Source organism: Phascolarctos cinereus, unplaced genomic scaffold (genome assembly GCF_003287225.1).
Source record: "Phascolarctos cinereus isolate Bilbo 61053 unplaced genomic scaffold, phaCin_HiC Scaffold_4;HRSCAF=312, whole genome shotgun sequence".
NCBI classification, from domain to species: Eukaryota; Metazoa; Chordata; class Mammalia; order Diprotodontia; family Phascolarctidae; genus Phascolarctos; species Phascolarctos cinereus.
In genome coordinates this window covers 697,070,238-697,193,108 of record NW_027555847.1, presented here as the reverse complement: position 1 = coordinate 697,193,108, position 122,871 = coordinate 697,070,238, and the positions used below count along the sequence as shown (strand labels likewise).

The 122,871-nt window shown below is 44.3% G+C and overlaps 1 protein-coding gene across 1 annotated transcript; it reads left to right on the top strand.

Annotated features, from left to right (window-relative positions):
- The first annotated feature begins 44,266 nt into the window (after positions 1 to 44,266).
- MLXIP (MLX interacting protein) lies at positions 44,267 to 114,635 on the top strand. Its single transcript, XM_020970145.2, has 17 exons — positions 44,267 to 44,813; positions 84,117 to 84,223; positions 84,727 to 84,812; positions 85,276 to 85,365; positions 85,940 to 85,981; positions 86,875 to 87,046; positions 87,954 to 88,043; positions 88,718 to 88,809; positions 89,558 to 90,188; positions 90,526 to 90,632; positions 90,902 to 91,085; positions 103,370 to 103,494; positions 104,583 to 104,684; positions 104,797 to 104,924; positions 105,057 to 105,180; positions 108,283 to 108,412; positions 108,588 to 114,635. Exons 1-17 carry the CDS (start codon positions 44,332 to 44,334, stop codon positions 108,716 to 108,718), a joined length of 2,823 nt encoding a protein of 940 aa, XP_020825804.1. The 5' UTR covers positions 44,267 to 44,331; the 3' UTR covers positions 108,719 to 114,635.
- The last annotated feature ends 8,236 nt before the right edge of the window (positions 114,636 to 122,871 follow it).

Sequence of the window (122,871 nt, the reverse complement as noted above, 5' to 3'; positions counted from 1 at the left end):
AGTATCTAGTATCTAGGGAAGGCAGCTAGCTAGGTGTCGCCATAGTGGATAGAGCTCCAGGCCTGGAGTCAGGAAGACTCATCTTTCTGAGTTCAAATCTGGCCTCAAATATTTACTGGCTGTGTGACCCTGAGCAAGTCACATAATCCTGTGTGCCTCAGTTTCCTCATCTGGAAAATGAGCTGGAGAAGGAAATGGCAAACCACTCTAAGTCATCTTTGCCAAGAAAGCCCCGAATGGGGTCACAAAATGTTGCATGTGACTTGAACAACTGCAGGCCGTATGGGATGTTAAGGGGTATAAGACACGGCCTTCATCCTTAAGGGGCTTCATTCTTTCTGGCCACAGCACCGCAAAAGCCTGTGTCACAAGCGTCAAGAGTCAGGGACCAGTCCCTGAGGCCCCTTGATGGTGCGCCATCTGATTGTGGTCGGCCCGGGGCTTCAGGGACAACGACAAAAACCTTCCCAGTTCCCTATTAACTACAGAACTGTGTGTCCTCACAAGAATGGGTAGTACAGGTCCAGTAGAGTCTGCTTACCATGGGAGCTTTGGTGCAAGACAGTGTGAGAGGAGCTTCCACCTTCCAAATTGTCTCTAGCCTCCATTACAGCAGCTTTCTCGTTCTGGCATATCTCGGTATCCCACCTCACCTTTCTGCTCCCTCTGTGCCTCAGTTTCCTTATCTGTAAAATGAGTGGTTTGCCATTTCCTTCCCTAGCTCATTTTACAGATGAGGAAACTGAGGCCAACAGGGTGAAGTGATTTGCCCAAGGTCACACAGCTATTTGCTGAAGCCAGATTTGAACTCAGGAAGGTGAATCTTCCTGACTCCAGGCTCTATCCACTGTGCCACCTAGCTGCCCACCCCCATTTACTTACCAAACAAAAATATGGAAGTTTTTATGTGACATTCAAGGCCCTCCCCAACCTGGTGCCTATCTATCTTTCTCAGAGAGTCTTATCTCATATTAAGATACTTTAGGAACTGTAGGCTCCAGCCAAACTGGATTGCTGCCTCTACCCCTAATCCTCTGGGGCTTTGTTTATACTATCAGTCATTCAACAAGGATATACTATAGTGACAGGGTGCTGGGAATATGAAGGAAAAAAAAGTTACATTCCCTGCCCTCAGGGAACTTACATTCTATCAGGGGAGCCAGCACATACATATGCAGGATGTTCCAAATGTCTTAGTGATATTTTAACAGACTAAAGCTTAAAACCACGCTAAGACCTTTGGAACACCCTGTATAAGTATATATAAAAATAGATTCAGGCTCTTGGGGCTAGGGAAATAGGGGGAGGGCATTAGTAATCAGGAAAGGCCTTGAGTAGAAGGTAATGATTGAGCTTCCAAGGAAACCAGGGATCCTAAGGGGGAAAAAATGAATGTCTGAAATGCCTTCTCTTGCCCTCTTCACCTGTTGAATTCTTCATTGCTGTTATTCAGAATGTCCAACCCTTCATGGCCCCATTAGGGACTTTTATGGCAAAGATGCTGGAGTCATTTACCATTTCCTTCTCCAACTCATTTTACAGATAAGGAAACTGAGGCAAATAGGGTTAAGTGACTTGCCCTGGGTCACACAGCTGAGTGTCTGAGGCTGGATTTGAACTCATGAAGATTGATCTTCCTAATTCCAAGCCCAGTGCTCTATCCACTGCGCCATCCATCCTTTAAAGATCTATTCCAATGCCACCAAGCCTTACTGGATCAGTAATAGCTGTCCTGCTCCAACCTCTCAAAGCAGTTAGGCAGTCTGTTAATAAACACCTATTATGCTAAGTGCTGGGGATAAAAAGAAAGGCAGAAACTACAGTCCCTGCCCTCAAGGAGCTCACAGTCTAGAGAAGAAAAGGGGCAAAGAAAAACGACGTAGACAAGATATGGTACAAGGTAAGTTAAAGATGATAGTGTTATAAATTGGAGATAAATTGGAAATAATCAATGTTATAAATAGGAGATAATCAGTAGGAAGAAAGCACTAACCTTTGTTCTGCCCCCTCGCAAAAGCAGTTAGCGACCTTCCCTTCCTGTGTTTTTGTCTTCTCCTCTACTAGACTGTGAGCCTGGTGAGGGTAGGAGTTGTGGCTTTTCTAAATTTTGTTATCTCCCCCAGCACCTGGCACACCGCCCCATACACAGCAGGCATTTAATAAAGAGTTGAGTTCAAATATGGCGAGGATTCCTGCACGAGATTTGGTACAAGGAGAGTGACTCGAAGGCATTTGATGAATAAGTAGTAAGCAGAGACTCAGCCACACATTCCAGTTGCTTCCTGGAGCTTATCTCCCCTGAAATAGAAGTCATTCCTTTTGATCATGTCTTTCAACAGCCCATTAACTGTGGAAAACTCTCAACACTGTGGATCCTAACATCCGGACATCAGGAGCTCATCAGTCCAGGCTTTGCAGCAGCCGAGATTTTCACTCGAACTCCATGGCTGTCAGTCAGCATTTACTGACCACTCAGCACAGGCCCCTGGAATTGCACGTCAGGCAACATGCATTTATGGTTCATGTCTGTCCTTCGTTCTTGAAGAGGACCATGGCATCAGGAAGGCGATGCCATGGCCTGCAAGTGAATTGTATATAAGTGAGAGAGGGCCGTGCACTTATTAAGCACTTACCGTATGCTTGGCACTGTGTTCGGGTCTGAGAATACAAAGAAAGGCAAAAACACTGTTCCTGCCCTTAAGGGGTTCACAGTCTACTAGGAGAGAAAAGACACACAGAGGAGATGGAAGGAAATCTCACCAGAGAAGTACTGGAACCTGAAGGGAAAGGCCTCCTGAAAGTAAGTTTGAAGCTGAGTTCTGAAAGAAGGCAGGAAAATCAAGAGGTAGAGGTGAAGGGCAGGGCATCCCAGGCAATGCAAAGGTGCAGGGACGTAGGATGGAATGTTGTATGTAAGGAATAGCAGTCAACCAGGGTAGCAGGAGTGGAGTGTGCAGAGGGGAGTAAGGGGTCTGACAACTGGGAAGGAAGTCGAAACAGGATTTTCCATTTGGTCCTGGAGGTGATAGGGAACCACCAGAGTTTATTGAGTGGTCACTCTATAGTTCTGAAGGATCACTTTGGCAACTGAGTAGAGAGACTTGAAATAGAGGGAAAAACCTAGACTACTGTGACTTTTAGTTCAAGTGAGAGGGGATGAAGGCTTCCACCCCAGGGGTGAGTGATGAGAAGGAGACATACAGCATCCCAAAAATCTTAGTTCAGTTTAACATTAAGGCGTTTGGGACGCTGACTATGACAGATTTGGCCATTTGGATTGGATACGAAGGATGAGAGGTTGAGGACTTGAGGATGATGCCAAGGTTTCAAGGCTAGGTGAGTGGGAGGATGGTGGTCCCCTCGGCAGTAATAGAGAGGTTCGGAAGAAAGATGATGGCAAATCTGTTTCAGACGTGTTGAGTAGGAGATGACTGTGGGCCTTCCAGTGTCCAAAAGGTGGTGATGTGGGATTGGTGCTCAGGAAAGAGACTGGGGCTCAATGTACAGGTAAGGGAATTAATTATCTACCTGGAGATGATAAATGAACCCCTAGGCATGGGTGAGATCACCAAGTGAGAGAGTATGGAGTGAAAAGGGAAGGGTCCCCAAGAGAGGCCCTTCAGGCACCCACAAGGTTAATGGGCATGACACAGATGAGGATCCAGAAAAAGTCGATAAATGTCTCTGAATTCTGGGCCATTCTCTCAAATTCTAGCCGCAGAGAAGGTGCCAATCTGCATGGGTAAGGGGAGTTTCCTCACTCAGGGTTTCTCTGTACCAATGAAATCACAAGTCCAGGCTCTTCCCATAAACACTAATCAGGAGTAGGGCACCACAGGGCAAAGAAGCATTTCTGACAAAGTGATCTGGGAAAATCTGAGGACAGAGAGGATACTTTGGTGAGGGTTGGAGGGCTGGAGAGAGAGAGAGATCAAAGAAGGCTGCATGGAAGAAGTGGCATGATGATTTGAGCCTTGAAGGAAAATAAGGATTCTAGGAGGGGATGGAGGAGGGAGGGCATTCCAGGCATGGCGGCGTAGGCGTAGGCATTGAGGCATAGCAAATTCAGGGGACAGCTTAATACAATTTGGCTAGAACATGGAGTATGTGTTAAGAGGGTTAGTATGCTGAAGGGTCTTATATGCCAGGCTAAGGAGTTTGCATTTTACCCCTGAAGTAATAGAAAATCATGAAATCATAGATTTAGAGATGGAAAGGAACTTAGAAGACGCCAAGTGCAATATTCCCATTTTACAGAGGAGGAAACTGGGGTCCAGAGAGGTGAAGGATTTGGCCAGCATCACCAATCTAATAAAGATTTGGCAGATTCCAAGTCCGGTAATACATCCAATATCCTTGGGAGCCCCTGAAGGCTTCTGCTGCTAGGCAAATGGGATGTCATTGGGAAACATTGCATCTGGGCTGGACCTAGGAAATAGGAGACTGATGAAGATCCCACTCAAGGTCAGTTAGCATGGAGCACTGGGTCTGGAGTCAAGAAGAACTGAGTCCCAAACCGGTCTCAGACACTAGCTGTGTGACCCTGGACAAGTCACGTAACCTCTGTCTGCCTCAGTTTCCTCAAGTATAAAATGGGGATAATAATAGCACCTACCTCTCAGGATTGTGAGATGATGCTTGTAAAATGCTTCACACACTACCTAGCACATAGTAGGTATTTAATAAAAGAGTTGTTTCCTACCTTCCCAAAGAGTGTCTGTGAAATAAGTGCTGTTTGGGGCAGCTGGTGGTGCAGTGGATAGAGCACCAGCCCTAGAGTCAGGAGGACCCGAGTTCAAATCTGGCCTGAGACCAAACACTTGACACTTACTAGCTGTGTGGCCCTGGGCAAGTCACTTAACCCCAATTGCCTAAAAAAAAACAAAACAAAAAAACCAAATGCTGTTCCCCCTTTAAGTCCTAAGCCAAAAAGGATAGGAACATTGTTCTAGAATACCCTAGACCCCCTCTGTATATACCTTGTATGTACCACCTTATTTGATAGGCTATTTCCCCCATTAGACCATGAATTCCTAGAATGTCAGCTATAAAGAATCAGACACAGGGCAGGCCTACCAGTCAGACTTTATTACTGGAGATCAGATAAAGGAAGAGAAAAATCAGAAGGTGAACACCCAGATCACACCCTTGAACACTAGGCCTTACTAACCAGCAAAACAAAAGTAGGACTCAAAGGCCCACAGTTTCTCTTGACCTCTGGCTTTTTTTTTAAACACTCCCTGTATACCCCACCCATGGGGCAGCTAGGTGGCTCAGTGGATGCTTCCTGGAGTCATGAAGATTTGAGTGTAAATCCAGCTTCAAACATTTACTAGCTATGTGACCCTGGGCAAGTCACATTAACTCTGTTTGCCTCAGTTTCCTCATCTGTAAAACAAAAATGGCAAACCACCCCAATATGCCTGCCAAGAAAACCCCAAATGGGGTCACGAGGAGTCGGACGCAACCGAAAAATGACTGTACAACGGAGGTGGTAGGCTTGAAGACTTCCCTTAGATGGCCATTCCTATTTGTTGTAGAAGGGATTTCTCTTTAGGCTCGACTAGATGCCCATTTTAGTGCAGTGGGAAGAATGCTGAATTTGGAAACAGAGGAAGCAAAAAAGAGAGGAAGGAAACATGCATATATTAAGCACCGCCTATATACCAGGTGCCATGATAAATACTTTACAAATAGGATCTCATTTGATCCATAACAACCCTGGGAGGTAGGTGTTACTATTATCAACATTTTACAGTTGAGGAAAGCAAGGTAGTCAGGGGCTAAGTGACTTGCCATTAAGTGTCTGAGGATGGATTTGAACCCAGCTCTTCTGTTTCCAGGCCTGGTGCTCTATCCACTGAGTCACCTAGCTGCTTCCCAAAGGCCCTGGGTTTGAGGCCTGCTTACCTCCTACATGGTGCTGGGCAAGTTCCTTCATTTCTCTGGGCCTCAATTTTCCCCTGTGAAATGAGGGGTTAGAAGAGATGACCTTCAATGTTCTTTCTAGCTCTAAATTCTAAATTCACGATGCCGTGTCTCCTGGTCCCCTTTGGATGCAGCAACAGCCCAAGTCTCCAGTATATTCCAGTACACGGGGCCTCTGGAGGCACTCGAGTTCCAGGCTTGGCTTCTGCTCTCATTACGGGCTCACATCCCTGAGCACTAGGCTAGAAGGAGGTGTCTTGGCAGTCAGGCTCCGGGCGCCTTTACCTGGGCTTCCCTCATCCACCAGGCTGGCTGTCCGCAGGTCTGGCTCCAGGCCTAAGAAAGCAGTTCTTCTGCAGTCACTGAGCCTGGGGAATTAGTTCACCTGTCACTTTAACTTGGGTGGGTCCAGATTTTAACAGCCTTCTCTTTTGATTCTTCCCCAAAACATACCTCAGGCCTTTATGGTGAGGCCCGGCTTTTGCCAAACATTGTCTTAAATTGAACCTGTTCATCCCCACCCATAGCAAGGAAAGGGAACTCCCTGGGGTTGTAAAAACTGCTCAGGCTTGGTGTCTTCACCTAGCGTTCTTTGAGGACACAGCCTGCTTCATTTCTGGCTTTGCACGATGCCTGGTGTGAACTAGGCACTTAATAAATCTGTGACCAACGTCAGAGCAGGCAATGAATGCTTGTCTGACACCCACCTTTGCTGGTGAGACAGGCAGGTTAGAATAGTGGCCTTAGAGTCAGGAAGACTTGGGTTCAAATCCTGCCTCAGTCACTAGCTGCGTGACTGTGGCCAAGTTACTTAATTTCTATGGGCCTCAGTTTCCTCTTCTATAAAAATTAGGAAAATAATAGTTACTATTTCACAGAGCGGTTTCAAAGATCAAATGAGATAATATAGATAAACTACATTGCAAACTTTAATACCATATAAATGGAGGCTATGTTTATCATCATTAAAACATATAATATATGTGCATGTGTATACATGTGTATACACATGTCTGCATGTTGTTCAGTGATTCAGTTGTGTCCAACTCTTCTTGACCCCGTGGACCATACTGGTTTTTATCATTATTATTATTATTACAATAATATTACACATTTATATAAATGATATATCTATATCTTCCTTGAGGAATAATTTCATATATAATAAATAATTGATTATAATAATATTATTATTATTATGGAGTTTTCTTGGCAAAGATACTGGAGTGGTTTGCCATTTCCTTTTCCAGTGGATTAAGGCAAAATAGAGGTTAAGTGACTGATCAGGGTCATACCACTAGTCACTGAATCAACCTTAGGTCTCACTTTCCTCATCTGCAAAATCTAGATGCCTTCTGAGTCTCTTTCAGAGCTAAGGTCCTTCGAGCCTTATTGAGTCATGGGGTCTTTCTAGGCCTCAGTCTCTTCATCTATAACATGAAGGGATTGGATTAGGCAGCCTCCAAGTTTCCTACTAGCTCCAGAGCTACGAACATAGGCCAGGTGCCCAAATGGTGATTCCAGGGGTGAAAAATGGAGGTGACTTCTGACCCAGAATCCTCTGAGGAACTCCTTATACAGCCAGGCTGACTGAGGCAAAACAGTGTTATTTCCTTTCTTCTAAGACTGGGAGAAGAAAGGAACAACAGTTCTTATCTGCCAACATCTTCTAGAAGAGCTGGTTCCTTTGAATTTAGCCATGAACACAGCTGCCGCTGTTAGGACGACAGATGTGTGGTCCTTTATCTAAATGGCCCAGTCTACCTGAAGCTTTATGACTATGTCCTTTTAATCAGGCTTTCTAGCAATAAGTGTTTACTAAATCATGCTGCACATTTCTTTGTGAATCACTGGAGAGGAGGAGAAGAGATTCATAATGGAAAATGAGACACAAGCTATCCCTTAGCTATACACTTGGGAGTTTTCTGGGAATAAGATGGCAGGCAGGTTCAAAGATACATGCCAAAGGCAGAATGTGTTTATGAAATATTACATGAGAGCCGTTGGCCAGCCGGTCAAAGAATTTGAATGGTTCTCAGAAGAATTGGCGACTATAGATAGGCACAAGAAAACATGCTCCAAAGCCCCCAAATGAAACCAACTCTGAGATGTCCCTTCACACCAGGGAAATTAACAGAGATGACAGTAAACGGAAATAGTCGATGTAGAATTGTTTTTAAGTCAGTGTGAGGTTCTGTTTCTTTTTCTTGGGATCTGAACTGGACTGAGCAGGAATCCAGGAAGCAAATGGGGAGAGGGAAGACTTTCCAGAGATGGACAATAGTGCATTTGTCTCTCCCTTCTTTAAAAAATTATTGCCCTTGCATGTATAACCTATATCAAACTGCTTGCCTTCTCAGTGAGGGGAATGGGGCGGGAGGGAAGGAAAGAATTTGGAATTCAAAATTTAAAAACAAATGTTGAAAATTGTTTTTACATGTAATTGGGGAAAATAAAATGCTAAATAAATTTTCAAATGAAAATAAATTATCTATCACTGTTGAATTTATTGAATTGTCACTATTGACAAACATTTTACATTCCTAATTCAATTTGCAACTGTAACTTCTTCAAAGTTGTAGCAAGGGCAGCTAGGTGGCGCAGTGGATAGAGCACTGGCCCTGAAGTCAGGAGGACCTGAGTTCAAATCAGCCTCAGACCAAACACTTGACACTTCCTAGCTGTGTGACCATGGGCAAGTCACTTAGCCCCAATTGCCTAAAAACAAACAAATAAGAAAAAAAACCTAAAAACAAAAGAAAAAAGAAAAAAAAGAAATTTGAACTTTGATGGCTAAAAATTATATGCCTTTTGGGGCAGCTAGGTGGTGCAGTGGGTAGAACACTGGGCCCTGACGTCAGGAGTACCTGAGTTCAAATCCCGCCTTAGATCAAACACTTGACACTAGCTGCATGACCCTGAACTGCCTAAAAAAACAAAACAAAAACAAAAAAACAGAACAAAGTTGTAGCAAACATGGAGAGAAGAGGGGAAGAAATAAGGGTTTAAGGTCTAAGAAGACAATGACATTACCCATTCTTCACCTTTTTACTTTGACTCAAACTGTCTTATTAGTTAAACAAAGATGTCCAATTACCTCAAAATATAAGCACACAAGAACATTAGTTATCCATTAGATAAAAGCCAGTTGCCTCATTGTGACCTTTGCAGTCACCAGTGATGACCCTTTGGCAGCAGAAAATGCTTGAAGTTTTAGCATCTCAGATCATTACTGTCTAGTCCTCTTACTTCAGCCTTCCACCAGAGACTTCCTTTCCTAGCCATCGTTTACAAGAAGGCCAGATAGACTGAACCCATTCTAACATCCTTTGCATCTTAAGTACAGGACCTTAAAATGGAAACGTCTTGGATCTTGATAGAGGCATTACAATATAGACACTAGAAGAAATCCTTGGCTGAAATCCTCAATTGATGAAATTCAATTCACTCTATGTATTTATGGTTACTTGTCTTAACGGCATTATATGCAAACCAGTTTTGAATGACCATAAGAATTTCCGGATCCCTAATTATTTCAGCATGCTTTTATTTTTAAAACAGGTCACAACATTAAACTCAATTCCATTCTGCTATTGTACGAGTTACAAATGTTTGCTTAGCAGCTGTGTGGAAATGTTTAGTAACATATTTGAAAAATGAATAAAAATCTATATAAAGCAAATATTCAAATAGTTTCCATAGGAACATATCTCTTAGTATGACCCCCATCTTCTTATTCTTAAAACATCTTTCAAAACTAGTGGGGGCAGGGAGGCGGCACAATGGATAGAGTGAGGCATTGGGAGTTAGGAAGACCTGAGTTCAAATCCAGCCTCAGACACTTACTAGCTGTGTGACCCAGGCAAGTTACTTCACCCTGTTTCCCTCAGTTTTCTCATCTGTAAAATGAGCTGGAGAAGGAAATGGCAAACCACTCCAGCATCTCTGCTAAAAAGACCCCAAATAGGGTCAGGAAGAGTCAGACACACCTGAACAGCAACGAAAACTCTAGCAGGAATTTGGAACTATGCCCAAAGGGCTATAAAACTGTGTGTACCCCTTGATCCAGCAATACCACTGCTAGGGCTATATCCCAAAGAGATCATAAAAAAAGAGAAAAGGACCCACATGTACAAAAATATTTATAGCAGCTCTTTCTGTGATGGCAAAGAATTAGAAATTAAGGGGATGCCCATCTATCAGGGAATGGCTGAACAAATTGTTGTATATGAATGTAATGGAATGCTTTTTTGGGGGGGACCCAGTTCTGTTTATTTAATGAATGGATTGCACACTGAGCACCTAGTATGTGCAGCGATCACATCAGGAGGGGAAGTCAAAGGATGGTTGACCATCCATTGTGAGCCCTTGGGGGAGCTCCCAAGCTAGCTGGGGAAAGACAGGGGGCACCTTTAATAACTACAATAAAAGAGAATGGGATAAAGATTGCAGGAAGGGCCCAGACATGAGGCTGTGGATCTAATTTACTCCTTCCTGGGGAGTGGGGTAATTGGAGAACTTCCTAGGCATGGACCTTGCAGAATGGATAGGATTTCAGCATGGAAGGGACAATAAGTATTCCAGGTGTGGAGAATAGGTTTCCCTACTCAAACTAAGACTTTTTTTTTTAACCCCTCCTTTTCTTCCAGCTTCCCCTGGGAACCCTCTGGTCCCTCTCTCAGCCTGGGGAGCATAAGGTTTACTCCAAATTCCCTGGTTCTTTCAGGGTTAACCCTCCAAACAGCCTACGTCCTTCCCAGGGTGAGCCGAAAGGGAAGAAGTCTCCTGACACTGAGCAGGGTAGCCTTCAGCCTTGTCCTTTAGTGGTGTTCAATTGTCTGCAAGTTAAAACCAAAAAGAAACTTTTTTCCCCTCTGATGAGGGAAAGGGGAGAAAAGGTGAGATGGAGACTGAAGGCTATGCAGAGTGGTCACCCCACCTTCACCTACACGCTCTGTTCTCTGGCCTTCTTCTGCCAGTGTTGGACGTGACCTTGCAAGAAGAGTGACAGACTATGGTGCTATAAGAAATGATGAGGAGGCAGATTTCAGAAAAACCTGGAAAGGCTTACATGAACCAGTGCAAAGTGAAGTGAGCAGAACCAGGAGAACATTGTAGACAGTAACAGTAACATCGTACAACAATCACCTCTGATAGACTTAGCTCTTCTCAGCAATACAGTGAGCTATGACAATTCCAAAAGATTCATGATGCAAAATGAGATAATGAATTCCCACATCCAGAGAGAGAATTATGGAGTCTGAATGCAGATCAAGGCATACTATTTTCACTTTGTTTTTTGTTTTTTTCTTTCTTGTGGTTTTTACCTTTTGTTCTGATGCTTCTTTCACAACATGACTAATGTGGAAATAGGTTTAACATGACTGTCCATGTACAGCCTATATCAGATTGCATGCCATCTTGGGGAGGGAGGAGGGGAGGGAGAAAAAATTGGAACTCAAAATCTTACAAAAATGAATGCTGAAAACTATCTTTACATATAATTGGAAAAAATCAAATACCATTAAATGCAAAAACAAAAACAAAAAATCTCTAGCAGGAATTAAGTTAATGGTCCCCAAAATGTTCTAATTCTAGCTAGACTTGCAATGAATGGCTATAAACAGTACGTATATGTTAACACCAGCTGAAGTACCAGCTGTTGAATGACCCGCCATTCTACTTTCCTGAACATGACATATTTGTATCCATGTTGCTTAGTATGTGTCTGGCATACAGTAAGTGATCAATACATGGAATGATGTCCTTCTGAGGAAGGAATTAGACATGTGTGTGTGTATATCTATATCTCTATACATGTAAATGTTTTTCTACTTACCATTTTAAAAATTAAAAGCAGTAGTAAATTTTGAAAAAGCAAGAAGATCAGATAATTATATATGCCAAATGTAAATTATCTTAATGGGACATGCAGGCTTTAAGCATGTTCTAATGATAAGTTCTAAAAATAGGTGCAGGATTTTATGTATACAATTGTGTTGTTTCCCCTTTGCATAAACCAGGCATTCTCTGGGGGTTTTTTAATACTTGATTTGAGGAGTTTTCAAGAGTTCTGCCTTCTGTGATGCTTTGGAATGTCTGGTTTTTGACTTATTAGTTGCTATTTGAATTTCTTAAATATTTTTGTTGAGTTGTTTCAGCTGTGTCCAACTCTCCATGACCCCATTTGGGGTTTTCTTGGCAAAGATACTAGAGTGGTTTCCCGTTTCCTTCCCCGTTTGGAGTTTTCTTGGCAAAGACACCAGAGTGGTTTGCCATTTCCTTCTCCAGCTCATTTTACAGATAAGGAAACTGAGGCACACATGGTTAAGTAACTTGCCTGGGTCACTCAGCTAGTAAGTGCCAGATTGGAACTCATGATGATGAGTCTTCCTGATTCCTAGCCAAGCTGCCCTTGTGAGGCATGAATCCAAAATAAAGAATGAAATAAATGAATGCCAATCTCAAAAGATTCAATGACAATGGAGTTGATGCCAATGTCGAAAGGCACCCTTAACCCTAGCTCACACATCTACTTTGGTAAATATTAAATCTTTAACCAGAAAGGCTCATTTTACAAGTAAGATCCTCATAAATTCTTCTTAAGATTCTTCCTTTGGCCTGTTTTTGGCATTGTCTATTTCAGGTACAGGGTTAGGTAATGATAGAAATAGCAAGGGTGTGTAAAAGCTTAAATTCTCTATAGTTTTGGGTGAATTGTGGATTCCTGATGCTTAAGCTGGTTATTGGAAAACTAAGTTTTAGGAGGGTGGACTACTGAGGTTTGTTTTTGTTTTTTTGTAAATAGTATTTTTTTCCCCAATTACATGTAAAGATAGTTTTCAACATTCATTTTTTATAAGATTTTTGACTTTCAAATTTTTCTCCCTCCCTCTTTCCCATTGCCCTTCCCCAAGACAGCAAACAATCTGATATAGGGTAGCCGTGCAATCATGTTAAACATATTTCCACATTAGTTATGCTGTGAAAGAAGAAACAGAACAAAAGGGAAAAACCATGAAAAAAATCCCAAAAAGTGAAAGTAGTCTGCTTCAATCTGCATTCAGACTCCATAGTTCTTTCTCTGGATGGAGATGGTATTCTCCATCGTAAGTCTTTTCAAATTTCCTTGGATCATTGTATTGCTGGGAAGAGCTAAGTCATTCAAAGTGATCATCACATAATGTTGCTGCTACTATGTACAATGTTCTCCTGGTTCTGCTCACTTCACTTTGTGTCGGTTCATATAAGACACTAGAGTGGTTTGCCATTTCCTTCTCCAGCTCATTTTACAGATGAGGAAACTGAGGCAAACAGAATGAAGTCACTTGCCCAGGGTCACACAGCTAGTAAGTGTCTGAAGTTGGATTTGAACTCACAAAGATGGGTTTTCCTGACTCCAGGCCCAGGGCTCTGTCCACACCTAGCTGTCCATTTGAAGCCCTGCCTTATAACAAAAAATAAAAGAGAGGGAAAAAAAACAGTTCCGCAAAAATCAACACATCTCAAAAATTTGACTGAGGGCCTGAGGGCCATGTCAACAGTTTGACATACTACGCACACCCTTCCTTCTGGCTCACTTCTTGGGCAGCTAGGTAGAGTATGGATACAGTGTTGGGAGACTCAAGTTCGAGTCCATCCTTGGACGCTTCCTAGCCACATAACCCCAGGCGGGTCACTCAACCTCTCCCATTCTCAGTGTCATCAGCTGTAAACTGGACATAGTAATGGCGCCAACCTCCCAGGATTGTTGTGAGGACCAAAGAAGATCACATGTAGAAAGTAAGTGCTTAATGAGGTAATCTTTGTAAAATGCAAACATAAATGCTACACTATTTTCTCTCTTTTTTTCTTGGTTCTTCTTTCTCATGCTTTTTTCCTTTGGTTTTAATTTGTCTTTACAACATGACTAATGTGGAAATATGTTTAATATCATTGCATGTGTATCGCCAATATCAGATTGTACACCGACTTGGGGAAGGGGGAGTGGGAGAGGGGGGAGAAAATTTAGAACTCAAAATCTTATAAAAGTGAATGTTGAGGGGCAGCTAGGTGGCACAGTGGAGAAAGTACTGGCCCTGGGCAGGAGGACCTGAGTTCAACTCTAGCCTCAGACACTTAACACTTGCTGTGTGACTCTGGACAAGTCAAAAACAAGAAACAAAAAAATAAAAAAAAAAGTGAATGTTGAAAACTAAAAACAAATAAATAAATTTTTAAAAACATTCTGCCTATTCCCCTCCCATTCCTTCCATTTTCTGAAGCTCTTTGAAGTCTAGCTGTCTCCTCAAGGCATTACAACCCTCATGGCAAAGAATTGGAAATTGAGAGGATGCCCATCAACTGGGGAATGGCTGAGCAAGTTGTAGTATATGAATGTAATGGAATACTACTGTGCTATAAGAAATGATGAGCAGGCAGACTTCCGAAAAACCTGGGAAGACTTGTGTGGACTGATGCTGAGTGAAGTGAGCAGAACCAGGAGGACTCTGTACACAAAAACAGCCACGTTGTGCGATGACTAATATTGATAAACTGAACCTTTCTCAGCATTACAAGGATCTAAGACATCTCCAGAGGCCTCGGGATGGAAAATGCTGTCCACATCCAAAGAAAGAACTATGGAAGTCGAATCGCTATCATTTATTTTTACCTTCTGTTGAGTTTTGTTTCATCTTTCTGATGGTTCCTCCTATTGGTTTTAATTTTTACTTACAACTTCACTAATGTGAAAATATGTTTAATAGGAATGTAAATGTATAGGCTATATCAGATCGTGCGCCGTCTTGGGGAGGGTGGCGGGGAGGAAGGGGGAGAAAAATTTTCAACTCAAAAGCATATGGAAGTGATTGTTGATAAATCAAAATAAATTAATAAAATTTTTTTAAAAAGAAAAAAAAAAGACATTACAACCCTCAGCACCCTCTCTCAGGCTGGCTTGCTCTTTTGTTCACACCTACTGGCACACACTCCCCAAAGGATCATCAGTCTCCTCCTTCCTCCCCCATTGCCCCTTTGAGATCTTCTGTCATCACCCTCATCACTCACTTCTCCAGGCCTTCCACCCTATGTAGGTCTCTCTTCCCGTCATCTATGAAACTTCCAGATCATTCTCCCTTTTCCTCAAGAAGCCAAGTACCTAGATCACAATTTTCTCCACCCTCATCTTTTCTTCCTATAACCACCCTGGCCTTTCAGGTCCTCAGCCTCCTCAGCTCCCATCCCCTCTGCCTCCAGGCTACCTGAACCACAGACAAGAGTGGTCACACCTTAGACCAGAGGGCCACAGCACTCCCAGGTGCTCCTGAGCCAGATTAAAATGCAATTGGGAAATATTTAACAAAGCACATAAAAATACAATAAAACACAGAGAATGTTAATATGTGGTTTTCTAAGTCAATATGCAGCCTAGAGGGGTCTTCATGTATGGTTTAGTGACCCTCATTTCTATTTGGATTTGACAGCATTGCCTTAAACAACATCCCTCCCTCCATCCTCATTTCCACAAGTGAATTCTGTCTCAGGTATCAGAATTCCTAGTGACAGCTCTTTTGATGGGGAGAAGAGGGCAGCAAGTTGAAAGTGTCCAGGAACACAGAGTATAGGGAGGAGATGATATAAGATAAGGCTGGAGAAATTGTGTGGTGGTGATTTGGGGGGGTGGTTGTCGAATGCTAAGATGAAGAGCTGGAACCCTACGGAGGGAGGCTTCTGAGCAGAGGAGGGACGTGATCAGATCATCACATAAGAAAGGTGATTCTGTGAACAACCTGGGCAGAGAGGAGGAAATGCACCTCATCCTTTAACAAGTAGACTCAGCAGAGCCAGGTGTCTAATAACCGAGGTGTCTAAGCGAGGCATTGAGATCCGCCTAGGGCCAAATAGCCAGTAGCTGCCGAAGGCAGGACAGTGCCCCATCCATTACACCATGTTTGGCCACAGAGGTTAGAAAACTTACCCAAGGTCGCTCCTCCCTCCCTTCTTTTTAGAGGTGGGGAACCCTGGGCTGGGAACATTGTATATTCTCCCAGACAAATCAATTGTTGATTAGTTTTACTGAGCTGGTTTTTTTTCCCTCTTTCTCTTTTTTATTCTGTGTCAGAAGGGATGGCTTTCTGGGGAGAGGTTTAGAGTAATATTTGGAAATTAAGATGATGTAAAAACCAAATAAATTAATAAAATATTTTCTAAAAGTAAAAAAGATTTTGATAGCCATACGAGAGAAGGTGGAATGACTTAGGGCTTGTTAGGACCCTAACTGGGCACCTAGGTGACACAGTAAAGTCCTCAGTTCATATATGGCTTCAGACACTTACTAGCCTTGTGACCCTGGGCAAGTTGCTTAAGCCTGTTGGTCTCAGTTTCCTCATCTGTAAAATGAGCTGGAGTAGGCAATGGCAAACCACTCCAGTATCTCTGACCAAAAAAACCCCAGATGGGGTCATGAAGAGCCAGACACAACTTAACAACAACAAAGGATTCTAATTGCAATAGGTTGGGCCAATGGTAATGAAGGCTTTTTCTAAGCCAGGGTTTTTAAATGTGGGGTCCATGAACTTGTTTTTTTTTTAAATTTATGTAATAAAACAAGCATTTCCATAACAGAGTATAATAAAAAAGATGATTGTAATGAAATTGCAAATCCATTATGTACAATTTGCTATTCCTTTTAAATATATAATAAAGTTATCATGTACATTTCTTTTTCTTTCCTTCCTTCCCTCTCCACCCCACGTAGAGATGGCTACTATTAGACACAAATACATATATACACACACACACGCGCGCACACACACACACACACACACACACACACACACAATCATTCTATGCACACTTTTATTTATCAGTCTTTCTCTAGATGCAGACAGCATCTTCCTTCATATGTCCTTTGTAGTTAATTTGGGTACTTGATTTTCTAAAAAATATTTGATAACAATATTTCAATATAACTGGGTTTCATTTGCAATCCTACGTATTTTATTGTTTGCATTTAAGAACTTACTCTAGGAAGGGGTCCATAGAATTTTGCCAGACTGACAAAGGAGTCCCTAATACAAAGATGCTTACAATCCCCTGTTCTAGGGTGATGGTCAGAGAGATCAGATCCCAGGTGCTTATCTGTAGCCATGCTTTCACATTTCCCCCTCTGCTACAGCTTTCCCTGACAGGCTCTGCCCTGCTTGCATTCCTTCTTGTGGTTTTGCTTCTCTTTCCTTCACCAGATGCTGTAAGGGTCTTGGTCCTCTGGAATTACCCTCCTCCAACCTCATCTTTCGTGTCCCTTCCCACTTTTCCCCAAGGCAGAGAAACCTAGAGCTGTCTGGGGAGTCTCCCCAGTGAGCAAGGCCAGGCTTCAGGACAGTTTTAATCGTTACACTGTGGCTGTTTCCACCTTCTCTCTCTCTAAGTGATACATAGACCCTAGAGCTGGAGATGTAAAACACCAGTGGAAAATGTCTTTATGCTGAATCTTGGCTTAGCCCGTTACTGGCTTTTTCCTGAGTATGTCATTTAATGTGTGTTTCCATTTCCTTCTCCGTAAAGCGCTTTAATAATGCTCGTCATCCCTGCTGTACAAGATGGGTTTTTTTAGGAAAGTGCTCTGTAAACATTAAGAATGATGCATCCTCATCTGATGAATGTATTGGGGCATAATTTTCCTTAAGCAGGAAGGGTAATTTGATTAATTTGTTCAATTGACCCCAACCTTAGAGTATTATTATCTGCTGTGATCAGTGAGGTAGAGTGAGAGGGGCACATAATTAGCCATTGGAAGAGGCCTCCTGTTAGAAGAGACTTCTGGTGAGGCTCTGGCTCAAGAGTCTCTGGGCGTCTGTTGCTGGAAAATAAGGGGTTGGATTTGATGGACTCAGGGGTCCCTTCCAGCTTCTGATCTATGATTCTCTTATCCTAGGACATGGGTTCAAGCTGTGTGACTTGACTTCTCAGGCCCCTCGTTTTCTTATCTATAAAATGGGAACAATAGTACCAACTCCAGGGGTTGGTGTGAGACAGTGGAGATCAAGAGCTTTGCAGATTTTTGAAGACTATAAAAGTGTTAGTTGCTCTGCTTGGCCCCAGAGAAGTAGGAGCTATGAAGAACAGTTTCAGAGAGGCACATTTCAACTTCACGTGAGGAGAAAACGTTCTGACAATCCAAGCAGTCCAAGATATGGAGTGGGTTGTTTCAAAAGGTAATGAGTTCCCCATCCCGTCATCTTCCAGCCGAGGCTGAATGACCACACATTGGGGATGTTGTAGGAGGGATTCTGGTCCAGGTACAAGTTGGATCAGACGGGCTCTGTATATTCCTTCTAACTCTGTATTTTGTTGCGGCCCCAGCTCTCCTATTTATTATCTTTGGGGCAAGGGGGAAACAAACATCATTCCGTTGCACCACATCTCCTGCCTTCTAGGGGAAGAGGACAAGCACCATTCCATTACGTTTCCTTCCTGGTCTCTTGCCTTAGGGGGAAGGGAAATAATCGTTTCTTCATCTCTCCCATCTTGTCCCTTTACCTGAGCTGCCTCAGCCCTGAGAGGGCTCTACACTGAGGCCAGTCACCTAAGGACGCTGATAACATGCCTCAACTCATTTCTCAATGATTAACAAACTCCCACTGGTCATATCCTCCCCATCCCAGCGATCCTGAACCCTGAGCTGTCATTATACAAACCAGTTCTCCCTTCCACTCTGCCCAGTCTCTGATTCTGGCTCCCCTCAACCCAGCCCCTTTGATGTCCCACCCTAAAGCTACCTACCCCTTTCACTGTACTCTCTGGAATGCCTGCTCCATAGACATCAAACTTGGTTTTCACCTTAAAACTTTTCCTGTCCCACTCCTTACGCCTTCTGGCTCTCACAGAGACCTGGGTCCCTTCTGTCAACACAGTCTTCCTGGCCTCCCTCTCCAACGCTGGTTACACTTACTCATCCCCCCAGTCAAGATGGCGGGGTTGCTCCCTATTTCCATGTGGGAGGAAAATAGGAACCATAGTTATTTTTGCTACATTTTGATGAACTAATCACTCAATCACTAGGTGACCTAACATTAGAAAGTCCCCAACTGGTATTGAAGGAGAAACAAAATATAATAAACTAGACAGGGACATAGTAAAGTAGATGGTCTCAGTCATCGATATAACTACTGACTGTCTTTGAATAAGAGACCTTGAAGTTTTGTCTAAAAGGACTTCTTTCCGGGGCAGCTAGGCGGCACAGTGGATAGAGCACCGGCTCTGAAGTCAGGAGGACCTGAGTTCAAATCCAGCCTCAGACCAAACACTTGACACTTACTAGCTGTGTGACCCTGGGCAAGGCACTTAACCCCAATTGCCTAAAAAAAAAAAGTTAAAAAAAATAAAAGGATTTCTTTCACAATTGTAAAAGTCCTTGGTCACTTCCCCTTGACTCTAGCCCTTGAATAGGAAATGTTTTCTTAGAATAAATCTTGCCAGCTGCATTCCAAATACTTCCTTTTTCTCCCTTGGCCAATCCTCCTCTTTCTCTACTCCTTTCTCTCCTGTGAGATGCTTTACTTATCTATCCTAAGTTGCCACAAAATTCTGCTAATTGTCTGTGTATTCCAAGTAGGCCAGAAAAGTTATAAAAACCAAATCTGTACCCTAGGAAACTGAATGTACTATCCAGTCAGAGGAGTCTTCTTTATAATGTTAATATCTTTGCTTTCCATTTGGCCTCCTATCTTTGACTTACAGTCATCAGACCCTCAATGATGGGTATACCTCTCCCAAGACATCCCACTCCTCTCAGTCAAGTGAATTCCTCCACAGCCACTTCCAGGTTCTCCCTCTATCACCATCACTCAGTAACTTCTCCTCCTATGAGGTTCACTCAATTCATATTCATCACCCAATCAAAATTCTCATAGCTATTGTCTACCAACTTTCGGGAAACTGATCCTCAGGTTTTGCTTATTCAACCCTAGCGTCTCTGCTGACCTCCATTCCTGCATCTTCAAATGCCTTTTAGACATCTGAAACTGGTTATCCCATAGACATCTGAAACTCAATATGCCCCCAAAACCCTTTTCCCCAAAACCCTCTCTTCTTCCTAACTTCCAGTTTCTGTTGAAGGTACCACCATCCTCCCAGTTTACTGGGGTCACAATGTGGGTGTCACCCGCAGCTCCTCACTCTTCCTCACCTTCTATGTACAGTCTTTTCGCCAAGGCCCGTCAATTTCACCCCCATAATACCTTTCCAATCTGTCCTCTTTTCTCCTCTCACATGGCCACCAATCAGTGTAAGCCCTCATTACCTTACCCTTGGATTACTGCTGACGGGTCTGCCTGCCTCAAGCCTCTCCCCACTGTGGTCCATCCTCTGCTCAGCTGTTAAAGTGATCTTCCTAAAATGAAAATCAGACGATATCACCCTGTCCCACCACTCAATAAACTCCAGTGTCTCCCTATTACCTCTAAGATCAAATATAAAATCCCCTGTTTGGCATTCAAAGCCTTTCTTAACCTGCTCCACCACTTTCCAGTTTTCCTATACCTTGTACTCCTCCCTAATATCGACCTCCTTACATAAGACACTCCATCTCTGACTCTGGACATTTTCACCGCCGCCTCTCGTGCCCAAAATGCTGTCTTTCTTCATCTGTGCCTCCTTCAAGTCCCAGCTAAAATCCTACCTTGTGTAGGAAGCCTCTCCTGATCCCCCTTAATTCTCATTAGTTAATTCTGAATTATCCTGTCTATAGCTCATTTGTACATAGTGATTTTCGTATTGTCTCCCCCATTAGACTGTGAGCTGAGACTGTCTTTTGCCTTGCTTTGTATCTGTAGTCAGGAGAACAAACTTCAGATCTGAAATAGTTATAGAAAAAAATTTGTTAGGTCTTTTGGGAGGGAGAGAGCTGGAGAGAAGGTGTGGCGCCTTCTGGGAGTTTTTGTGAGGTTACAGTATACCCAGTTCAGATAAAGGCATAAAGACATTTACCTACTGGCCTTATGGTGGGTAGTCTCCAAGAGAAGGGCAGTTGGAGATGCATAGCACCAGGTAAGGCGATCTAACTTGGGGTACCCAAAACACAAGCTTCGAGTGGACCGAAACAAACCCTGAACGGACCCCCAACAAGCATCTGGTGGGAGTCTTAGTATTCTTTATAACCACTGGACTTCCCTGATGATCTCTGAGGTCAACCTGACCTCCACAATAAACTTTGGGGTTAGACAATTTTCTAGGCACATAAAGCTAGGTTCAACAATATTAACAAATGAAGTTTTCCCAACAATGGAATAAAATATTTCCCTATATATACCCAGAGCTCAGCACAGTGCCAGCCATACAGTAGGTGCTTAATAAATTCTTATAGATTGACTATTAACTAGCCATGGGACCTTAGACAATTTACTTAACATGCCAGTCAAGTAGGACAACTTTCTGTCTCCTAGGAACTCACTCATATGGCTTGAACTTGAGGCCCTTTACTATCCTGGCTGTATTTTTCCAGATTATCAGTGTTTTCTAGATTATTAGTCACTCCTAAAACATGGCACCCAGAACCAAACCTAATATTCCAGGTATCGTCTAACCAGGGCAGAACCATGGGACTCTCACCTCTTTATTCCTTATGCCCCTCTTAATACAACCCAAAATCACATTAATTCTTTTTGAAGCCAAAACACGCTATTTGTTCATATCGTACTTGTGGTCCATTAAAATCCTCAGATCCTTTTCAGACAAATTGCTGTCTAATCACACCTCTCCCCTTTTGTACTTCTGAAGTCTCTTGACTCCCAGATCTGTCTTCTTTCCCATATGCCACATAATGGCTTAGCTCTTGAACCCTCTGGGCTTCATAGAAGCTGAGAGGTCATAACTTATTGGCCAAGAATGAAAGGTTGCCTGCTTGCCCAACCTGTGACTTTATTCCTGAAGTCAGCTGGCTCTGCTCAGACAAAATATCAGCCTACACCTTTAACATAGCCAGTCTTCTATGAACCAAATATTTATCAAGCGTCTATTATGTTAGAAAGACCTGAGTTCAGATCTTGACTTAAGACAGTTACTATTTGTGTGACACTGGGCAAGTCATTTAACCTTTGTGTACCTCATTTTCCTCCTCTGTAAAACAGGGATAATAGTAGTACTTATCTCATAGGGTTGTTATGGAGATCAAATGAGAAAATGTCTATAAAACATTTGACAAACTCTACATAAATGCTATTATTATTATTATGACTCACAGATTCTAAGGGAACCTTATCCCAACTCTTACTAACTCTAACAAGTTGGGTTCCCAGAACAACAATGGTTATGTATCTCCTTGGTGTTCTAGGGTTAGCCCTGAGAGATAGAAAATACCTTTCTGAGACTAAAGCTCATGAGCCCCCATCAGTGTTCTTCCAACCATGGCTATTATCAATTAGTCAGCTAGACTTAACTAGCTTTTGGAAACGGAAATTTTCTAAGGCTAAGAACAGTTGGTACAAAGCATTCCCCCCAAGGTCTGTAACACACTGTCCCACAAGTACACATAAATCCAAGGGAAAGTAGGCTCAAGCTTTGCGATCACATGTTGCAAAGGGGTAACTCAAAGCTCTTAGAAATCCTTTTTATGGAATCCTTAAGATGGCCCTCTTAGGTACACTGTGGCTTTTCTGCCAGGCTCATAGCAGAGCCTTAAATCAGACATCGTCATGGAAACTGCTAGAATGGAGATAGGAGGATGAGGAAGTCCTATGAACTTCAGAAGTCACAAAGCTCTCCTTGTGAGGGGGGCAGAAGGGGATGGAACTGGACTGAGGCCTGAGGCTTTGCTCCTGCCCTCTGATCCTAGGCCCCCAAAGAGGTTCCTTTTCAGAGGTTTGGCTAGAATACCCTGCTCTCCACTGTCAAGCATCCTAAACCTCTCTTGTTCTGAACTAGCTCCCTTGTTTTATACAGCACTCCCTTCCATAGTGTCACCAAGGTTTCTCAACCCATCCATATACTCTCTCTATTCAATTCCAGTGACTTACACTCCCTTCTTCTCCCCAGACTTAGTCTAAAGCCTGTGATTGATTGAATATGATAAGATCTCACCTTGTCAAAGTATCAGCAGGGCATAACATCACTTACTAGGGGGGGATCCTTGCGTCATGTACTTCCTCAGCCCCCACTACTACATTACTTTTACGTGCCTGGCACCATGTCAGACCCTGGGCATGCAAAAATAAAAAAACAAGCAATGACAGAGCTCACATTTACATAATTCTGTAAGGTATGCAAAGTGCTTTTACATCCAGGATATCATTTGGTCCTCTCTGCAAAACTGTTAAGTAGGTGCTATTATTATCACCATTTTACAGAGGAGGAAACTGAGGCTCAGAGAAGTTGGGACTTGCCTATGGTTGCCCAGATGGTAAGAAGGTATTGAGTTCTCTCGAATTAGGGCTCTGAGAACCTAGGTTCTCAGATTAGGGTACCAATTGGCTGTGTCCCTGCATACCAGCTTTCCTGCTGTCCTGTGGCTACCTTGGAGTACCTCCAGGGTACTAGAAGACCCTGTCTCCAGGCATTCGGGAGAAATAATAGGAACAGCTAGCATTCACATAGCACTTTAAGGTTTCCAAAGCCCAGACCAGGAAATAAAGGCCTAGAAAAGTCAAGAGACTTGCCCAGGGTCACACTAAGTAGGGCAGCATTTGAATTCAGGTCTTCCTGCCACCATGTCTAATAGTCTAGCCACTGCACCATCTCGCGGTCATAGTAACGATTGCAATTTATTTTATTTGGAAAGGCTCTGTGAGTGATCTCCTTAACCGTGGGTAAGTGCCAATAATAATACAGCTGTGCAAATGATTTGTCAATTTTAGTCTTAGAGTTGCCTGGTGGCATTGAGATCACGTGCTGCTGCATAGGGGTAACTCCCAGCTCTTGGAAGTCCTTTAGCTGAAGTCCCAGGATGTTCCCTCAGGTACAATTTGGTGTTTCTGTTGGGCTCTTGTAGAGCCTTGAATGGGTATCCAGTCTGCCCTTGGCTCCTTACACAGATGTTGTCATGGAAACTGCTAGGATGGAGACAGGAGAATGGGATGAATTTCAGCCAAGGTCACACAGGCAGGACATGCCAGAGGCAGGACCCCGGGCACTCTCCCCACTCTGTCACCTTGAGCATTTAGTGACATCTGTACAGCCCTTGAAAGTGGACAAAGCTAGGCTAGTACTCTCAAATGAGACGATATTTGTAAAGGCTGAACAGAGTGCCTAACACGTAGTAGGGACTTAATAATATATACTTATTCTCTCCCCTTCCTCCTCCAGTTGAGCTTCCCCAAAACCCCACGAAATAGGCACTACAGGTGTTATTCTCATTGCAGTTTTACAAATAAGGGTCATATTAACCTCAAAGGAGTTGTGACTTGCCCAAGGTCACACGAATCCAGGTCTTCCAGATGTTCTCTGGCACTCTATCCCCTGTGTCACGGAGCCTTTCAAAGAACAGTTACTTGGGAGTCAGGAGACTGACTGGTTCTGGTCTTGACTCTGCTACTCACTCACTCACTACATGACCTTGGATAAGTCCCTTCTCTCTGATCCTTACCTTCCCTATCTATGAAATAAATGGGCAGGTTGGATCAGATGGTCTGTAAGGGCTCTTCTAGCTCTGACTTGCTATGTAACTATGGGGAGGCAGTATCTCTTATTTGTAAAATGGGTAGAACAATGGTCCTTTAGTTTTGAAGTCCCAGGCAGCTGCTGCACAACCTCCTGAGTCAGGTCACATCTCTGTAGGTTTTAAGATTAGTATCTGTAAAACAAAGGGCGTGGCTCCAGAGCTGGCCACTGATCTCTCCTGGGTGGCTTTGAATCTATTTCTTTTCCTCTCTGGGCCTTCCTAGAAACAACCCGAGACTTGATTCCTGGATAAATCCCATCCAGATGAACAAGTGAAAACCAGTATCTGACCCAGAGACTGAACAACCGTTTTCCTTTACAACTGAGGCATTCCAGACCAGGCATTTCATCTGAGCCTCTGGGGAAAAAGTTGGAGCTTTCACTGGCCCCATATTACTGCTGGTACAACTGAGGCACAGAGACGGATCCTGATTTGAGCCAGTTCTTACAAGGAACTGGTGGAAGAGCTGAGACTAATGCCCAACTCTCCTGACTCGGGCAGCCTCCTGTCTGGGATGGGGATTATTAGATCAGAGAGTTAGGATTAGAAAGGATTTTAACCTTAATCCCTTAAACTCTTTACCTTTTACCTCTTGCTCTGAGTATTATTCTCTCTCTCTCTCTCTCTCTCTCTCTCTCTCTCTCTCTCTCTCTCTCTCTCTCTCTCTCTCCTCTCTCTCACATGTTCTCTCTCTCTTCCTCTTCCTCTCTCTCTCTCTTCCTCTCCTCTTTTCCTCACTCTCTGTCCCTATCTCTATCTCTCTCCCTATCTCTCTCTCTTCTTCCTTCCCCTCTCCCTCTCTCCCTCCATCTACCCAAGCAGCCTCTGTTATCTTTCCCTCCTACTGACCTCTCCCATTCAACAGTAAAAGAAAAAAGAAACCTTAGTCCAGCAAAACAAATTCCCACACTGACCACATCCAAAATTGTATGCCTCCTTCTGCACTGAAGTCCATCACCTCTCTGGCAAGAGATGGGGGCCATGTTTCATCTTTACTTCTTTGGACTCATGGTTTACTATTGTATCAGAGTGGTAAAGTCTTTCAAAGTTTTGCTTTCTTTCTTACAATGCTGTTGTCATTATTTACATTATTTTCCTACTTCTGCTCATTTCACTTGGAATCAACGCACAGAGGTGTTCCCACTTTTCTATAACACCCTGCAGTTCATCGTCTCTTATGGCAAAATAACATTCCATTCTATTCATATACCACAATTTGTTCAGCCATTCCCCAATAGGTAGGTACCTCCTTAGTTTATAGCTTGGGGCTATGAAAAGAGCTGCTTTCAATATTTTTGTACCTTTTCCTCGTTTGTTGATTTCTTTGGGGCACAGACCTCCTAGCAGTATAGCCAGGTCAAAGGGCAAGCACAGTTGGGCACTATATTATAATCAACAGTACTTTTGTGTTTGGAAAGAGGATGTCAACTGATTGATTGTCTACATGTAGACAGGCAGATAAAGCATTTATTAAGCACTCACTTGGGCTGGAATCCAGTATTAACAAGCAAGACAGGCTCTACCCTCAAGGAACTGACATTCTAGTTAGGAAAGGAGAATCATTCTGCCTGCTATGGGCTCTGTGCAAAGAAATGGTAATATAAAAAAGAAAGAAAGGAAGAAAGAAAGAAAGAAAGAAAGAAAGAAAGAAAGAAAGAAAGAAAGAAAGAAAGAAAGAAAGAAAGAAAGAAAGAAAGAAAGAAAGGAAGGGAGAGAGAGAGAGAGAGAGGGAGGGAGGGAGGGAGGGAGGGAGAGAGAGAGAGAGAGAGAGAGAGAGAAAGAAAGGAAGGGAGGAGAGAGAGAGAGAGAGAGAGAGAGAGAGAGGGAGAGAGAGAAAGGGAGGGAGGGAGAGAGAAAGAAAGAAAGAAAGAAAGAAAGAAAGAAAGAAAGAATAAAGGAAGGAAGGAAGGAAGGGAAAGAAAAAGACAGTCTCTGCTCTCAAGGAGTTTACAATCTAATGAGGGAAGTCAACACAGAAAAAACAAGCTGACTCAGGGTTTGAGGCGTAAAGGCAGTGAAGCCAGTGAGAGCAGTCTCAAAGCATTGCAGCCACATGAGAGATGAGGAGAAGTCTGAGCTGAGCTGAGCTCTTTCCTTAAATGGAGGTTTAGGAGTTCTTGGCCCTGATCTCCAATCCGAGAGGCAGAGGGGGGTGGCGAGGTACAGGCTCTGCATTGTCATTTTCAAAGCCAGAAGGACACAAGACATACATCTAAGCTTTGTTTTTAGCAATTTTTTTAAATTTTCCTGGAGTCCTACTCTGAGGTAGGGGCATAATAAACCAGTGAGAATAGCAAAAGCCTGATCCCCTCTTTTTGGAGTGAGGCCACTTACTTCCCAGAATGAATCTGGGTTCTGTGGGAGCCCTGAGCCAGAGTGCCTCGTGGGAAGCCACCCCCACCCCACTGCCGGGGTTCAGGGGATATGTCTTTATATCCCCAGTGTATAGCACAATCCCTGGCATAAAGCAGGCGACACTTAAATGCTTATTGAATCACCTTTGAAGCCTCTCTCAAATATGCCCCTTTCTCTCCTCTGACACTCCCCCCACCTGGTGCAGACCCCCATCCCTCACAACTGGACTATCACAATGGCTGGGTGTGCCTGCCTCAGGTCTCTCCCTACTCTAGTCCCCTACTCAATAAATTGCAGTGGCTCCCTATTGCCTCCAGGATCTAACACAAAATGCTCTGTTCGGCCTTCAAAGCCCTTCCTAACCTGCAACCTTCTGCCTTTCCAGTTTTCTCACACCTCAGCCCCCCACATGTACTTTTGATTCAGTGACACTGGCCATGTGGCTGTTCCACGAACAGGACCCTCCATCTCTGGCCTCCAGGAATTGTCTCTGGGTGTCTCCCATACGTGGAACGCTCTTCCTCTGCTCCGATTGCTGACCTTCCCCGGCTTCCTTTAAGTCCCCCCCTCCAGGAAGCCTTCCTAGACCCTCTTAACTCCAGTGCCTTCCCTCTGTTAATTCCTTCCTACTTGTCCTGGAGAAAGCTCACTTTGCATACATTTGTTTGCACATTGTCTCTTTCATTAAAATGGAAGCTCCTTGAAGGCAGGGGCTGTTTTCTGTCTCTTTTTGTATCCCCAGAATTTAGTACATTGCCTGGCACATAGTAGGCACTTTGTAAACGTTTATTGAATTGCGTTGAATGAATTAGATGGAACTGAGTGATCTGCCCTGTGGAGAGAGTGCCAGGTCTGGAGTTCGATGAGCAGAGTTCAAATGTGGCCTCAGGCACTTACTAGCTGTATGACCCTGGACAAGTCACTTAATCCTGTGTGCCTTAATTTCCTCATCTGTAAAATGACCCAGAGAAGGAAATAGCAAACCACTCCAATGTCTTTGCCAAGAAAACCCCCAAAAATGGGGTCAGGAAGAGTCAAACATGACTGAAAAATGATTCAATCACAACAAATATCCAAACCCCACGCTAAGCCTCTCCCTTCATCTACTTGCAATGATGTTAGTCAAACATTGCCTCGTTGAGTCCTTTCAGTCCTGTCTGACGCAAGCCCATTTGGGGTTTTCTTGGCAAAGATGTTAGAGTGGTTTGCCATGTCCTTCTCCAGCTCATTTGACAGATGAGGAAACTGAGGCAAACAGGGTAAAATGGCTTGCCCAGGGTCACACAGCTATTAAGTGTCTGAGGCCAGATTTGAACTCAGGTGCTCCTGAGCTTCAGGGCCAGCACCTTATTCACTATACCACCTAGCTGCCTCTGTGTGTTGCCTTAGCCAGAAATGAAACCTAAAGAAATGGTAGACCTGGGTTCAAATCCCACCTTTGACCTTCACTGCCTACATGACCTTTGGAAAGTCACTTCACCAGCAGGCGTGTTTCTTCATCTGTAAAATGGGGGGGGGGTTGAACTAAACTGTCCTCAGAAGTCCTTTCCAGCTCAAGCCCTGTGAGCCTAGGACGAGTGGACCTCTCTTCTGGCCCAGGAGCTATGATCCTATGAGTTTATGAATAGAGATCCTGTTTGGGTTCCCAGTCTAGGAAATAACAATGAGGCCCTGGGAGAAAGGCCACGTGCCTGAAGACTGGCCAGAGTAATCGGGGCCTTAATATTTTTCGGACAACTTCCCCAAGGTGGCAGCAGCTCTTTAATGTCACTGGGCTTGTTTATTTGTGAAGGGACGGTGCCAGACCGCTTGCACTGCAGAGAAGATTTTGAACAGACCCGGGCTTTCAGGAGAAAACGTGTTGGGTGAGAAGGCCCTAACTATAGAACTGCCTGTCTTTGGTGTTACTTTTATTAGGGTAGCCAGTGACTCAGTTATGGGCACACTGAGATGTCTTTGGTGGAGGGACAAAGTAGGGTTTAGAGTTCTGTTTGTCTGCCTCTGCTGGGTTCAGTGCAGGCCCTTGTCCTCACTCTCAGGCCCCCAGGGCCCTAGCGATCCCTAGAGCAGTAAAGGGGGGCACAAATGGATAGGATGTTTGTCTCACTAAATGTGAAAGACAATTTCCAGGGGTTCTTTCTTCCCTGAGGCTGGCCCCAGGAACCACAGCCCAGGTGAGCCTTCCCTAGCCATGCTATTTTCCCTAGACACAGAAATTTTTTTTTGGAGGCAATCAGGGTTAAGTGACTTGCCCAGGGTCACACAGCTAGTATCTGAGGCCAGATTTGAACTTAGATCCTCCTCAGTCCAGGGCCAGTGCACCACCTAGCCACCGCTAGATATAGAAATCACTAGCTTTGCCTCCAAAGATTGCCTTCTCTCACCCCCTACCCTAGCCCTAGACACAGGGGTGTATCAAGGAACCCACACACCCAGGCACCCTCAGGGGTGCTAGGTATAGGCTCAGGCTGCCGTGATAGCTTTTCTTTCTCTTAATTCTTTTTTTTTTCTTTTGCTTTTTGGTGAGACAATTGGAGTTAAGCGTCTTGCCCAGGGTCACACAGCTAGTAAATGTCAAGTGTCTGAGGCCAGATTTGAATTCAGGTCCTCCTGACTCCAAGGCCAGAACTCTATCCCCTGTGCCACCTAGCTACCCCCTCATGATAGCTTTTCCCAGGGAGTTTGCACTATTGTTTGGCATAAGTCAGAAAAATTTTGGATAAACTAAAACTCAAGACTTTGGCTACCTTGGAAGCTATACTAGATGGAAGGTTGGAAGGGGTCAAACCCACAGAGACCTACTCCCTCCTTTTACAGATAAGGAACCTGGGAGATGTCATCACTTGCTCTAGACTACACATGGAAAGGAAGGGGAAAGAAACAAGCATTTATATAGCACCTACTATGTGTCAGGTACTGTGCTATGTGCTTTTTACAAATATCTCATTTTATCTTTACAGCAACCCTTTGAGGTAGGTGCTATTATAACCCCCATTTTACAGGTGAGAAAACCAAGGCAAGCAATCAATAAATATTTATTAAGCACCTACTATGTGCCATACAGTATGCTAAGCATTGGAGATTTAAAAAAGAGACAAAAAACAGCCCCTGCCTTCAAGGAGCTTCCATTTTAATGAAAGAGACAATGTGCAAACAAATATATGCAAAGTGAGCTTTCTCCAGGATAAGTAGGAAATAATTAACAGAGGGAAGGCACTGGAATTAGGAGGGGCTGGGGAAGGCTTCCTGGAGGAGGGGGGATTTTAGTTGGGACTTACAGGAAGCCAGGGAGGTCAGTGGGTCCCTTGGTTGGCCGTTGTCCTTCGTTCTCAAAGAGGACCAAAATGACCTCACTGGGCTAGAGTCAAATTTCGGTGTGTCCAACCATGGCTGATCAGACCCATATGAGTTCGGAATGTTCTGCCACAGGTCGGGCATAGATAGTCCACGTGAACATGTGGGATGGATTCTCTAAATGTGCACGTCTCGCGTTTCTTTTGACAGCAGAGTGGGGAGAGCCTTCCAGACATGGGGGACAGGCAGAGAAAATGCTGGGAGCCAAAAGATGGAGTGTCTCTTTTTTCTGGGAATGGCCAGGACCTAAGAGTGTGTACTGTGGAGTAAGGTAGAAGAAGACTGGAAAGGCTGCAGAGGGCTGGGTTATGAAGTGCTTTGAAGGCCAAACAGACCATTTTGTAGCTGATCCTGGAGGAGATGGGGAGTGCTGGAGTTTACTGAGGAGTGGGGGAATGACCTGCATGTTAGGAAAAAGCCACTTGGGTGGCTAAATGGAAGACCTGAGTTCAAATGTGGCCTCAGAAACTTACTTAGCTGTGTGACCCTGGACAAGTCACTTAACCTCTGTTTGCTTCAGTTTCCTCATCTGTAAATGAGCTGGAGAAGGAAATGGCAAACCACTCCAGTGTCCTTGCCAAGAAAGCCCTAAATGTGGTCACAAAGAGTCCAGCATGACTGAAAAATGACTGAACAACAACAAAATTTGTGAGGGCCTTAGGATCAGTTCACAAAGCATCTGACAGGCGGCCACTTTCACAACTTGGCTCCAAACTACCTTTTCCAGCTTGTTATACATCATTTCCTTTTGTGACCTCTATAGTCCGGGGTCTCCTTCACACACTGTGTTCCATGTCCCATCTCTGGGTCTTTACACAGGCCTGAAATGCACTACCTCCTCATTTTTACCTTCTTGGAACCCCCAGTTTCCCAGATTTTTTTTTAACATATGTCTTTTTTTAAAATTTTACACACAGACACACACACACACACATATATAAAATGTTCCTTAACACTCAGCTCAGGCACCACCTCTTACATGAAGCCTTCCTTGATTCTTTCTGCCTAACATCTTCTAGTGCCTCCTTCTAACCCAAAGTTACACTGTCTATTTTTTTAAAAATTTACTTGTCTATTTACATATTATTTCCTCTAGCAGCTAGTAGACAAGCAAATAAAAAGATATAGTCACAAAAGGAAATATGGATGGGGATTGCTTCAGGTTTGTCTTTGTCTGCACAGAGCCTATCAGGAAATACAGATTCAGCATCACAGATCAAAAGTTGGAAAGGACTTTTTTGGCCATCAAACCCTACCCCTTCATTTTAACAGATGAAGAAACAGAGGTCCAAAGAATCAATGACTTGCCCAGGGTCACGCTGCAGGGAAGCGTCTGGGTCAGGAGTTAAACTCAGGTCTTCCTCATTTCAAGTCCACTGTTTTATGCACTACAACATCCTGGTATTGATTGATCGGCTGACTCACTGAAAGATACCAAAGATGTAGGGGGGGGGGAAGCCAACTCAGAACTTGTTATTTTTTTTTCAAAGGGCTAACAGCAAAACGTCAACAACCACTTACCCCTGGATATTGACTTTCCTTCTATATAAATTTTTTATGAGAATCATTTCCACATGTACTGAGGATGTCCTCAGCGAAGGTCTAGCTGGGGAATGGGCAGAGACTTTTGAAAGCAATATTCCGTAATAGGCCACATCTTTACCATCACAGCGTTGATGGAAAGATGTAGAGAATATAGCATCCCACTGAGCAGATTGTTTGCTAATGATTTTTTTAAAAACCACTTAATTTGGAAGCACAAACCTCTGCCCTAAATGCTTTCTTCCAACCAGGCATCTTAACATACAAATTATTCATGAGTCCTTTCAAGCTATAACAACAGAGAAAGCCTTTTTGGAAGCCCCTCTGCCCATAAATAACAGGGGAGAGCCATAAAACAGACCGACATGTTTATTATCTTTCTATACTACCTTTCTCTGGCCCCACCATTCATTCTCTCTCTGTCCTGTCTGGAACCTTGGGGTTATCTTTGACTCTACCCTCTCCCTCAACTTTCCTTTCTGGTCAATTACTAAATAAATCAATTCCATCTGTGCAGTATCTCACATCTGTCCCATCCTTTCATTTACTCAGATTTGTGACCTTGGAGCCATCCTTAACTCTTTCACATCCTCCATGACTAGGTAGTTGACGTGTTTTGTTGTTCTAAGCCCGGGGAGTGCTGGAGCCAGATTAAACTGGTTCTTTAGAGCTGGTTGTTAAATTCTCAGTGCGACCATTTACACCTCAGATATCAGGCCTTGCTTTATTATTTTGCTGATTGTCTATACCTGACAAAGTGATGGGGAATGTAAACTATTTGAAGAAATAGGCCAAGAAGGAATCTTACCAAATTTCTTTTATGATATAAATATGGTGCTGATACCTAAACCAGGGAGAATAAAAACAGAGAAAGCAAACTGTAGACCAATTTTCCTAATGAATATTGATGCAAAAATTTTAAATAAAATACTAGCTAGGAGATAATAGCATTATATCACAAATACATACACTATGACTGACCAGGTGGGATTCATACCAGGAATGCAGGGCTGGTTCAATACTAGGAAAACTATCAGCATAATTGACCATAGCAATAACAAAAACAACAAAATTCATATGATTATCTTAATAGATACAGAAGGGGCAGCTAGGTGGTGCAGTGGATAGAGCACCGGCCCTGGAGTCAGGAGTACCTGAGTTCAAATCCGGCCTCAGACATAACACTTACTAGCTATGTGACTCTGGGCAAATCACTTAACCCCAACTGCCTCACCAAAAAATAATAAATAAATAAAAATAAATTTAATAGATGCAGAAAAAGCTTTTTTTCTTTTAAATCAATTAATTTATTTTCACAAGAATGTATTATCTATCCTTACTGCCCCTCCCTCATTAAACAATTGAAATAAAATTAAATGCTCATAACAAATATTTTAGTCCTGCAAAACAAATTCCCACATTGATCATGCCCCAAAATGTATATGTCTCTCTTCAGTTTAAGTCTATCCGCTCTCTGCCAAGTGCTACGTTTCATCTTTAGCCTTCTTGATTCATGGTTTCTTTGCAATGATCAGAAATCTAAAGTCTCAGAAAAAGCTTTTGACAAAACACAACACCCATTCCTATTAAAAACACTAGAAAGCATGGGAATAAATGGAGCTTTTCTTAAAATGATAAGTAGTATCTATCTAAAACCAAGAACAAGAATTATCTATAATGGGGATAAATTAGAAACCTTCCCAATAAGATCAGGGGTAAAGCAAGGATGTCCATTATTACCACTATTGTTTTACTACTATACTAGAAACACTAGTTAGAGCAATGAGATAAGAAACAGAAAATGAAGTAAAAAGAATAGGCAATGAGGAAACAAAACTATCACTCTTTGCAGAAGATGTGATGATATATTTGGAAAACCCTAGAGAATCACCTAAAAAACTAGTTGAAACAATGAACAACTTCAGCAAATTTGCAGGACATGAAATAAACACACATAAATCATCAGCATTTCTGTATATTACCAATAAAGCCCAGCAGGAAGAGATAGAAGAGAAATTCCATTTAAAATAACTGCAAACACAATAAAATACTTGGGAATCTACCTACCAAGACACACACCAGAAACTATATGAAAAGAACCACAAAACACTTTTGGGTAGGCCAAGTCAAAATAATAAAAATGACAGTTCTAACTAATTTACTTATTCAGTACCACACCAATCAAACCATCAAAGAATAACTTTATAGATCTAGAAAAAAATAATAAACAGATTCAACTGGAAGAACAAAAAGTCATGAACATTAAGGGAATTGATGGGGGGGAAAATGTGAAGGAAGGCAGGCAGGCAGAACCAGATTTCAAACTATATTACAAAACAGTAATCATCAGAACAAGCTAGTACTGGCTAAGGAGTGGTAGACTAGTGGAGTAGATCACATACACAATACAACAGTAGTAAATGACTACAGTAATCTGGTGTTCAATAAACCCAAAGATCTAAGCTTTGGGGGCAAGAACTCATTATTTGACAAAAATTTCTGGGAAAACTGGAAAGCAATTTGGCAGAAATTAGGCATAGATCAACATTTCACACCATACACCAAGAAAAGGTCAAAATGGGTATGTGATTTAGACATAAAAGGTAACATCATAAGCAAATTAGGAGACCATGGAAATTTTTACCTGTCAGATTTACACATAAGGGAAGAGTTTATAACCAAACAAAAGATAGAGAGGATCATGGGAAGTATAATGGATAATTTTGACATTAAAAAGTTTTTGCACAAACAAAACCAATATAGCCAAAATTAAAACAAAAGAAGAAAACTGGGAAAGAATTTTTATAGGAAGTTTCTCTAATAAAGGTTTCATTTCTCAGATATATAGGCAAGTGAGTAAAATCTATAAAAATAAGAGCCATTTCCCAATTGAGAAATGTTCAAAGGATATGAACAGGAAGTTTTCAGAAGAAGAAATCAAAGTTATCTATAATTACATGAAAAAATGCTCCAATTCACTGCTGATTAGAGAAATGCAAATTAAAACAACTCTGAAGTATTACCTCACACTTCTCATATTGACTAACATAACAGAAAAGGAAAATGACAAATGTTGGAGGGGATGTGGAAAAGTAGGGATACTAATGCATTGTCAGTGGGGTGGTAAACTGGTCTAACTATTCCAGAAAACAATTTGGAACTATGCCCAAAGGGTATAAAACTGTATACACCCTTTGACCCAGCAATATCACTACTAGGTCTGTACCCCAAAGAGATCAAAGGAAAAGGAAAAGGACCCATATCTACAAATATTAATAGCAGCTCCTTTTGTGGTGGCAAAGAATTGGAAATTGAGGGAATGCCCGTCAATTGGGGAATGGCTGAACAAGTTGTGGTATATGATTGTAATGGAATACTATTGTGATATAAGAAATGCTGAGCAGGATGGTTTCAGAAAAATTTGGAAAGACTTAGATGAACTGATGCAAAATGAGCAGAACCAGGAGAACATTGTACACAGTAACAGTAATGTTTTACAATGACCAACTGTGAATGACTTAGCTATTCTCAGCAATACAAAGATCCAAGACAATCCTGAAGGACTTATGATAAAAAAAAAATGTTATCTACTTCTAGAGAAAGAACTGATGGAGTCTGAGCACAGACTGAAACATAATTTTTCTCACTTTATTTTTCTTGCTTTTTTTTGCAATGTGGTTAATATGGAAATGTTTTGCATGATTTCACAGGTATAATTGATATCACATTTCTTGTGTTCTCAGTGAATGAGGAAAAGATAGGAAAGAGGGAGAAAATTCAGAAGTCAAAATTTTAAAAAAAGACTTAAAAATAAAGAAATAATTTTTTTTTAAATAGCCACCCCCCCAAAAAAAAGACAGTGATGGGGAAATTTTTAATGATATAGATTAAACTTGAAAGTGTGCCATGGGTATATTTTTGTTTTTGTTCCCTAGGGAACTGGTGGTTAAACATTTACTAGCATATAGGCTGGTTCTGCCTTTACAACCTCTCTCCCACCTGTCCACTTGTCTCCACTCACCTGGATTCACTTCTCGTCACTTCTCACTTAGTAATAGACTCTTAACAAGTCTTTTTCCTTCTAGCCTCTCCCTTCCCCAAATCATTTTCCACATACCTCCCAAATTAACATTCTTAAACCACAGGATTTACACTGTTACTCTTTTGTTCAAAAATCTTCACTGACTCCCTATTGCCTCTAGGAGAAGGTACAAATTCTAATGGAGTTAAGTGGCCCGGCCGATATAGTGTTGGCCTCGGAATCAGGAAGACCTGAGTTCAAATCCAACTCCAGACACTTACTAGCTGTGTGACCCTTAATGGCTTTCTGCCTCAGTTTCCTCAACTGTAAAATAAGGATAATAATAGAACCTACCTCACAGGGTTGTGGTGAGGATTGAGTGAAATATCTATAAAACATTTAGCATAGTATCTAGGTACTTAATAAATGCTTCTTCCTTTCTTTCTTTCCTCCTCATGCCTGGTACTTCAAATCCATTACAGTCTAGCTCCAATCTACCTTTCCTGACTGCCTTCTCACATAAGCTACAACCATGCCATTCCATTGCCTAACTTTGCCTTTGCACAGGTTAGTTGCTGCCACTAAAGCGCCCCTACTCCTGGGCTCAATTGGAGTCCACTCACTAGAGCAATATGAAGGAGGACTATTTCAGTGAATTCTAGGAGTTTAAAAATGAAGAGACCTGATCAGTTTCTCTTACCTATCTCAATTACTCCATTTAGCCAATCAAAATCTTCTCTAATCAGTCAACCATCACTAAGCATTTATTAAGCTCCTACTATATGCCCAGCACTATGCTAAGCACTGGAAATACAAAAACATTTTAAAAATAGTCCCTGACCTGAAGTTTATAGTCTAAAGGGGGAGGCAATATATATGTATATGCACATATACAATATGCATATATTATATACATGCAATATATTTAATGTATATGTGTGTGCATATAGAATACATACATATATGTATATACACAAATAATAGATGCAGAATGAATATAGGGCAGTTTGGTGAGGGAAGGGAAGGAAAGAAGCCTCTATTAAGCATCAGGTACTCTGTGCCAGGCACTGTAATAAATTGCTTTACAAATATCTCATTTGATTCTCACTGTTCACTAGCAGCTAGGGGGATCAAGAAATATTTCATCTAAAAGGTGGTGTTTGAGCCTTGAGCCTGAAGGAAACAAGGGATTCTGGGAGTACAAAGGAATGGAGATAGGAAATGGGAGCATAACTTGGACACCACTTGGGGCCAATCTGTTGGAGAAGATGGGAGGGGATGAGAGCAAAGATCCATGTGGAGGGCACTATCCTTGGTGAGGAAAAGGTTTGACTTACATATCCAAATGAGATTTATTAAGGGATAGTCTGTATAGCCAATGACAGTCTTAAAAAGGATGGAGAGAGAAGGGGTGATCCAATTCTGTGCATTCAGTGGAGCCATATTGGAGGGACGCTCCCTTGATCTTCAAGAACTCCTGGCTGGTGATTGATAAGGAAGCTAGAAGTTAACTATTACCTTGGTTTCCCTATCTATGCTTGGATTGCTAAGCATTGTAATTGTAATTGGTCAATGGGGCAAAGCTGGGAGAAAGAGAAGGGAGTAGAGTCTGTCTCATTCCACCATGACTTTGGGTCTTTTCTATTCTAATAGAGATAGGAGTCTGCCATCCTTGGGCATGAGCTCCTAGGAACAGCAAACACTTTCATGGCTTCCTTAACTCTTAATCCTCCTGTGCAGTCAATGTCCAGCCTCCAAAGTAATCTATTAGTGCAGGGAACAGATTAATATTCACTCAAGGTCTTTCTCTCAGTGCTTCATGTGTTAGCCTGTCTTGCCTCTGAGGGATGGAGAGGCAGGTAATAGCCCAGGGTCCCATTCCTGGAATGTTCTCCCCTTTCAACCCAACCATTAGAATCCCTACTTCAACCTAAGCGCCACTTCCTAAACAAGACTATTTTTGATCACCCAGGCCCCCATGAAATTACATTTTATTCACATTTATGTTTGGTATTGTCACCAAGTGAATAGTTACTCAGTCAATAAGGATTTATTAAGCTCTTACTAAATGCCAGGCACAGTGTTAAGTACTAAGAATACAAAAAGAGGTAACAGACAGTCCCTGGTCCCAAGGACTCACATGTCTAATGGGGAAGACAACAATGTAAACAGCTTTGTAAAAACAAGCTATTTATAGGATAACTAGGAAGTAATCCACAGAGGGAAGGTACTAGAATTAAGAAGAAAAGACTTCCTGTAGAGGGGGGGATTTTAGCTGGGACTTGAAAGAAGCCAGAGACAGAGATAAGAAGGGAAGAACATTCCAGGAGTTAGTGAAAATGCCCAGAGATGGAATATCTTGTTCCCCTAAACGCAAGGCCAGTGTCGTTGGAACAAAGATTGGGGGTAGGGGTGGGAAAGTTTAAAGTAAGAAGACTGGAAAAGTGGAGGCACCTATTATAAACAATCTTCTCCAGTAGTTTAATTATAAAAGGCTAGAGAGATATGGGATGATAATTAGGATGTGAGGATCAAGAGAGAGTTTTTTTGAGGATAGGGGAGATGTGGACATGTTTATAGGCAATAGAGAAGCAGCTAGTAGAGACTGAAGATAAGCATGAGAGTAGGGATGGAGAAGACAGTCAGTTGGAGACCAGATGGAATGAGATTGTTTGTTTGTGTAGAGCGGTTTTGTTGAGGTTTAGAGGTACTAGGACCCCAAAATTAAAACACAGAGGTCCTGTCCGACAGAATTCGACTCAAGCCGTCTTTCAGCCAAAGACAAGGTTTATTAGAACATCCATCATATTGGGCAGACTCTTAAGGAGTCTGAATGTTAGTGAGCTATTGGCTAGATTTTAATAATCGAAGGACCTTAATGGAGACAAGATGGACTTTACATACAGAAAGACTGTGGGAGGGGTCTAGGAGTGGCCAAGTAGTTTAGAGTGACCGGAGGAGGGGTTTAAAGAAGATCTGAATGGGAATGGCCAGTAAGCTGGAATGAACACAACACCTGGGACCTGGACCACATGGCCAAGGGAGAATGGAGTTTAGCTAGGATTAAGGGTGGGAAATGGCCAGAGGCCATAGGGAGGTAAGACAATGGAGACTTAGGATAGGTTAAAGATAACAGAATTGGGCGATTGGGTGTAACCACAATGAAAGGCCAGTTGATAAGGCATCTCTTGGGAATATGAGATGAGAAGTGTTATAAATAAGACCTCTGACTCAGGTCCAAAGACTGGTGTCTCAAAGACTTTTTATTAAAGAGATTGAAGTGTGTCCTTTCTTGAGAGATTCTCCAGAGAAGGGGGCACACCTCCTTGGAAGGGGAAAAATGCTCCTGTGAAAGAAGCTAGAGCAAGCTTTATAGTTAGTAATTGCCTAACTCCTCCCTTCTGGATCAGGATTGCTCCTAATCCTTCTGGGTTACAATCTTCCTTACAGGCCCCACCCTTAACATACATTATGTGCCTAGAATTATGTTATCATTCCCCCCCCATGGAGAAGTTAGCCTGTCTGTGCTGATTTTGTATCTACTTATGTGGAAACTTAACTCTTTCATTTCTCACAAGGAGGAGAGTAGAAAAGTGAGTTCACAGCAAATAGCCTTATTTTTTTCAGCAAAATATGAGGGAAGGTTCTTAGCTAAGACAATGGGGGTAAGGGAGTCATGGGAGGTTTGAAGAAGGATGAAAAGATATGGAAGAGAATGGGATAGTGAGCTGATAAGGGAGATGGAGAAGGATTGCCTAGCAGTGGTGAGGACCAAGTTGAAGTGGTATAGCATATATTTATAGTGGACCCAGTCAGAATGGTTGCATGATTTTCTTCACCTTTGTTCAGCAGCATGCATGTAGTCTTGACTTCTGAAAAACGGTGGGAGTGACCCAAGGCTACAGCTGTTGGTGATATGCTAAAGGGGTGGGGGATTCAAGAGAGGAGGACAGGGTAGAGTTGAATTGGTTCAGCAAGGGGTGAAGGTAGGGAAAGCAGGATAATGTGGTTGTTGCAGGAGTGATAGTCTGGGAGAGGAGTGAGGGTTTAGGACTGCAGGTCACAGTGCAGACAAGAGCAGGGTTTGGTAGGGAAAGGCAGATGGAGAGGTGGGGAGCCAACAAAATGATCAGATAAGGGAATTTCAGAGTTCATGAACATGGAGGTGGTGCATTTGTTGGTGATAGCAAGATGAAGGGTATAATTATCTTTGTGTTTGGCTGAGGTGGATGGAGGAATAGTTTATGGGAAGTGTGTAGTTACTTAACCTTTTGTGCCTCAGTTTCCTCATATGTAAAAAAAAATTATCAACATTCTCCAAAGTCCTTTCCAGTTCTACATCTATTTTGATCTACATGCATGTTGCTTTTTTTTTTAAATCAGAATGTAAATTCTCTGAGGGTAGGGACAATTTAATTTTTGTCTTTGTATTCCCAGCCCTTAGCATACGGCTCTTCACATACTGGGTGCTTCATGAATGTTTGTTGAATGAATATTCCTACTGTCATCCCTCTATTCCAATCCCCTTATTACCACCTACCTGAACCATGGAAATAATTTCTTCACAGATCTTTCCACTTCCATCCTCTACTTCTGATGGGGTGCTTGGGTGCTTGTGTTTGGGTGCCTGTGCTTGTACTTGACCCCAATTTCTCCCAAGTCTCAGAAACACTGTCTCTGACAATCACTCCCCAGCCCAAGGCCACTGTGCTTAGCAATTACTCCTGTGTGGGCCCCTGCAAGACCCTTATCTCTCTTCCTGGTGCAGCTACACAAAGCTGGGTCAGAGAGTGCTGGGCTGCTCAGTTCCCAGCCCTCAGATCATTCTCTGGAAGCCTCCCAATTTCTTAGTAAGTTCCTGTCTTGTGAGAAAGCTTTCCCTTGTTGCAGAGCATTCTCTCATCAAGACAGAGAGAAAGGGGTGGGTGCCTTGCCTAGCCCAAGGAGTTTTGTCCTTGGCTGGCCCAAGGACTCTTCCTCCTGCCAGGCTCCTAAGATCCATGCCTCTGTCATCTCCCTCCCTGTATGGTATACTCCCTGTACTGTCCCATCTATAGCTCCCAAAGACACCTAGACCTTTGGATTACCTAACTGGTATCCCTGGCATTCCTTTCCCATGCCCTTTTCCATATAAACCCTAGCTCCATCATGTCTCTCGAAGGTACCTTAAGAATCCTTGCCCGCTGAAAAGTGTAACAATAAATCTTTGCCACCTTGACTTAAAGAATGCTTGAGTCTGTGAATTCATTCCAGATGACCCAGTCCTGTACTCTAGTCTTTGAGGGGTCTCAACCTATCAGACCGAAACACTTCCTCTACCAGTTTAGTAACACCCTGACCAAAAAAACCAAAAGTAGGTTAGTTTTCTCAACCAGGCACCCATTGGGCATGCCCATGTTTCCCAAGGGTAGATGCCCATTATGTACCCCAAAAGCTCATCAAATTGCTGGCAGACCTTATCAGCTTCATCAGGATACCCTCTTCCCTGATTAAACCCGATTCCCTTATATATACACATCATTTCCTTTGATCCTCAGAAGAATCTTGTGAGATAAGGCTACCATTTTTTATTATTTCCATTTTATAGGTGAAGACGCTGAGACTCACAGGGTTCAAATGCCTTGCCCAGGGTCGCCCAGCTACTACCAGTCTGAGTCTGAGTATTAAATTTCTCCAGATTTCAAGTTTACCCTTCCTTCCACTTCCCTGGGATCTTTCCCTAGGGCCTAGCATGGGGCTCTGTGGAAAGCAGAGGCTTACTAAATGTTTGTTGAAGGAATGAATAAAAGACTTCCCAGATTAACTAAGGCTCTTATACTCATGATCCCATTTGATCTTCGCAAATCTCCCTTGAGGTCTTCTGGGCAGGGATTAGGACGATTCTTTCACAGTGAAGAAACCCATGCATAGGAAGGACACACCTTGCCCAAGTCTTCTTTGTTGGGAAGTTCAGTGGGGCACCAGTTTTGAAGGCTGTATTTTGACAATTCATTTTGATCTTCCCTACAGGCTGACTTACAGTCATAGGTAATTTATCTACCCTTGCCCAAGAGAGGGGAGCTCCAGGCCAGAAGCCTGGAGAGCTACACTAATCACTGTAGTGTGTGGAAAACAGCAGAATACTTTGAGCCAACGTAGACCAGAGATCTGAGCACTAGCCTACATCTGCCACTGTGTGTGACTTTGGGCACACCACTCAACCTCTGGGTCTCATGTTTCTTCATCTGTAGGATGTATATTCCTAAAGAAGCGGGAACTACTTTATTCTTTTTTTATTTTTATTTTTAATTTTTTAAATTCTAGTACGTGGTAGGTAGGAGCTTAATAAAGTTTATGATCTCATGTCCTCTTCAATTCAAGCACCACGTTCCGCATAATGCCTTTCCCAGTCCCCCTAATCTTCCCAACTGCTTTGTATTTAACCACTTTGTATTTCTTTCAACAAGTAAATGGCCACAAGCACCTACCATGATGCCATAGCCAGGTGTTATGCTAAATGCTTTTTTATATTTGCTCTTATTTCTTCTATCCATCTCTCTCACCTGTCATCCACCTATCTTTCATCTATGTCTCCCTATTTGTATCACTTGCCATCTAGCTATAATCTACCTCTATTCTCTGGACCCTCAGTCTTCCTATATCTATCAATCTATCTAATTGGTGGGCCATCTGCAGGTGTCCTGATCTTGCCACTGGACTCAGATGGAGCCAGGGGAGAAAAAGAGGTTGGTGACTTTGCACCACTTAAATCCACCTCACTTGCAAGTCAAGGCAACATCTTTGTGACGTCAAGGTCCTCTTCAAGAAGGAAGGACAAACAATAATCCGTAAGTGGTCTAAGCTGCCCCACTGGGGACCTAACTGGCCAGTTCCCGTGGGGCAACCCAGTTCCTCCCCTCTCCTCTCCTTCCCCTGCTCTCCCTTAGTCCACACTGGGGTATCATGCCCTTGTGGGTGCTCTCCCCAGAGGAATGTAAATTTTGATGGCTGAAACCTAGATAACCTAGAAACCTAGAAAACCCAATTTACCTTGGGGTTTGTGTGCTAGATTTCGTTCTTAAAGACCAGACTTAAACCCAATTCACTCTGGCCCGCATTGATTGGCCAACAATAGGTCCCAGCCCAAGCCCCACTTAGTGGTCATTGTTTGGGCCAGGGTGACTCAGAGGTAATGTAAATAGTAATTGTTTCTGTTTTGCCAGAAACCCTGAGGGTCTTACTCTCCCTGATTGTTTGTTTTTAATAGATAAAAGGGGCCACTCCCAGGCTCACTTCTTAACCAGGCCTAATGACTGAATGGGCTTTGCCTCAGTCAAAGTGAGAACCTGGATAGACCTTAGCTCAAAAAGGCCAAGGTCTTCCACTTCATCTGGGGCCATCTCCAGTCCTTCAGATCTTATCTGGTCACTGGACCCATGTGCCTCCAGGGAAGAGGGTGAGGCTGGTGACTTTGCACCGCCCTGCCTCACTTAAATCCTATTCACTTTTAAGTCCCGGCATCACCTGACTCCTGGGCCTCTTAGACAAGGACAAACAATAACAATCTATCTACTTATGTATCCATCTTTCCCGGTGTCCTCATGTCTATTTCTCTCTACCTCCTGTTCTTCACCTACTTCCCCAACATCTAGGTTTTTATCTCTCTACCTCGGTATCCCCCCTCCGTTTGCACGTAACTTTCTAAGCAGGCATTGCTACATTTTTCAGACTCGTACCCCTGCGCCTAGCACAGGGAGGGGCACAGAGTAGGCGCCTAATAAGTACTCGCAGAACGATAGTACGGCGGTGGAGTGCGCTCTGGGACGTGTCACTTCCCCTCCGGGTGCCTTGCCTTCCTCCTCGGCAGAATGTCGGGGTGGAGCCGGACTGGCCATTTATTACATCCCTGGCACTTCAGACGTCTCGGGGCCTCCCTGGCCAGGAGTCTGGGGCAAGCAGAGCCTGGGTCCCCCACCTGGGCTGGACCCTGCACACAGTAGGTGCTTAAGAAGCGCTCGCATGGGACAGCCCGGCAGGGGCTCGCACGGCCGGAGTCCCCGCGGCGCAGAAGTTGCTTTGGGGCGGGGAGGAGGCGTTGGAGGGGCGGGGACGTCTCGTTTGCCCAGCGAGGGAAGGAGGCCCAGGAGAAGGGGAGGGAAGGAGGTGGGGGGCGGGGCGCCCGAATGTTGTGTTGGTTTAAAAAAAAAAGAAAACAAAATTTTTGTCCTCCGTGGCTCTGGGTAAACCGCACACCCGCGGCGCAGGCCTTGCGCCTTTAAGAGCCCGGCCCGGGCCGCTGATTGGCCGCGCCGCGCCGTGACGTAGGAAGGAGGCAGGCCTTGGTCCGGGCGCTCTGCTCCCCCGCCTCAGGCTCCTCCGGGGAGCGAGCGGGAGGCGGCGGCGGCGGCAGCGGCGGCGACGGTTCGAACCCGGCCCGGCCCCGGCCCCGGCCCCACGCTCGGCCCCAGCCCCAGCCCCGGCCCCGGCCCCGGGGGATGCCCCCGGCAGGCGCGCCCTCATGGCCGCCGACGTCTTCATGTGCTCGCCCCGCCGGCCTGGCGGCGGGGCCCGCCCGGTGCTGCTCAAAGCGCCGGCTCCCGACGACGACGACGACGACTCGGACACGGACGAGCCCGCGGCCGCCGCCGCGGCCCCCGCGGGCTCCGGCTCCTCCGGCGGCCCGGTGCGGCCCCGGCCCGGCCCCGCCGCCGCCCCCGCCGCCGGCGGGCCGGACGAGGACGAGGACGACGAGGCGGAGGACGAGGAGGCGGCGGCCGAGGAGTCCGGGGGCCGGCGGCGGGGCCGTCAGCAGATCATCCACAGCGGCCACTTCATGGTGTCGTCCCCGCACCGCGAGCACCCGCCCAAGAAGGGCTACGACTTCGACACGGTCAACAAGCAGACGTGCCAGACGTACAGCTTCGGCAAGACCAGCTCGTGCCACCTGTCCATCGACGCGTCCCTCACCAAGCTCTTCGAGTGCATGACCCTGGCCTACAGGTGGGCGCCGTCCCCTCCCCCTCCCACCCCCCACCGGGGGCTCTGGGGCGTGACCCCTCCCTCCCACCGCCCCCAGTGCCCACGCCTCGGCCCCCTAGCCTGCCAGCCTCCTCACCTGCCCACCTACACGCGCACACAGACACACCCCTGCTGGTGGCCGGAGAGGACGGCCCACTCCCACAGCACCTACCCCACCCATGTTCTCTGCGGCAGAAGGGGGACGATGTCCATTCATCCACCCTCTCCTCCATTCTTCTCCTCCCCCATACACACACCAGGCCAGGTAGGGAGGACCTGTCTCCTATACACCAGTCTTCTCACCTGTCAATCCTGGGGATGACACCCTTCCTCAATACAGGGTGCTTTTCTCCCCGTCCTTCCAGCTGGTGATCCTCTCTCCTTGACATCCTTACCCTTTACAAAGCCGGGTGCACGTTTGGCCATCCCCCCCAAAAAAAGCATACGTCTCTCTGTAGTCCATTGCTGACCACCCTCTGCACACATGCAGAGGTACATTGGTCCTGGCCCATTCCCCCAAATTGGAGAACCCTAGAGATAAGGATGATCATTCTTTCCCCCTTGGAGACCTACGTGTGCCTCTCTCTCAGCTGGGGTAATAATAATAACTACTGTTTATGTAGCATTTTAAAGTTTATGGTTTCTGTGTATGATCTCATTTGATCTTACAATTGACCTATGAGGTAAGTGATATAATCCCCATTACAAATGAGGAAACTTGAGGCTCTGAGGTATTGGAATGGCTAGTAAAGGTGAGGCAGGATTTGAACTCAGGTCTTACAAGCTCCAACACTTGTATTTGCCGTGCCACCCGGCTGCCTTGGCACTTAGGTGATGACCCTCACCCAGGGAAGGAAAACAAGGTTTCCTCCTCCCATGGAAGTCAACCACAGGGGAGATTGCCGACTTGTTTCTCCCTTCCCCTAACCCCCCCTCATCTCCCTCTCCCATGGAGATGTACCTGCTTCATCCAGCTGCAGAAACTGGGAGGTGATTCCCTCAAACAGGATGTTCCTCCTGGCTTCTGTACATATACAGGGTGTCCACACCCTCCACTCTTTAGTGAACATTGTCTTCCCAACCGTTTGTTCACTCCTTCCTGCCTAAATACCTGTCCCCACCCCGTGAGAGACGTGGTGGTGGCCTCTGCCCACTCACTCATCTATCCATTCCTGTCTCCTTTGTGGAGACCTCTTTTTCTCTTCCAACCATCCCATACAGAGTTCTACTCCCCCTCCCATATGGAAGGTGGGCAGCAGGATGGGGACTTAATCTTCCTCACCTCCAGCTGGGAACCTGAGAGTGGACTCTTCCTGAACATACATTTAGGGAGCTCCTGTTCTTACCCACAGATCCACTGGAAATGCTCCTTTCTGTGGGGGGGGGGAGGAGATGAGACTGAAAGGATATATCCTCACAATAGGAAGTAAGGGATCTGGGCTACCCATTCTAATTGGAAACCCTTCTACCTGCCCCCAGCAAGGAAACCTGGGAAATAATACCCTTCACCCCCCACTAGAATTGCCTGTCTCTCCTCTCTATCCCTGGGAGTTCTCCCTTCTTTCTTGTGGAGCCAGGGAAACCAGGATTTACCTCCTTCCCGCCTTTGAGGGACCGGGGAGAGGGCCCTTCCACACCCAGTCCAGGAGTTCCCCTCAGGCCTCAGTCTAGCTGTGGAGATCTGGGAGACAAGGAGGAAGAAGACCTTGGCAGATATCGCCATACTCCTCCTCCCTCAGTCCACCCCAGGGAGCTGCCCCTTCAGTTCCCCATGGGCAATAGGAAGGTTCTCCCCTCCTCCCTCAAGGATCTCTGCAGCCCGGCTTCTATATCATGTGGCACCTTGCCAAGCTGACAAGCAGAAAAGGAGAACCAGGGAGTTGGAGAGCCAGAAAGAACTTGGACAGGTCTCCCTCCAGTCTCCCTGCTTAGGACACTAGAACTGAAAGAGACCTTTAAAGATAATTGGCTTCTAATCCTCGTGTCATAAAGGAGGAAGTTGAGCCTGCAGGAGGTTGTGACTTGCCCATGGCAGAATAAGTGGCAGAGAGCAAGGTTTCTTGACATGTTGGGGGGGGGGGTGTGAGGAAGGGGATTATCATTATCATGCATAAATTTTAGAGTTTGAATGGACCTTTTTTTTTGTGCTGGACCCCTTGGACGGTCTGGTGAAGTTAGGACGTCTTCTCATAATGTTTTTAAATGTATAAAATAAAATACAAGAAATTATAAAGGAAACAAATTATATTAAAAAAAGTCAAAATGTTTTCAAAATGAATTCATAGACCTTGCATTAAAGAACCCCTGATCTAATCCTTTGCCCTCAATTTTACATTGGAGTTGACTGCTTAAGTGTAATTCCTCTGGGTCTCAGTTTTTTCTGTTGTAAAATGAAGGGGTTAGATCAGGCTAATTAAATATTGGGTGTAGCGTGTAGGTGCTGGGAATACTAAGGCAAAAACCGACTACTCCCTGCCCTGAAGGACCTTACAATCTCAGCTGAGGGAATGTATAAGCACATAAAAGTAGATAGAAAGTATTTTGAGGAGTTGGGGGGAGTCTCAGAAAAGGCCTCTTACCTGAGCCTTGAAGGAAAGGAGACAGGGAGAGGGCAAAGTTAGAAGATGTACGTGCCAGGCCGTGGAGACAGGAGGCGGAATGTCATGTTTGAGGAGTGTGTACTGAGTCTGGGAAGACAGGCTGGGCCCCAGTGGGGAGGGCTTTAAGTGCCAACAGCAGGGGTTTGTATTTTCTAATCGATGCCACAGGGAGCCATTGGAGATTTCTTGAGGAGAGCAGTGACGTGGTCAGACCTGTCCTTTAGGAAGATGGCAGTTGAGCTGAAGATGGCAGTGATAACTTCACACTCCCTTAGCGCTCTGCTTACTGAGGGCTTTCCTTGCAGTACTCTTTGAGGTAGGTGGTATAGGTGTGATAGGTGAGCTCTGGGCCTGTAGTAAATGGCCTCAGAGGGCTGAAGTGGTTTTCCCATGGTCACACAGCTAGCTGACAACTCTCCAAGCCAGGCCTTTTGGCTACCAGTCCACTGCTCTTTGCCATTTACCTGTGTGCGGCCAGTAACTGGTGCTCCCTGGGCCTCCCCCAGATGAAGGTGTGGGACTAGATCGTCGTGCTGCCTCTGATCTCAGAAACCAAGCCTCCATCGTTTTTGTCCAGAGGAGCAAACTGAGGGGGAGGGAGGCTTGCTCAAGGGCACGTTGGCCTTCTTACTTGCCATGTCTAAGCCTTGGGTAAGTAGTGGCATGAGGACCAGACTCCAGCTCCTCAGATTCCTTGGCCATAGGCTGTTCCCCACTGGAATCTTGACTTCTGCTCCACTCACTTTGGAGACACCTCTTAGCCCAGCAGGTGGGTTAAATGTTTAAGGTTGGGAGGGAAAGAGATTGGGCTTCCAGGTTATCCCAGCTGGCAGGACCTGTGGGTGACTGATGGATGTAAAATTTACATTGTCAGTGTAGGTGGATGGTGATAGAACACCATCCTGACTTCTGGCAACCTGGGCTTTCCTACCCTCTGGCAACCCTTCTGTGCTTCAGAGAAGTCCTAGGATGTTGGAGCTGAAAGAGATCTTAAGGATCAGAGGATTATTTAGAGGTCATCCAGAGAAGGGAAGGAAGGCCTTTGTCCAAGGGGACATGTTAAGCTGCTGACAATTAGAGACTAGGGCTCAGGTCTCCTTACTTAGGGTCCAGTCTTCTGTTCCACTCCACTTCTGGCAGAGGGCTTACTGGTTTTAGACAAGAAGCCCCACCTCTTCCCTACGGCAGTTACTGGGAATCATAGATGTGCTTACAAGGAACTGTGGGTACATGCTTCATGCTAAGGCTGAGCTTTGTGTGTTGGGAGCCACCAGCTGTTGGAGGGGCAACCTGGCCCTTCTTGGAGCAGTGGGAATCTTCGAGCCTGGAGGGGTGTTCCACCAGCTTCTAAACACTGGAATGTGGAGCCCAGCAGAGCCCAGCACCTTCCTCTTACCTGATTTCAATGCCAGCAGAATCCCTGAGCCACCTGTCAAGACAGGTGCTGAGGCTGGGAAGGGATGGAAGAATTAAAGATCCTTTCCATTCCATCTGTGCATGCATTAAGGATTTGTGCCAACTAGCTTCTTCACTTTCTTCGGAAGATTTGCTGGTGCTTAGCCCTTCACGTTTGGGATTAAGATCACTGGTGAGCTGGGCTGGCAGGGGCTGTCTCAGAGCTGGGCTGCAAGCAGCATAAGAAAAAGCAGCTCAGTCACCTTGACTGGGAGCCTTTCTCCAGGAATAGTGTATGCTGTAAAGAAAAGAAGTTGGAACTTCTTTCTCCTCCTCCTTGGTAAGCTGAGTTGCTGTTTTCTAAACAGTTAGCTACAGGTTTAGCCTTAATATATTAGGTCAGACATAGTTAAAATAGTAGGCACTTGGCTGTGGTTGGCATTGTTCTTTCTTCTGGAAGAAATAATTAGGCTATATGTTCCTCTGAGTTCCTGTAACAACTCCATTTCCTTTAAAAAGAATTTCCTTGGTGACTTATTTGTCACATGTCTGCCCCTTAGCCCTGACTTCCATCTTCTGCGTCACAGTACAGGCAGTTCCTCCCCTGGTGCTGTGGGTTTTCTTATTTGCATCTGCACAGAACTGGGTGAGGGCTTTCTATTTAAAAAGTAAACTGGAGGCATTGCTGTGGCCTTTCCAGCTTGTATGACAAGTTCCAGAAGGGAAGACCAAAGGAATACAGCCCTTCTGGGTTGCAGTGTACCCTTCATCATTTGAGGGGAGCCCTTTTCTTAAGTTACATGTGAAAAGTAGCAGTTTAGGGAAACTTAATTCCATTATTAGAGACGAGCTCTCATCATTAGCTATTTTTGTATATTAGAAATATTATGGGATATTAGCTATGTCCATTATTAGAGTAAACACTCTTCTTCTCCGTCTGTAAAATGAAAGCATTGGATCAGAGCCTTAATGCTTCCTACCAGCTTTATACTTTGTGAGCCTGTGATTTACTTTTCTATAAAATTGGGGCCTCGCTGAGTCAGTAGTGAGAGAAAAGGACTAAAAACTTAGTTTACCCAGGCTGTTCCAGAAGAGGAGAAAAACAGTCATCCTCTTCTGTGGTGTTTGGTAGGCAACCATATACAAACCGAGCAGGCCTGTTGGCCATGCTCTGCTGCTCAAGAGTGTTATGTCTTCATTCAATGAAGAAGAGTATGAGAGATTAGTTGAAATTGATAGTGACTGAAAAGTGACTTCTTTAGCTCTAGGGTTGTTGAATGGGTTCAGTGTATGATGCAGATTTCATGTCCATTTGTATTAGAATTTTTTAAAAACTAACTTTTTTTTTGTGCCAGTGTCTATTACAGATAATTGTGCAAGAAGGAAATTTTGAAGAGGCAAAAGTGTTAGTTCTCTCATTTGAGTCTTAGGTTTTTTTTAATGTAAATTTATTTATTTTTAGTTTTCAACATTCACTTCCATAACTTTTTGAGTTCTATATTTTCACCCCATCTTCCCCCTCCCCCCACCCCAAGATGGCATACATTCTGACTATCCCTTCCCCTACTCTGTCCTCTCTTCTATCTCTCCCCCCTCCCTTCTCTTATCCCCTTCCCCTTCTATTTTCCTGTAGGGCAGGATAGACTTCTGCACTCCATGTCCTATATTATTTCCCAGTAGCATGTGAAAACATGTTTTTTAAACATATGTTTTTAAAACTTTAGGTTTCAAATCTTCTCCCTTCCTCCCTCCCCACCCACCCTCGTTGAAAAGGCAGGCAACCCAATATAGGTTGTACATGTGCAGTTATGCAAAACATGTCCATAGTAGACATGTTGTGAAAAACTCACTCTATTTCCCTTCATGCTATCCTGCCCTCCCATTGATTCCGTTCTCTCTTTTGACCCCGTCCCTCCTCAGAAGTGTTTACTTCTGGTCACCCCCTTTCCCAGTCTGCCCTCCTCTCTATCACCCCCTGCTTTGAGTCTTAGTTTTTAACTTAAAATGCTAAGTCTAAAGTATAGAAGAAATGCAAATGGGAGAATAGACAATTTGAGTTTACTTTTAGTAATCTTGTACAGTGTTTCCAAATTTAATAATTGCTCCATGATTCTAGCAAAATTAGAAAGGCATCTGCAAACAAGACATAGCAAATTTGAAAACATTAAAAAATTTTTTTTCTTTTTTCTTTTTTGTCCAAGGCAGTCGGGTTTAACTGACTTGCCCAGGGTCACACAGCTAGTGTGGCTGAGGCTGGAATTCGAACTCCGGCCCTCCTGACTCTAGGGCTAGTGCTCTATCCATTGTGCCACCTAGCTGCCTCGAAAACATTTAAAATTTTAAAAGCAAAAATGTAGACCCGGAAATAGTTCTCCCTTAAATATAGCTGACATATAAGTAAAGGGGAAATTTGTTTTTGTGTGGGAAACATTCTTACAAGGGTAGCTAAGCTTGCCGTGAAATATTGTTCAGATTGGAAGAATAGTAATTGATAACCTGTGCTTATAATATTGTTAGATTCAGAATAAAATAGGTCTGAACTTTTAAAAAATCAGCCTTGTGTTATTTAGTACCATTAGTAGTATACATTTTGAAAAATAAAATATATTTTAATTTCAGGCTCCAGGTACAGATAATTCACGCATACAGGGTGTCCCAAAAGTCTTAGTGCAGTTTTAAGCTTCAGTAGCTTCAGTATAAGTTGTATTTAAAAACCCGTATAAATAAAATAATAAGAACAGAAAACCCCCAAGGGACTATGAGCAATTGTGCCATATTTGCAGGCCTCTGAATTTTAGGGACTCTTAACCCCATACCAAAAGATATATATGTAGAGTTTATTTTTTAAATAAACCTTTTAAATACATTTTTAAAATAATTTATATTAATACTATTTTGTGTTTCCTGTAGTCATTGCCAGATATTATCATCCTCCCTTGTACCAAAAACAGTGAAATCAAAGAGACCAGTTGGGTCTCAGAGTGTTATGTGCAGCCATTGCCTCTCCCCTTTTTGCCAGAAGGAAGTAAATGCATTTCCTCTTCTCTTTTCCAGGATCAAGAATGGCCATTGCAATTTCTTGGTGTTTGGCCTTGTTATAGTGATTGACATTGACTTTATTTGTACTAAAGTGAGCCCAGTAGAAAAGAGACAAGTGTGGGTACAACTTTACATTTGTTTATATACACCTCAGTTTTCTTAACTAGAGAATAAATTCAGCATTTATATGGACTTGAATGGCAGTGTTCCTGTTATCCTTATTTTAGTGGCAAGCATAATTTAAAAATATTTTCCCGTAGATGATGCACTGGTGTTTTATTTCAAGAAAAGGGCTTTGCCACTGGAAAAAGTGGTAGAAGTGCTTGGCTCAAGGCTTATTATTAACCAAACAGCCCAGGAAAGAACATTTCATAAATGGCATCCCCCTTCCCCCACCCTGCATTTATTTCAGGATTTTTTTTTTCTTTCTGAAGAAACTGAGCATTACTTTTGAAGTAAGTGAGGAGCCTTAAGGTGACTTCTTTCTTACTTGTCAGTTTCTGTAGTTTGCTAGTGGGTATATTTATCTTGCCTGTTAAAGACACTCAGCCCAGTTGATTACGTCTCTGTTTTGCCTTTGCCGGGTTTTACAGCTACAGATCCCCCTCATTGTTTCCTTGTGTGAGGCTGGCAGTGGGATGCACTTCCTTTAACTGGCAGTGAGGCCCTTAACTGCATGCAGAAGCTGACAGGCGTGACCCAAAGACAGTTGGCTGGGCTGTGACATCTGGCAGAGAAGTGAGTACGGTGGCAGGTTCCTGACCTTAGCTCTTCCATGGCAGAGCTGGCTTCCTGAGAAGGAGGGCCAACATGGCTAGTGAGGAAGAGACTGGGCTCCATCGAGAGAATGAAGTGAACCCTTCTTGTTAGAAAAACAGTTCCACTGGGATCTGAACCCTCATGACTACTTCAAATTGACGATCTCTTTTCTTCTTCCAGGATTTAGGACCCTTGTCAATACTGTGAGAGAGAGAGAGAGAGAGAGAGAGAGAGAGAGAGAGAGAGAGAGAGAGCGCGCGAGAGCGTGAGCTGATTATGAGGAGGGCCAGCTGGTTCTTCTGTGCACTCATGTTCCTAGCCTGTGATGTTCTGTCTACCTTTAGCTTCCGGTCCCTTGACCTCATTGTTCCCACTCTCCCCCAATCCCCACCCCCAAATTGGTGCACTCTGTGCTTTTTGGGCTTGATTTCCTGTTAACTGCTGCTGTTTCTAGATGAGGTTCCAGTGTTTATTTGGGGAGGAACAAATTGTAGGGGAATGTTGGCTTTCTGAAAAGTGGCTTTAGCATAGTAGATTTCGTCCATCTGTGACAAGGCAGTCTCTGCTCCCTGCCTCGTACTGATTTCTTAAACCTTGATAGGTGAAGTCTGAAGAGTATATGTGGGTGTGACTTAGCAGTCACCAAAAGGAAATAGGAAGGAGCAATATCTTCTGTTTTATTGTTCAGTGAACCCTTCCTTTTCCTCACCCCAGGGAAGAGATGAACTATCTGGGTAGGAGCTCCCTTAAGTAAACCAAGCTGTACTCAGCTGTGAGAAGGAAGAAGAGAAAAAAAAAAAGGAGCCAGTGGCAGGTGGAGCAGATGTCTGCTTCTCTGGTTCTTGAATCCAAAGTAGCCCCTAAGCTAATCAGTTTCTTTCTCTACTTCCCAAGGTCCCCTACATCCCTTTCCCCAACTTATTTTTGTGTTCCATTCTGAATGATAAGCGTAGAAATAACCTTGTGATGGTTACATTGGTGGATGAGACAGGGAATTAAAACAGCAGAAAATAATGGCTTAATCTGAATTCCTGTAGTTGCACAATTGGAACAGAAAAGGAGTTCCTTCATTTTGAGGAAGGTGGTTATATCAGGTTGGAACCCCACCATCACTGACTAGCTATGGAAACCTTGGTCTGTTAATTTTTCATATACCTACATTTTCCATCTACAAATGGGGGCAAATGATACTTGTCTCACTAAGACATTTCAACATGATGGCTAGATATGTTAGCCGACAGGGTCTGATGCCAACTTGTCTGCAAAATAGCAAGCCACTTCAGCTTCTGTTAAAAAGTTCTGCAGTCCTATATTTTAGATAACACTGGTCTAAAAGATGTCAAATAGAATTATTTTTGGGTGGGGACGGGGTCACGTTTATAGAATTTCAATAGTAGTTCTGCTAGAAAACATTAATCGTAGTTGCTTCTTGCCTTCTTTACATGTGAGCAATGCTGTACGTGTTTGTCACCCATAAAAATTTCCAATAAAAACATATAATTTTAATCCCCGCTTCTTATTTTGAGTATTGTGGTCAAAATTTTTGTTGTCTTGTATACTTGATATGAAAATTAAGAGAGCTTCATTTCTCTCTATACTTAGAGACAAACAATTTGTAAAGGTTTCCTACTTAACTATCTATCTGAGAAGTTAGAAATCAAGGGAAGAGAGGGTAGCTTAGCGCATTAGGTTTCCATAGGCTATAACTTTTTAGAATGCATGTCGAGGTAGTATGTATTAGTTGTTAGTAGCAACAATAAGAAGTGAGAGGTTTTACCAGGTTTAACATCTGTTTTACACCATCTGGTGTAAAAGAAAGTACTTGTTCTGGAACAGAGCTCCTTCAGGTTGTTTAAAGCTCTAAGCAAATGACCACGATGTGTAGCAACAGACTGAAGTCACATGTGTGAACAGAGTTTTAGTGTTTTAATGAAATACAATTTGTAAAAAATTTAACCTGATATACATTGAGTAATGTGTAATCACTGCTGCAAAATAATGGGATGACTTCTAAACAGATCACACACATAACATTTTACTAATACATTACTTACCAATTACGTACAGGCAGTTAGTGGTCCAGTAGATAATGTTGGAGTTGGAGTCAGGAAGACCTGAATTCCATTCTTGCCTCAGACATGTATTGGCTGTATGACCTTGGGCAAGTCATTTAACTTTTCTCAGCCTCAGTTTCCTTGTCTGTAAAATGGGGATAATAATAGTGCTTGCCTCACAGGGTTGTGAGAATCAAATGAGATTTCATTTTATACACACACGCCCACCAGCCGTATCACAAACTTTAAGACATCATATAAATGCTAGCTGTTATTATTAATAATGTGATCATCAGTCAACCCAGATTTTTTGTGGCTTTGGTCAGTGTAGAAACAGATTTCCTTGTGAAAAGACAGAAAGTCAGCTGTTTTTCCAACAATCAGAAGAAAATTGCCCAGACTTCTGGACAGAATTCTTTGGATGCCCGTCCTTCACCAAGGCTCAGAACTTAGAGTGTCCCTTTAATGTGAGAGGCTAAGCCTCTGATCTGACAGTCAGTACTCTGTCATCCCTCATTTGTCTTAAGTCTCTGACTACTGGCTGCTTCTGTACTGCCTACCAATGTATCCATGTCTAACCTCCCTAAGAAGGCCATCTACCGTTAGAGTCACCACTTCCTCTTACTCTCCTAACTCTCTACGGTCTGGCTTCTGACGTCATCAGTCCGTAGAAATCTTTCCCTTATCTCAATCCTTATCCACTATCTGGCTTTCTTGACTGCTACTTCACAGTTTCCTTTGTTGTATCTTCATCCAGATCACACTTGATAACTGGTTGTCCTCCCCAGGCTTTGTCTTGACCCATTTTTCTTCTCCCTCTATATGTTTTTAGTTGTTGATCTCAGCTCCCATAGATTCAGTGATCTCTATGCAGATCTAATGCTAATCTCTCTCCTGACCTCCAGTCTCATATCTCTAACTGCCATCTTAAACTCCCACATATCCGCTACTGAACTCATTATCTTTCTCCCTAAACACTTCCCTCTTTCTGACTTCCTTAATGACTGACTCTCCTTAAAACTGATAGGTTGAGATACACCCAAGTCAGAGAGAAGCTGCAGGCCACAGGAGGGAGCACAGAAAAGAACAGATGGAGAGTTCTAAAAGCTAGGCTAACTTAGGGACTAGGACCTCTTGGTTAGGTTGTGAAAGAAATGGGTAGCACCCCTGTGTTAAATAGAATTGTCAAGTGGCCATCTCAGTAAGATTGAAAAGTCCTAGTCCTTATGACACAGAGTGGGAAGATGTCTTGTAGAAACCCAGATTGTGTACCCAGTTTAAAAAAATCACTGAGATCCTGAATCCTAACCCTGCTTTTCATTGCTGCCATTCCTCATTCAGACGCTTAATGGCAAAGGTTAGAATTATGGAAACCGCAGGCTGCTTACTCAAAGTGACTAAAAAGGGCTGTTAGAGGGACAGATGTTATTTAATTCAGTAATTATTTATTGAGTTTCTTTGGCAAAGAAAGATCAGCCTTCTCTACCCTCTCACTTCCTCTCCCCTACCTTGAGAAACAATAATAAAACCTCTGTTACAAGCATCTGCATAGTCAAGCAAAACAAAATTTCTCACTGGACCTGTCTAAAAATAAAATGTTTCGGTCTGCACTCTGAGCCCTCTCTGTGGAGATGTGGGCAGCATGTTTCATGACTCCTTGGGAGTTGTGGCTGGTCATTGTGCTGATGAGAGTTCCCAAATTTTCTTGTCTTTTTAAAAATATATTTTGTTTCAGTCAGCCAAGATTAGCCCCCATACTCTACTCATTGTGAACTCAAGAAAAACAAAACCCATTACAAACACGTATGGTCAATCAAAATAAATGTCCACGTTGGAGATTTCCTAAAAAATATTTGTCTTATTCTGCATTCAGAGTCTTTCATCTCTTATCAGAAGGTGGATAGCATGTTTCATCATTAATCCTAGTTGGTCTTTATACAGAGTTCAGCATAATAGTATTCTATCAAATTTATAAATCACATCTTATTCATCCCCCAATTTATGGGCACTCCCTCAGATTCCCATTCTTTGCCACCTCAAAAAGAGCTGTAAGTATTTTTGTACATCCTTAGAATTAATTTTATCACTCTCTTAATCTAACCTCCCTCTAATCCTCCCTTTTCTCCTTTCCTCCTATATCACTGTTGAATGAAATATATTTCTGTACCCAGCCTGTGTGTGTATGTTCTTCCTTCATTTGACCGGTTCCAATGAGAGAAAGGTTCAAGTTATCAGCTGCTCCCTCCCATTTGTGTAGATATCTACTTGTGTACCCTCACTGTGAGATAGTTTTTCCTAATTTTCCTTCCTTCCCTCCCACCCCTTAGTGCATTCCTCTTCCCCTTTCTTTCCATTCTTATGATCAACACAGACCCACTACCAGGCCTTGTCTAATATGACTCCCTCTGTGAATCTTGATGATAATAAGTATCAGAGAAGATAACATCATCTCTCCATATCTTAACGTAAGCAGTTTGTCTCTTTTTAGGCCCTTTTCGTTGTTCATTCATGTTTATCTTTTTATATTTTTCTTCACACCTGTGCTTGTAGTTCAGTTTCTTTGCAGTGGCAGTCTTTTCCCCAGGAATGCTTGTTGTTGTTGAGTTGTTTTCAGTCATGTCCCACTCTTCGTGACCCCATTTGGGGTTTTCTTGGCAAAGATGCTGGAGTGGTTTACCATTTCCTTCTCCAGCACATTTTTACAGATTAGGAAACTGAGGCAAATGGGGTTAAGTGACTTGCCCAGGGTTTCACACCTAGTATATGAGATTGGATTTGAACTCAGGTTCTCCTGACTCCAGGCCCAGTACTGTATCCACTACACCACCTAGCTGTCCTCAGGGATGCATAGAAGACCTCTGTTTCATTAAAGATCTTTTTTTTTTCCTTGTAGGATTATACTCAGTTTTGCTAAATAAGTTATTCTTGGTTATAAGCCCAGATCCTTGGCCTTCTGAAATAACATATTCCAAGCTCTCTGTTCCTTAAACTGGTGGCTGCTAAATCTTGTATAATCCTGACTATAGCTTCTTGGTACTTAAGATCTTTTTCTCTGTCTGCTCACAGTATTTCTCTCTCTCTTTTTTTTTTACCTGGAAGCTCTGGATTTTGGCTATGATGTTCCTGGGAATTTTCATTTTTGGGGGGTGGTGGTGGTTCTTTCAGGAGGTGACTTTGTGGATTCTATTTCCACTTTGCCTTCTGGTTCTAAGAGGTCTGGGCAATTTTCTTTTAAGATTTCTTGAACTGTGATGGTTAAACTTTTTTTTTTTGTCATGTTGCTCAGCCCAATGAGTCTGGAATTTCCCTCAATCTGTTTTTCCAGGTTAGTTGTTTTTGCTGTGAACTAGCTTATATTTTCTTCTGTTTTTTCATTCTTTTGACTTTATTTTAGTATTTCTTATTGCCTCATGGAATCATTGGCTTCTAATTAGTTCATTTGAATTTTTAGGGAATTTTATTGCTTGGAAAGGTTTTGTGCACCTAGTGCCAAACTGCTGAGTCCTTTTCCAATTCTTACATAGTTTTTGTTTCTTTTCCCTCTAGCATTTTCATTCCATTTATAAAAATGTTTTTCACTCTTAACTCTTGCTTCATCACAACCATGAATTCTGCTTGAGTTTGTACCCAAGTTGCATGGTCCTCTCAGGCATTGCTTGTAGATGTTTCAGTCATTCTTTTCTGGGTTTGTTTTTGAGTGTCTCTGACCATAACAACTCATTACAGTGGAATCCTTTTTTTTTTTTTTCATTCTGCCCATTTTTCCAGCCTGCTTCCTGACTTCACACTTGATGTTAGGGCTAGGTTCAGAAGCATTTTTGAAAGAAAGATCTGGGTTGGTTCCATTGCTGCTTTCTTGGGGTATTAAATGGTGGTGTTATTACAGGGCCTCTGTGACAGGCTGGGGGCCTGCGAGCTCCCAGGCAGACTGATTCAGAGCAAAGTCTGATTGCTTTCTCTTTGGTCTGAGTTCTGCAAGTTCCTAACCTGGGTTTGAGTCTGAGCAAGCGTAGACTGCTGCTGAGCTCTGCTTCTGTCAGTCAGCTGGAATGTTTTGCTGGCTCAGAGCAGCAGCATTGTAGACTTCCTTTGGTCTGTGATACCTGTCCTTGTCATTCCTCTGCAGGCTGGGTTACATGTTGGAAGTAAGACCTTCCTTTGTGCTTGAGGTCTGAGCCACACCACTGCTGCTGCTGGCTTCTGAACCTTTTTCCCATCTCTATCTACAGCCCAAGGCCTCCCTATCTGGAAGCCATCTGTGACCTGGGACAAAGCTGCCACTTGGCACCTGTCCCCATCACAGTGTGCTGTGTGAGTGTGGGATGGGGTGGGGGGAGTGCCCTATGAGACCTCCTCTTACCCTGTCTCTTAGACTCTCGGGGTGCTGGGTTGCTCTGTGTGTAATGTGCTTTTAGCCTGACCTGTCTCTAATGTCCTGAGACCTCCCTGTCTGGACAAAGGACTCACTGTGATTTTTCCTGGATACCCCATCAAGATTCCTGCCAGACCTGGTTCTCAGGACCTCTAGCTTGTTTTTGGCGTCATCCTTGCGTGGTGGTGTGGTAGGGGGCGGGTTGTGGTCTCCCTCAGGGGCTCATGGTGCACTGGCAGGTGGCTATTGATAGCTTGTGTGCTCAGCTGCTTGCTTTCTGGGTGATAACTTTCTGTTTGCTTGTCTCTGTTTGGAGTTGTCGCTGGCTGGCTTCTTGGTACAAGGGTGTGTAGAGAGTGTTGACATGATTGCCAGGGGTTGGATAAAGTGTGTGAGACAGGTGTAGTACAGAAAGAAATAGAGTAGAAGAGCTCTATTCTCATTGCTTCCTTAACATAAAATTTTTTCTTGTTTCCTGCCAGTGTCCAATTTCTAAACACTCCAACTGAATAGAGCCCAGGGAGTGATAACTTTCACTTGGGGAGGCCAGCATGGAATCAGGTCCTCCAGAGGTGGGGAACCTGCAGCCTCGAGGCTACATGTGGCCCTTTGACTGAATCCAGATGTCACAGAACAAATCCCCATAATAAAAGGATTTGTTCTGTAAAACTTGGACTCAGTCAAAAGGCCACACCCAAGGACCTAGAAGGCCACAGGTTCCCCACCTCTGCCCTAGACCTATACAGGAGCCAGAGTGAGACCTTTTCAGAATGAATGTAGGTAATTGTTGTCCCAAAAGAGACTGAGGAGGTGTTTGGAAAGGCCAGCAGTTCAACCTGACTTCTTTCTGGCAGGAGTCAGTGAGCTTGTGCATTGAGGTTGACATAAGGAAACATGCCCTGTGAGCTGGAGCTCCTGGATGGGCCGGTGTGAGTGCTTTCTTCTTGTGGAGTGGCCGTGCTGGTTCTCTGGCTCTGGAAAGCAACAGGCTTCTTGGTCTCCTAGGTGCTCAGGGGCTGGGTCACGTGTGTCTTGTCTTTTTTAATGGCTCTCCCAAAGTCATCAGTGTATGAGGGGAGAAGTTGGGGGAAGAAGTGCAGAGTTTTCAGACAGGCTTCGCTGTGCTGTTGTGGTCTTCTCACAAAGGAATCTTTGTTTTGGACAGAGTGCCGGTTAGGTTGACTTGGTTTGGCTGGAATTGCTCTGGTGCTTTAAAGCTGGCTTTTATCTCAGACGCTGTTCCTGGAGGTGGAACGGGAAGAGAACTGCCAGTCCCAAGAAAGAAAAAACACTTTCCATTTCCCTTCCCTGTCTGTCTCATCCAGCTCAGAGCACGCAGCTCTCCCCCAGCTGAGTGGCCGGCCTGGGGTCATTCTGGACCCCAGCCGTTATGCAGTAGTCTTCCTCCCTGGTGAACGCCCGGTGGGTGTTGGGTTTCTACTCATCACGCCATTTGCTCGTGGCTTCAGCCTCACTTGGCTCTTGTCTGTCCTATACTTGTGACCACCTGTGGTGGCGCTGGTTCATTTTCTGTCATCGGTGACAAGGCTGTCACAGCTGAATTCTCCTTGCAGACCTTTTTGGCTTGGTGTCTGCTCTTCTCATGTCCATAGTGCTTTATGCTAATATCACTTAGTGGAGAGAGAAATAATCCTTTCTCTGGCATGGCCACCAAGTAACATGAGACTACGAGCAGGGTCCTGGGAGACAGATGGTCTGTTTCTTTCTGATGCTTTTTTTTTTTAACCTCAGTATCTCCTTAGGTTTACATTTGTTACAGTCCCAATAAATTAGTGAGATCCAACTCTTGTCTTTTCAGCACTGTAGACGTAAAGGTGAGCACAATAATCATGTTGTAGAGGCAGAGGATACTTGTCCAGGGGGCCTTTTCTCAAGTGCAGGAAATTAGTTTCTCTCCAGTTGAGGTTATAACTGCAAAGGGCAAAGGTAATGTAATAATGAAAAGCCTAGAGGCTGAAAGAATGCTGAGCATGAAATGTTTGTGAAAAAGCATAATTAGTCTCTCGCCCTAGACTGCCAAATTAAGGTGTTTATTCTGAAAGCTGGAGTTGGGAGGGCTTTGAAGAGAGCTAAGAGGTAGTTTGCGTGGGTTATTTTGTCCATCAAATAGAAAGTGATCTCATGGAGTATTTAGCTACTTACATGGTAAAATTTGAAGGAACACCAAAAAGCTTATTTTCCTAGTAGGTAAGACATGTTCTTGCTTATGGTTTGGTTTATTGAGGACTAGTATTATCTGGGAATGATAAAATTAAGCCAGTTAATAGACAAAAATGTTTTAATAGAATTAATTTATACCTGGCCAGTCACCTGGGAGGTCCGTAAAGACATGGCATAGACAAGGTTTGGGAAATAGGATTCAGGAAAAGTCTTGCCACATGGATCACTGTCTGAAAAAGACTGAGGAGGAGCTAGCACAGTCGGAGTCCCCAAACGGCTAGTGTAACTTAGGCAGCTGAAGGAGGCTGGCAGAGACAGGCTTTGCCTACTCAGGGCGGTTGTACCGAGGGCTGGCCCTCTTCTGCACACTGGGCAATAAAAGTAGGAGATATTACAGAAGACCTTTAGAAAGAAGCCCTTGTGTACTTTTCAACTTTCGGGTTTTGTGGTCAATAAAAAAGTGATGTCTGAGCACCATTTACCTTCCCATTGACGGTAACATTTATTTGCCACGGAATCTGAAGGAAGAATGCCCTGGGAAGAGTCATATCAAATCGTTGTCCCAAATGGCATTTAAAAGAGGCCGATCCTAGATTACTTCTGTCATAACAAATTAAGCTGAAAGATATGGGGACCCTTGCGTCAATGCTTACAGCTCAAGTTTTCAGAGTTTAAAGACTGCATGTTGATTTTTAGGAAGCCCCTATTAGCAAGTTAGACAAGTGTGGCCTTCCTCTAAGACAAGAGACATGGAGAATAGGGATAGACAGTTATGGTCAGGGTTTGTGTGAGAGACCATCTCTTCTTACTGGCAAGAGAGGGCAGGAATAAGACAGAGAGAGGTCCATGTGATGCCTACTCCTTATGTCCCCGGAAGCAGGAAGACTTCTTTGTGGAGGTGAAATGTCATGGAGACTTTGGAAGGAATATGGAAGTCATTTGTTTCTTGGCTTTGTTTAAAAAAAAACGAGCTCCTCCTAGAAGGTTATTTTAAAGCTGCTATATTTTCCTCCCTTTCTGTTTGGGCCTTACCCAAATAAGTTGAAATAATCATACTGTCTCCTTTAAAAAGATGAGGAATCTAGTAATATTTAAGATGTTTCTATATCTCCTTGACCTGGGTTAAAAAAGAAGGCAAAAAAGTCCATCCATGTGGGGTGGTTTGAGGTAAAGCAACACCTGTTGTGCGACTTGCCTGGACCCTGCCCTGGGGTGGGAAGGGGGAACACAGATAGGGTGGCCCGTACGCCTTCCTTTGCAAGGCCTGAAGCTAAGCCGGAGAATGTGTGTGTGTTTGTGCTGACTGGTATCATGCCAGGACATTATCTAGGATGTCAGTGATATCTGGGGAGGGGGAGGGGAGACAACCAGCTCCTAGTAGTCTCCTGAGACAGGAAGTGGCAGCTGAAAGTGAGTTTCCTGATGCCCCAGAGCCGTCGGACAGAAGCAGCCCTGGACAATCCCCATCTCAGACCTTGTGCCTGTGCAAGCCACCTGAAATGTGGCTGCTTAGCCTGATTTTTCCCTTAACATCAGTGTCATATGAATCCCCAAATTGGTTCTTGGATATGGGCACAGGCCCCATTTCATTTTGTTAGAGTTGAACTTGGACGGCCCCTTCCTCTCTCTTTTTTCTCTCTTATCTCTCCTGGCCCTCCTCTTCACCTTTCCTCAGATTTAACAAGGGGCAGGAAAATTTGTGTGACTAGATCTCTTTCCCTTCTGATTTAGTTAAATCTTTGAATTGAAAAATTCAGTTGGGGATATACAGAGTTCAAAATTGGAGATATAAAGAAGGGTCAGAAGAAGACTAAATTGGTTAGTCCCTCATAAGACCATTTCCTCTTCAAAAACCTCTCTCCTTACTAACTGGCAGCCATCACACCGACAAAAGGAAAGCAGCCGCAAAGCTAGCATTTTGAGCTGTGAAACTGTTGATCTCACTCCTCCCTTCTAAGCACATCGCTATCTTGGGTCCATTTGTGGAGACAGAAAAGAGCTGCGGTCAGGAACGGTGTTCTCCTGGCAAAAGCCTTTCCTGGTTATGTTCTCAGGCCTTCATCTGTGGGGCAGAAGGGTGAGGAAGCTGAAGCTCTTTAGGCAAGTGTATCTCTCCCTCCGCCCCAACCCTCCATTTGTCCTGCAGCCTAGCGGCGATTGAGGAGTTTTTTCCCTCCCTCTCTTCTGGCACCCCTCCAGCAGTGCCAGGGCTGGCCTCTTCCGTCCCTGGGCTTGTCACTTCTCCCCCTCTCCCTGCTTCTCCCTGTTTTGCTTCAGGTGGTATCAGAGACAGTCACCATTGTTTTCCATTTCTTCTTCCCACTGAGGTTCTACTGTCTAGCCTCACTAAGTGGTGCTTGATAAGGGTAATTGATGTGAAGTATTTCAGCCTGAGTGCCCGTGTATGAGGGGGAAACTTTTCCGGTGTGCAGCCTTGCTGCTGGAGAGCATTCCTGGGATTGGCGGTGCTGGGGCTACTGCGCTCGCGCCACACCCCAAATTTGAAACACTCAGGTTTCTGCCTCTCTTGAACAAGCATCAGGTGTCCTGCCCTGCAGATGGTCTTGCATGATTGGAAAGTGACAGAGAAAGAATTCTAGAACAATGGGTACTGTTGCCAGCATTTGTGGGTTTCTGCTGGTCTTGGGCATGTATTTAAATTGGCTCATTATTTGCTGAACAAGACGTTAGCAGAGCCAGGGTCTAATGGCCTGCAGGCCCCCAATCCACTTCTTCCATTTCTTGTCTCACTTGGATTATGGGATGAGTTTGTGTATGTGAGGTCCAGAAGTCCTTCCTTGAGGCCTGCCCCTGTGCAGCCAGCCCATCTGTAAACTTCTGAGGAGTCTCAGAAGAGCCCTTCGGTCACCGTCTTGTTCTGTGTGCTTGGGGATGGGCAGAGGAAAGTAGATGGACAAAGTGGTGTTACACTGTCCTTTCTGCAGTTTCTGGCATTTAACAGGGACATTGGGAAAGCACACTTGACCTCCAGAGGCCAGCAAGCCAAATACCTTTCTGATTAGAAATGCTGCTATTAGACTTGAAGGTAGGTCTTTATTGGGTGGCACATCATGTCTCCATCTGCGAATGGAGACCTGGTCTGAGATTCTGTTGATGTGGTGGCCTGGATCTGATTTCCCCAGTACAATTTAGGGCTTTGACATCAGAGGGGGCAGGTCCTTCCCACCCCCGAGCCAGGGGAGGCCAGCAGATCTCAGACTAATCCATGGTCTGTGCTGTTGCTTGGGGAGCCCAGGCTCTTAAGCTCTCTAGATACAAAATCACTTGAATTGCTTTTGTATTTCACACTTAACTCTTAACCAGTGCCCCACACATATTTGCATGTCTTTTTTCTCTCAAAGATCAGAAAAAATTCATAGAGCTCTTGCCTTCTACTCCTAAATTGAGGTGGTTGACTGTTTCTTTAGGGTTTATACTCCTACACAGTGGTGGTTATCTGCTTCATGTGAATGCCTAGTTCAGGTATGGGGAACCTGGGACCTCGAGGCCACATGTGGCCCTCTAGTTCCTCAAGTGTGGCCCTCTGACTGAATCCAAACTCCGCAGAACAAATCCCCTTCATAAAAGGATTTGTTCTGTAAAACTTGGACTCAGTCAAAAGGCTGTACCCCAGGACCTGGAAGGCTACAGGTTCTCCACCCCTGAACTAGTTCAGTATATTAAGAATAAAGCCTTTTCAGGATGTTGTGCTGTTGAGAAAATAAATGTATATTATTTCCTATGATTTCTTTTTGTCACTCAGCTTTCCTTCTAAATTTTCTCTGCCTTTGGCTTTTCTTCTTTTTTAACTTTTTTTTTTGGAAAGGCCCTGAGCCGGTAGTGAAAGAGCAAGATTAGATGCCCTGACCTTGATTTTCTAGAGCTGCCATAGCTGAAGCTCTGATTAACCATGTATGAAATTGTGGACACATGCAACTTTCCGGAAAGTGCCCTTGTTTCAGGGTTAATGGTATCGTGCAGAAAAGCCTGAAGCTGGGGATATGATGAGCAAACAAAAATTACTTCTCCTTATATTATAAGCTGTATTTTTGTTTGTTTGTTTTTAGACAATGGGGGTTAAGTGACTTGCCCAGGGTCACACAGCTAGTAAGTGTTGTATGTCTGAGGTCACATTTAAACTCAGGTCCTCCTGAATCCAGGACTGGTGCTCTATCCACTGCGCCACCTAGCTGCCCCTGTATAGCTGTATTTTTGAAAGCTTGATTTCATGTATCTAGAATGGCTCTTTTTTGTTGCTTTAACTTTTGAAATTCCTAACCCTTAGTAAATGTGTGAAAATGAACATGAGTAGTGGTATCTGCAGATCAGCTGTTTCCCTAAAGGGAAAAAAATTAGTTTTGTGTTTTTGTTTTGTTTTAAGTAGAGGCGATTCTATCTGAGATTAACCAGTTTTAGGTTTAATGGGCTAGTTTTATCTCCTGGTTTTCTTCCTCTCCTCAAACGACACTTGCAGAAGCGAATAGGTTAGATTCTGGGGCAGGTGAAGGAGAAATTCGCTTGATTTGAGTAGATTCATCCTATGCTGGAGGTGCAGGGCTGCTCTTTGTAGAGATTGAGTACATTGTAATGGGGATTGTAACCCTCCTATGCTTTCCTTTCCTTTCCTTTACATTTTTTTTTTTTGCAGCAGAGGAACGTTAGGAGGTAGCTAAAAGTAATTTCCAACTAGTATCTCCCTTGAGGTGGTGATTGCTTGCTCTAAAGAAGCACTCTTAAAAGCTCTGCTGTGTAGTGTGCTTCCTTCTGGAAAACAGAAACCTCCGTTTGGCGCCCAGTGTGGTTATGAGTGAATCACTGTGGGTCACACTGCCCAGCACTCTCCCATCCCCTTAGGAGCTATGCTGGAACGATCCTTCCTGGGATGAGAATGTAAGCTGTGTGTACATAGCTTTTGTTGTTCAGGCATACAGACTTCCCATTTAACAGCTGGCAGATTTGTAGCCTGGAAGCTTATTACTGATAGCTGGCTATCACCTACGAACACGTCTGCTCTGGGTAAGCTGCACTTATAGTCGCCTTCGTACTTCTTCCTCTGGGAAGGGAGTATCTTAGTGTATCTGGTGAAAACAAGCATAGTCCCAAAGAGAAATTCTGACATTTAGAAAATGGTTCTGCTTCAGACAGTATGACCCATTAGGCTACATTGTATAGTTCTGTGAAAATGTCTGAACACCAGACACCGCCCACATGAGAGCTGCTTGCTGCAGAAGGGTCAGAGATGGGCAAAATCAGTTCTTAAGCCAGTGTGCTTGCATTTTTAGAGGCTTATGTATGAACACTGATCTCAGAATATGGGGAGGATACAGAGGAAGGACCCCTTGTTCTGGTTCTCAAGAAGCTTAAGACGTTTTTGTGGAGATGACTACCACCCAAGGAATTATCATGGTATTTTCTGATTCAGTAGGCATTTATTAAATGTCCAATGTGGGCAGGATACTATATTAGACCTTGGGGCACCAAGACAGAAATGAAACAGTCTCTGCCCTCCAGATGTTTATTCTGTTCTACTGGGGAAGGGAAGTTGGGGACTACTATGTACAGATACAGATGGTCCAGGGTAAGGCATTAAAAGGAAGGGACTGGCAAAGGAGAGATGAAAGGACTTCAGGGAGTTTTTCAAGAACCCTAAATGCTGGTAGCATCAGGGACCGTTACCCTGTTTAAGAGGAGATAGGTAGCACCTGAGCTGAGCACTGAAGAAAGTTAAAGAATATGAGAGGCAGAGGTGAGGAGGGAGGGAGTGTCTTCTAGGCATATGATGGCCTATCATGGCAGGTTTTCCAGGAATTAGACTTTAGAGTGAATGTAGAGTTAATGAGGCAGCTAGGTAGGGTGTGTACTAGATAGAGCCCTGGACTTGGAGTCAGGAAGGCTTGAGTTCAAATCTTGCCTCAGGCACTTACTAGGTATGTTACCCCCGCACATGATTTAACCTCTGCCTCAGTTTCCTTAATGATAAAATGAGGATAACAATAACACATACTTCAGGATTATTGTGAACATCAGACGAGGTAATATATGTAAAATACTTTATAAACCTAATGTGCTGTATCAATACTAGCTGTTATGGTGGTGATGATGACGACATCTATGAGGAGTCATAATGTGAGCAAGTCAGGAAAAGTAGTTTGGGGCCCAGATTTTGGAGGATCTTGAAATGGCAGGTCACTGGCTGGTTTTCTTTCATGGAGCAAAAAGGAACCATTTAAGTTTTTGATCAGGAGAGGAACATGGTCAGACCTGTTTTTTTGGCAGACCAGATTTTTTGGCAACTGTATAAAAGGCAGATTAGAGAGGTAAAAAATTCTAGGTTTTGGGGTGATAGGTGAGTTGAGAAAAAGTAGGATTCAATGTGATCTGATGTACTTAGGCAAGGCCTCTTAGAGGAGTTGGGCTTAAAAATTCTGAAAATTACGGTATTAATAAAATTGAAAGCAAAAAAAAATTGAATTTCTGAATGTAGGAGGTGGGGGAAAAAAACCTTTTTTTTGGGCTAGGCAGCAGAGTTAAGTGACTTCCGAGCTACTAAGTGGAGAGTGTGTGAGGCGGGATTTGAATTCAGGTCTTCCCGACTCCAGGGCCAGTGCTCTGTCCACTGCGCCACCTAGATGCCCCAAACACCTTATTTTTTAAAAGAGAAGAAAACCAAATTGTAATAGAAATGAAAAAAATTTAAAAATGGGAAAAAAACCACTTAGAGGAAATGAAATCGTCAAAGTATTTTACCCAATTATATGCTAACAAAAATACTTAAAAAATATAAAATGCTCAGATTAACACAAGAAGAGATGTTATTTAAATGGCCCACCATTGGCAAAATAAATTGAATAAGCTACAAATGAATTCCCAAGGAAAGATGTCCAAAAGCAGAGAGATGACTGTGAGGAAGAACAGTGGACTGAGTGTAGGGCTTGGATTCAAGATCTAAATTCAAATCCCACCTCAGGCATACAGCTCCATGGTCCTGCTTCAGTTCCCTTATCTGTAAAATAAGGATGAGAATAGTACCTAGCTCACAAGGTTGTTGTAGGGATCAATGGAAATAATGCATGTAAATGCTTTTCAAGTTGGTCAGCCAACGTTTATTAAGTGCCTGCTATGTCCCTGTAAGCACAGGGGATACAAAAAGAGACAGAAGGTAATCCCTGCTTTTAAGGTGCTTATGGGCCAGTGAGATGGACACCATGCAAAGATGTACAAAGTGAATTTACATACAGGATAGTCAGGAACTGAGTAACAGGGAAGGCACTAGAATTTGGAACTTAAAGGAACCCCAAGGAGGTCCGTAGTCAGAGCAGAGGAGGGAGAGTGTTCCAGGCATGGGGGGCAGCCAGAGAGAATGCCCAGAGCCCAGAGATGGGGGGGGGGGCTTGTTTGTGGAACAGCCAGGAGGCCGGTGTAACTAGATCATTGGGTGAAGAGTATGTGGTGGGGAGTAAGGTGTAAGAAGACTGGAAAGGTAGAGAGGGGCTGGGCGTGCCAAACCGAGCATTTTGTGTTTGATCCTGGAGGCCATAGGGAGCTACTGCAGTTTAATTGGGGGGGGGGAGCAAGATGACTCCTCCATTGCAAGCCTGGAGGACTGGGAAGATTATTTACAAGTGAATTAATAAAAAGCAAGAACATTAAGTCTATTATTATACAGATTGTTTGCAGTAATAGGAAAAGAGGGCATCCTTCCAGTCTCTTTCAGTAATACATATATGGTCTTGATTCTTTGGCAAAACAGAGGGGGAAAGTCCTTAATGAAAAGTAACACACAACTTATAAAATATTAGCAAGTAGGCTACAATAGCATATTGGAAAGATTCTGCGCTACTACCAGATTGGATTTGTGCAAGGAATTTGGGGCTAATTCAACCTAAGGGAGAAATAAACAAATCATATTAATATAAATGACAAAAACCATATGATAGCAATAGATGCTGAACAGCCTTTTGACAAGATCCAACACTTAGTCCTGTTAAAAATACTGGGAAGCATAGGAATAAATGGACTTTTCCTTAATGTAGTACACATCTATCTAAAACAGAGTAAAAATGGAGGGCTTTCCAGTAAGATCAAAGTAAAGCAAGGGTGCCCCATGATCATGTATTTAACATAATCCTAGAAATGCTGAATGCAGTAATAAAACAAGAAAGAGATAGAAGGCAAAGAAGAAAGTAATTTTTTGCTTTTGGGGCAGTTAATATTATTTACTTAGAAACATCTAGAGTCAGCCAAAACTTAATTGAAACAAAGTCAGCGAAGTTGCGGGATATAAAATAAATTTCACATAAATCATCAGCATTCCTTTATGTCACCAACAAAACCAAACAAGGAGAGCTAAAAAGAGAATTCCATTCAAAATAACTTCAGAAGACATAAAGTATTTTGAGTCTGTCTACCATGATACGTCTAGGAAGTATGTAAGTCCTACTATAAAACACTCTGCAGAAATAAAGCCAGACCTAAATAATTGGAGAAATAGTGATTGCTTATGGGTAGATGAAATCAATATAATAAAAGTAACAATGCTGCCTAAATTAATTTACTCAGTGTTGTGCTAATCAGTTACCAAAGAATTAGAATTTGAACTAAAAAGAATTAGAATTAATTATAACTAATTAGTTAGAATCAGAGCTAGAAAAAATGAACTCATATGGAGGATCAGAAGATCAGGAATCTCAAGGGTGATAATAAAATGGTAAGAAAGGGGCATCTGCCAGTGCCAGACCTCAGACTGTACCACAGAACAGTAATTACTAGAATGATTTTGCACTGGTTTGAAAATAGAGAAGTTGATCAGTGGAACTGATGAAGTATATAATATAAAACAAGTGAACACAGTAAGTAGCATGGTTTTCAATAAGCCCAAAGATCCCATTCGCTTATATAAGGTAGGTATGTACTGTCTGACAGAAATTTGGGGGGAAAGCAGAAAGCAGTGTGTCAGAAATATAGCATAGAACATTATCTCACGTTGTGTAACACATAGTGTGACTCACTATGACTTAGACATAAGAGGTAATGACATAGGTAGAGGAGCATGTCAAACCTTTCAGATGTATGAATAGGGGAAGAGTTCATAATCAAGCAATGGAGAGAATCACAGAAAATAAAATGGAAATTTTTGACTATATAAAATTGAAAAGTTTTTGCCCAAACAAATCTATCGCAGTAAAAATTAGAAGGGGAAAAGATAACTGAAATCTCTGCAGTAAGGTTTCTTTGATTAAGGGCTCGTGTCAGAGATACATAGGGAACGGATTCAAATTTGTAAGGTTTTGAGCTATTTTCCAGTAGATTAGTGGTCAAATGATAAGAACAGGCAGTTTTTAAAGGAAGAGAACCAAGCTATCAATAACGATATGAGAAAGTGTTCCAAATCACTAATACTCAGAGAAATGCACATTAAAATAACTTGGAAGTTCGACTTCACACCCACTAGATTGGCAAAGATGACAAGAGAGGAAAATACGTGTTGGAGGGGCTGTGGGAAAACAGACAACAATGACCCATTGTTGGTAGAAAGTTGATTGGCCAAGCCATTCTGAAAAGAAATAGGGAACTTTGCCCAAAGAGTTACTAACGTGTACATATGCTTTAACCCAGGTAAACCACTAGCTAGTACTATACCTCAGAGAGATCAGAGAAGGAGGGAAAGCACCCATATGTACAAAAATATGTATTGTTGTGCTTTCCTTGGTAGCCTCAAACTGGAAACTAGGGGGCTGGCCACCTTTGGGAATATGACTAAACGAATCTTGGCATATGAACATAATGGAATTATTATTGTGCCAAAAGAAATTATGAAATGGACAGTATATGAACTGATGTAGTAAAGTGAGAACTAGAACAGTTTACCCAATGGCACCATTATAGAGAAAAACAACCTTGAAATCTGATGAATGCAGTGGTAAACTGCAAGCCCAGAGGACTGAAAATGAATCATGGTGCTCGCCTCTTTGCAGAGAAGTTACGGACTTAAAGTCCAAAACGAGTGGGACAGACATATTTGGATGTGGCCAATGTGAAGATTGGTTTTGCTGGACTGTTTGTAGTTATTATGAGGGTTTTGTTTTTGTTTCGTTAATTGGTGGAGTGGTGGGAGCGAGAGATGATTAGCACTTGTAAAAAATAAATTTTGAAGAATTAAAAAAAAAAATTTAAGGGACTTGAGCTGAACCTTCAGGGATTGAGGACATTAAAAAAGCCAGCCTGTTTGTGTGACCCATTTGTATTTGTTAGTATTGGAAGGTGTTGCATTCCAAAGTCAGGATTTTGGACTTTACTCATTGGAAAAGAAATTTTTTTTTTTTTGAGTAAGAGAGGGCTTTGGGGAAAGGGTGTAGCTTGTGTGTGTACCTACCCTGAGACTATCCCAACTTTGCAGTCATCATCAAAGCATCTATAAGGTATCTTCCTATTCATGGATAAGTAAGCTCTGTCGTGGGCTCTCCTCTTTTCTGTTTCTATTTCCTCCATCGGTGATCTCATCTGCCATGAGTTCAATTATCATCTCCCTGCACATGGCTCCAAAATCTATATATCTGACCAAAAACTCTCCCCTCAAGTTTAGTCTCAAATTACCAATTGCCTGTTGGACATCACCTGGCTATCTCACACCCATGTATCTAAAATAGAACTCATATTTCTCCCCAAACCCAACTCTCATATTTTCTTATTTCTATTGAGAGAGCGCTATAATTATTCTTCTTAATCCCCTATAGTAAGCCATTTGTCATGTATAGTTGATTCTGTCCCTGCAGCATCTCTTGTGTCAGTTGGCTTCTTTTCGTTCACACAGACATCTACTTTATTTAGTTCAGGCCCTCATCATTTGTCACCTAGTCAACTGCAGTAGTTTCCTAATTGATCTCCTAGCTTCTGTTCTTTCCTTTCCAGTCTATCTTCTACACAGTTGTCCAGTTGATATTCCTAAAACAGTGCTTTTGCCATGTTCCATTTCCACGATTTCTGCTCTAAAAAACTTAGCAGGTCTCCATTACCTCTGGGATGAAAAGGTCAGATCCTCAACTTGGCATTTGAAACCCTTCATAATCTGATTCCTGCCTCTCTCATTTTGTTCTGTATTACTCTCCTTGACCCACTCTGGGCTGCAGGCAAACTGGCCTCCTCACCGGTATCCCCTGCACAATATTCCATTCCCTGTTCTTGGCCTCTGATCATGTGGTCCTCCATGGCTGACATCCTTCCAAAGCATAGCTCAGGAGCTCCTCTTTCAGGAGGTCATTCTGGATCTCTGCACCCTCTTCAGTTTTTAATGCTCTTTGAGTGCTGTCTTGTATGCTTTGTGTATAGTTTGTGTTTGCTTACACTTAGGTCTCTATGTTGTATTCCCATAAAAAATGTTTGCTCCTTGAGTGTACAGGGACTGTTTGTTTGTTGTTGTTTTGGTGTTCTCAGTACCTAGCCCAGTGTCCAGCACACGGGATGTTTTAAATAAGTGTTTGGAGCATTGACTAGAGCCACAGACCTATCCTCTGGAAATCCAGAACGCCGGATTTGTAGGAACTCTAAAGTGGAAACCATTAAATTACAGAAAGGCTGGATGGCAAGCTCATGGTAACAGTTGGGCTAGGGTATCTGGAGTGCTCATTCTTATGTGTCTAATGAAAGTCTAGGGGAAAATTTCACTCGGATGATCTCATCTATAAATCTGGAGGTTGCTTTTGGTCTGAGTTTTATAAAGGTGTGTTTTGTTGGTTTAATGACTCACAGAATGACATTTGACTCTTGGTTTTCTAGCCACTTGAAGCCTTAAGAGCTAACCTTGAAATAATGGGTCTGAGGGCTCTTACACAGTTTTAAAGTTAATTCATCTTAATGCTTTGAGAATCCAAATTAAAACTGATTTTAAGCTATGAGGGTTTAGGGTTCTGGAGGGGACTTCTTTCCTCCCTGAGTCAGTGGAAGACAGAGGCTCCTTTTAGAAAGCGATGCCTAGGGCTGCAGGAGCTTATTTTTAGGGTTGGGGGATGTGGCGATGTTACTTTATCCTCTGAAACATACAGACGGCTTCAGATTTCTCTGGCCCTTGATCAGTTTAAGTAGCTCGCCTTGCCTTGAAGTTGCCTAATAACAGTAATAATGCTGGAGTTTATTTAGGAGAGTTCTTCAGAGGGTCTCGGAGCTGTTTGCTGCCTAATTGCCATCTCTGCTCCCACCAGTCCTGAGAGTCAGGCAGTCTGTAGGGAAACTAAGGGGGAGGTGGCTGCAACTCTTTTTTTTTTTTAAGGGACCTGACTAGACTGAGATGCCCTGCCTCCAGTCATACATTGTATTTGTAAAAAGCAGATCAGCTCTCAATTGCATTGTTTTACCTGGTGTTCAAGACAGACTGGGATTTGTTTCATACGTAAAGCTATTGAAAGGAATATTTGGACGAAGTAATTATCACCTTTCCATTTCACTTAAATCTTTTTCTTCTCCTTTGCGGGGCAGTGGCCATCTGATGCAGGCTCGCTCCCCATCCCCCCAGCTTGTCCACATTTCCTTTCTGACCGTGTAAGTCAGCATGATGTTCTGAGTCAAGAAGAATGAGTACAGTTGGTAGTAATGACTTTTAAATGCACAAAGGCCTTAGAGTAGCAGATTAAGTGAGAAACTTGTGTGTACATGGAAACTTCTTACAGGTGAAGCGTGATTTCTTAAACCTGGATGTGTGCACAAATTCAGATTCGCCCAGCCAGATCATTAGTCTTAACATTCTTTTCAAGTTCATGGTGACTAATGATGCTTTGTTTGTTTAGTCATCTCCAACCCCATGAACACTGATACTGTCCATAGGGTTTTCTTGGCAGAGAAAATGGGAGTGGTTTGCCATTTCTTTCTCCAGTGGATTAAGGCAGAGGTAAGTGACTTGCCCAGGGTCACACAGCTAGTAAGTGTCTAAGGCTGCATTTGAACTCAGATCTTGACTCCTGGCCCAGCGCTCTGTCCACTGAGTTACCTAGCTGCCTCTACTAATGATGTTTGTATAAGTTTTCCCCCCTTACATTTCACTGTAAATTTTTCATTCTATTGTCCACTTTCTTTTATGACTTAGACTAGTGTTAATTATTTGGAAACCCCTTTTCCCCACACATAGTCGTGTAAGGAAAGGTGCTGAGGTTCTAGGACTTGGTGTCTCTTCTAAGAGAGTGAGTACTCAAGGCTTGGTTGATTGCATGGTTTTCTTTCTGGATTATTTGAGGGACCCCCTGGCCCCATGCTAGAAATAAACCACATTCCGAAGTTATCCTTAGAATATCTGGCATATGCGCATTGTGAGAGAGGGTTCTTTCTGTGCTCTGAACAGTAGGGTTGTTCTGGTTCTAGCCCCAGGGAATAAAGAGAAACCAGGTTCCGATTTTACCGGCTCTGGTGCTGTAACATCGAGGATGTCACCCCTATTATTTGCTGTCTGCCTTGCTGCCCGTGCCCGACAGTATTTAGAGCCTAACTCGAGCTACCTGCCATGGCCATCAAGTACAGGAGCATACACCCTTTCTTTCCCTTTTTGCCTGTGGTTTTCCTTTCTCTGAACATTAAAAAAGATGCTAGATTTCTGATCTCCTCCCCCTCTACCTCCAGTACTGGTTGGGGCAGAAGACCAGCAAACAGGAGGGCATGCCTTTGGTGTCAAGCCTCTGAGGCTTTCGTACAAGGATGAAGGTCATTGTTGCACGTCACTGATAATTCAGTGTGGGGAAGCCCTAGTCCCAGTATCAGTTTAAAGGATGAGAGTGTGGAACTTAATCAGGCAGGATGGTACAGAGGAGAGGGAGAGGGGAATGGGAATGAGAGAGAAGTCAGGAAAAAGGCAAGTCATGAGCATTGCTGGAAGAAGATCAGAACAGGAGTTTGACTTGGCACAGGAACTCTGATTCCATTTCTTTCCCTAGACTTAGTATTTGTGCCTAAAATAGGCTCCATTGTTTTACAGCTAGCTAGAGCTTTCATGGAGAAAATGGATCAGCCTAGCTGACCCACGTTGGCTGAGAGAGGGAGCCAGAAAGTTCTGACCCTGGCTTACTAGGTGGAAAAACGGACCTGTCCCACCTGTCAAGTCCCTACCACAGACCTTGGAAGAGAGCTTTGGAGTTCTGACTCTTGTTTTGATACCAGGCACTAGACCAACATTCCTGGGACCCAGTAAGATCCCTTCAAATAAAAGGCAAAAGCACTATGTGACTTTGAGTAGGACTGATTTCATGCTTCTGAAGATAGGACTCCAGTGTGGGTGTGGGAGCATGGCCTTGAAATGCTGACGGGCCTGCAAGGAGGAGGCTGGCTCTGCCAGTGTGGGCAGGCTGATGCGAGGTAGTTTTGGAGAGGGCCAGACACATGGGAGTGATTCCATCACACTTGCCTTCATTCCCTAGCTTTGGCCGTTCCCCCTCCTCCCAGCACTCTTCAGTGAACCTTTGTCTTGACCGTGGACTGTTAATCTTGGCTCCCAGCAGCCTTTAGGGACCAGCCCAAATCCTGAAGAAAGGCCAAGGAAGATAAACTAGTCTGGGGCGGGAGGGGGAAGAACTTGAAGTCTTGAACAAGTGAGATAGCATGAGAGAGGGAAAGAGCACCAGTTTGGAGGCAGGGCCTGGGATTGAGTCCTAGCTGGGAGACTGTGAAGAAGTCATTTAATCCCCCTGGGTCTCAGTTTCCTCTTTTGCAAAATGAGGAGTTTGGACTAGATGAACCCTAAAATCAGACCTGAAAGAGATGCTAAAGCCATTGAATCTCACCCCTTACTTTACAGCTGTCCCTTCCCATTCGAAAAGTAGCCCGTTGTAGAGGCCCACTTCACCTGCAATGGCAAAGGCAGGGTGCCATCTGGTAACAGTTGTCTTCTGTGTAGCCCATTTAGTCCAACTTTCTTATTGTACAGATGGGAAAACTGAGGCCTGGAGAGGTGACGCTTTTTGCTCTTTGTGGCTAATAAGTGGCAGAGTCAGAATCTGAACCTAGGTCCTCTGATTCCCATTTAAGTGCTCTCTCCATTACCTCAGAGTGCTTCCTGCTTCTCTCTCCCTTTCTGTTTGGGGACCCAGAGAATCAGACTCCAAAGCCATCTGCCTCCCTTTCTCTTCAATAGTGAGTTAGTTATTGGATGTTTGTCTGGAGCTGATTAAATCCAGGTACCTTAGTCCTGGCTCTCTGTTCAGTTTTTAAAGATTGTTTCAGCACATCTTATGATTTCCATAGCGATTCCCAGTTAAATTCTCTGTAATGTACAGTCCCCCCCAAAATCCTTTCTTAATAACTTTAATTCCCATGTACAGTGGCATCTGAGTCATCTTTTTCATGTAGGTTTTGGTTTTTTTTTTTCTTTCCTGTTTACCTTTTTATGCCTCTCTTGAGTTCTGGTCTTTTCATCAGGAAGGTTTGAAAGTCCCCTATTTTATTGAGTGTCCATTTGCTCCCCTGAAAGATTATGCTCAGTTTCGCTGAGTAGTTGATACTTGGTTGTAATCCAAGCTCTTTTGCCATATGGAATATTGTATTCCATGCCCTCCAGTCTTTTAATGTAGAAGCTGCAAACCGTGGTTCCATGGTGTTTAAATTATTTCTTTCTGGCTACTTGCAGCATTTTCTCTTTGATGTGATAATTTTGGAATTTGACTGCAGTATTCCTTGGGTTTTCAATTTGGGATCTCTTTCAGGAGGTGAAAGGTAGATTCTTTCCATGACTAATTTACCCTCTGGTTCTGGGATCTCAGGGCACTTTTCTTTGATTTCCTGAAGGATGTTGTCCAGGCTCTTTTTTTCATTGTGGTTTTCAGGTAGACCAGTAATTTTTAAATGGTCTCTCCTAGATCGATTTTCCAGGTCAGTTGTTTTTTTTTTTTCACCAATAAGGTATTTTATGTTTTTCTTGTATTTTTTTCATTCTTTTGTTTCTGTTTGACTGATTCTTGCTCTCATAGAGTCATTAGCTTCTACTGCCCTATTCTAATTTTTAAGAAGTTGTTTTCTTATTTTATTTTATTTTATTTTTTTGGCTAGGCAGTGGGGTTAAGTGACTCGCCCAGGGTCACACAGCTAGTAAGTGTTATGTGTCTGAGGTTGGATTTGAACTCAGGTCCTCCTGAATCCAGGGCTGGTTCTCTATACGCTACGCCACCTAGCTGCCCCTGAGTTGGTTTCTTCTATTAGATTTTGTATCTCCTCTTCCGTTTGGTCCATTTTCCTTCTCAAGGACTGTTTTCTACAGTTAATTTTTGTTCTTCCTTTTCCAACCTATTGACTCTCTCTTGGATACCTCTTATTTCTTTTCCCCATTTTTCTTCTACCTCTCTTATTTGACTTTTAAAATCCTTCTTGAGCTCTTCCAAGAAGGCTTTTTGGGCTTGAGACCAGTTCGTGTTCCCCTTTGAGGTTTCGTATGTGGGCGTATTAGCAATGTTGTCATCTTCTGAATTTATGCCTTGGTCTTCCCTTTCCCCAAAATAAGAATCTACGGTCATTTTCTGTTTCTGCTTTTTGTTCATGGTGTTTGCCTATTTTCTGATTTTTTTTTCCCCCAAAAAGAACTGTTGAGTTCTCCTGCTGGAGCAAAGGGGGCACTTACCCAAGCCTCTTTTCCTGCTCACTGGGGCCTTGTCCTGGAATGTTTGGCTCCTGGTCGCCTGGGCCTTTCTCAGGGATGTTTTGCTGCTAGTGGGTTTCTGTCAGCCTGGGGCTTTCCCTCTGGAGTTGGGCTTCCCAGAGTCGTGTGGAGGCCCTGGCTGATTTGGCTGCTGGAGAACACCATTGCCTGTGGTTGTTTTCCGAGCTGGTGTCTACCAGTTTCCCTTCCTGTGTTGAGGCTCTAGGGGGTCCTGGTGTTGGTGCTTGCCTGTTCCACCGCCCTGGGTCTCGGGATCTCCCAGTGGTATGCTGAAGTGGGGCTTGCAGTGACGTCCCTAATCCTGTACTCCTTCCCCTGAGTGAGAGGGGCCTTTCCCGTCAATCCCCCAAGCCTCCTGGGCTACAAGACTGCAGCGCCCTGTCTTTCTCCTGGGTGGATGTTTTTTGGGCTTTCAGAGGTCAGTAAGGGAGGGTGGGAGTGACTTCTTCTTACTCCGCCATCTTGGCTCCCGGAAGCGGAACTCCCAGAACCATTTCATTTTAGGCCTGAGTCATCTTTTTCACTAGAATAGTGTGTCTCTGTTTTGAAGGGAGTCTGTAAGATACCTAGATCTGCCAGTGCAAGCTGAGAGGAAGACTTTTTAGATTGTAAATTAAGGAGTAAATAAACTTTTTATCGGGGGGCGGGGGGCAGAGGGCACAGGAGTGGTCTTACTCCACGGCAGTGTGGAGATGTTGCCTTCATGGAGGAACTTGTGCGCCAATTGATGACCTTGGGGGGCTGAGGATGAGCTTGGAGGGTGAGGGCCGGACCAAACAGCGGGCGTTTGGCCAAGCCTTAAGGGGCCAAGAATGTTCCTGTGGTATGTGGGCCCATGGGAGTATCAGCCTCTTCAGAGAAGTGAGCTAAAACAGGAGCGGAAAAGGTGAAGATGGCCCATTGCAGATGAGTGTGAAGACAGGTTCTGCTGTTCCTTTTGACCAGAACATGCTCTGCGGCTCCTTGTGGGGCAGGGCTGGCACTTTCCTTGGCTCTTGAGAAAGCTGGGTTGGCTTAGCCGAGCTGCTGCTGCTCGCCACAGTTGCCCCTGATCTAGAGTCTCCAAGTTTTGGGTGGACAGGAGACAAAATGCTTGGTTCAGACTGCTCCGTAATTCTTTCCCTCTTGCTTCAGTTTTATTTCTGTTCTTAGCTTTTATACTGTGTTTCATGTTCCACCAGCTCCTTAGACTGACTTTAGAGATGGATTTCAGGGGTTAATTGTGAGGCACACGCACAATGGTCACATCCTACATAAACAGTGACCGAATTTTAGAGTTGGAAGAAACCTCCTCAATCATCTGGATCAACCAGTCCCTGAGCAAGAATTTCTGTAGGCTCCACAGTAAACGTCTCCTCCCTCTGTCCCCCCTCCTCCACCCCCTTCCCCTATCTCTGCTTGTGGTCCTCTTTCTAAATGTTAGTATGGTTTTCTTTGACACCCTCATTTTGACTGGGCATCTAATCCTCTGCGGGGGGAGGGGAAAGGGAGGGACATCCTGGGGAGACTGTAAATCTAAAATAACTATATAGATGTGTTGGCAGTACCTGTTACACTACACAAAACCTACCATGATTTACCAATGTTGAAGTGGGAAGTTTGTACTGCTCTGATCACAGACCTCATAGGTCACATACTGTCCAGCATGATTAGCCTAAGGCAAGGACCACTTCAGCCCCAGGCATTTGCCTTCTCTGAAATCTGATTGAATCTGCCTTCTTTCAGACTATTCAAGAAATATGAGAGCCTGCCTGGAGGAATAGTGCCACTTATTTTATTCTGTTTTTGAAAAAACATTCCCTCTTGTCCCCAAACACAGACAGAGCCACGGTGACAACAAGGGTAGAATTGCTCTGCCGACATCGTTGCAGTCTTTAGGCCCATCATCCAGATGTTCCTCAGCTCTTTGTCTCAGTGCTGGCCTCTTCTTCCTGGAGGGGACTCAAGTATTCTAATAACCAGCGACTTGTTGCTTCCCTCCCTGCTTTTGTTATTCTCAACTCTCTTTTGATGAGGAATGACCTGTTAAGTGGAAGGAACAGGAGGGAAGGAGGAGACCTAAGACCATTTTGGGGGGATTATTTAAAAAAAATGAAGTGTGTGCATTTTTAGAACTATATACTATGGATATTTTCTCTCAGGGTCCTCCATCTAGTAATAACAGCAGCAGCTAGCGTTCAGAAAATACGTTACTAATGTTTCTTTTGATCCTCACAGTAACCCTGGGAGGTAGAGGTTATTATTGTCTTTTTTTTTTTTTACAGATAAGGAAACTGACGTAGGCAGAAATCGCTTGATGTCACACAGCTAGTGAGTTTCTGAGGCCAGATTTATACCAGGTTTTGCTGCCCCAGACCCAGTATTTGAGTGCCCATTGTGTGTGGGGCTGTGTGCTAGGTACAGAGATGAGCTTTGTCTGCCCAGAGTTTCCTGGAGCCCTCAAGGCTTCACTGCCCCTCCCTTGAGAATGACCTTTCTTTGAGCTTTCCATAGCACTTTGTTAGCATCTCTCTTATAATGCATTATTTCGACTGTGTCATGTCTCCCTGCAAAATTGTAAGCATCACAAAGCCGTGCATAGAACTTGAGCTAAAATTTGTGTCCCACCTACTTCACTTAATAAAGGTTTATGGAATTGATTGTGTGTCTCAGGATGGTTTTCTGTGTAAGCCCTGTGTCTCACAGAAAATGGAAATGACAGGTCTGTTCTTCCCTGATTGATAAAGTAGCCAAGTAGAATGATGCTAGAAGACATCAAATAAAGACATTAGAGAGAGAAATCAGAAAGTGATTTTTTAAATTTAAAGATTGAACCTTTCTGTGATAGTCAAGTCCTACACAATAACTCCTTGTGCACATAAAAGTCTTACAGGAGCCAGGTGGTCTGTAGTCAGTGATGTGCTGGTAAAGGTTTGACAGCCTTGACAACCTGGGGAAAAAAGTATACGCACCACACACTTTTAAGTTTAATCTGCAAGGGATGGGATTTGAACCCAAGCCCCCTAACTACAAAGGCAGTTCTCTTTTCACTGAACTAGATTGCTTCCATAAATGCTTACTCTGTGAAGTCCACTGTACTGAGTACCAGGGGTGTGGTAGTTCGTGGATTCAGTGATTGAATAAAGTTTAGCATGGCAATAAAAAAGAAAGTTCAATCTGCATTATTAACATAGTCTTCATCACTTTCTTTTATAGATGTTTTATATGTATATATTTAGTATTTTATTCCCAATTACATGTAAAAACAATTTTTAACATTTGTTTTTAAAAATTGAGTTCCAAATTCTTTCCTCCCCTCTCTCACCTCTCCTATCATTGACAAGGCAAGCAATTTTATATAAGTTATACATTTGCAGTCATGCAATACATATTTCTGTCTTATGTCGTAAAAGAGAAAACAGATTAAAAAACTAAAACAAGAAAAATAAAGTTTTTGGTTTTTTTTTAAAATATGCTTTGATCTGCATTCAGACCCCATCCATTCCTTCTCTGGAGATGGATAGCATTTTTCATCATAAGTCCTACAGAATTGTCTTGGATCAAAAACAAAGGGTGTGGGGGGGAGATTGTCTTGGATCTTTGTATTACTGCGTGTAGCTGAGTTGTTCACAGCTGGTCATCATACAGTATTACTGTTACCATGTGCAATGTTTTCTTGGTTCAGCTCACTTCACTTTGTATCAGTTAGTGTAAGTCTTTTCAGGTTTTTGTGAAAGCATCCTGCTCATCATTTCTTATAGCACAATCATATGCCACAATTTGTTTAGCCATTACCCAATTGTTGGGCATTCCTTCAATTTCCAGTTCTTTGGCACCACAAAAAGAGCTGCTGTAATTTATATATTTACATATAGGTCCTTTTCCTTTTTATTTTTTATTTCTGCACAGACCTAGTGGTGATATTACTGGGTCAAAGGGTATATGCATGGTTTTATAGCCCTTTGGGCATAGTTCCAAATTGCTTTCCAGATCAGTTCACAACTCCATCAACGAAGCATTAATGTCTCAGTTTTCCCACATCCCCTCCAAAGTTTGTCGTTTTCCTTTTCTGTTATATTAGTCAATTTGACAAGTGTGAGGTGGTACTCAGAGTTGTTTTAATTTGCAGTTCTCTGATCAACAGTGATTTAGAGCATTTTTTTTCACATGACTTAGATAGCTTTGATTACTTCATCTTAAAAGGGCCTGTTCATATGCTTTGACTGTTTATCAATTAGAGAATAGCTTTTATTTTTATAAATTTGACCATCCTGGCCTGTATTCTGGTCTGTGAGGGATCATAAACACTCTTTTCTGCCCTGGAACTGTGACCAAGGTTTCTGTTTCCCTGTGGCTGCAAGCTCTAGTGTGCTAACACCTTGCCTTGAGACTGCAACCCGGGACTGTGATATGGATCTGTGTATACAGGCAATGCAACAGAGTCCTGTACCAAGTGCCGGCTGAGGGACCTCTGAAATCTTTCTGAGCAGTTTTCCAGTCCACTTAACACTCTGTGGGCTTAGAGCTCTGGAAGCCACTGCTGTTGCTGCTACTGATTCAGTTGCCCCCAAGTCCTGCTGGGGCCCAGCCTGTGGTGGTCTGAGTTCCACTTTGTGTGACACACCTTTCCTGCCGACCTTCCAGGTCGTCTTGGACTGGAAAATTGTTTCACCCAGTCCTTTTGTAGGTTCTGCCACTCCAGAATTCTTTTTAAGGTGTTATTTGAAGTTGTTTGGAGGGGAATTTGGGAGAGCTCATGCAAGTCCCTGCCTTTCTCTACCCCCTTGGCTCTGCCCCTGCAACATCTTCTTTCTGCATCCATCACATTCTTAAATCTAGATAGTCAAGAAAACAATAAATTTAGCCCTGATTTGTAGTGTTTACCCATCTCTGAGACGTGACTACACTGTTGGCAGTAACAGTGGGAGCCAGAGTTACAAACGGCTTCAGCACTGCCTGTATGTTCTGTACTTGGGACAGGTGGTTTGCATAGGGGTTAAATAATTTCTGGAATGTTTGAACCTGCCTACCCACCTCTTTATATTGGAGAGAGTGGGGAATCTTCTCTCACAGCCTCCTTTCCAGATGAAGACCCTGGAGTCTAGAGAGGTGAAGGGACTTCCCCACACAGTCACACAGAAAGAGATCCCCAAATGAAAACTCACAGGTCAAGGAGAAAATACTGCAAGCAGCCAGAAAGAAACATTTCAGATATCGTGGAGCCACAGTCAGGATAAAACACCTCTGTGTTAGGCACTGAGATGTTAAAACAAATAAAGCCATCACTGCTCTCAAATTTGCATTCTAATTCTAATAGAGAAGTTGTTTATCTCCATAAATCTGGCACAGCCCATCAACAGTCCCAGCTGTCTGGTACATTTGAGCTACATTTTTCTGGGAAGAGGGGGCTGAGGGGGAGAATAGAGATTCTCCAATAGGGCCAGGCCTTTCTGCTACTAATCTTTTGCTCTGGGTGCCAGAGGATGCTTCTCTCAGGAGGATAGGGTCGTGAAGGATACCTTCACGAGTGATGAAGAGTTGGGGGGCTACTTCTGGGCATCTATAGAGGTAGGAGGAAAAAGTCAGTGTTTTCAAGTATATCTGCATGCTGGGCCCTGTGGTGCCGTCAGGGCCTTGCCATCTGTCGGCAGGTTCTCGGAAACACACTTCTCTCACGAGTAGAGGTAGAAATTGTCAGACGGTGGTTGGCCTTACCTCTGGTCGTGTCTTCCTCTGGTATATCTGACTTGTGTTGTCTCGAGAGGAGGTGGTCATTTTCACGTAGGGTCTTCAATAGAAACTGAATTTTCAGGTGTAGTTAATGTTCCTCAGTAGCTTGTTTGAAGACAAATGCTGGATGGCAAGTTTTTCCTGGCCATGCCCAAGCAGGCCAAACAGCTGAGAATTTGCTTTCCCAAGTCATTCTGTGGGTGTTCTGGGATCCCATGGGTGCCGTGTAGCGGATAGTGCCCGAGGAGGAGCTTGTGCTCATGTTTCCTCTTGCCCTTCTCTTCCTCGTGCATCAACCACAAGAAGAAAGGCCTGTTTTCAGAGGTGACACTTGGGGCCTAGAGCTCAGGTGAGCTTTCTTTTGCCTCATGTCTCCTTGGTTTGTAAGCGTAACTGAGGGAGATATCAGTGGGCTAAGAAAGCCAGGCTCACAGACCGCAGTGTCTGGAGGGACCCGTCCGCTTGGCCCCGAGGCAGGTGCTGTTGTAGCTTTTGGCAGTCTTCTGACTGACTACATCATTTTCAGGGAAGCACTGAGTTCCTATTTTTCCTTTTCAGTGGGAAATTGGTGTCTCCAAAGTGGAAGAACTTCAAAGGGCTAAAGCTGCAATGGAGAGACAAGATCCGGCTCAATAACGCCATCTGGCGGGCATGGTACATGCAGTGTAAGTGACCCCCAAAGCGAGAGGCCCCAGGGCTTCGTAGCAGAGGAGACCAGGACGGTCCTGGCAGGCGTCGGGTCCCTCCTGGGAATCCTCCATCCAGAATGTCACTCTGTGGAAAAGAGCCATGAGGGCATTGCTTTGGGAGAGTGCTACCCTTCCCCTAGGTAGAAGAGACAAGAAAACCAGAGGTAAGACCAAGGCAGGAGGGAGAGCCTGAGGAGGTAAGGACAAGCGCCGTCTGCCCAGCTAGTTCGGATCCCTGCCGTTCTGGAGGCTAGGGCAGAGCAGTGCACTTGTGCCGCACTAGTGGCTCCTGGAATGAGCCGGGCTCCCTCCTCTCTCCAGGTACTGTTGTAGGCACTTTTCCTCTGATCTCTACTTTTCATATCTCTTCCAGTTTAACAGGGAAGATAGCTAAGGAGGGGCCCCAAGCATAAGGGAGAGAGCATGGGGCATGCGGAAATCGTTGGGAGAGTTGCAGTTTCTTGCCTTCTTCCCCCTAGACTTAGAGAAACGGAAGAATCCCGTGTGCCACTTTGTGACTCCCTTGGATGGCTCTGTGGAAGTGGACGAGCATCGCCGGCCGGAGGTGCTTTGGGGAAACTGCCTTGTGGGGAATATGGGGGAGCATCGGAGCACTGTTCAGCCCTGGGTACAGGGGGGCCTCGGTACTGATGCTTGAGTTTCTTTAGCACCGACCCGATTTTAAGAAGTATTTACGTGTTTAAGAAGGAGTGTTCACTTGTCCTGTAAGCATTTTGCTAAATCTCCTATGTACTCCCTGCAGTGCCTTTAAAGCTCTTTCTTTCCTTCTGGGCCCCTCCGGTTTTGGTAGGACCTGAAATAGAAGCAAGCTACAATCTTCACCTTTCACCTCTAAGGGCTTTTGTGGCCTGAGAGATAAGGAAGTACCTTGTGAATGATGTTGTGAGTGTGAAGCATCACAGCCAAGGGCTAGGTGCTCCCCCTCCCTCTCCTGGCCTTTTTTGTCTGCTCTCAACACTGATACAGTCTCTGCCTCTGACATCTCCTTTGCCTTGCCCACATTCCAGGCCATCACCACAGAAGGGAAGTACTGGAAACGGCGGATTGAGATTGTGATCAGGGAATATCACAAGTGGAGAACATACTTCAAGAAAAGGGTATTTGTCCTTGGCACCAGAGAGAGCATAGCGGAGGCTGTCTCCCAGGGGTGGGGGCGGATGGCATCCAAGGCCGCACCTGAGCACTGTATTCCAGCTGCTAGTCTGTGGGCTGGCAGGGTGCTGTGACAGATGTTTACAGGCTCCCAATGTGTCTGTCAAAATCTTTAAACTTACAAATAGATTCTTGCTCATTCCACTTTGTCCCATCTTCTTCTGGTTTCTGTTGCTCCTTGAGCCAGCCATCAAAGAACAGGTCACCAACACGTTGAATCATTTTCCAGAGTAGTTTGATTTGGAAAACACTGCCCTGGCTAAGCAGAGCCAAGTATGTGGTGCTAAGAGTTTATTTACACTGGAACAAGGCAACTGGGCCCCATACTTTTGTTCCTCAACCTCCTTGCCTCTGGTGTGGCGGTAAGACTCCCAGCTCCCCTTTCTCCCAGAGAAAATATATATTTGGATAGTGACAGAACATCCTACAGACAGAGAAACCATCTCAGCGCCAGTGGCATAAAACACATCCTGCTCCCACATCAAGTCTTTGGTAACTTGGGTGTCCTTTTCTCCACAGCTACAGAAGCACAAGGACGAGGACCTTTCCAGCCTGGTCCGGGTGAGTGAACGTTTGGGAAGCAGGGTTGCTGTCCAAGCTAATCGCTCTTTTTTTTTTTTTTTGGCAGTTGAGGTTAAGTGACTTGCCCAGGGTCACACAGCTAGTAAGTGTCAAGTGTTTGATCTGAGGCCGGATTTGAACTCAGGTCCTCGTGACTCCGCGGCCAGTGCTCTATCCACTGCGCCACCTGGCCGCCCCCAAGCCAGTCATTCTTTAAGCCACCTTTGACCAAAATCATCTGGGCTTGGACTGGCCTGGCCTCTGAGAGAAGAGTGAATTAGGTGGCTTAGCAGGGGGCACCAAAGCCTGAGGTATTTTTGTGACTGAGACAAACTCCTACTTATTAATAGGAAGAATTGGGAGGAAACTGGTTTACAAATTAGACAGCACCATATAAATATAAATTGCTGTTATTTTCATCATCATCATTGCTAGGCTAGTGCTCTCTTAAAAACAGGACCTAGGGACTCAAAATTTGCCTGGGGGCTGCTAGGTGGTGCCTGGAGGCAGGAATGCCTGAGTTCTAATTCAGCCTTATACACTTACTAGTTTTGTGACCCTGGGCATATAATTTAATCTGTCTTCCTCAGTTTCCAAAACTGTAAAATGGAGATAGCAATACCTGTCTCCCAGGGTTGTGACAAGGATCAAATGAGATAATATTTGTTAAGTGCTTAGCATACAGTGCCTGGCACACAACAGGTACTTAATAAATATTTATTGACTGACTTTCTTCTAATTTAAAACAACAGGGTCTTTATCAGCAACTCTTGTCTAACACTCCTCAGGTGACTAGAGGAGACTTCTTGATGCCCTGTAGTTAAGAATTCAAGGTTATATTTCCTTTCTTTTTTTTTAACCTTTTGTTTTCTTTCTGCTTCCTATGGGGGTAGGATGATGACCTGCTTTTCTGGCATAAGGGTGGGGATGGGTGGGACACCCCAGTCCCCATGGAAGAGGATCCACTCTTGGACACAGACATGCTCATGTCAGAATTCAGCGACACCCTCTTTTCCACTCTTTCATCGCATCAGCCAATGGCCTGGCCCAACCCAAGGGAAATAGGTAACTTCGGTCTCTTTGTTTCCCCGGTGGTTGAGGACTTCACTGGTTTCCCCTCAATCCCAGTCGCTTTTTATGCCAGGTTTAGTTAATGAACTTTACCTCACTCCCCCAGGGTCTCTCTAGTGGAATATGGAGACTGGGCAGTGTTTGTTTGGTACCACCACAAGAGACTGAATACTGAGCTAGATGGGCAATTGGCCTGATCCCCTGTGGCATCTCTGTGGTTCAGTTCAGTTCAAGCTTTCAGTGAGTTCTGGCTATGGGCCAGGCACTGTGAAGTGCTGAGGATACTCAGACAAAGATGGAGTAGTCCCTGCCCCCAGGGAGCTCCCATTCTACCCGAATGCTATCTTATGCATAGGTGTCAGTGATGATACTATTTTATTTGTTCAGGAGAATCTAAAGCAAATCCTAGTATAGTCTTTGGGCCTCATGACATTGGTATCCTGCCTTCTTTCCGCTAACCTTTTTGGTTAGACACAGGGTGAGAATCAGAATTTAGGGGATCTCAGCTGTACTGGGCTGAATCTAGCAGGTGTGTCTGAACTAAGTTTAGTATTGATACGGTGAGCCCCTGGGAGCAGGGTCCCCTCAGGCTGCCTGAGGGAGGCCTAGCCAGTCCAGATTGGAAGCAGAGCAGACCCCTCAGAGTAGGGGGGTAGCCCTGCACTTTTAGCCTAAGTGAGATAGGGAGACCCAGACTTTTCAAAACAACAACAATGCAGAGAATAGCTCGTGCTCTAGTGAGGATGAGCAGACTGCTGAAGAAAGCCGTGCAGATGTGCTGTCTTTCTGAGGAAGGCTCCGGAGGTGTGTCCTAGCCTCCCGGGTGGTTCCTCCGGCCTTCTCTACCCTGGTGTACCATCGGCTGAGTAGCCCGATTTAGCTCCTTTCTCCTTTCTTGTAGCACATTTGGGAAATGCAGACATGATCCAGCCAGGGCTAATCCCTCTACAACCAAACTTTGACTTCATGGACACATTTGAACCTTTCCAGGGTAAGCACATGGTGCAGAGAAGGGGGCCTGGCCCCCTTCAAGTCACGGTCACACCTCTCTTTGTAATTCCCAGAGGAGTCAAACAAATGTTTAAGTCCAGAGTTCTGTAAAAACTGAGGTGACTTGGAGCTGTTCATGAGCCACAGGAGCTACCTTTTCCCGGGTCAGTCCTTTTTCAGTGGTACTGATGGGGAAAAGATGTGCGTCTGGTCTCTGCTGGGCCCTGTCTGCTGTCCTTCCTTCCCTGAGCCCCAGCCTTGGCTCTGGCTGCGGACAGTTCTCCGTCTGTGCAGCAGAGGGCACTGGTGACAGGCCTAGCCCAGCTGGGATGTCTCACAATAAGCCCTTGATCCTTGGACCTGAAGAGCAGTTGAACATGGGGCACTGGTGACAGGCCTAGCCCAGCTGGGATGTCTCACAATAAGCCCTTGATCCTTGGACCTGAAGAGCAGTTGAACATGGGGCTGTGGGGGTTGTTCTGAGTGAGCCCTAGCAGGCTGTCAGGGACTGGTTCCGTACTAAGAAAGCTGGCCCAGCAAGGATGAGCAGCTTCTACTCCCTGTCCCCACTCTGGATGGGGGGAGGCTAGCATTTCTAACCCCATAGGCACCTGTTCGTCTGTTCAGAGGCTGTCTGGGGCTTTGGGACTTGAGGGCCCTGACCTTGTCTTTCAGACCTGTTCTCGTCCAGCCGCTCCATCTTTGGCCCTACGCTTGCTGGACCTGCTGTTTCAGCTGCAGCAGACCCCAGCAGTCCACCAGCACAGGTAGGGGTGTCCGGTCCATTTCCAGATATTTGTCTGCAGGCTTGTGCCAGGGGCATACCCGTTAGGACTGTGATTTATGAGTGAAGGACTTTGAGATGTTGCAAGGAGTTATTGTCAGCCTTCCTTAAGTACGTGAGGTGGGAAGTGGAGACGATCTGGTTCCAGGTTTGGGAATACTTGTGCATTCCCCTGAGCTAGGATGTCTGGAATGGCTACAAGATGTGGATTCTGTTTATTTCTTTCCCTTGTTTTTGACCATGTAGAAATTCCACTGTAGCCTTGGGCAAAGCTTCTCTGGGGAGGGTGGGGTTGTGAAATCTTTATTGCTTATTCCCAACCTTTGGGAATGTGGGACATCTGTAGAGCCAGATATGTGCTAGTATCCCAGAAGACCCTGAATGCCCCTGTAAACCTTAATTCTCCTGTCTTATAAAAGAAGAGGAGGATTTGTGGGAAACTCAGAGTGTTAAGATCCTCCATAAATGTGGAAGTGTTTTTTGTTGCTGATTTCCTTTTCTCCCCAGGCTCCATTTTGGAGTCCGGCCTCTGTTGGGATCATCTGGGGAAGTTAAGACAGGCATTACTCCCCTAGACTTGCAGTAATGTGTTTGGGTGTCTTTGCCTTTGTTCTGTCTCACAGGAGTTGAATCCTTTGGGGTCTCAGTCCAGGTTTTTGGAGCTTACATTATGTCAGAAGCTGAGGAAGAAGAGCTCTTTAACTCTGGTGTTGTCTCTTTTTTTTCCTCAGGGGCCCGTCCTATCAGGGGGTACTCTGCCCACTGTGAGCCTCCCTGACAGCCTCATTGTCCCACCAGGGCCAGCCTCCCTAGGCCCCGCGGAAAGGCGGAGCTGTGAGCGTGGGCCCCGACTTGGGGGCCCTTTCCTTCAGCCCACAGACTTTGGTAGCCCAGAGCCACCCCTGAGTGGTCCACAGACTTTCCTCCCAGTCTTTCCAGGTTCCCTGCTCTCTCCCGGCCCAGCACCAACACCGTCTTCACCTCCAATGCCGTTAGTGCCCCCTCCAGGGGCTACTCTGAATGCCCAGGCTCCGCCTACTTTTCTGCAGTCACCGAAATTGGGCAAGTCATCCTCAGTCATCACCCACACAGCCTCGGCTACGCTCACCCCTGATGCCTCTGCAGCTGCTTTCAGCCAGAGCCAGGGCCTCATGCTAACTGCACAGCAGCCAGCCCCACCAGGACCGCCCTGTGGCCTGACAGTGCCTCCAGCCATTGGGCCAACCCAGTCTCGCCTGACTTTTGTCCACCCTAAATCTGTGCCCTTGGCTAGTGGGCGAGCCAAGCCACCCCCTAAAATAGTGCCTGCTCCAAAACCTGAGCCCGTGTCCTTGCTGTTAAAGAATGCTTATATCACCCCAGGTGAGTGAGGTGGATAAATGAATGTAGGACCTTCTTGACCCCCAACAAATGAAGCTCCAGTTCTTGGGGTTTGTGGGGTCCTTGTGGGAGCACAGGGTGAAGGTAGAAGCTATTCTAGGGGTCCTGGGAGCTGTTTTCCTGAGCCTCCTCTTGGGGAGGGATCCCTTGGATGTGGGAGATTGGCAGGACTTGGTTGTTTTATGCCTTTGGTATGGGCAATGACTGAAGTGACATGGTGGCTCTTTGTAGTGAGGTTGCCCTGACCTTGCCATGCTAGTCCTTGCTGTTCCTGCTGGGCTCTGAGGGCCTTCAGCCTAATCTCCTCCTTGTTCTTCAGCTGCCTTTTCAGGACAACCCCAAGCAGTGATTGTGACCCCTGGCCCTCTGAAGAGAGAAGGGGTATTGACCTCTACTATGTCCCAGCCCAATGTGGTCATCACCAGGGTGAGGAAAGCAGGCTCTCTTTGTTGTGGGAGAAGAGGGCAGTGGGCAGTGGATGCTAGGGGATCCCCTTCTCTTTTGGTCTCCTGGTTACTCTAAAGTGTCCTTTTTCCAAGGACACCTCCCATCCCATCCCACTCCAGGGTCACTCGGTCCCTTGCCATTAGGATTAACCAGTCTTCCCCTCTCTGGCACGCAGCTGTCATCAGGCAGCAGACTGTTCTGAAGACTGACTCCTTAGATAAGTAATGTCCATCTCGCTGTTGTCGCAGGCTCCTGGCGTCACTGAGTTCCATAGTGGCATCCTGGTTGCTGCAGACCTTGGCCATGCTGCTAGTAGCCAGGCATCCCCAGCCTCCCGGCTCTTCTCCCCAAGTGCTGTGCAAGACTCTTTAGTGAAGGGCGAGCAGATCTCACTTCACGGAAGTGGTTCCCAGATTGCCTCTCCATCTTCCAGTGAGTGTTTAATTTGGGGGGAAGCAGACCCCTTAAGTTAGGGGTAAAGATTAATAAAATAAAATAAAAAACCAAGCATTTATTTCTGGCTTGACAGTGTCCAACATTTATTTCTCCATAAATTTAGATATGATACAGTTATTGCTCTCATAGAGTTTAGTCATAATACGTAATACCTTCAAGAGGCATAAAAGTACTTTGTGAAGTCCGAGGGGTTGGGGTAGAGGAAGTGGTAGATTGCCAAGAGGTAAGAAAAGTCATACCTCTGGTATTGTGCTTCACCATCCTTCTTTGCAGAGGTGGAGGGGGCATTTGAATGACACTTTAGTGAAGTAGGACATTTCCAGGCATAGGGGATAAGGATCAGAAAAGGCACAGAGGTGGAAAAGTACAGAGTTGGCTAAGGCACAGACCACCTGGCACATTTTACATACCTTGGTACAGCAGAAAGCCTCTGTGACCTTGGGCAGATCACTTAACTTCCCTGATTGTGAAGTAGGGAGAGTGGACTAGATATTCTGAGGTCCTGACCAGCTCTGGGTCTTTGATCTTAAGGCAGTAAAATAAAGCTGGAAAGGTGGGTCTAGATTGTGCAGGGCTTTCAATGCCTGGCGAGTTAGTGAGTAGGAAAGGAGCCAGTGGACTTTTCTGAGCAGAGGCCTAACGGTCAGATCTACGAATAAGAATGATTAGTGGCCCCCTTCCTGCCTTTCCAGTCTTCTTATCCCTTATCCCCCACCACATAGTCTTCGGTCCAGTGTCACTGCCCTGCTTAGTGTTCCAAGAATGAGGCACTTCATATGTCTGGTTGTTCTCTGGAATGGCTGGAATGCGGCCTTCGCTCACTTCCGTCAAAGGTCAGCTAAATCCCACCTTCTCTAGGAAGCCTTTTCCTGCCCCTCTAAACTCTAGTGCCTTCCCTCTGTTAATTATTTCCTGTTTTTCCTGGGTATAGCTTGTCTCCCCCATGAGATTGTAAGCTCCTTGAGGTCAGGGACTGTCTTTTGCCTCTTTTTGTATCCCCAGTGCTTAGCACAGTGTGACACATAGTAGGCACTTAATAGATGATGATTGATTGACTGACCTGCTAGAGAGGCTGTTGTCCAGCCTGAACATTAATTCCCTCTACAGTGTGTCTGACATGGTCCTGTAACTTTGGCTTCATGATCTCTGTAGCTACCTCCTGAAGAAATCTGATCCATTTTTGGACACCTTGAATTGTCAGGAAGCGGTTCCTTACACCACACCTAAAAATGCCTCTTTGCAATTCCCAACTCTGTGTATCTAGGTGTGCCTTCTGGGGCCTAGCAAAATGAGTCTTCGCTATGGAACAGTTTCTCTTCAAACCCTTCAGAAGATAGCTATCTTGTTCCTTCACGTCTTTTTTTTCCAAGTTACGCATTTCCAGTTCTTGCCACAGATCCTTAGGTAGCATGATCTTTTGAACTTTCACTGTCTTGTTAGCCTTCTTCTAAAAAGGACCCTTTTTGTGTCATGTACCCCTCTTGAAGTCTCGGGAAGCCTGTATTCCCCTGCTCAGAATAATGTTCTGTTAGACAAAACATTGATGTTTACCAAATTAAGCAAAAGTTAGAGTAGCTGGCTCTCTCCTTTGCTGCAACAGAAGGTGAAGTCTTTCCTGAAGGAAGCCCTGGGGGGGATATAGATTTGTGTTTCAGTTAAAGTCAGTGGATAAGGCACTTAGACTCTGAACTGAAACACCAGAAAAAGAACACTTCCACACCTTTAGCAAAACACCAAAGATGGATCTGTGTACACTGTGAATCTCTACTGCATATATCTTGTGCTTTCCTTTCTACAGAATACAGTGAATTCTACACATGGCTTTCAGGCTGTCCTGCTTGTCTGTTCTCCCTTCTGAACAACCTTCTGTTCTCTTTTATGCATTTAGGAAATGTTACAATGTCCTCCTTTTTGTCCTTAGTGTTGCCAAGCTCCCTTCAACATACTTCTCCCCTTCCCCATTTATAAGCCTGGAGAAAAAAAAAATTCTTTGTAACAAATAAACATGGTCAAAACAGATCCTTACAGTGGCCTTGTCCAATACTGTGTATTTCTGGACCTTGTATTCGTCACGTCTCTCTCAGGAGGTGGATAACTGACTTCATGGAAGCAAAATAACACCCCCTTACCTTTCTATGCCAGTTTGTTCAGCCATCCAAGGCACCCCCGTAGATTCTAGTTCTTTTCTCTTCCCCACCTCCTCCCCAACTTTCCAGAATCAGGAAATTTTGTTTTGCTTTCAGTTGTTTGCTCCTTGGTATGATTCTCTTCCTTCCCCACCTGGCCCCTAATCTTCGCTCATTTCCCTGTTGAGCTAGATCTGGGCCTCAACCAAATTGTTTGGATGTGAAGGCCCTCTGACCACCCCACTCCTTTCACCCCTTACTTCACGTTTGTTTGTTCCTCTTGCATCTGCAATCCTGAGATATAACAAGTTCTGCCCCCCTTCCTCCTCTTTTCCACACCAGTGAATTCCTTTACCCTCCTCCAACCCTAAAAAACAGAGGCAGCCCACTGCCAAGGCTTAACTCCCCCACCACCCTGTGAAGAGGTGAAGGTTTCAAGGGTCACTCTTCCCCCATTACGTCAGCACTGTGTCAGCACACGGCTGGCTGCTTCCCTGTACGTTCACCTGTTCGGGGGTGTCTGGACGTCTCAGTGCTCCTGATCAGTGCAGACCTTTCCATCAGAGGTGCTCAAAAATCCTCATCTCTTGCCAGTCTCTTCTCTGTAGAATTAAAGTGCCTGAAGGGCAATCAGTTTCATCTTTTGATTTAGTTTCACTATTTCTTGCCATCTGGTGGTATCAGTTGGTTTGGCCCATTCTGGTTTTCAGTGAGTACCTTTTTTGGGGTAAGGCTCACACCCCAGCTGTTGTTCTCCTGGTTTTTTCCTCCAGAGCTTTCATCTCTCACTTTGTTCCTTCAGGGTTCTAGCCATTCTTGTGGAACATTTGTTTTCCCTTGGACTCTGCTTACAGTCATTAGAGTTGCTGTCTTCTTTTGGAGGACCTTCAGATCTGTAATGACTTTCTCTATTGGTCAGTGTTCTCTTTGATTTCTTTCTCTCTCCAGCCTCATTTCTTTTACTGGGGCTTTGTGCCAAGGCCAGGCTCCGCTTCCTGTGAGACTTAGAGGGGAGGGAGGATTGGCCTGCACTGGTCTCATCCCGGGTTCTGGCTCTGTGCCGAGGGTCTCCTGAATCTTTGCGCTTCAGAGCTCTTGGTCTTCGGAATGCTCCTTGGCATCTCAGGAGAGTGAGGACATCAGAGCCCCCGTGCCTGAGACTATAGGGGTGTGGTTGTTGTTGGTTACTGCCTGCTTCCCCTCCCTGAGGCTTCGGAGGCCCCCACTCTGGCACTTCGGACCGTGCTGGGAATGGAAGCCCTCCATTCTTGCTGCCTCTTGACAACAAAGCCTTGCAGCTGAGATGTGTCCTGTCTCTGTCATGCTGACCCTGGCTTTGCTGTAGGGAGCCCATTTCCCATTTGTTTAGGAGTCGGCTTCTGGCTGACTTCTTGTGCAGTTTAGAGATGGAAGAAATCACTTACTGTAGTTTCTCATTGGATTTCTTGGTCGCTGTTTGGTCTGGTGCAGACATCAGGGTTTTGTGGGAGTGGATACGTTGGAACTGGGTGGCCCGCTTTCTGTCCAGCTCAGAGTACATGTTCGGACAAACATGTGTATGTGGTTTTTTTTTTTCCCTAGTTCTTAAGAATCTGCCAGGGCTCAAAGAAAGAGGAGAAGGAACTATATGTACACACACATTGATAGCTCTTTTTGTTTTAGTGAAAAACTAGAAACTAAAGAGATGTGCATCAGTTGGGGACTGGCTAAAGAAATCATGTCCTATAAATGTCATGGAATACTATCAGGCCATAAGAAATGATGAATGGGTCAGTTTCATTGAAACTTGAGAAGCTTGCAGAGTGAAGTGAGCAGAACCAGAACAGTGATAACACTATAAAAATATCATCTTGAAGGCCTTGAGAACGTGCATCAATGCAGTGACTAACGGACGAGGAAATGTGCTCCTCGACTCCTGACAAAGAGGTGATGGACAATAAAAGTAATGACAGCAGCAGCAGCAGCTAACATTTATGTACTGTGTACTGTGCCAGGCACCTGCTAAGCACATTGATCCTAGCAACAGCGCTGGGAGGTAGGGTGCTTTTATTATCTTTGTTTTATAGATGGGGAAACCAAGGCAAACAGGTGAAGTGATTTGCCCAAGGTCACAGGACTAGTGAGTCTCCGAGGCTGGATTTGAACACAGGTCTTCTGACTTCAGACCCAGAGTACAGAATGAGACGTAGGGGGTTTTGGACATGGCTGATGTGGGAATTTATTTTGTTTGACTATGCTTATTTGTTAGAAAAGTTTTGTATTTTTTTCCCCCCTCTCTATGGTGGGGGAAGGGGTGGGATTTAGAGAAAAGTGATTTTTGTTCATGGAAAGAAATGTAATAATGAAATACACCCTTCCAGATGGTGTCTCCCAGGCCAAACCTTTTGTTTTACTTTTTCCTTCCTCCATTTTGCCTTTTGTTTTTTCCTCTGCTTCAGGTTCATCCAAACAGTGCTGTCACAGGAACGCAGACTTAGAGCTAGAAACTAGGCCTTCGAAGGCCAGATGAGTGCAGCTTCTCTGTGGCCACCCAGGCAGTGAGCCTCAGAGAGCGGATTTGAACCCAGGTCCTCTGCCTTCAGAGCCTGTGTTCTTTCCCCTGTGCCTGCTGGTGGTGGAAAGCAGAGGTATCAGACTCGCTGGAGTACTGCCAGAACAGGATTAAAGTGTGGTTGGGAAATGATTAAAAAAATGCATTGTAGATAATGTTGATTTGTGGTGGTTTTCTAAGTTGCTCTGCTGTGGCCTGTAGGGATCCATTTCTGTTTGAGTTTGACACTGCTGCTCTGAACAACTTTTTTTTTTTTTGCTTCTTTTGCTTTCCACCTCCACTTGTGAATCATCATCTTGATCTTTGATCAGTCTGTTTTCTTTTTGACTTCTCCAGACGGCTTCCGCAATTGTTGTCTCCCTTTAAGCTCTTCCATTACATTATCATCATTTGTTGTAAGAGTACATTTTTTAGGCAAACTGAGTCCTTCGATCCTTTCTTTTTCTCTTTCCTGCATGCATTTCCTTTCTGACTCTGAAGGCATTTTGCCGCTTTCACCGGAAGCTCACAACTGCTGACTTGAACGCCAGGGGACTGAAAGTTGTCTTAGCATTTCACCCTGCTGCCTCTCTCGATGTATCCTAAGACTGCATTGGTGTGTTTGCCTGCTGGGTCAGTGATCCTATAGGCCATTAAAACCCCCTCGTCTTTTAGATGAACTCCTTCTACCCATGTCCCTCAATTTTGTATTGGTAAAATTATTTTTGGAAGTCTAAGGCTTGGTGCCTGTTAAGTTCTATCTTCTTTAACTTAGCCTCTATTCTAGTCTGTTGAGAAGTTTTAAAATCCTGCTTCTCTCACCCAGTGGTACATTAGCTCATTCTTCTACTTTTGGGTCACATACAAGTTTGATCAGTGTGCAACTTAGACCTTTTTTCCCAGGTAGAGAGTTTTTGTGTTTGGTTGGGTTTTTTTTTTTAATTTTTCTTTTTTATTGTGAACTTCATTATCGACAGACATGCACATTTCAGTATAAAAACAAAGATGACTATCTATGAAACCATGAACATGTTACATATGACTTGCAGGTTTTTTTAAAGTGCATTTTAAATCCTAACACAAATATCAGAAGGCCAAGGACAGATTCATAGGAAAACTCACTAGGGACCTGCTTCCGTGATGTCACCAAATTTTCTGTTTTTACCTCACTTTTATCTCCAAAAATATCTCTTTGCCCACCCCTATCCTGGGAGCTCTGCCTTGTAACAAAAAATGTTAAACTGTTAGTAACTTCTTGGGTTCTGTCAATTCAATCAGCTCATATTTCACCAAATTGTACAGTTTTCTAGCCCACGTCTCTGTCATCTTAACAGGAGCATAACAGACTTTGTCGAGTGGTTTTCTATGATTTAGGTAAACCTAGTTACAAAACTGCCCTTGATCTATCAATCTAGTAACCCTATCAGAAAAGAAAATGAGAGTCTGGCAAAATCTGCTCTTGATAATGTCTTGCTTGCTAGCTTCTTGGGATCACTAGGACAAACTTGTGTGGATGTGAACTATTGTTCTCTTTTTAATATTGTATGTGCTAGAATATTACCAGAAATTGAAGTCAGAGCCCTTGCCGGCCCATACTTTTCAGACCCTGCTCTCTTAACCTTCTTTGAAATTGGGACATTCGCCATTCCCAAGTTCCTGCCATGTTCCCTTCACATCAGTCCCGCACGTCAGTCCTTTGAGTGCTGTGGAATGATATTTGCCTGGACTAATGAAGAATAGCCTGCTGTTGTTTTTATCTCTCTGTTTGCATTGGATTTCAGTTCCCTCTCAGCCAGTGCTGTTGCACCTTTCCCAGTCCAAAAGCCATTCTTCTTAACAGATAAAACAGAAGCATTGACAATTTCTGCCTTCTCTGTGTTCGGTGTTATCATCATCCCATCCCATCTTTAGGCAGGTCCGCCCTTCTCGAAATTGTTTCACTTTGCCTTTCAGAATCTCATTCTTGATAGCTTATCGTCCCTTGCTGGCCTGGCTTCCTCTGAAAGGCTTTAGGCTGTGGAATCCTACTTAACTTTTCCCTGAGCCTCTTAAAGTCTCTTCTTTCAAAGACTGTTGAAGAATGCTGCTTCTCTCACGGGCAGAAGGGGATGGACTTAATGTGCAAAATGAGAAACACAGGTTTTGGATGTGGCCAGTGTGGGCATTTGTTTTGCTTACCTATAACTGGATGATAGAACTATTCTGTTTTTCTTTTTTTTTTTATTGGGGAGAGAGGAGTGAGAGGGAGAAAAAAATAACTGCTTGATAATTGAAAAAACCATTTTTTTAAGGTCTTTTGCTTCACAGTCTGTTCCTGGCTCTCCTCTCCCCCGTCACAGGTTTCAAAATGGACTCTCCTATCTCCTTAAGGTTCCCATCATTTCACCCAAGCAGCAGTTAGTTCTCCTTCATGGCAATGATCAGGTCTAGAAAAGGAGTCCCCTCCGTAGTCATTTCTCCTTTTTTTTCAGGGTTGACATTTTTAAAGCAGGGCAAGAAGTGTTGAAGTCCTCTTCCTTGGGCAGAAAAAGAGCCCCTCACCAGGCATCCAGATAATTGAATCCCCGTCATGATTATATCCTGTTTTAAGCTTGTCATCATTTCCCCACACTCATCTATTTGTCTGTTTCCTTTTTCTGTCCAGGTGGTTTCCCCTGGGCCCTGATGACAACGTCACTTCTATTGATGCTTTTCTTTATCTTCACTTAAATATTCTCCACAAAGCTTCCGCCCTTTGGTTCCCAGCTTTCCTCACCCGAGTGAATCTTTTTCATGTACAATGTTACTGCCTCTCTTTTTACCTCTCCTGTTTTATTTGAGTAAGGCCTACCCTTCCAGGGCCACGTTGTAATAATGGGTCCTATCCTGTCAATCTTCCATGATATGTGTGAGGTCAGATTTGTTGCCCAGCGTTAAAATATTGTTTGCCGTATTTGTGTATTTTGTGTGTATAACTGAGGCCGTGTGTTTTGTGGTCTCCGGTCAGCTTCTGCATACCTTCATCGTTCTTGCTTCCTACGTTTGTAGCTGTTCTCTGTGAAATTTGGTTATTTATTTATTTTTAGTTTTCAGCATTTGCTTCCACAAGATTTTGAGTCCCAGATTTTCACCCCATCTGGCCCCTCCCCCCACCCCAAGATGGCATGCATTCTGAATACCCCTTCCCCTAGTCTGCCCTCTCTTCTATCTCTCCCGCCCCTCTTACCCCTTCCCCTTCTATTTTCGTGTAGGGCAGGATGACTTCTGTATCCCATTTCCTGTATTTCTTATTTCCCAGTTGCATGTGAAAACATTTTTTTTTAAAACATGTGTTTTTAAAACTTTGCGTTCCAAATTTTCTCCCTTCCTCCCTCCCCACCCACCCTCATTGAAAAGGCAATAAACTCAATACGAGTTATACTTGTGCAGTTATGCAAAACATGCTAGTCATGTTGTGAAAAAGTAACTCTTATTTCCTTTAATCCTATCCCGCCACCTTCCCCCAATTTATTCTGTTCTTTGTTTTGACCCTGTCCCTCCTCAGAAGTATTTGTTTCTGATTACCCCCTTTCCCAATCTGCCCTCCTCTCTGTCATCCCCCTGCTCTCTTGCCCCCTTCTCCCCCTGTTTTCCTGTAGGGTAAGACAGATTTCCATACCCAATTGAATGTGTGTGTTATTCCCTCCTTAAGCCAAATCCTATGAGAATAAGATTCACTCATTCCCTCTCACCTTCCCCTGTTTTGCCTCCACTGTAAGAGCCTTTTCTTTTTTCTTTTTTTTTGTGAGATAATTTACCCCATTCTACCTCTCCCTTTCTTCTTCTCCTAGTACAATCCTCTCTCATCCCTTAATTTTATTCTCCAGATATGACCCCTTAATCTTCAACTCATCCCGTGCCCTCTATCTGTCTATCTATCTATATACATAAATATAATTTTTTCCCTCCAACTACCCTAATACTGACAAAGGTCTCATGAGTTATAAATAATCATCTTTCTATGCAGGAATGTAAACAGTTCAACCTTAATAATAAGTCTCTTATGATTTCTCTTTCCTATTTACCTCTTCATGTTCCACTTGAGTCTTTGAAAGTCAAATTTTCCATTCAGCTCTGGTCTTTTCATCAAGAATGCTTGAAAGTCCTCTATTTCACTGAATGACCATTTTTTCCCCTGAAGGATTATACTCAGTTTTGCTGGGTTGTAATCCTATCCTGAAGGATTATACTCAGTTTTGCTGGGTTGTAATCCTATCTGCTGGGTAGGTGATTCTTGGTTGTAATCCTATCTCCTTTGCCCTCGCGAATATTATATTCTTTGCCCTGCGGTCCTTTAATGTAGAAGCTGCTAAATCTTGGGTTATCCTGATTGTGTTTCCACAATACTTGAATTGTTTCTTTCTGTCAGCTTGTAATATTTTCTCCTTGACCTGAGAACTCTGGAATTTGGCTACAATATTCCTAGGAGCTTTCCTTAGGGGATCTCTTTCAGAAGATTAGTGGATTCTTTCAATTTCTATTTTGTCCTCTGGTTCTAAAATATCAGGGCAGTTTTCCTTGATAATTTCTCGAAAGATGATGTCTAGGCTCTTTTTTTGATCATGGCTTTCAGATAGTCCAATAATTTTTAAGTTCTCTCTCCTGGATCTATTTTCCAGGTCAGTTGTTTTTCCAGTGAGATATTTCACATTGTTTCTATTTTTCATTCTTGGATTTGTTTTACAGTGTCTTGATTTCTCATAAAGTCACTAGCTTCCAATTGCTCTATTCTAATTTTTAAGGAAGTATTTTCTTCAGTAATCTTTTGGACTTCCTTTTCCATTTGGCCAATTTTCTTTTTAGGGCATTCTCCTCATTGGCTTTTTGGACCTCTTTTGCCATTTGGGTTAGGCTATTTTTTAAGGTGTTATTTTCTTCAGTATTTTTTGGGTCTCCTTTAGCAAGCTGTTGACTTTTTTCATGATTTTCTTGCATCACTCTCATTTCTCTTCCCAGTTTTTCCTCTACTTCTCTTACTTGCTTCTCAAAATCCCTTTAGAGCTCTTCCAAGGCCTGGGACTGATTCATATTTTTCTTGGAGACTTTGGATGTAGGAGCTTTGACTTTGTTGTCTTCTCCTGGTTGTATATTTTGATCTTCTTTGTCACCAAAGTAAGATAATATAGTCTGACTCTTTTTGCGCTGCTTGCTCATGATCTCGGCCAGGTTACTTGAGTTTTAAACTCTTTGTTAAGATTAAGAGTCTGCTTCCAATGTGGAGAATATACTGTCCTAAGCTTCGGGGGTTTGTACAGCTGTTTTCAGAGATACTTGTAGGGACCTGTAAATTTTCAGTTCTTCCAAGGTGGTATGATGAGCGGTGAGGTGTTTACTCCTTTCCTGGCCTGTGCTCTGGTGTGTTAGTGACCACAGCACTCCTTTCTGTCCTGGAACTTGTGAGGAGGGTTTTCTCTGTACAGCCACTACAAGCTCCACCACACCAGCGCTCCTCCTCACCCGAGACACCACCACCCAGAACAGTGACCCATATCCAAGCACAGGCAAAGCAAGAGATTCCTTCCTCAGAAATGGCACAGAGATCCCCCTCTAATCAGCCATCCGATTCCCCCTCAGTCTGTGGGCCGGAAGCTCAGGAGGCAGCCCCTGCCCCGGACTGTGCTTGGGGAATGGAGCTGAGACCACCTGTCTTCTCTCTCAGCACTGCTGAAACAGACTTTTCCCACTGACCTTCTAAGTTGTCTTTGGCTTTTGTGGGTTGAGCAGTCTGGAAACCACCACAGCTGCCTGCGATTCAGTCCTCTGAGCCTGCTCCAGGTTCTCTGCAGCCTGCATGCCCATGCCGAGCTGTGCTCCTTTCCCTGCCCGTCGCGATATACCTTTCTGATCAATCATCCAGGTTGTCTTGGGCTGGAAATTTGCTTCACTCTGATTTTTTTGTGGATTCTGCTGCTTTAGAATTTGTTTAGAGCCATTTTTTATAGGTATTTGGAGGGGTTTGGGGGAGAGCTCAAGCAAGTCACTGCTTTCACTCTGCCATCTTGGCTCTGCCCCCTCAGCAAGCTCAGCTCTGGTCTTTTTCTCTCTGTGAAATTTAGCTCTGTGGACATATATATGTGTAAGTGCATACATGTATGTTCTTCTCTCCTTCATTCCTTTTCCGTTTAAAGCTCTCTTAACTAATTTGCAAAACTCCAGGAAAATATATGGGGTTTTTTGTTTTTGGTTTTGGTTTTTTACCAGCGTTGGCACACTCTGTCCCTGACCAAGACTTTAATTCCTTATATTTGTGTTTGTACCTAATGGGACTCTTAGATTAGCAAAATGCCAAACTGATAAGATCAAACTGTAGAAAGTTCTCAAGGTTGTAAAAACGGGGCAAGAATGTTTGTTGCACATGGATTTCATTGTAGACAAGTGTAATTAAAGGATCTGGGGAACCTAGATTGTTCCTAAAGACCAATAGTTACTCCCTCTCAAGGATATCGTTGCACTAAATGAGACAGTGTCTGTGTGTTGCTTTATGACCATAAGTGATACATAAATGTTAGCTGTTACTTGGATTGTCAGAGCTAGGGTTCAGACTGAATTTATGTGAAGGCAGGCCTTATTCTGGGCCCATTGGAAACCATTTTTTCATCAAGTAGGACTCCATACCTTTAGTATTCTTCAGTCTCTGATTGAGAGGAAGGTAGAATCTTCATGAATTGACAGATCTTATGCTGTTAAAGTTATTGTAAATGTTTGATTTATTTGGAGTCTTGGAACCTTTATGGTAGTGGGTAGAGAGCCCTTTCATTCACTGTTTGCTGAACTGTTTGAGTTCCGTTTCTTTTTTTTTTCCTCATAAGACAGTCTTGCATTTTTTTAAATTTAAATTCAATATTTTATTTTCCCTCAATTACATGTAAAAACAATTTTTAACAGTCATTTAACATTTTTTTTGAGTTCCAAATTCTCTTCTTCCTTCCCTTCTCATTGAGAAGGCATGCAGTTTGATATAGGTTACACGTATCCAGTCACGTAAGACATGTTTGCATGTTTGTCATATTGTGAAAGAAGACACAGACCAGAAAAAAGAAACATTAAGAACAAGTGTGCTTCAGTCTGCATTCGGATTCCGTCAGTTCGCATTTTTCATCATCAGTGTTTCAGAACTGTCTTGCATTTTGGTATTGCTGAGAACTCAGTCATTCACAGTTGGTCATAGTACGGTATTGCTGGCACTGTATTCAGTGGTCTTCTGATTCTGCTCATTTCACTTTGCCTCAGTTTGTGTAAGTCTTTCCAAGTTTTTCTGAAATCTGCCTGCTCATCATTTCTTATAGCACAATAGTGTCCTATCACAATTATATACAACAACTTGTTCCCAATTGATGGGCGTCCCCCTCAATTTCCAATTCTTTGCCACCACAAAAATAGCTGCTATAGGTATTTTTGTACATATAGGTCCTTTTCTTTTTTGTTTTCTGTCTCTTTGGGTTACTGACCTAACCGTGGTGTTATTTGGTCAAAGAACATGCATGGTTTCATAGTCTTTTGGACATAGTTCCAAATTGCTCTCCAGAATGGTTGGGCCAGTATATCGGGTTCCATTTCTAAGAGGAGTTTGTATTCTTTCTTTTCAGGCCGAGACTGTCCGAACTCTGGTCAGGCCTCTCCTTGTGCATCAGAACAAAGTCCCAGTCCTCAGTCTCCCCAGAACTGCTCAGGGAAATCCACTACAGACCCCCCAAATGTGGCTGCGTTCAAGGTATCTCGTTCTCTGGTTTGGGGTCCCTTTGGAGATGGTGGAAGGGAGAAAGCAGCGAGGCCACCTGTGTGTCCTGCCTCCACACCCTGAGGCTAGACTAGGGAGGGGAGCTAGGCCAGCCTTAGCAAGCATTGAGAGCTAAACCATCCTAGCTTCCCTGTGTCGTCCTCTTTCATCTGTCAGAAAGACCTCTGAGCGGACCTCTACCAGCTACTGTTAGAAGGTTCTCCAGCACACATTTCACTGGTGGTGACGGGCAGGCCTGACTGTTACCCCGACTCTCTAAGCCTTGGTGGCTCCAGGGACAGTCCTCCCTTCTTCCCCGTCCAGTCTTCTGATGCTTGATGTCACTCCACATATTCTACAGCTCGCCAGCGCTGGCCGCCTTGCTGTTCTTACATTTAACACTCCATCTGGCTCTCTCTGATGCTTGTAATGTTCTCACTCCTCACCTTTGCCTCCTGGCTTCCTTCAGGACTCAGTGCATCCCACTTTCTGCAAGAGCCTTTCTCAGCCGTGCCGCGCCCCCTCCCCCCCCAAATCCATTAGTGTCTTCATGCCAGCTTTGCCTCCCATCCACCCTGTGCATAATTGTTCCTGTTATCTCGCCTTTAAGGACATGAACTCCTTGAGAGCCAAGGCCACATTATTGCCTCTCTTTGCATTCACAGTGCTTTAGCACAGTACCTGGCACATAGTAAACACTTACTCAAGGTTTGTCAGTTGAGGCTTCAGAACCGCCCCATCTGTTTTATGAGCAGTAAGATGACATTTGCTGAGGATTGTATCTTTTGGTAAGAGTCAGAGAAGACTTAGACCCCAACAATTCTGGTCTCTTCTGCTCTGTTGCAGTGTTTATAAAAATGAATCCTGGCTTCCTCATGACTTCAGTGGGTTGGATTTTTTCCTAATCTCCCTCCCAAATGCAATATTATTACCAGCCAAGGGCCTGCAGGAGGCTTGGGTTAACATGTGCAACTAACTTCTATGTAGGGTTGATCACATTAAAATATGAAGCAGTAAGTACAGGTTATGACCCAGAGGGGGCCCGGTATGGCCAGGTGTGATGCATTTGCTTCCTCACTCAGAGCCGGAGGATGAAGCACATTTCAGCTGAACAGAAGAGACGGTTCAACATTAAGATTGGCTTTGGAACCTTAAACAGTTTGATCTCCAACAACTGCAAGCTGGTGAGTTGGCTGGGAATATAGGGGTGGCCCTTGGAAGCATGGACAGGAGGGAGCCTTTCACCCTTGCCTCTGTCCCTGGGCTCGCTGTAGGGCTGAATTTTCCCTTTTGCAGACCAGCCATGCCATCACCCTGCAGAAGACGGTAGAGTACATTGCCAAGCTTCAGCAGGAGAGGAGCCAGATGCAGGAGGAAGCCCGGCGCCTTCGAGAGGAGATCGAGGAGCTCAATGCCACCATCATGTGAGACTCCAGGCGTGGTGGGGCCTGGCAGCATTTCCCTACAGGATCTCAACCATTGGAAAGTGGGAGGATGCCTGAGCTCGGGGGTCCTGCTCAGAATTATTCATCATGTTTCTGGCCTTGTCATTTCAGCTCCTGTCAGCAGCAGCTCCCTGCCACAGGAGTCCCTGTTACTCGCCGCCAGTACGATCACATGCGGGACATGTTTGATGATTATGTAAAAAGTCGCACCCTACAGAATTGGAAGTTCTGGATTGTATCTTTTGTTTTCATCCTGGGCCCAGTCAGAGTCTCCCAGGGTGGGGAAAATCACGGGAAGATAACACTTCATTTCCTTGAGAAGCATCCCCAAGAATTGTTTGCTGTCTTTGAGTTTTCATTGAGCTTATCGAGATCATTAACTCCACTGTCCCCATGTGACAGAGTGTGGTGGCCTTGCCTGGGATTTGGTGAGACAGTCCTCAGGTTCCTTGTTCCAGTGATGGGGATTAGTCTGAAGTCATCGGTAGTGAAGGCTCTTGACCCTCATGGGGTTCAGCTCAGAGGATCATAGGACTTAGAACTCCCAGGGACCATCTAGTCCACTTCTGTCATTTGGAGGTGCATGAGCAGACAGCGGCAGCAAGGGGAGGTGTCTGGGTCCATAGGCTGAATGCTGCTCTGGGCGGGCGAGCCAGTGAAACACGAACCCTGTGCTGGTCATCAGGACCATGAGGCTTGGCTAGAGAGCTGGGGCCAGGGTAGAGGGCGATGACTGGGAAGCACAGATGGTGGCCTGGGGCCGCCAGACGTCTCCAGGCCGCTTCGGTTCTGCCTCTAAGACATCTGCAGAACGCTCAGCGAGCTGCCTTATCAGTGGTTTGGGTGCCGATCCTCTGAAGTGATAGGCCTCCTGAGAGGCTTAATCAGGACCCATCTGTGTGGTGGCAAGTTATACTCATAAGGCAGTTTGAAAGAACAGATAAGTACTGACTTTAGTTTCAGTGCTTCAGTTCACTTTGGCTTATTCGTGGGGTGCCATGTACTGTTGTTTTAGTCATCAAGCAATCAGAATGAGTCAGTATTCTGCTTAGTAGAACAGCACATGCTGCATACCTAACAGTCTGCATTTCTTTAGACTGACTACTTGTGTTGGAAAAGACAGCCCTCCCCTCACAGACCTTACATTCTGTAGTGGTCACCCAGAGTTAGTTATGCAGTGTCACAGATATGAGGGCCCCGTGTGGATCTTGTGTCGGAGATAGAAGTCGCTCTGTTGGACAGGTGTCCCTGTAAGTTTTAACTGCTCTACCTCAAGTCAGATCAGCAAATCTGTGTGTGTGTGTGTGTATATATATTATATATATATATATATATATATATATATATATATATATATATATGTATACATACAGTGCCTAATTTAAAAAAAAAAGTGTTGTAATCCCTGCCCTCAAGTTTATATCAAATAGAAGATGACATGCTATATATTCTAATGGGTATCATTCAAAGTAATGTGTCATAGAATCGATCCAGATTAAGTTCTTGGGGTAAATTTAAGGTAGGAAAGATTCATTTTAAGCTGGGCACATCAGGGAAGTAGTTATCACTGTGGGGGTAGTGAGTCCTCCCCCCCCATTGGAAGTCTTTAAGCAAAGTCTATCAAAAAGCATTTATTAAGTACCTCCTGTATGCCGAGTACTGAGGAGGCAAAGAGGCAAGGCAGAAAACAGTCCCTGCTCTCAAACAGCTCATCGTGGAATGGGGAGGCGGTCTGCAAACAGCTGAGGAGAGGCTGGAGAGATGTTGTGGGCTCTGTCTTTCTGATGTGGATTGGACGTGGCTGCTGAGACACAGCACACCCTTTGTGATGGGGGGGGCGGCGTCTCCTTAGTGTTTTTGAGCAAGATCGTGACGTCATCATGAGGCTTTCTTTGGCAGCCGGATTAAAGAGGGATTCTAGGGGGAGAGGTGAGAGAGGCCGATTAGGCTATTGCAAGAGACGCTGGGAAGATGACGAGTATCCGAACTAAGGTGCCAGTGGCATCAGGAGTGCGAGAATGACTCAGGATAAAGAACCTGTCAGACCTAGCCGCTAAAATGTCAGTAGGCATCTAGGTCGAGGTATTCAGCCATCATTTGGAGATGGAGGACTGGAGTTGAGGGAGGAGATTGAGACTACATTTATGAATTCGAGTGTCACCTGCAGAGAGGTCATAATTAGTTCCATAGCAATGAATTAAGTGGTAATGGAAAGAATGTTGAAAAAGAAGAAGAGAAGGACCCAGGAAAAGAGTCTTCAAGGCTACTCACATTTAGGGGACAGGACAAAGATAATGAGTGAAGGAGACTAAGGATTTGTGGTTACGTAGAGAAGAGAACCAGGTGAGAGAGTGGTATCTTAGAAAACTTAGGGAGGAGAGAGTATCCAAAAGGAGGGAATGGTCAACATTCAGATGCAGTGGGAAGGTCAGGAACAGCGAGTGAGAAAAAGTCACTGAATTTGGCAAGGAAGAGGAGTCTGGTGACCTAGAAGCCGGTTGTAGTAGAGTGGTGGAGTTTGAAGCCGTGCTGCAAGGTGTAAAGCAGTGGAGGCAGAGGGTGTAGCAGACTCTAGAAATGTAGCAGTTAAAGAGGGCGGGGAGACAGGATGCTGGCAGGATCAAGGGAAAGGCTTCTGTTTTAGGGAAAGGAAGACTGGAGCCTCTATTTTGTAGCCAATGGGCAAAGTACCAGCAGAGAAGGAGCATTCTTTATTATTTGATCTGTGCCGAGAACGACCCCGAATCAATTTGGTGGCTTCTGCCCATCAGTTACAGAATCTGAGATGCAGAGAAGCCAGGTGGAGGAAGGTGTTTTGGTCAGACATTGGCTTTGTTTACATAGAAGGCAGTGTGGTTCAGTGGGGTGAGCCCTGAGCTACAGATACTGCACTTGGAGCTGGGGGGCATGATTTCAAATCTCGTTTCTGCCACTTCCTAAGGCAAGTCGTTTCATCTCTCCGGGTCTCGATTTTTTTCAGCTTTAAAATGAGGGGCTGAGGGCAGCTAGGTGGCACAGTGACTAGATCACCAGCACTGGAACCAGGAGGACCTGAGTTCAAGTCCAGCCTCAGACACTTGACACCTACTACTAGCTGTGTGACCCGGGCAAGTCACTTAATCCCGTTGCCTTGCCCCGAAAAATTAATAAGTAAAATGAGGGGTTCAGGACTAGATGAGCTCTCAGGCCCCTTCCGGTTCTGGGTCCCAAACCCACGTCCTCTCTAACCCTCTCTTGCATAGTGTTTGCTGGCGTGCCAGGAGTTGGGAGGAGGGGCGATGGATGGTCTCTTCAGCCTTCTTCATCCTCATTTTTCCCTTAACCGTGTGCCGGGCAGTTCAGCATTATAATCAAACCGTTGTTTGAGTCATTCAAGGGCATGGTGTCAACCACCAGCTTGCATGAGCTCCATCAGAGCGCCCTCTCGTGGCTGGACCAGCACTGCTCCCTCCCTGTTCTCAGGCCAAGTGAGTGTGGGTTTAGTTTATGCTCGAGGGAATGGAGAGTCCAGGTGTCACCTGACCCCAGCCTGGGAGGGGAGCCTTTCCAGGATAGGTACAGGTGCTGAGAGAGAAAAGGTAAGTATTATGTCACTGAGCCAGCTAATTCCCCGCCTCCTTGTGGTCCCCTCTTCTCTCCTAGTGGTTTTGCTCACCCTCCGCCAGTTGAGCACGACAACCTCCATCCTCACGGACCCATCGCGGTTACCGGAGCAAGCATCTGAGGCTGTCACCGGAATTGGCAAGAGGACAGGGGAGTCCCAGCAGCCTTGAGCACATGGCCTCCACCGTTAGCTCAGGGATCCCTCCCTATGTTGAGGCTAGCTGGCTCAAGAGCCAGGGTCCTTGGCTTCTCCCAAAGTCCAGCTTCACTGCATCCCTTAGGGCTTCCCTCTGATAAAGATGTGCAGTGTCAGCAGAAATACCCAGCTCAGGTTTGTAGCAGGTGCGGGTCCTGCCGACAGCAATAGCCCATCTGCTGAAACACTGTGTGGTCGAGTTCCTGTGCTTAGTGACCTCAAACGTCACTCTCCCTGGGATTCAGACGGTGAGAGCCGGTCCAGAAAAAGGGAAGTGTTTGTTCTTGATGGACCTTGGCCTTGCTGCTGACCCTGCTTCACTCCAGACCGGCTTTTCTGGAAGGCTGATGGCTCCTGCAGGAGCTGAGGGCAAAGGAAGGGATGCTCCGTCCTTGGGCTGGTTAAAATCTCCAAGCACCCGCCCCCATTTCCAGACTTGGGGCTTGGTTTTTCTCTCTTCTTACTTGGTTTATGGTGGTAAGGAAGGCATCTCTCCTCTGACTCCACCTCTCCTGATGTAGCATTTGGAAGATGTATTCCTGCCTGCGACACCAAGGTAGCGACTTTGACATGCACCTGTAACTTGTAAATACACTTCAACTTCTTCTGTGCAGGTGGCTACTGCTGCAGGGCACCTGTTTTTTACTGCATGGCGTCAGCTGCCGGTGGGGAGTTGGGGGGAGGGAGTGCCTTTCTAGGGAACGCTCAGCCAGCCTCAAGAACTGAGGGACATGTATGTACAAGACGTGAAAAGCTGCTGCGCCAATCTGGAAAACGGAGAGGAATCATGCCGTCTGGTGACTTATGTAGCATCATGGGCGCTGGGGCTTACCCTCACCTGGCAGCTAGGACCCTGGCTTTCCCTCCCTCAGCTTCCGAGCTGTACTTACAAAGGGGAGCATTTGAGAGCATCCTATAAAAGTTTGTTTCAGTAAGATGCCACTGGTCTTAAGTTTAGCATTGGAAAAGCCAGGTTATGGATAATTGCAGTTGTCTTCATTCTCAGCCTGGCCTCTAGCCAGGAGTCATCTTCTGAAAGCTCTAAGTCCTAGATTTTCGGACCAAAGAAATTCTTGTGAGCAAAGTCTGAGGAAAGGGAACCTGTCTGGTCCACTGTTCAGGTGACTGAGGTTGTGGGAACTAGAGATTCTTATACTGGATTGTTCTGTGGAGGCATCTCAGCCTCCTGGATCAGGAGAGAATTCTAAGTACCTGATGTGAGTGGAGGGGAGGGCCTAGGAAAGGAAGGTCAGAGGTACTTTCCTTGTCCATTAATGATGAACTGTTTCAGTTACTTTACATGTGTGTTCGGTCCCACATGTAGGAATTGGCCCACGTGCAAGTGAACTAGCCCAGGTTGGTAGATTGGATCTTTTTGAGTGCAGAGAAAAGCCCTCGTTGGAACTGAAAGGATTGGAAATGCATCAGATGCAGAAGCTGGCTTCCTCATTGGTTGCCCCCCGTCTAGGCGCTTCCACATGGCAGCTGTCGGCTTGGAGCTTTACTCCAGGGGTGAAAGCCACTGCCTTTCTCACCTGGGGCCCCTGCTGCACCCTCCTTCTGGCTAGAAAAGTGGAAATAAAAATGAATTTCACAGCCCCTGGGAAAGTGCCCTGTTGCTCCCCTTTTTAAAACATGCCAGAACCACCTGGCTGTAATTCTCTCAGGAAGGTGATAGGTGAGAGGCTGCTTCCTCTCCATCCTCACTGCTGCTTGTCGTCTCTCCCCCCACCCCGACCCCAGGCAGCGAGTATTCCTTGTGAGACTGCTCAGCGCAGAGCTAATCTCCACAAGTTCTGGGTGGTCTTGCAAGCCCATGGCCGTCAGCCCCTTCTCTCATCCACATTTCCATTGGAACATTGGTAGAGCTGAGAGGACATTTTATTTCCACCACTTTGGGGCCTGGTTTGCATAGAAAGTAGTCTGGGCATCCCACTCCAGGCGGAGGAAGGAGCCCTCTTTGGGCCGGCTGCCTGATTGGGAACCTGTAGAGCAGATCGCAGCAACAGCACAAAGTCCTTGGGGAGTTACCCCCCTTCAGTCTGGAATCTAGGAAGGTGCAGGGAGGCGGGCGGGGAGGGAGCTGTAGGGGAGAGACAGAGAGAGACAGAGACACGGGACTGAGGGGGGGGGGCTTTCCTGAAAGGTGGCTTCTGTTCTCAGAGAGCTGAGGCCTAGCATGCTCACAGAAGGCTTACCCCTCAGACCCGGGTCATGGGTCATGCCCATTCTCAGACTCTGAGAACGTGAATTCAGGTCAGCAGGGGATCGTAAGGGAATTGGGCCGCCCACTTTCCAGATTTCATCGTGCCTGCACGCAGAAGTGAGGTTCGAGTGCTCCTTGAAGTTGTCACCTCCCAGCCTAGCACTAGCTACCCAGAGTGAAAAGGAACCCTCCTCGGGCATCGGGGCAGCAGAAAGCGAGTGGTGAAAAGGATCATGGCCTTGGCTTAGCTCCCTCCAGCCCACTGTGCTCTGGCCTGCAGCCCTTCTCTGCCTTAGCTCTAGAGCAGCACCAGGAGCACTCCATAAGTTGGGGGAGGGGAGAGGGAAAGGGGCACGAGCAGACTTTCAGCCTTCTCAGAATGTGAAATTGGCCTCTTGCTTTTCTGACCTGCCTTTCCTTTCTGCTAAATCAGTGTTTTTGAAATATTTAAGGCAGTAAGTAGGTTAGGTTAGATTTCATGAAGTATATGTATATGTGAATACTCACAGATTGTGTAATGACATGCATGTTTTCATTGTTTACCCATTTACTTAAATCCATTTATCCTGGTGCTCAAGACTTAACCACGGTGATTGGGAAGCAGAGTTCTCCCTGGGCTTCACAAGTCATGGTCCCTGAGGTTTTCCTCTTTGAAGAACACCTCTGGTTGGGCCAGACTTTGTCTCCTCTTACCAACTTGCAGGGCAGGGAATGCTTGGGAAGTTCTAGAGCTTTGATCTGCTTCAGAGCGAGGTTTGGGGGGAATCTGGGGATATTTTAGCCAGCTGCCCAGGAAAATGGACAGAAAGCAACTCTGACCTTCTATCTGGATTTGTTTACACTCACTTTCCCCCTTTCTTTTCCCTCTTCCTAAAGAAACAGCTGAGTCTTTTGAGGGAAAAAAAATCAGCTCAGAAAACTCCCTTCTGCCAAACAAATCTCAGAATTTCTAACACCATCTCTTTAATCTGCATTATCAGTTCTTGTTTCATGTTGAGCATCGGAAGTGTGAAGACATTGTCGCTGAAGCAGGCGCCCAGTGGGGTTTTCTGAGCACTCTGTGTACTCCCCACCGCCCTCTCCCAACACAACCCCCTCCCACATCCCTTCCACATGGGTTTACATAATCTAAATGATGTTTTGTCGCCTCCATCATGCTGCAGGATGGTGACTGGGTTGCTGTTTTCCACAGCACAAATAATGTTCATGAAAAGAGAATTTCCCTGATAGAAGGCCAGTGGGTAGAGAGGAGTGAAAGAAAATAAGGAAGACTTGAGAAGAAGAATGCCCAAGGGTGCCAAATATGTCCAGTGCTCACCAGAGCCCGAGCTGGGATGTAGGGAATTGTCAGTCCTGTGTGGGACGGCTCTGCTTATCTCCTTCCATCTCATCACTCCTCTGGAGACCACATCCGTTTTCTCCCTTCTCAGACCAGTGATGTAGCTGTTTCTGGATACCCTTTTGGAAGTGGTCAAGACTGGTCTTTGCCCAGATACCCAACACTTGTAGGTGGGCTCCAGAAGGAGACTGGCCTAAATGTTGTCCTGAAATCTGCCCGTGTTCTCTGATGGTACCAACCTAGAAAACAACTTGTTGGACGCAGGAAAGTCCAACTGATGGTACCCCTGGGGGGATGTAGGGAGTGAAAGGGGCCTGTGGTAGCCGTGGTAACAGAAAGCATCGTGCTCTTCTAAGGCTGACACAACTTGGGTGGTGATGGCTCTTTACCTCCAGGTCTTTCCTACCTCTTTCCCTAGGGGAAGCAGGGGGCAGGACTGAAACCAGGGTGGAGATAACTAAGGAACACAATTCAGGGATGCCAGACTTCTGTTTAATCTCCTGTCTTTGGGTGTTAACCTTTGTCCAGCCAAACTTCTTCCATGTGACTAAAGCCCAGCTCTGTATCTGGAAAGTCAAAAAGACGGATCAGTGTTTGTAGAGCCGTTGCCTTGTCAGCCAAATCCTTTTCTAGGTCTAGAGCAGGCGAAGAGACAGGTGTGAAACTGGCTGTCTCACTACTCCTGGTCTTTCTGGTCTCAGTTATTTGATATCTCATGTGCCACCAAGACAGGTGGGTTAAAAGAAGCACCAGCGTGAGTGTACACCCACTGGCAGAACAGAGGGCAATGCTAATTAACTACCTCTCTTTGGGTGGCACAACATCAGAGCGCTCAGAGTCCTGAAAAGCTCTTGGTTCCTTTGTGTGTACAGAAAAACGCCTGCACTTTTCTGTTAGGGAGAGCTCCTTTCCCCGGGGGCCTTCCAGCAGGGCTGTGGGGAAAAGCAGTATATGTAACAATCCAGCACCTTCACCTCTGTGATCTCATTTCATCCTCATAGTAGCCCTGTAGGAAAGACACAGCAAGTATTAGCCCCATTTACAGATGAGGAAATGGAAGCCTTGGGGGCAAAGCCTGATTTTGGAGAGGGAAGGATCTTCACTGTGGCATTGGTTCATCATTCCAGTTAATTGGGTAGGGTTTTTAACCTTATCCCAAAGAATGGAAGAGGAGATCTGGCTGTGTATTTGAAGTATTGGATAAGCCACAGGGCCCATGTGAAGTGTGTCAAGGTCCTGGCCGGGAGCCCCCAAAGCCCATGGCCTGTAGGCCCGTTTACAGCTGGCCTGGGGTGGGGTGGGGTGGGGTGAAGGTAGACTCAGACTGTGGAGGGGCCTGCCTTCCTAGCTCTTACCAAATGGAACTCTTGCTGGTGCTTATGAAAATCAACTTGGGGGAAAAGGGAAAATGTTGTCATGAATGTTTCCTTTTTTGTTTTTGTGTAGTTTACCTGCATGGGATTTTATTTTTGTGTGACTCTCACCTCTCTTCATGGTCACCATACTCAACATTTAGTTCCTTCCCTCATTGCATCTTCCTCTTGGATCAGTGCGTCTGAAATCAGAGCATGAGAAATTTTAAAACATTCTTCTCTGGGTTGTTTGTTTTGTTTTGTTTTTTAAGTAGAGGTTAAGATGTCTCTGGAAGAAAGATTTAAGGGGTTTAGGAGAAGCTGAAGTTTTAAATATTTCAATCTTAAGACTATAGCTCTAGAGCTGAAAAGGACCTCAGAGGCCTTCTACTCCAGCCTCATTTAACAGTTAAGGAAACTGAGGCCCACGGAGATTAAGTGACTTACCCAGAGCCACACAGTAAGTGCCAGACCCAGAATCTGAACCTGGGTCATGTATACCAATAGTTCGCATTCAACTAATAAACCAGGGTGAACCAACAGCTGTCAGCAGTGAGACAGGTTCCTGGCCTGGGGCGGTGATTGTGAGGCAGGCCGCTTGGGACCTCCCCAGATTGATGATTTTTTTTTACATTTCTGAGTAGCTCTTCAACAAAAGGAAAAGTGAATTCAGTGGCTTTTACTGTAACACCACAGTTGTGATATACTGTCACTTTTCTGGTTTTAGTTTGTTGCGTACATGGTTTTATTGTGAGTTTTGTTTGTTATTTGTTTTAGGTTTCATTTCAGTAAACAAATTTGTTTTGGGATAGAACCTCAGAAAATGTAAAGCTTTCCGTCTCTGTGTCTCTATGTGGAAGCAGTCCTGCGCCTACATCACCCCCTCCATTGTTCTGCTGTCCAAAAGCACATTTCCACCAGCTGTATTCAACACTACAATGCATTTTTTTTATATATTTGCAGCCAAAACAATAAAAACTTATTTTTTGGAAGAGCCTGTGCTATGGGGTGTGTGACTTTTAAGTTCAGCCTGGAAGGCATGCTAGAATGAATGAGAAGAAACCCCCCTTCAGAGGCAGGTTGTGCATGGGGGGAGGGGGGAGGCGGGATAAGGACCTGTTACTGAGAGAGGCAGTCACCCAGCTTGTGAAGAAGGCCCCTGGACTCCACTGAAAGACCTGACCAAGTTCCCCTACCAACGGGCTGCCATTCCTGGCCATTGATAACAATGAGTTAGCATTTATGTGGCACCTTAAGGTTTTCAAAACACTTCAAATATATTATCTCCTTTGGGCCTCACAACAGTCAGTTATAATATGTTCTGTGGATAAGAAAAATGAGTGGGAAAGGGTCAATGACTTGCACAGGGTCTTATAGCTAGGAATCTGAGGCAGGGTTTGAACTAAAGTCTTCCTGCCTCAAGTCTAATGCTTTATCCACTATACCACCTAGCCACCACAGAGGATGCGCTGTACCAGAAAAGGCAGAATAGATACATCCTGGTGCCAGGAGAAGTTGAGAGCCCGGGCTCCCAACACTTGACCCAAGATTTGAGCACCCTTCGTTTGATTCCTCTCTCAAGAGGCAGTGCTTTCTGGAATCTACCTTACTGAGTGACTCCTGGACCACTCCATGAGCTGCCCTTCATGACACCAGGAGGGAACCTGAAATGTCTGGGAAGGCCACCCTTGCAGACACGCCTGGAATTTAGATCAGTTTTGGTTAATGTTTACGTTTAAAGTAGAGGTGCTTTTTTCATCCTGGCGGGGCCCTAGTGTTTGGCCTCAAAGCAGAGAGGCCCAATGCCTTCCGCAGCTTCACCGCACACAATGCTGAGATGATCCTCAGTAGCAGGAGGCCCTGTCTGGGGCCACCCCGATCCTGTGATCAGGCAGCTTGCTCCTGTCAGATCCAGATCTGTTGACTAAAAATGCTAGGTTGAAATAGGCCCTTGTCTAATCAGACCAACTCATCTTATTCAAGGGAAAATGTATTTATCTTAAGTGGAAAAAGCATTCACTCATTACACAAAAGTACAATTTCAGCTCTAAAGATAATGAATCCTGGACTCCTTTGGGTGCCCCCTTCTGTTCTGGGATTCATTTTGGTAATGAACCAAATTTGGGGGTCATTTGGAACGACACCAGAGAGCTTGGCTAAGCTGGGGGAGAGAGTAAGCCTTGGTGGGGCAGAGGAGGAATTTAAAATAATGTGGTTTGAGAGGGAGGGCCAAGGAGGGATGGGATGAACCCAGGCTGATAAACAAAAGCAGAGTGACTATAGAAACAGGAGTCTTCAAACAAAATTTCTAAAATTGGAAGAAGAGATGCAATTGGTTTTTCTGTAAGTAGACACCTTGGACACCTCTGCAGTGAAGGCCTATCCTATTTACCTTTGAATCAAGGTATGCACAGAGCCCTGCTCTGACCAGGCACTCCAAATACCAATGGATTGTGATTCCAACCATGAATCAAATCAAGGAGCATTAAATGTTTAAAATGTACCTACAGATACAGGCAGAAAGAAAGTTCCTGCCTTTAAGTATCATACATTCTAAGGGGAGAAGGCCACACATAAAAGGAAGGGGTGGGGGGAAGGGGAGGGCATGGTGGAAATTGCCTGGAAAACCAGGAGAGCCTAGAGAAGAACAAAGAGCCAACCTGAGCGCTGCCCAAAATGGAGGTTCTGGGAAGAACTGACCAATCAGAGGAAGGGATTGCAGAAGTGCAGTGTTTTTCTAGAGTGAGGAGGCCACAGGATAAGAGTAAATTTCCAGTGTTGAATGAATGCAAACGAATTCATTATTTCCTGTGTTCTGGACTCTGCTTGGACACGAAAACAAGCCAGCAAGACAGTCCTTCCCTCCAGGAGCTTAAAATCCAACAGGGAAAGACAACGCTAGTTCAGAAGGGTGAAGAGGAGGAGCAATGCTTGGGGTAGCATGGCTTGGAAATGTCAGGGAAGTGACAGTGGGCCTGGGGTCAGGCAGGACAAGGTATTGCCAACCAGAGCTCAGGGTCTCTGCAGTGGGAGTCTGGAGTTCCAGTGGGAAGACCAAGAGGTGGCTGGAGTGTGGGCAGCAGGGCTAGGAGAACACAACGTGGTGGCCTTTGGATTGGACAAGATAAAGTGAATTGCAGATTGAAATCTATCTTCACCTGCCTATCCCGTGGAACTCTTGTCCCCTTTGCTCTCAGAAGTCAATCATTAAGCATTTATGAGGCACTTACTCAGTGCCAGGCACTGTGCTGATCCCTAGGGATACAAAAGAAGCAAAAAGACAGTCTGTGCCCTCAAGGAGCTTGCAATCTAGTGGGGGAGACAAGCAAACAAATATGTGCGAACAGGTTATACCTAGGATAAGTAGGAAATAATTAACAAAGGGAATTAAGAGGAGTTGGGAACCTTTCTTCTGTAGGAGGTGGAATTTTAGTGAGGACTTAAAGGAAGCCAGGGAGGTCATTAGTTGGAGCAGGATGGGAGTTTGCCAAAGGGTCACCCTGTCTGCTGAGGCGCATGTATCTGTTTCTTATGAAGTAATGAAGGTACCAAGGAAGCCCTCAGCCTATGCACCCAGCAGCCCTTGCCTTCCACTTGTGACCAGCCCCTATTTTCACATCATACATTTCCTTGTTGACATTTCTGTCTTCTCATGGTCTTTGAAATTGCTCATTTGTCCTGTGTTGCCACAGTGTAAGGAGAAGGCATAGGACAGCTCTGGCACATAGCTAATTGAAGAGAGACCATGGACAAGAGTCATACAGGGTGGGCACGCATGGATGAGTCATGGTCTGCAGAGTTAGTTAGGGGTAGGGTTAGAAGAAGCCCCTGAAAGTGAAGAGATCACAAAGCCACCTGGGAGCAGCGGGGTCACACCCACCACAAAGCCCTCTCCGTGCTAATCATTTTCAGTTTTTCAGACATGTGTTTCATGTTTCAGCATCATTGGTATTTAATAAATGTTTGTTAAATATTAAATGGTTGTCCAAGGTTTAATCCTAGGCTCTCTTCTCTACATTCTAAGTAACCTTATTAACTCCCATGGATTTAGCTGTCATCTTCGTACTAATGACTCCTACATATACACACATACATACATATCTATGTATGTATTATAGATACAAATATATACATAGATGGATATGTACATGTTTGTTAATGAATGTTAAATGAAAAGTAGATTTCTATGACTTTTCATTCATGGTAGATTTTTAAAATGGAAGACCTTTGTAAAGTCCATGTTGAATTTTAAAATTAACCCAAATTGGGGCAGCCAGGTGACACAGTGGATAGATCACTGGCCATGGAGTCAGGAGGACCTGAGTTCAAATCCAGCCTCAGATACGTAATACTCACTAGCCATGTGACTCTGGGCAAGTCCCTTAACCCCATTGCCTTGTCACCCGCAACCAGATAGTGCACTGAATGGAAAGGCATGAAACAAGACATGAAGTGGGACCAGGCGGAGCAGAAAACTGACTCAGTTTATTTTTCTGAGGGTACAGGATGTATAGAGAAAATCCATCTTAACTTCAAGGAGTCCTCCCGGTGAGACACTCCCCGAAACATCTGCTAAGGATGTGATAACATACATTTCCTCCTTATCAGAGTTCCTAGATAGAGTTGTAAATTCCAAGGCTTTTTCCTGGCGCCTGTATAGAGGAGTGAATATGTAAATCTAAGGTTCAAAGAGTGAGAAGGAACGTCTCAGGAACCTCCTAACAGGGAGAGATTGGAGAGCCGTGGCTCTTAATCACTGAGCCCTTTTGGGTAAAAGCCTGGGCAGAGGTCAAACTCTGCCCTGGATCTTAAACCCATATCAGACTCTTAAGATCGGCCCTCTACATTGCCTAGCCACAACAACAAAAATTAGATCAAATTGACATAGTTCAGGCTGTACATGTAAAAGAAATGATTTTTTTTAAAGTAGCAGGTATTTATTATTATTATTATTATTACTCTTCCACTTACACACATACAAACATACACTGAGCAAATTTTTTAAAAATTAAAACTGAAAAGCAAATTCCTCAACACATATCTACATAGTCCAGTGAAAACAAATTCCCAAATTAGCCATATCTGAAAATGTCTATCTCGTTCTCAGTTCATCACCTCTCTGTCAGGAGGGTAAATGTTTCATCTGCATTCTTTTGGACTGGGGATTTGCCATTGCGGTACTCAGAGTTCTAAATTCTCTCAAAGTTGTTTTTCTCTATAATGTTTTGTTCTTGTTTAGTCATTTTTCTGTCATAACCAATTCTTCCTGAGTTTTCTTGGCAGAGATACCGGAGTGATTTGTTATTTCCTTCTCCAGCTGATTTTACAGATGAGGAAACTGAGGCCAACAGAGTTAAGTGACTTGCTCTGGGTCACACAGCTAGTAAGTGTCTGAGGCTGGATTTGAACCCAGGTCTTCCAGATTCCAAACCTGGCACTCTAGTCACTGCATCACCTAGCTGCCTAGCTGTAATGAGGCTATCATTATATAAATTGTTCTAGTTCTGCCTATTTCATTCATAAATGTCCTCTCAGTTTCTCCTGAAATTTTCCATTTCATCATTCCTCTTGGTACAATTATATTCCATTGCATTTATATACATGTCACATTTGTTTAGCTATTCCCGATAAGCAGCCAACCTCTTAGTTTCCAATTTTTTGGCTACCAGGAAAGAGACACTAAAAATATTTTTGGATGTAGAGTTCCTTTTCTTCATTTTGGCTAGGCAATGGGGTTTAGTAGCTTGCCCAGGATCACACAGCTACTAAGTGTCAAGTGTCTGAGGCCAGATTTGAACTCATATCTTCCTGACTCCAGAGTCGGTGCTCTATCCACTGCACCACGTAGCTGCCCCTTTTTCTTCTTTCTTTAATTTCTTTGGGGGTGTAAGCCTAGTAATGGCATACCTGAGTCTAAACGTTTCTGAGCATAGATCCGAATTGCTTTCCATAGTGCCTGGACCACTTCACAACTCCACCAACAATGCATGACAGTCCCTACAACATTTGCCATTTTCCTCTTTTGTCATCTCTGCAAATCTAATAGATGTGAGATGGAGCTTCAGTGTTGCTTTCATCTGAATTTCCCTAATTATTCATGATTTGGAGCATATTTTTTCATATGGTGGTTGATAACTTAGATTTCTTCCTTTGAAAACTACCTTTGACTATCTATTGGAGAAAGACTCTTAATCTTATAAATCTAAATCAGTCATTTATGTATCCTGGGAATGAGACTTTTAGCAGAAAAACTATTGCAAAGATTTTCCCTCCCTAGTTATCTGATTCCCTTCTAATTTTTACTACATTAGATTTGTTTGTGCAAAACATTTTCAATTATAATAGTGAAAATTGCCCCTTTTGTCTTGTATGATACTCTTTATTTAGTCATGAATTCTTTAGCTTCCATACTTCCAAAAGATAACATTTTCCTTTCTCCTCTAATTTGTTTAGGATATGGCTTTTATATCTAGGTCTTGTATCCATTTGGAACTTAATCTTTGTGTATGGTGTAAAGGATTGGTCTAAATCTAATTTCTGCCACAGTACTATCCAATTTTCCCTGCAATTTTTGTCCCATAGTGAGTCTTTCCCTCAGTAACTGGGATCATTAGGTTCATCAAATACTATACCACTGTGTTTGTCTGCTTCTGTGCGTTGTATACTTAATCTGTTCCGCTAATCGACCTTTTTTTTTTTGTTCAAACCAGCATCAAATCATCTTAACAGTCACTGCTTTATAGTGCAGTTTGAGATCTGGTACTGAGAAAAACAATTCAGTTTAATAAGCATTTATTAAAACTACCGCCCATTGTGTGTAAGATGGTGGAAATAGATGCAAAGATTAAATTATGGTCCCTGCCTTCAAGCAGTTTATATTCTATTCCAGTGATACCACTGAAGATTCTTGAGTAGAGATCAGGCATGATCAGACCTGGGCTTTAGGAATATTGTTTTAGCGGCTCTGTGAGGTGCTTACAAAATAAAAATAAGCCTTTCTGTCATATAAATGGATTATATTTTAAATATTTGTTGCATTTATTGAGTAGTTTTGCCATGTTTTGAATTTAACTTTAACTAAAAAATAAAAGCTGTTTTTGTAAGTAACTAAATTAAAATGCTTTTTATTTCTATTCAGTCCTCTACTTCCTCTCCCCTCTTCCTCCCCCAACTTCCCACCAGTGGCCCTTGATCACCATGGTATAGGGTCTAGACTCTAGAAGCTTGGACTAAATGCATACTGAGGCTATGGAAGTTTAAAACTCCCACAAACCAAGTCATTCATTTGGTTGCTGTCTGCCTTTGGATTTCCCTTTAGATGGTCTTACTGTCCCATCTTTCCCCATCCCTTCTCCCCCTGTCCTGAAACCAGCTGGCCAAAATTTCCATTGACTTGTAGTCCCGTTCCTAGAATATCTCCCAGTCAAGAACAGACTGCATACATGTCAAAAGTCATAATTTATTAAATACACCCAGAGGGTTCTGCCAAGATTTTTGTCACCATCCAATAAGTAAGTAATATATTAAATGCATAAATAAAAATCCAGCAAATAAAATAAATATCAATAAATTAAAAGGAATGTTCTCTCCATGTTGTGAGTCACACAGTGGGACAGGGGATAGGAACTGGACCTGTGATTCTGCTGATAAAAGGAATTCCCAGATGAGGAAACCCCTTCTCACATAGTAGGTATGTCTAAGGAAATGCAAGTTGATTAACAATAATAATAACAATAATAATAACGATAATGATAGCTGGAATTTGCAGTGCTTTAAGGTTTGCAAAGAACTTTTTCTCTATTGTTTCATTTGACCCTCTCAAAAACCCTGGGGAAGTAGTCACTATTATTATCCACATTTTACAAATGAGGAAATGGGCTCAGAGAGGTCACACAGCTAGTAAAAGTCAGAGAAGGGATTTGAACCTAGACCTCTCTGGGCTCCAAGTCCATTGCCTCTCGACATACAAATTCATTATCTTGGTGGCTTTATAGAAATAAAGATTAATGACGATATAATAAAAGCATGACATTAAAAATACCTAATCTAGAAAACTAATTTTCTGCCTCTTAGAAGGAGGCTGTTAGATAGTTCTTTATAATTTAATGAGGTCACCATGCTGCTTTTATATTCCTATAGGGGAAAATGTGATTTCATTGATAGAATTCCTACCAACACCTGATCTCAGAGGGCGGCCTAGAGCATTGAAAGGGATGTGCCCCGAGCCAACGAAGAGCCAATATGTGTCAAAAGCAGGATTTGAAAGCAGGTCTTCCTGGCTCTAAGGCCAGCCTCCAGCCATTACACCATAGCTGCCTGTCAGTGTAAAAACTTTAAAGTCCTCTAGAAATGTGAATTCTTTTTATAATTCTTCATACCTTGTCTACAGTTGTTAGGCATTTCTTACAGCATTGAGAGTGCCTTACGAACATTTCTTCCCCTCATCAATCTTTCCTATAAAATGATGACGATTCTCACAGAGATAAGTCATAAATTTGGAGAACTGATTTAAGGTATTCAAAGCAAAACTTTTCTTCTGAAACAGGGTGTTAGGACCATTCGCAGGCAGGGGAGTCGTGTCTGTCCCAAGCAAGCACCACCGGAGAGTTCGTAGTTGATAAATGGCATAAGTGACATTGTTGATGAGTTCTTTGTGAAAGCTCGTGGTGAAATTCTGTATTGTTTGCAGCTTGGTCAGAAAAGCATTGCTGATCTCTGAAAGATTCAGCTGAGGTCCGTAGGAAACTAGACTATTAGTCTCAATATGCAACGAATATTCCTCATTGTGCTAGGAGGTAAGAAAAAGAGGATCGTGGTCAGTCAGTGAGCATTTATGAAGTGCCTACTATGAGCTAAGCGCTGGGGATGCAAAGAGAGGCAAACACAGTCTCTGCCTTCTAGGAGCTTACATTCTAACTTCATTCTTCCTCGTTACCCTCAAAGGCATTTATTAAGCTCCTGTGTAGTGATTTCAACTGGTATAGAGCGCTCCCGATAAAGAAATTCCCCTGACCAAATTCCCCATCTATACTAAGTAATTTGGGGCAGCCTTTGATTCATATAGCTCCTACTATGTGCCTGCTAGGCTCTTTTCACAATTACCATCTCATTTGATCCTTATAATAACTCTCTGAAGTGGGGAGCTAGGTGATATAGGGGGTATAGCACTGGGCCTAGAATCAAGAAGACTTGAATTCAAATCCCACCTTAAATACTTGCTAGCTATATGA

Excerpts from the sequence above, each read along its gene's own strand:
- MLXIP (XM_020970145.2), top strand. The coding sequence starts at position 44,332 with ATGGCCGCCGACGTCTTCATGTGCTCGCCCCGCCGGCCTGGCGGCGGG. Across the intron at positions 84,224-84,726 it reads GCGGGCATGGTACATGCAGT|ACTTAGAGAAACGGAAGAAT; the intron begins GTAAGTGACCCC and ends TCTTCCCCCTAG. Across the intron at positions 87,047-87,953 it reads GCCCAACCCAAGGGAAATAG|CACATTTGGGAAATGCAGAC; the intron begins GTAACTTCGGTC and ends CCTTTCTTGTAG.